At 44.6% G+C, this 142,267-nt stretch overlaps 2 protein-coding genes and 1 pseudogene across 3 annotated transcripts; 1 reads left to right on the plus strand and 2 right to left on the minus strand.

The window, feature by feature from the left end:
* Window positions 1–5,617: 5,617 nt before the first annotated feature.
* Window positions 5,618–70,376, plus strand: Sesn3 (sestrin 3). 2 transcript variants are annotated; one of them, XM_050162192.1, is made up of 11 exons: window positions 5,856–5,912; window positions 11,014–11,097; window positions 45,530–45,595; window positions 47,746–47,943; window positions 49,503–49,685; window positions 51,756–51,992; window positions 53,495–53,669; window positions 58,448–58,566; window positions 59,237–59,427; window positions 61,251–61,395; window positions 63,093–70,376. In XM_050162192.1, the coding sequence occupies exons 4-11, from the start codon at window positions 47,836–47,838 to the stop codon at window positions 63,177–63,179; spliced, it is 1,245 nt and encodes a 414-aa protein (XP_050018149.1). In that variant the 5' UTR covers window positions 5,856–5,912; window positions 11,014–11,097; window positions 45,530–45,595; window positions 47,746–47,835; the 3' UTR covers window positions 63,180–70,376. The 2 variants fall into 2 exon arrangements, with proteins under 2 accessions (XP_050018148.1, XP_050018149.1); XM_050162191.1 differs by lacking the exon at window positions 11,014–11,097 and having other exon boundaries at window positions 5,618–5,912.
* A 20,247-nt stretch (window positions 70,377–90,623) lies between these two features.
* Endod1 (endonuclease domain containing 1) lies at window positions 90,624–116,490 on the minus strand. The gene is made up of 2 exons (XM_050162206.1): window positions 115,970–116,490; window positions 90,624–92,479 (listed from the first exon to the last, which is right to left on the minus strand). The coding sequence occupies exons 1-2, from the start codon at window positions 116,267–116,269 to the stop codon at window positions 91,259–91,261; spliced, it is 1,521 nt and encodes a 506-aa protein (XP_050018163.1). The 5' UTR covers window positions 116,270–116,490; the 3' UTR covers window positions 90,624–91,258.
* Window positions 116,491–119,097: 2,607 nt separating this feature from the next.
* LOC126513711 (40S ribosomal protein S2-like) lies at window positions 119,098–120,705 on the minus strand (annotated as a pseudogene).
* Window positions 120,706–142,267: the final 21,562 nt, after the last annotated feature.

Raw genomic sequence — 142,267 nt, forward strand, 5'->3', positions numbered from 1 at the left:
TGTAGCATTATTTTTTTTTCTTAAAGACAGTCCTTTATAGTACATGCTTCAAGTCTTTACAAAGCTGGAATCTGGTCTTTGTTTAACTTAATCACCACATACACTTTGTGGGATTGGAAAGCTGAGGCCTCATATCATCTAGTTCATGGTGGTACTGTACTAAGTCCCGTGTTTTTTCACTTTCTGTACACTGCTATCTACACTGCCCCCATTTTATCTTACATTCAAGACCAAATGTCAAAAAACAAAGATCTTCAACGACAGAAGTCACTTTTATATTACAGTATTTATTATAAGCTAGAGATAATTTTCAAGTGCTTACATAGACTCAGACCATGATCACAGTATATGGAGAGCATAACACCTTCATATTGCCCCAGCAGCGACAGCTGCTGTACTGCTTGGCTCACCACAGGCAATAGCTCTTGCCATCTCTAAAGCCACCCTTGAAGACAGGTAACATTATTATCCCCTGTTACACTTGAAGGAACTGAGGAATAAAGAGATTTGGTGTCTAGCCCAGCCATGTATCTAGGAAAGGCCAAAGTCAACAGTCAAATTCAACCCATTGGTACCCAGTGGTTTTAGCCCACCAAAGAAAACTTTCAATGGATGGACCAGTTCTGCCCTCTGTGGTTTTTTGCTCTGTCATTACTTCCATGTCCATCTCCTGTGGTCTCCTTATTCTAAAGCAACAATTAAAAGGGAAATGGAAGCCGCATTAGGGTAAGGAGTGGGGTTGATGGCTAAACAATAGTGGCTGTTGTTACACAATTGTCCTTCCCTTGTGTGTGGGGGGGAGGACACAGGCAGGCAGACCACACACACACTCATCAGGATATGTCACATTGCCATACATATGACCCCTTTTCTCGACTTTTGCTGGAGCTGGGAGATAACATTTACTCTTAATCCACAGTATAGAATAAAGTTAAGTGTAAAAATAAAAGAATCATTTAGATGCTGGAGAAAATTTATATAGGTGGCAATTCTACAAAGGTTGGGAAAATAATACAAATAAAACAGCAAAACAAGTAATCAATAATGCATGGCAGAGACTGCATCAGACAGTGGTGCAGCTCAGCAGAACATTGGGGTGTAAGGAAGGAAGCCCAGCATGACTGGACCTCACAAAGTCTAAAAAAAAATCTGATATTTCTGGTACAAGAAATTCTTGAATAAGAAAAGTTAAAAAAATCGCTTTTTAAAAAACATGGAATCAAATGGCATTGGGCAGCAAAACAAACTGACACCATATTTGTGTGGTTTTCACTTGTAATCAGCCTTACAATGGGGTAGAAAACCCAGTGTGGCAGGTTAGGGGAAGGCTAGGAGGATCCATACCTTAGCAGATATTCATAACAGTGGTTGTGTTGGTGGATGATTGAGGGGATACAATGTGACTAAGCCCTGGCCTTTCTATAGGTGACTCTGTTTCTGCTCCTCACAGTTGTACTGCTCTTGGGCACAGGGTGGGGATGGGAACATCACAGGAATGGAACAGCTCTGAGAGAGCAATCAACTCACAGCTGCTTGCAGTGCAGATTCTCCTGCAAGAAACAAATCACAGAATCTGCAAATGTGTAAATACTACAGGCTTTCTTTGCAGACCAAATGCCTTGGATGAGGGTGTGTGTGTGTGTGTGTGTGTGTGTGTGTATAAGAGACACACACACACAGATCACAAACCAGGAACAGAATTTTAAAGATGTCTTTAGTAGTTATTTTTGCTACTGAATTCTTGCTTAGCAATTGCATAGGGCATGATAGTTAGGTCAATGGAATGAGAGTCTCTACATAAGTCCAAAATTCACCTCATGTCACTAACTGGGTTCTTCCTTTCAAGAGAGCTGAACATAAAACATTTCTCTCAGTGCTTCCTACATACCTAATTTGTGTCAAGAGCATTAATTCTATAAAAGTAGCCCCAAGCAATATCCAGGGATCATGGGATCTAAATAAGGGATCATGGCGGATAAATGTGGGCCCAACCTTTCTGCTCCACAGCACTTGCTTTTCTGGGACATTCTATTCACAAATACTTACTGGAACCTTTTATAAGATCTCACCACTGTTAGTAAACATGAGAAAGGCCAGCCCTGAAAGAATGTTTGAAAGTAAGAATGCAAACTCTTTCTTCTAGAGGATTTTCTGAGCATTTAGCTGTGAGCATGGGTAAGAGTTAGGGATGCCATGGACTCTTGTCTGTGCCCTCCAGGGGTTCAAAGTCTGGTGAGAAAGCATTTTGCATCATTCCAGCAGGGAGTTTGATGATAAGGAAGAGGCCTAGAGGGGGACCATGGATACTTGGACAAGCATCTGAGTTCATCAGGAAACCTTTCAACAGAGAAAAAGCAATGACTCCTCAGAGGGAGAGGGAGGGCTTCCAAAACTAACAACAGTAGGCAGGATACTGGGGGACTCACACCAGGGAGGACAGGGCAGACCTGCATATTCAAATGGCTGCTCTCACCTGCTCTTCTCCAAACCTTCCCACAAAATAAGCTCAGCAAGTGTTCATGAGCATTAAAATACATCTGTACCCCTGTACTCTGAAATTCTCTATCTAGCAATGAGAGATGCTAACAAAAACTTAAATCTGAGGAAGTTTAGTACAACATTACAACAGTCAGAAACAAGGTAAGAAAGTTTGTCATAGGGTTACAGCAAAGTAGTTAAGGTGCACCCAAGTCCTATAACTATGTATACCTTGTAAAAAAAAAATCACATTTGGAAGAATATTTCAAAATCAGCAAAATGGTTATGACATGGATTTCAAATCATGTTAACATCTTTAAGAAAGTATCACCCTAAGTTTTTAATGGAAAAATTCAATAGGGTGATGCCTCAGTAGGTGAAAGCACCTGCCCCCACCTCATGACTGGGTTTGAGCCCTGGATGCACACGGCAGAAGGAGAGCACTGGCTCCTGCAGTCCTCCTCTGACCCCCACGCCTGTGCACTCGACTGCACACACATGAGCACACAATAAAAAATAAAGTACAAAGCAAATAATTCTCCACATTGGCAGCAAGTTTCACCTATGTCTGATTTTTTTTAATACTTCTTACCTATTTTAGACATCAGACAACAAAGGATTGTTGAGTAAAATGAAAACAACCGGCTTTCATTTCTTCCTCTCTAAGCGATGAGTAGGATCTTGGATTGGTTGATCACTCTAAGCTCATTCTCTTTAGTCAAGCCAGCTGATACACTAAGGAAGCCCTCAGCGTGTAAAGAACTGAACAGAAAGGAAGGGCTTCTAGAAGAAGCTGGATTCTACAGGAGAGAGAACAAGTGTGATGGAAGCTGAGTGCTGGGAATGACTTGATGACACTGAGCACTTCAGGAGGGGACACACGTATATTCATGGCTCAATATAAGAAATCTCTCTCTCTCTCTCTCTCTCTCTCTCTCTCTCTCTCTCTCTCTCACACACACACACACACACACACCAAACAAACAAACAAACAAAAGCCAGGCAGGCTTGGTGGCGCACACCTTCAATCCCAACACTTAAGAATCAGAGGAAGGCAGATCTCTGAGTTAGTTCAAGGCCAGCCTGAGTTACATAGTGAGTTGTGTGTGGGAGTGTTATAGAGCAGGACCCTGTCAGTGAAGGTGGGGGGGATGAAGAGAGGGAGAGAGATCCAGGTAGGAATATAGTTCAAGAAACTCAGCAAAATGGGAACACATATGTGTTTCATTTTTTCAGAAAAACCGTGCCTTGCTGACTTTCTGCCTAGAATTCTTGTTTTTCTGCAATGAAGGGCACTCAGTAATCTTGTCTTTCATTGAGTTTTCTTTCTTTCACGGTTTCTTTTAGCTGAATGTTTAGCATTTTACCCAAACCACTGCTATTTTCTAGGCTATGTAGGTCTACCTAGCATCAAACCACCCTTTGCTAGTTATCAGTAGCTAAACAGACCTTCACACTTACCTAACCATATCACCTAGACCCTTGGGGTTTTCCAGTCTATTTAAACCCTATGCGGGCAGATTTCCATTTCCTTTGTTCTTTGCGTGGGCTTGTTTAAGGTGCAGGTCTCTAAAGGGGATGGAAGGGAGACAGATGTTGAGTATGGAAGAGATTGGCAGTTTGAACAGCAGTTTGGTCTAATGGCTTTGTTATGCTAAACGTGCGAGCTCCTCCAAGTGCGCCTTCCGGATTTTGCATCATACTACGTTAAATCCCAAACGCAGGGTAGTGTGTTAAATAATATAAGAAACGTAAACCATGGGTCAGTTCTTTTTAGTCATCTCCACAGACACTTTCTGTGAACTGCAGGCCTTCACAAATCCTGCCACACTCGAGACCTTCAGAAAAGGAGAAGCCGAGAATACAGATTAGGTTCCAAGAGCGAAAACAGGTGATGTCATAGCACGCAGTGCGGTGTGGTCACCGCCAAGGCCGGTTGGAGAACTGCAGTTCCTGGGCGCCTAGTGCTCTGCGCCAGTGGCAGAGGCACCCTGTCACGGGCCCGGCAACATCGGTGAGCACCAGCACCAATCAGGTGCTCGCTCTGCACGGTCTTTGTTCTCACTGGGGAGCAGGCTGCCGGAGTCTGGTCTGCAATCCTCCTTGCGTGGTTGGTTCCTCGGGGTACCTGCTCCCTGACTCGCCTGGGTTGGGCATCCGGCCAGCAGAGCTTTCTGCAGTGACTGCTGTCTTCTGTCTCCAGAACATAAAAGCTAAACCCTGGCCATCGTTGTCAGCGTTGGGAGACGAAGGTCCAGTCGTTTGAAATGGCAATTTGTACTCAGAACCTACCTTCCCAAGCACGGATTGTTGTCTGCACGTCTTTAACTAGCTGCCTCGGACAGAATTTTAGTGTGTGTGTGTGTGTGTGTGTACCTCTGACCTGTTCATGATAGATAGAAGAACTTTCTTTGCTGTGAGAATAATCGTCAGGAGAGAGGGAAAACCCTCTAAACCAAAGATGTGTCTCTCGGTCCCCACATCCCTTAGCTGTAGAGAACTCAAACCTCTATCCCTGCAGCCTCAGGTAGCTGGATGGTCTTTCGCACAAGACTCAGAGTGAAGCATGAAGTTCTTTGAGATCTCTGGGTGCAAAGTGGTGCAAGACCGCAGTCTTCCTCACAGCTATTCTTAGATTTCGACCGAGAGAAAGCCAAACCACTGCCCCGGAGGAAGGGACGTTCTAGCTAGCGTTCCAGTCCACCACCGAGAGAGCAGGAAACGTTTAGCTCGGTCTCAGATCCTCTAGCGAGCTCTAGCTTCCAGCTATTTAATCTCACTCCCTTCTGCCCCGACCTCGCTGGGGGTGGGGGGTGGAGGGGAGTGGCTTGTCCTGAGGGCGGCGCTAGAGTCCCGGATCATTTGCATACACCACACCCTCCGCTTCTCATTGGCGGGCTGGAGCCCCTCCCACCCCGCTGCCTAACTAACCCGCGGTCACCCTTCAGCGCCGAGCCTCGGAGATAAACTTAACTTGCCCGGAGATTCGAGGTGCTCTCGCCTTCCGCGATTGGCCGACGCCACTCATTGGCGGCGGGTGCGGGAGGGGGCGTGGCCGGCGCGGTCTGATTGGCGGGAGGGGGCGGCTCCCGGCGCGGCAGCCCTGAAGGCGGCGGGCCGCGGGGGCGGGGTTGCACTGAGGCGCTGAGACGGCCGCGGCTGCTCGTCCTGGCCGGCGGGGCGGGGGTCTGGCGATGGGGGCGGGAGGAACAACGGGCCGGTGAGCGCCGCGGCCGCAGTCCCCGCCGAGCTCGAGCGGGCAGCCGCTGCGCCGTAGCCACCGCCCGACCCCCTGAGGAGAGGACGTTGAGGCGGCCCTCCGCTAGCAGCCGCGGTGACAGCCCGGCGTCGGCGCGATGAACCGCGGTGGCGGCAGCGCGTCGGCCTCGGCCAACTACCTGCTCTGCACCAACTGCCGGAAAGTGCTGCGGAAGGTACGGCGCGGCCGCGTCCGGCGGCGGTGGGGCGCTCCCCGGGGCCGGGGTCCGGCCGGAGCTCCAGGGGGGCGAGACGCGAAGGGTCCCCCCGCGGGGTCCCCGCGCCCGGCCTGCCCCGAGGCTGAAGGGATGCTGGGAGGGACCGGCTCGGCTAGGGATGGAGGCTGGCCTGAAATCACTGCAGCCTGTGGTCTGCAGGAGCCTCTCCGCCGAGGCTGTCTCTGGGGGTATTTCTTTGACTGGCTCGCTGCTGCCAGGCCAACCGTGCCCCGGCACCCACTCTTGGTATTTTCTTGGTGGGTCCCGAAAGGCCCCGTGTCGGCATCTGGAACTTTATGCCCTTGGGAAACGCTGTTGGATCTTCCAGTGCCTTCTGCTGGGGTTGGTGGAGGTGGAGGCTGAAGTAGTCGTGGTGTCGCCCTCCGTAACATCCCCCACCGCGGTGTGGATCCAGAAAATCCGACCCAGAATCGGCTTACTGCTTTCCAGGCTGACTGATAGAAAGTTTTCTCCAGTATTGTTTAGCTTACTTGGCTTAATCGCTCCGTGGGGGATGGGGATGCAGGGAGAGAAAGGATGACAAAATGTCCCTGTAGGCGCAGAAGAGTTTTTAACAGATCTAAGCAGCCTCCTTGAATAATATAACCCTTTTCTCCTCCACACTCTATTTTTACATTGCATGAAGTGAGATCATTAGGTGAGGTGGCTCGGTTTGTCCAGCACCAATGAATTAAAATTGCTGAGCTGTGCATATCTGAGAGCTAAAATGAATACAGTGCCGTTTTCGTCAGTTTCCCTGTCTAAAGTCACTTTAGGATTGTTCTTTATGTATTAAGAAAAACAAGCGAGCAAGCACATAAATAAGCAAGCTCAAATATTTGCGCTCTTTGTCCAAAAACTGTTTTTCTTCCTCTGTGGGTCAGGCCAAGTGCCAATCAAAGTTGTTTTTCAAGCCTCTTTTCCCTGCAGTGGAGCGGGTTTTTTTCTTCTTCCCTCCTTTCTCCTATTTTATTTGAGAGCGTCAGGAAAGCAAAGGGATTACAGGTTTGAAGTTAATCAAACAATTAAATACGCCTTAAATTGTGTTTATTGGATATGTTTCTCTTAAAACAGATTTTTATTAAATGTGCATGTTGAGTATGTGCAGTTATTTTTTTCCCCATAAACTCCTGGATCAAATTACAGTTGATACTTGCTCAGCTCATTGTGGGGCAGCTTGTGAGAAATGTAATGGATCAGAAGCTCGGTTCAGTGCAGTTGGATGTTAACTCCTTCATTGCTGGACCAGATGGCATCTGAATTTAGCTTTTAAAAAATATTGTTTCTTAATTTTTAAACAGAAACTGCCTTTGTCAGTAAAAACAATGCCAGTGAGACCTGTTTAATTCAGTTTACTCTCAGTTAAAATGAGAGGAAGTTATATATTCTTAACTGAGTGTGGGGAAAGGTGCTGTAATTGACTTGCTTAAACAATATAATTCTGTTTCAATCAAAGCACATTAACATTTTAATAAATTTTTAAATAGTTAATAGCAAATTGTTTGACTAATAGGATACTTGGAATAGATATTTGGCTTCATACTTTTTTATTTTTCTTTTGAAAAAGCTTTGATTATGGATCCATAACACTAGCACTAAGGGCATGTTTATGATTATCTTCTAGTTATTAAGGCACTAGTATTTTTGTTTACCTAGGAAGGTCACCCCCACTTCTAGTCATAACTAGAAAAAAGAGAAGCATGTGCAAACTGGGCACACACATTTTCACATTTTATAATTGTGGTGCCCACCTCAGACAGTACTCAGTTTTCAGTAACTGCAAGGTGTTTAATTTTGACTCATGTAGTAGCATGAAATGAATTTAGATGGAAAAGAATTGTTTTTGCCAGTTAAGACATGACCTGGCAATGTTTGAAGCTTTTTAAGATTGCTGTTCTTATGGATTCTAGAAAAAAATCATCTAGCACTAAATGCTTCATCATTCTAAAAATGCCACATTCTGATAATGAGTTGATTTTATTTTTGATAGAGTATATGATTTTGCAAAGTTAATCTACAGCTCTCACAGCCTGATGCTTTACATTTTCTTGTGTCCATTTAATAGTGTACAGTAATAAACAAGTGAGTGACAGCCCTATGGGTTGTAACTGAGTGACCCTCTGCTATTAGAACCGACATTAAGGATGGGACAAGGCTTTACCTGTTTGTATGGCAGAAGACTTTTTTCTGTCTGCAAGCAGCCTAATTTATGCGATATGTGTGATGGATTCTGAGGAAACTTCAAGAGGAACTGAATTAGCTGTCAAAGGATAGAATTTGTTTTAATTCAGTGTCTGAACAGTGAATTGTGTATTGTATGAGAATCTCATTCTTAGAAGAATCCTCACAGTTTATGTTCACTGTTTTGCAAAATAAAGAGAGTTGTTGATACTTGAGTCAGAGAAGACCAGAGGGGAGAGCAAGAGCATCAGATCCATAGGTCTAGATCGGCCTGTTCTGTTACCATACACAGCACCTGCTCTGTCACCATACACAGCTGAGTGCGCCTGCTCTGTCACCATACACAGTGAGCACACCTGCTCTGTCACCATACACAGTGAGCACACCTGCTCTGTCACCATACACAGTGAGCACACCTGCTCTGTCACCATAAACAGCTGAGCGCGCCTGCTCTGTCACCATACACAGTGAGCACACCTGCTCTGTCACCATACACAGTGAGCACACCTGCTCTGTCACCATACACAGTGAGCACACCTGCTCTGTCACCATAAACAGCTGAGCGCGCCTGCTCTGTCACCATACACAGTGAGCACACCTGCTCTGTCACCATACACAGTGAGCACACCTGCTCTGTCACCATACACAGTGAGCACACCTGCTCTGTCACCATAAACAGCTGAGCGCGCCTGCTCTGTCACCATACACAGTGAGCACACCTGCTCTGTCACCATACACAGTGAGCACACCTGCTCTGTCACCATACACAGTGAGCACACCTGCTCTGTCACCATAAACAGCTGAGCGCGCCTGCTCTGTCACCATACACAGTGAGCACACCTGCTCTGTCACCATACACAGTGAGCACACCTGCTCTGTCACCATACACAGTGAGCACACCTGCTCTGTCACCATAAACAGCTGAGCGCGCCTGCTCTGTCACCATACACAGTGAGCACACCTGCTCTGTTACCATACACAGCACCTGCTCTGTCACCATACACAGCTGAGCGCGCCTGCTCTGTCACCATACACAGTGAGCACACCTGCTCTGTCACCATACACAGTGAGCACACCTGCTCTGTCACCATACACAGCTGAGCGCGCCTGCTCTGTCACCATACACGGTGAGCGCACCTGCTCTGTCACCATACACAGTGAGCACACCTGCTCTGTCACCATACACAGTGAGCACACCTGCTCTGTCACCATACACAGTGAGCACACCTGCTCTGTCACCATACACAGCTGAGCGCGCCTGCTCTGTCACCATACACAGTGAGCGCACCTGCTCTGTCACCATACACAGTGAGCACACCTGCTCTGTCACCATACACAGCACCTGCCTGTCACCATACACAGCTGAGCGCGCCTGCTCTGTCACCATACACAGTGAGCACACCTGCTCTGTCACCATGCACAGTGAGCACACCTGCTCTGTTACCATACACAGCACCTGTCTGTCACCATACACAGCTGAGCGCGCCTGCTCTGTCACCATACACAATGAGCACACCTGCTCTGTCACCATACACAACACCTGCTCTGTCACCATACACAACACCTGCTCTGTCACCATACACAGTGAGCACACCTGCTCTGTCACCATACACAGCACCTGCTCTGTCACCATACATAACTGAGCGCACTTTGTAGTGAGAGGAGAATTATTTACTTTTGGGAACATAGCAAGACCTGTATTGTAAAGCATTTCTACGTTAAGAAATTTGAGTGACAACAACAGGATCTGATTTTTAATTTCAAGCATGAAGTGGTGAAGCCCATTAAGGAGGTAGGTGACTGTCAGCCCATTCACCTGCCACCTCAGAATTAAGGTGGTGTATTACACATACTTTGTGTGTTGAACTATTACTACTATTAGATAAATAGAATTTCTTACATAAATTAAAGGATTTACATGTTTATTTCTTTCCTTTTTAACAAAACAACCTCTCACTGTGTAGCTTGGGCTATCCTCAATGTAGTTCAGGCTAGCCTTGAACTCTTGATTCTCCTGCTTTAGTCCCCCAAGTGCTGAGATGACAAGTATGCAACACTATGCTGAGAAGTTTCAATTCCTTAACATGATTCTAAGTAGTTCTAGTGATACATCTTATTGTGGCTATAGTATTTTTTCACTTATGCAGTTTGATATTCTTACAACTTCTTGATGTTTTTATAAGCAAAGAGAATATCAAATAAAGTGAAAAATGTTAATTTAACCCATATGATCCTCATTTAATATAATCAAAATGGTCAGTATTAGAAATTTTATTTAGTTCACCCAATGGAACAGATTTGCTTACATGATGGACAGGTAGCTACCTTCTACCTTTGCCTAAGTGAGCTTTCTTAGGTTTTATATTTTTGATTGTGAGGTGGTTTTTTAATTAATGCTGTCTTAGATCAAATAGTAAGTTTGTGATAGCAAACCTAGATGCAGTTCTCTTCAATCTGCTCTCTATGGAGTGCTAAGATGCTTTAGGGTATTAAAACACTTGAGATGGATTAAATATTTAGCTATGTATTCAATTATTTTTAATGTAATTAAAAATATAAATACTTATAAAATGTACCCATAATTTTAACACATTTGAATCTAGCTACCATAATTATCTTGTTACAAGATGTTGCTAATGATCATGATGGCTATAATGGTGGTGATGATAGTGGTGGTTATATTATACATTGAACTTTTTATTACATTATTGATTAGGAAGATTGTCATTGTTTGTGAAGGTAGTAGACTTTATAAAAACTTTTTTCATGTATTTTACATATTTGTTTCTGGGACCACAAATTTAGTAAAATAAATAATTATTAATTTGTAACAAAATACTAATTTAAATTATTGCTTTGTATATTTAATGCTTCATAGTTCAAGATCAGTGTAAGATTTAATTGGTGAAATGACTTCTGCTGCATCCCATAATTTATAAGATGATTACAGTTTGATCTTTGGGTAAGTTAACTAACTTCCTTGAAACCCAGTTTTTTTCCTGTAGACTATACATGGTTTTTACCTGTCTCGTGGTGGCTTTGTGGCTTAAAGAGAGTGTGTGTAAGCACTATGCAAACCCTCAAATGTCATTATACAAGAATGCAAAGCCCAGTCTGCATGTTTTCCTTTGTGTGTTAGGATTATAGCTACTAATACACCCTAAGTAATTTGGTTTGTAGTCATTTTTCATAGGAATTTTAATGATTGCTAGTATAAGAGAGGCCATGATAATATTTTTATTGAGAATAACCCTTATGCATATTTTTGGTTTCATTTTTTCATTTGTATCCTCCTCTCTTTGTACATACCCTCCTTTAAAGAATAATGTGATATATTGCTTTTGGATTTTCTAGTAATTAATTAAATCCCCTTGACAAGGGAAATGGGTATTTGCTTGAAGAGAGCATGGGTTAGCAGAGAAGACCTAGGACAAAGCAAGGGCATCAGTTACTCAGTTTAGAAGAGTTATAAAGCAGTAGTCTCCTAATATCAGCACCTGAGTTTTCCACTTTTTCCTTTGAAGACAGTGACCTTGATAGTTTATAGGGTGCCTTTGCATCTTCTTGGGTCTCTCCCAACACTGAGAAGGTTTAGGTGGCAGAGTCTACCATACAGCTAATAAGAAGTACCCTTAAGTTGGGCTCTGTTGCTGTGATGAACTTTTTCATTCTTCCCTGCAGTGCTGAAACTGCCAGGGAATATCTCCATTCCACATACAGCTTCTGTGCAATGCTCCAAGGATCCTAGAACTGGGATTCAAAAGTTAGCCTTCTTAGACAGGGTGCAGCAGCTCAAGGGGAAAGAGCACAGGGAGTCAGCTACACCTCCCAGCTCTTGAATGCTTGCAGGCCCCTCACTCCTCACCCTGGCACTGGGCTTGGGGAGTATGTCTAGGACACACGAGACATAATCAAAAACTGTGTTTTTGAACTTTTTTGAGGCTATAATCTCAAGAAACTTTTTTTTTCTTTCTTTAGTGTGTATAAAAGCAGTGTGGGCATAATTGTGCTGATACTTTAGCATAAATCAAGGAAATGGTCCCACTCAACATGGGGGAGTGAGATCAGTCTCATTTAGGAATGCTGTTGGAGAAGCAGTAAGCCTTACTCTTTGAATCGTCACCCTCGAGGACCCATCCTTTCACACGTGTGAGGCAGTTGGAAGGTGCACAGCACTCTGTGCAGCAAGCTGTCTCGCCTGTGTAAACCTGTGCAATAGTTTTAGTAGCACGCTCAATCGGACAGTTTTTTATATAACCCATTTTACTCAGAAGAGCACTGACAGACATTTGCTTCCTCAGATTTGAGTATTTATGCAAACACAGATATTAAGCAAATTTTTGTAAAATTATATTTGTTCCATTAAATTGTTTCTTGTATCTATGTTCTGTTATTGAGACGGGCTCAGTATATAGCCCTGGCTGGCATGGAATTCAGTATGTATACCAGGCTGGCCTGGAGCCCCAGAGATCTGCCTGCTTCTGCTTCCCTAGACCTGGGATTAAAGGCGTACACCATCATACCTGGTGCAAGCTTCTCACCTTTTAAACTCTCTTCTCATCACGTGAAAGATTATATTAATGGATGTGATTTTTGATACCACATATGTGCACCAACATTTGGAAGATACACAGAACCCAGTGAACCAGTTTGTGGAAGCTACAAGTTGTTATACCCTGCTTCCTCTGCCCCCTCCCCTAACCCACTGCCTTTCAGCCAAGAACCAAATCATTACATTGGGTTTGACCAATGATTGTCTTAACACTGACAATGAATATTGTCAGTTGTTTTCTTTGAATTTTCAGGATTGTGTTACTCTTTTTTGAGGTGTTTATCAAGATCACATAGAGATAAAATATCTGTTCAAAATGTAAGATGGATAGGTAGGCTTTAATATAATATAAAATATTAAGTTCATGTATATGGTTTCAGAAGGGATATTTAAAGGTTTTGATGTGATGTCTAAGAAAAGTATTCATAATTGTCTCCTTTTTTAACCACATATCTGATTTTCTTTAAGTATTCTTCAGTCAAAACATCACAGCTTATGAATGCAAAAAGCCCAGCTATCTTATGATAGACATTGAAGAGATTTGCAAAAATGTAAATGAACCTCACTGTTTTTTTTTTGAAAATAAAGTTCCATAAAGATATATGATTTATGATAACATGTAATAGACTTCGAGGGCTGGTTTTTCGAAACAGGGTTTTTCTGTGAAACAGTCCTGGTTATCCTAGAACTCCGTAGAGCAGGCTGGTCTTGAACTCACAGAGATCTGCCTGCCTCTTCCTCCCAGGTGCTGGAATTAAAGGTGAGCACCACCTTCACCCAACCATGTAGTAGACTTTTATTTTAGGTGAACTAAACCTTTAAACTCTTCCTAGCTTTAATTTCTATTACAGAAACTGTTGACAGTTATAATCTGCACATGAACAAACTGCTCTGGTGTTTGCAATGTTTTCTGAGTGTGAAGGGCTTCTATGGGGGGGACATCTAAAAACTGTTATGTTGGAGTTACGGACTGTAGAGTATGGTACAAGCAGAAGGAGTTCAATGGAGAAAATAAAAAACAAGTCCTGATAGCATTGGCAGAAGATACATATAAGGCCACCCAGTCACCTGTGCTGTATGGGGATGCTTATAGATACTGCCTGGCATCTCTTTGTTGATGCTCTAGAAGCATTTCTCTTAGCATGGTAAGACTTTGATCAACTGCAGATGATCGTTTTGTGATTCTCATGGGCATCCCTTTAGGTGGTAGAAATTAGGTAAAAGGGCAAAATTTTGGTTCTGAAGGAGTATTCTCTCTGCTGTGTGAAGCAACTGAAGAAAGGTCTGGTCCAAGGCTATGTCCATTGCACTCTAATTGACTGGCGTTTGGCTGAAAAGGAGAGGAGGACCCTGAGTAGCAGGGTTAGCTTGCATGGCTTGGAAGCAATAGAGGGCAAAGGGAGTATCAGACCAAAGAGAAGTGTCAAGCCGAGGCTCTGCTCATAGCATTCTATGACAAAGGAAACAAGGACACTGGTGTGGATGGGAAATAGACAGCTCTGCAGTCAGGGCTCCTGGCTGTTTTCTTCACAGGAGAGTTGTATATGTGTGTGTCAGGGAAAGGATACAGAGGCAGTGTGTTGAGTGCGTGGGAGCTCGGAAACTTTCAGCTGCCTAGCCTATGGTCTCTAGGGTACAGGGCCGGGATCTATTTACTTTCTGTGGTTAACTAAGACCTGAAAGTGGCAAGCAGCGTCTGGCCTATCTTAGATATCATTGCGATAAGTGTGAGAAGGAAAGTATAATTTGCTATTAATCTTCCCACCCTTTTCCTTTTCTGTTGCCTGGACTTCAGGCTGTGCAGCTATTGCGTCAGTTGCCCTTCCTATTCTTCATTAGCACAAAGTATATGGATTTTTGTCTTACCAGATGGTCTCTTATTTGGAATCTGGTTCATGAAGGTTTTTTTGTTTTTGTTTTGTTTTTTTCTCAAATGATGAGACTTCTATTTAAACACATAGGTATTGGCAGTGTATTCATATTGGATGCAGTACAGTAGAGCCGGCACAATACAATCACACCATTCTGAAATGTATCGAGTCCTTTCCAACTTGATTCTACTGTCATTATAAGGAACACTGTCAGAATACAGCAATAAAGATTATTTGAAAAATAAAATGTACTGGTTGTTTTGCTGTTTTGCTATTTTATTGTTTTTGTGGCCACAAGACTGAACTAACTATCATACTAGTCTTTGGACAGTGTTGTCGTAGAGTAAGAATGTTCACTGAGAGACTGTGCCGACACCAGCCTCAGCTGCTAGTCATGCTTAGAAATATAAAATAGCTGTTGCTTTGGAGTGAACTCTTAGAATTTGCTCTTAGACTTCTTAGAATTTGCCAGTATTCTGCAAGGAATGACTGTTTTAGACGAGTAGTTAAGGGCACATCTTCAATTTCCAAAATGTTTTGTGGGTATCTTTGAAGGTTCCCATTCGGTAAAGGGTTTGCTTGACCTTTCCTTTTTCTGCTCCAAGCCCTTTGCTTTACAAGGCTCCCACGCCAGCTGCAGGCACGTTGGTCATCAAGCACTCTTATAGTAACCATGGAACAGAATGTTTTGTAGCCTCTGCCTACCCCATAACTAGCCTTTACCTTTAAGATCCACCCAAGAATGACTCATTCATTGCTCTGTAAGCCAGAATATTGGTTGCCATCAAGGAGAAGACATAGATATTACAGATAAGAAAATTGTAGGATATTTTGTCCTTATTTGGAACTCAATCATGGGTTGAAAACACTCACATTCTACCCCTGAAACTTCTGATAAGCTGTGACAGGTACTTTACCTTATTCATCTTAAAGAATAAAGCTCATATATGAATAAGCATGACCAGCATTTAAAAATGCCTAGCTTAGGACTGGATTATTTCTTATACCAGGTACTTCTTAGCCAGAATAAGATACATATTTTCACCTTATTTTCTACAAATCAAAAGTTATAATAGAGGAATGCATCTGAATATCATATTTCATCTTTGCCTTTTCCTGTACAACTAAAGCAGGGCAGTTGAAGAAATGAATTTCATTATTGTAATTACAGATGTGTGTACAATATTTAGAAAGCTCCCCACAGGGTAAGTAAAAATGGATTTTTAGATGATTATAATTATCTGAGACTGTGACACAATTTCAAGTTTGTTTTATCATATCAGAAACAAGGCATCTTTGGTTATATGCTGTCTGTGTTGCCAGTCCCCACTAGGTAGTGAGTTCTGTGTGTGCTCACATTGGCACAGTAAACCCATGGAGAATCTCTCTCTCTCTCTCTCTCTCTCTGTCTCTCTCTCATATGCTTGCATGTGTTTATATGTACATATATGTGTGGTCTACTCATCTGTGCATGTGTGTGGAGGACATAGAATATCTTCTCAGTTGCTCTCCACCTTATTTTTTGAAATCAGGTCTCTCACTGACCCAGAAGCTCACCAGTGCAGATAGAGTAGCTGGCCAGCATGGCTCCTGGATCCTCCTAGCTCCCCTCCCCCTTTTAGCACTGGGTTACAGGTCTTCTTGACCAGCTTTCTACATAGGTGCTAGGTACGCAGACTCAGAACCTAATACTTATACAGCAAGCACTTTATCCACTGAACCCAGCTCTCAGTTTTTAACAGTGAAGAAGCTGGGACTCAGAGGGCTTTGGGAACTAGTTGTGGGTCATAGTACCAACAAACTAACAGGATTTGAAACTAGTTTGAGATCCAAAGTATGGCACAGTATACAGCTATAAACATTGCGTGACTGTATATTCTAACATTTTCTTAATGTGAAGAACTCCTCAAGTCTTCTGAAGTAAAACTGACTGTATTGAATAGGAACCTAAAGCCTCCAGAGATTAACAGGTGTGATCTCAAAGTTAGATGTTTTCTACTCTTTTCCTTCTTAATGATTTTAAGTGAAGTTATTAATAATCTGGGTCATTCCTGTTAATGTGATTAATCACAAGATTGATTCAGACAGATGTAGGTTGTTTTTTTTTTTCTCTTGTAGCTACTACAGTTGAACCTAAAATTAGGATTGTGCACATGGGAGAGAGACAGAGTTGAAGTGCTCATTACAGTTTTCATCTATTAGTTTTTACTTTTATCTTTTCAAACCCTCAATTATGTGGCCAGTCTTTCCTGATCTCAGAATGCCTTTTTCAAACTGCCCAGCACACTTGACCCCTCTTCCTGCCAACGAGCCAATCATGACTTAATCTCACGGTATCACCCAGGACTGGTACAGTATTTTTTGAAAAAGGATTGTCTAGGACTATTTCAGTTATTGTGTTTCTTGAATTGGACTCCCAAGAAATATCCTCACTTTTTGTAAATTCTTTGCCATTCTTTCTGCAGCTAAGAAGTGATGTGAGTGTTCATTTCTACCGTCAGGTCAGCGTTCACATTGAGCATTAGTTGAAGGTGGTAAGAAGCCTGCACTGCTGGTGTCCCCAGTTCCCTGCATCTGCTGTGCAGCATGGTTCATCCTTTACCTAGGTTTGTTTGGAGAGAGGGATTCCTGGAAAGGGTAGGTCTGCTGTAGTAGATCAGAACTCCCAAATAATAACACCGAGACTTATTATTAGTTATGAAAGATCGACCTTAACTTAGGCTTGTTCCACTAGCTCTTATAACTTAAATTAACCAGTTTCTTTTAATCTACATTCTGTCACATGGCTCATTACTTACTTCTCCATCCTGGTCATGCTGCTTCCTCAGCGTCTTGCTGGTGACTTCTCCCCAGAGTTCTCTCTCTGCCCTGAAGTCCTACCTATACCTCCTGCCTAGCTATTGGCTATTAAACTTTTTATTACACCAACCACAGCAATACATCTTCACATAGTGTACAAATATCACACAACAAAGAGTTCCCACAGTAATACCTGAGATGCCTCTGTGGTAGATTGCTGTGGACATTGTAGGTCTGTAGAGGTGCTAACTGACAAGCCTGCAAATCTGGCCACTAGGTATTATTTCCAGGAGAAAGGAAGTCCCGAGATCAAAGTAACAACTTCTTTACAAATGTCTTTTCTAACTGACATTTTAGAAGGGTACTGATTTGGGCATACACGTAAGGAAAATAATTTCTCATCCAAACTTTTCTATAATTTAGTCGAAACTGATGAAATCTCAGTTGTATTGTAGCCTACGTATTTATATTGTGGTGTTGTTATTTAAATACGTTATGTTTGGTATATATATTTAAATACGTTATGTTAGTACTATATAATAATATAGATATTAAATATAGATATTATAAGATATAGGTTTTAATATTATTTAGGCTAAGTTGTTGATACTTGGAAATTATTTTAGCTTGGCCAGGTATGAGTCAGTAGTAGATTACTTGTCAAGCATGTTTAAAGCTCTGGATTTATTCACCAATAATACTTAAAAGAAATCACTGTAAACTATGAATTTCATTTAATTATGTTCGAAACCTATTTAGTAGTTGGCTCTCTTTAAAATGAGGGAGATGTATGTTTAGGTAAATAAAAACTTTAGATTTTTTAGTAACAGTATGTTTCTGTGTCAAATACTTTTTCTTTTAAATGGTCTTCACATTCTCAGAAAAGAAATATTGTCTGTTGATATCTATAAACCATTCAGTACTATGTATCTTCCATTCATTTATTTATTTCTTCACACATTAAATCCTTCTACCTGGTAGGTGCCAAAAGATCAGGAAATGAGAAGACCATCACTTGTACCTAAGCGGTGGGTGATTGACAGTGTGCCTTTGGGTCTTGGGAAGGTCTTCATAGTTGGGGTTATGTTCCTCATGTATAGTACAAAGAAGGTTTGCATGCTTTTTGTAATGGCTTGGGCAATACTTTAGGATTCATTTCATACTCAGAAACATAGTGTCTTTAGCCACAATAAATAGTGTGAAATGTTTGTCTTTTTCTGTCCTTGACTTGGCTCACTGCCTACCTTCCTTAATCAACACTGACAAAAGCACCCATGTAATGAGTCTTGTAAGTGAAATGCCTGCATCCATCAGAGCTGGCAAGAGTAGCACCTGATGCAGGCTGCGTGAGTGTTGGCCTGGGGGATGTAGTGAAGGAGGATATTCACTAGAAGCTAATCCTTCTAAGGAGTGTTCCAAGTATTCCTGATGAGGATGAGCTTTTAAAATGAGGCACTAAGCATTTAATCAGTGACTATTATATGGTGCTGTTTATCTGGGTCACCAATGTGTAAGTGCATCTGGATGTGATGGGAGAAATCTACAGCCCCTCAGAACACTGACACAGCCCCTCAGAACACTGACAGCCACACAGAGCGCTGACAGCCCCTCAGAGCACTGACAGCCACTCAGAGCACTGACAGCCACTCAGCATGCACATTTCAAGCCTATTTGATGAGAATTCTCACTGAATGCGGAGTCGACAATTCTGCACTTAGGTCTAGAGGAAGTACTTTGACAAGCTCTTGCCATGATGCCCATGTAGAACTTCAATACACACAACCCATACGTCAGAAATAGACTAAGAAATTTTACTGATATTTATATTGTGAAATATTCACTAACTAATGTGTAAGTTTTAAAAAGAAAACAACTTGTTGATACATAAGCAGCCACACGTGATGGAAAATACTTCTGACTGGCATTGAACTTTTAAAGGCAAGCACACACATGACATTTGTGTTTTGTACCTTGCTTCCTTTACTGATTATTCACTAATACGGTGGTTCTGTTTTCCTTTCTTTTTTTTTTTAAATATTTATTTATTTATTATGTATACAATATTCTATCTGTATGTATGTCTACAGGCCAGAAGAGGGCACCAGATCTCATTACAGATGGTTGTGAGCCACCATGTGGTTGCTGGGAATTGAACTCAGGACCTTTGGAAGAGCAGGCAATGCTCTCAACCACTGAGCCATCTCTCCAGCCCCCTGTTTTCCTTTCTTTACTAACTGTTGTCTTCACGAGAGGTATTGCAGAATGCCTCCCTGTGATAGGTGTGCATTACTCATCCTTCACAGAGGCCTGGAGCCCACGTCACTCTTCTTCCTCATAGTCATTTCATGCACTTAGCATTCATGGATGATTGACTATAAACAAAGGTATACTGTGCGGTCCATTGGAGATCAGTCAGTCCAAGGTGGAGTTCTAAGATAAAGATGTAAGGCTCACAGGAGGCAGATGCTTGCCTTTTCCTGGAATATAAATAATGCATAATAGGCTTTCAGTCATTTCTAAGAGAAATTTACATACAAGTAGTAAGTTCCTCCTCAGTCCATAGCAATAGGACTTGTTTCTTGAAATCGGTGAATGCATAGGATGCAAGTACTCTAGCACCACTCAAGGTCTGGGTTCTACGTATCTATAGAACTAATAACAAGTTCCGAAGTGACTGGGTCTTGACAAAAACAAATGCCCTTTCTAAATTACTATGATTGACTCCCCTTGCCCCCACACACTGAAACTTGCTTTTCTTTTTAAAAGTTCATTTTGGAAAGATTGAAGAAATTAAGATGAGGTGGTTCTAAACTGATCCTAGTTATAGAAACGCATGGTCATTAATCTAGACCTGTGAATGAGTGTTTTGACTGCATGTATATATGTTCATCATGTGTGGGCAGTGCCCTGCTGGAGAAGTCCAGAGGGGAGTCAGATCTCCTAGAACTAGAGTTGTGAGCCACTGTGTGGGTGCTTGGAATTGATCCTGGTTCCTCTGAAAGAGCAGCAAATGTTCTTAAATGCTAAGTCCGAAGACTGATATTTAAATTTTCACAATGAAAATAATTTTTCCCTTAAAGAGAACTAGGACACATATCCTTTAAAAAGACCAAGGATTGATGTATTTGTTTTATTGTTTTGAGTCCTTAAGAGAAGAGTTAAGCATTTATATAAATTATAGGTATGTTTTCATTTATGGTTGCTTACCTGCCTTGTGTAAGTATCAGATGGTGACATTAGAAAGGCTGTAAATGAAGAACAGATCCAGGATACAAACCTATATGTTACATGAATGTGTACACACATATATACATACATACAAATTCTCATATACACGTGCATGCACATGCCAGTAAGTGGAAACTAGCTCTTTGCAAAACACAGGTTGCTTTAGTCAGTTACAGTCTTATCTATAGTAGCAATCACAACTAATTTTATTCTGTTTGGTTGATTCTAATTTTGTGGTAATGGGTGTTTTCCTTGTGTTGTCTCTAGTGCTAAACTTGAGCCTGTTGTTGATTTTAAGCAAGAGGAGACGTATTACATGGTTCCCTGCCACACCCCCAGATGCCCAGGTGTTGACTGCTGAAGAAACAGTTGCAGTTACTTAATTCAAAACCGTGGGGAGAGTTGCTTTTCTGTTAACCATTTTCTGTATTCTGTGAGGAAAGGACTAATAGAGTGCCTTAAATAGAACTGTCTCCATGGCAATGGGCACTCAGCTTTTGACTTGGAGTCTCATAAAAAAGGAAATTTAAAAGCATATTTTCGTGGTCTGAAATAGCAATATGGCATCAGTAAAGCATGGGAGTGCTTCCCGTCAGCCACTGCACCATTGACTCCACCAGAAGAAGGTGCCTTTCTTTGAGTTGCACTTGATCTTAGCATTTTTAGTCTGTAAAACTTCTCTTAATTAAGGGGTAACAGTACTGATCTTCAAATTGACAGTAAACTCTAGAATCTTTTGCAAGCTTAGGACTGGGACCAGGGCCTGAGAAAAAGGCATTATTTATCTCTGATTGTATTCTTGCAAAGAAAGAAATACTGACCCAATGATGGGTTATTCTTGATTATGCTTAAACAGAATTATCTCTAAAATAGTGGAAGCAATGAGAATATTTAAAGTTTAATAAAAATGCATTTCTGGTCACTACAATTTGTGATCTCAGATCAGTTTTCTTGTTTAAAAGACAGCTGGCAACCTGGCCCTCCAGTTCCTGCTTCTTCCCACACCCATAGAAGAGACAGCACCATTTGACTAGCTGCTGGGCCCCCTAACTGTAATTGAAGGCCAGTAAAGATGCACCCACAGTAGAGTCTAGGATGGAAAAAGCTAGCTTCTTCTAAGTATGTGAAGTTTTAGTTTTTAAGAAGACAGACACATGTAACAAGAGCGAGCAGGCTTGTTGGGGTTTCTGTCTTACCCAATTCCAACAGCCGGCAAGTCCCAAAGAAAATCACACAGAGGTCTCCATAAGATTATAAATTGATTGGCCCATTAGCTCGGGCTTTGTATTAGCTCTTATAACTTATATTAACCCATTATTCTTATCTATGTTAGCCACATGGCTCGGTACCTTTTTCAGCAGGGCAAGTCACATCCTGCTTCTTCAGTGTCTGAATAGGACTGTGGAGAAAGCTTCCTTCCCAGAATTCTCCTGCTCTCATTGCCCAACCTTTCCTTTGTCCCTTTCTGATTGTCCCGACTATACTTTCTGCCTAGCTACAGATCAATCAGAGTTTATTTAAAACACAATCTACAGAATACGGAATTGTCCCACACCAGACACAGAAGAAGGAATGTCTAAACTGACAAGATTAATTCGAGATGCTGAGATTAAAGATTATTTTAACAATGCTTATTCTTGTTTTATAGTTTGTTTTTATTACTAAGCATGAATTGATAAAAATGTTAAAGCTGTTCCCCCCCCCCTTGGGTTTATAGATGATCAGGTTAATTGCTTATTACTATTAACAGTGGTCACAGAACAGATGAAACTCCAAATGTTCAAACATATTACTGTGTGGAACAGAAGAGTGGTTACATATGGAATTCTTGTGGACTTCCTACATGTATTTCTCCGGAAAAGCATGGTCTTCTAGAATGAGGGAAATTATTATTTCCTGTTAGAAATGGTCTGACTGAAATTTGAATGGACCGTTCTGAGGTCCCAGTTTCTTGAGGCAGCATTAGAGCTATCTTCACATCCTATCTCATTTGTTCTGTGTAAGTACTTTATGAAGCTGAGATGCCATGCCCACTTCATGAGATAATGTTTTCCTACTGCCCAACACTGCTCCGGTACTATGGTAACATGCAAGTTCCCTTCTGAGGAAAATGTAGATAAGGGAACAGTTTTATATTAAAGCTATTATTTATAATAAAAAATACAGCTATCTTGTTTTCTAAATTAGAAAAGGCATATCTTTTCTAGGAAAAATACTTGCCAGCTTTTGTACAGAAGGGTTTCATTGCCATATAGCCGTGAGAATTGATATTTCATGATTTGTCCAGTAGAGAATTAATTCAGAGCTGATGGAACTGAGTGATCCCTTGTACCTACAGCATTCTCATGTAACTCCTGCATGTCTTTCCTAGGAAATCAAATAGCGTTCAAATATAGAGGTCCATATTTACATGTGCACTTTGAAATCTAAGTGTTTTGGTGTGTTAATTCTTTGAAAATATTTGCTAACTAACTCTATTTATTAAATATATGTGTCTATCCAAACTACAACTTAAAATGATTTTCCTCACGTTACGGGTAGGTATGCCGTGGTAATTTGACTTCTGTTCTCCTTCACAAGGTATGGTCACCATTGGGGTGATCAGTAAATTCTATGTTGATTGATCTAGAAGTGCACTGTCATGTGGAACTGACCTCCAAGGTCTTGTTTCCACATAGGTAACTGCTGAAGTCTTAAAGCTACTCCCACAGTGATGTGTACATTGTAGGGAAATGATAGTTTGGGGTACCTGGGAACTCAAATGCTTTGCCTTAAAAAGTAAACTTAGTCTGAGAAGCCAACAGGAACTGCCAGGATGCCCTGCAGCTTCGGCCTTTGCCTATTTGGATGCTTCTCTGGGGACTAAACCATGGCTAGAGAATGTGGGAGCAGTCCCTAAGAGTGAAAACCAGGATATTGAGCCAGCAGTAGTCCATTAGCTTACGACATCCTGACCTGTCAGCCCACCCATGTGCTGTGACAGTGAAAAATGAGCTTGACACATTGGGGATCACATAGTTCATCTTTTATCAGACAGTGTTGTGGTCTGGGGAGATGTGTTTCTTGGGCAGGAACAGCTGTACTTGAAAGTCTGTCAGTATCCTGGGAACTCGCTAACAAAAGTTATGAAAAGTTAAAATACAGCACTGAGCTGGTTCATTTGGAAAAGTACTCTCTGTGAGCATGAGGACCTGAGTTTGAGCTCCACAACCAGGTAAAAAGCCAAGATGGTAGCACACATGTCAGTGCTGAGGACATAGACAGGAGCACCTCTCGAGCTCCATGCCCAGCCACCTTGCTATTTGTCGAGCTCCAATCCAGAGAGACTGTCCCAACAACAAAGTGGACATGATGGAGAGATGACCCAGTGGGTAAAAATACTTGTTGCTCTTGCTAGAAGAACTAGGTTTGATTCCCAGCTCCAATCCAGCATAGCACAACCACCTGCAACTCTAGTTCCGGGGAATCTAATGTTTTCTTTGACCTCCATGGGCACCAGGCATACACATGTGCACATGCATACTTGCAGGCAAACATTCATGCACATAAAAATAAATAAATCTTCAAGAGGATAGCTCCTGAGGAATGACACCCAAAGTTTACCCATATGCACACACATATCCCACCCAAACCTACAGTATATCCAGATCAAGTAATCCTTAATGCTGAAGCTAAAATTCCATACTGTGTTTTTAATGGAAATATCTGAGGACAGAAAAATCTATATATTGTTTTGTGAGAACTTTTAAAATCATTCATAATAATAGATCATAAAGATTATTAAAAAGGGGCTGGAAAGGTGGTTCAGTGGTTAAGAGCACTGCTTTTCCAGAGGTCCTGAGTTCAATTCCCAGCACTCACATGGTGGCTCACAACCATCTATAATGAGATCTGATGCCCTCTTCTGGCATGTAGGAAGAACACTGTATACATAATGAGTAAAGTCTTTTTTAAAAGATTATTTTTAAAAACTCATTTATATAACTTTGTTTATTATCTCTTGATTTGTAAAGAAAAGAAAAATATAGAGAAGAAAATCATTAAGTACTATAACAACACATGGACTTAATTTTCTTAAAGTATGGTTTGATGTGTGTGTGCATGTGCATGCATGTGTTTCTGTGGGTGTGCAGGTGAGAGCAGGTGGGTGTGCTATGGTTCACTTGATCCACTGTCTGGCTTGAATACGAAATGTTTTTCTGGCTGAGTCACTCAGAGAACAAAGAATGTAGAACACTGAAAAGAACTTTCAGCGTATTTAAAGTCATTCTATACTAAAAATGCAAGTTATTTAGCACATAGTTTTGTTTATAGCCTTGGCTTTATAACATTTTATCAAAAGAATCCAAAGCCTAATAGATTATCAGCATATTAATTAAGGAAAATCATTATTTGTCAATTTATTGCTGTTACATTTGTTTATGGTGGATATCACGTGGGAATAAGAGGACAGCTTTGGGGAGTCGGTTCTCGCCTTCTACTAAGTGGTTCTTAGGGATCACTCAGGTGATCAACCCTAGCGGCAAGCACCTTTACCTACTGAACCATCTAGCTACCCCAAATATTTATTATAAACACCAAAACTTATTTAAAATTAACAAGAATAACAGGAAAAACATTTATAGTGGTCTGCTTATTTTGTTTCTGAAAATGTTCTACCATCATTCAAACCATATCACAGCATAACCGTGCCGCATAAATGCAAATGGGCTTTTATGATTGTTCTTGTTTCTACACGGGAAGACCCATGTCTCCTCCAGCAACCAGGTCTTTTAGTGATAAAAGGGGTCAAGAGCTCAGGCCTTGCAGTTCTTGCTACAGTGTAGCTTTCTGTTCTTGTTTGCGCTCTGTCAGTCATCAAGTAGTGGGAGCCCCTTTCAGGAGCATTAAGACTTCGTATATGTTTGTACTTTATATTTGTGTGTTGTTAAAACATGATTATATAAACTAACGGGAGAATTTGGTTAGCAGCTACTGATTGGCTGGTCGATTTATTTGAAAGTGTGTGGTATTCTTTTTAGATTATAATACCTAATGCAGTTCCCCAGTTCCTAGTAGATGGTCTTTTAGTGCTTAAAGTTTAATAATGAATAGATCATATAAATGATCTTATTTATTTTGAGTTAAGTAAAAATAACTATGGGTTTAGTACACTAACATTACAGCAATAAGTGCAGGCTAGGGAGAATACAGCCTGTTTGCATTAATCAGCACAGAATGGCATAGGATGAAAAGCTGAAATGGCCACCTGTGAGCAATGGAGGAAGAGAACAGCAAACTCATAATGTAAGTCGTGATTATTAGAACATAATTACATTCACAGATTGCTCTTCACCCTTACTGTCAAAGGGATTTTTCAGAATGAAGATTCACAATATTTAGGTGATATGAAAAATTCTACTGTGTGTGTGTGTATGTAGACTGAGGTGAGTCCAGGATATCAGACAATGCTTCAAATGGCTACTGTCCTGAAGAGGTTCCTCATATTGTGATGGTTAGTTTTGACTGTCAGCTTGGGTGGCCTAGAAGATTAGAGTAGGGTGTATCTTCATAGGCATGTCCAGAGACAGGTCTTGAAAGCTATGGGCTAATGAGTGGATTAACCCCCAGTGGGTTAATAAGATAGCATTATTTGTAGTTGGTAAAAAGGTATGAGGTTGAACCTAGTTGGAGGAAGCAGATCACTGGGAGTATTTCTCTGGGCGATATCTTGTCCTGGCCCCTTCCTGTATTCCCTTTGATCTGCCTTCTGCCACCACGATACAAATGCTCTAAAACACATTCTCCACCATGAAGGACTGAACCATCAGAACCATGGGCCAAAACAAACCTGTTCTCCTTTAAGCTGTCATTTTGATTCATGTTCCTGTTGCTGAGATAAAACACCCGACAGAAACAGCTAGGGTAGAAAGGGTTGATCTAAGCTCACAGTTCTGGGTTATAGTTCATCATTGTGAGGAAGTCAAGATAGGAACCCAGAAAGGCAAAGTTGGTTCACATACATAAATCAATAAACGTAAGAGACCATTATGGAAAAAGCTTAAAGACAGAAACAACATAACCATAGGGTTTGCTGAGATGAAGCACTATGATGTGAAGGAAAGGGTTTATTTGGCTTACACCTCAGCATCACCGTCAGTCATTGAAGAAAGTCAGGACAGGAACGTGGAGGGTAAAGCTGATGCAGAGGCCATGGAGAGGTGCGGCTAGTGGCTTGCTCCCCATGTCTTGCTCAACCTGCTTTCTTACAGAACCCAGGACCACCTACCCAGGGATGACTCCACCCACAATGACCTGCACACCCCCCGTAACCCACTCCCATCAATCACTACTTAAGAAAATGCCTGACAGACGTCTACAGCTCAATCTTATGGAGGCGTTTTTTCTATTGAGGCTTTCTACTGTCAGATGACTCCAGCCTGTGTCAAGTTGACAAAAAATTTGCCAGCATAATCATCTAGATTGATGCTGGAAAGGCATTCGACAAAATTCAGTATGCCTTCATGAGAAAAGGCCTGGAGACTTTAGGAATTGATGAAACATACTTCCAAATAATAAAGGCTGCATACCAAGAGTATATTGAATGGAGAGAGACTGTATGGCAGGGCCGGATACCCCTTCCTTGTTGATCTTTTAACAGTGTTTTCTTGTCACTCATGTTTTTAAATTGTTTTAAAGTTTAATTTTACAAAAGGAAATTAATACTTCATTAGGAAATCTAAGACTTTGATATAAAAGCAATAAATATTCATTGCTCTTAAGTTTCTTAGTACTTGGTTTTAATATGAATGTTAAAAATAGTTTTGGATGGTTTGTTGTGGGTAGTTTTTCATTTGTTAATTTTTTTTCCATGTGGCTTAAGGAGTTTTGACAAATGTATACTGCAGGAAAGAAAATGAGCTGTATGGGCAGTGTTCATTTCAGTCAGTGGTTGTCAAAATGTGTTCTATGGACCTTGTCTGGCATTTATGCACAAATCAGAATGCATCATGTGAAATCCTTTCCCAGGCTTTAACCCAGTGAGTTTACGTGATAGTCCCTTCTGTGCACCCTCACCAACCCCAAAGATCTGGCCCAGGTTCCACATCCAATAACTTGGTCTAGTCTGGCCACTCCTGCCTGTGCAGCTCCCAATTTTCCAGGTCTTGCCCCACCCACCTCCAATCTGCAGGTCCCTCAGGTGCCATATTTAAATCTCTGTCTAGCCAGGTTCAGTATATCTTGCACCAAAGTCTGCGTGAGTGAGTCTACCTCATCCTCCCTTCTAAAACTGCACCCCCCCACACCCCAAGATCCCCGAACCCAGGCTGAGGCTAGGATGTACATCCTCCATAACAGCCCCATCCCCTATGTTCATTTGACTTAATTCCATATCTAACCTTCAGCTGGAACCCAGCTGGCAACATCCTGTCTTTTGCTGTGTCAACCTACTCTGTCCATATCAGACACAGAACTAACAAAAGAGATCCACGTGTCCAGATCTCGTCACAAAGATGCAAATAAGATGAAAGATCGAGGCAGTACCTCCCCTCCTAATCCTTCAGGTTATGGACTTGTTCGCCAGTGAGAATGACTTAGATGAACCCCAGAACACAGAATTTAAAAGAACAATCATGAATTTCATCAAAGGATTCAAATAAAAGTTTAAAAAAGACACAAAAAAACAAGACAGCGAATTTAAAAAAAAGGAACATAAAGAGAATAAATTTCTGAATGATGTACTGGAAAATATAGACGTAAAGCTGATGGGAGCAAAACAATCCAGAAAATACAGACATAAGGCTGCTGGGAAAAACAAAACAATCCAGAAAATACAGACATAAGGCTGCTGGGAAAAACAAAACAATCCAGAAAATACAGGCATAAGGCTGCTGGGAAAAACAAAACAATCCAGAAAATACAGACATAAGGCTGCTGGGAACAACAAAACAATCCAGAAAATATAGACATAAGGCTGCTGTGAACAACAAAAACAATACAGAATTTGGAAACAAATTCAGTAAAGAGATAAGAAGCATAAAAGATGACTCAAGCTGAAATTGAAATGGAATTGAAAAACCCAATAATCACAAGAAAACTCAAGAGAAAGCCATACAAGAAGAATGAATCAAACAAAAAGTAGACTATCGGGTCTCAAAGATTCAGTAGAGGCTCTAGAGAAAATAAGCAAAGAGTATGAAAAATTCTAAGACTGCAGGAAATAGGCACGTGGGAAATGTGGGACACCATGAAAAGACCAACTATAGAATACATGTGGGAAGAGAGCCCAGGAAAGGGCACGGGCCAAGTCTCCAATGGATGATAGACTGGAATGCATCACCCCTGCCATAACTACTGTGTTCCTTACCGCTCCTTGCTCACAAGATGCGGTTTACTTAAGAAAGTCCTTGGTGTAACAGAAAACATGCTGTGTTCAGTCAAGTCTTCATTGGTGAATGGTTTAATAATTTGTGTTTCAAAAGCAGTCCTATGATGGAGTGTGAGCCACTTCTGTAAACTGCTGGACACCATCATTGTGGCCATTTGAAGTTGAGTATTTTAGCATACAGCTTCACAGAAACTGAACAAAGTCAGACTCTCACTTGAAGGAAAACATCTAGCAGGATTTCCTGCTGATAACAAAGCCTTGGGAAGAAAAGCATTTTGGAAAATGCATATCTTGCCATGAGCTTGACTACCTTGACACTTAAAGACTCACCAGATATGATATTATGGTAGCAAATTTTATTTTTAATACTGTATTAAATGTATCAACATCTGCAACTTATAATGCTCTGAACCAATATTTTATACAGGATGAGAAATTAGTATTATGAAATCAAGCACGGGTAAAATGAGTCAAAACTACCTGGTGAACCAGTGGATTTTAATGTAACTGCGTAAGAAGTTTGATACAATCTCAGGTTTTACATGGTAATATGCTTGTCTAAAAGCTCTGTCGTGGAACCTGAGAGTAAGATAAAAGAATGACTAATGCTATGTTTAGAGGGCCACTAAGATATTCTGGGCTGCAGAGATAACTTAGTATGGTGCAGAGTTTAGTCCCCAGAACCCACCTGAAAGCCTGGGCATGATGCGTGTACACTAGTAGTCTCAGCACTGGGGAGGCAGGGGAAGCCTGGCGCTCACTGGCTGGTCTATCACACTTGGCGAGTTCCAGGACAGTGACAGACCCTGCCTCCAAAAACAAGGTGAACCACACCGGGGAATGGCATCCTTTGGCCTCGCGCACACATACACACACACACATGCTCATGCACACCCCCATGCATGTAAATAAATATAAATGTAAGATTGTTCTGCCTCCCAGGCACATATTTCTGAGTCCAGATTCTCTTTGTGTTTTTCCTTCACCACGACCTATAGCAACAGATGAAATGCTGGCGTATACATGGGAATCCAGCTGTGCTTAATTAAGTCAGATATTTGCACAAATATAAGACAAACGCTTCAATTTTTTCTATATTATAGTTTTCAAACAATTCCTTTTGTTGCTATGTAATGGGTCTGTTTTCTTATTTTTACTGTTTCTTTTTTAGTTGAGTGAGGGTTGCTGGAGCTTGAATCCAGAGCCTGGCAGATTCTAACTACATCCTCTCCCACAGAGCTGTGCCATTAGCCTCTATTCTTATTTTTCAGTGAATTAATAAATTAGATGCTTTTCAAGTTTTCTTCGATTTGGTTTCTAATATAGTTATTGATATGATAACTAAGAAAAAAGGTTTGAGATTCTATTTTTAAAAGAATAAAGAGGTGCTGATATCTAAAAGGTTCTGAGCAATTTTTTTTTAATTTATTTATTTATTAAAGATTTCTGCCTCCGCCCCGCCGTCGCCTCCCTTTTCCCTCCCCTTCCCCCAATCAACTCCCTCTCCCTCATCAGCCCGAAGAGCAGTCAGGGTTCCCTGCCCTGTGGGAAGTCCAAGAACCTCCCACCTCTTTCCAGGTCTAGTAAGGTGAGCATCCAACAGCCTAGGCTCCCACAGAGCCAGTACGTGCAGTAGGATCAAAACCCAGTGCCACTGTTCTTGACTTCTCAGTAGTCCTCATTGCCCGCTATGTTCAGCGAGTTCGGTTTTGTCCCATGTTTTTTCAGACCCAGTCCAGCTGGCCTTGGTGAGTTCCCGATAGAACATCCCCATTGTCTCTGAGCAATTTTTTAAAAAGGTGCTTATTTTAGTGTGTGTGTGTGTGTGTGTGCGCGCGCGCACGTGTGCTTGCATACATGCTTGCGTGCATGGCACAGTGCATGTGTGGAGGTCAGAGGACAACTTGCAGAAGTCAGTTCTCCTGTGATTGTGCTATCTGGGCTCAAACTTGAACTCAGGCCATCAGATTTGGCAGCAAGTACCTTCTGCTAAGTCATCTCCCTGGGTCCAGGTATGGGTTTAATTCAGGTTACAACGCATTGTAAATTTACTCACACATATTAAGGTATAATCTTGTAGTTCACAATCAGTAGAACTGACAAACTTGAACAGAGGTGAAGCCCATGGGGTTTTACTATATAGACCAGTTCTATTTCTATTCCAGGTAAAAATTAAGAGATGTTTCCTTCAAACTAGGAGTAGAATTTTCTGTTCTTTCCATTTTTTTCTTAAAACCAAAGCTTAACAGAATTTGATGTAAAGTCAAAATTTTAGCTTGTTGTAGTTGTGTTCCTGGGACACTGTGTGAAAGTGATTTTTTCAGTTTAAGTGAAGATGAGTCCCTGCTGCTTCCCTGAGGACTCTGTGTATAAAGAACTACTGGTTTTCGTTCGCTAAGTGCTTACACATTTTGTGAATCTGTGGGGGATCAAATGTGCCTAGTTTAGTACCTTGATTTTTTTTTTTAAGCCAAGCAAGTGGTCTGTGTCATTAAAAAAAGACCTGGAAATTGTCCTGTTCCCACTAGAGTAATGAAAGCTCTTTGACTTTGTCTTGACAAACTGCTGAATAAACACTTAGTACGTAGCTCCATCTCCCTGGTGCCAAGACTACTACTGCTCTTGTTCCTATGTTTCTCTAGAAGGACTAGTTGGTCCTAAATACTGGAATGCCCCATTGCTATAATCTTCGATTATGGGAATTTTACTTTCTAGAACTCCCAATTTTAAATCCTCTTAATCTAATTAGGATGTGATTTTAATAGGGAAATCTTTCTAGGATTTAAGGTAAGGTTCTTGTTATATAGTCTAAAAGCCTAAATGTTCTTTATAGAAATTCAGGCCTTCCTACTACTTCTGTGGAACTGGACCTTATAATTAGGGGTTGGAATGTACATTGTAAGTAGGGAAACGTTGAGTTAGGTGGCTGTTAGGGGCTTATATGATCTCAGGTACAAAGACCTATAGTTCGCTCCTTATTTCCTTGGACTATAGCCAAAAATTTTAATAGTATGTTCAACAAGTATCTTTGTACCTTTCATCTCTGAATACTTAAAGGCTTAAAAGGAGGGTTTTTCTGCCCAAATTGGTGTCACAGCATGCAAACTATTTATTACTGGTCTCTAAGAACTTAGGGCAATTTATGGAAAATTGTAGATCTTGTTTGTTTTAATGTAAGAAAACAAGTGAATGAGGATCCAAATGATACATGGGGACTAGTGGGTTGATGCACAGCCCTGCACTTAATTTATTAGTTTAAGCAACTGATGTTTCTAGAATGTCAGCTTCCTCAGATAACGACATGCTCTTACAAGGTGCAAGGAAGAGAAGGAGGCTGGAAGAGTCTCAGGCTGGCCACCACCCACTCCTTAATTCAAACCCAGTAAATCTGTGAGGACCTTTTACTTCCTTCATTGTGCTGTGATACTGGAGTTGCTGATGTGGGTCCTATAGAGTTGTAAAGAAGTGACAAGAGTGTGGTTGCCTTAGTATCTCTGAGGAAGGGAAACAGTACAACTGTGAATCTTCAGAATATATTTGAATTTATAGATAAGCTTGAAAGTTAGCAAGAGTAGGGAGCAAGACCTACTTTAGGTGTTTAAGAAGGATAGACAGTAAAGAGTGGAGTAAGGGAAGAGAGAAACTGTCAGCAGCACCCCTCTGACTGAAATCCGCTCAACATCTCTCTAGTGTACAGAACATGTGGTTTTCATGGTGCTACCCTGTGACCTCTCACAGAAGGTATGAAGGAAGTCACCTCTCTCGTGAAGTGAAGGAAGTCCCACTCCTTGCCTTGAGTGGGTTTCTGGGTTACCTCTGCTCTCAGTAACTAAATAGTGCAATGCTCATATTTTTACCACTGAATGTTTTTTTTTTATCACTCTGGAAGTACAGGATTTAGATACTTCAGGAAGTCTGTTCAGAAGCTTGTGATCCATACCCCATAGGCCTATAGGGAAGGGCACTATTAGGAGATGTGGCCTTGCTGAAGTAGGTGTGAGTGACCTTGTTGGAGGAAGTGTGTCACAGGGGACAGGCGTTGAGGTCTCAGATGCTCAAGCCAGGCCCAATGTGGGCTCTCTTTCTGCCAGTTCAGATACAGAACTCTTAGCTCCTTCTCCAACACCATCTACCTGCACGCAGCCATGCTTCCAACCATCATAATAATGGACTAAACCTCTGAAACTGTAAGCCAGCCCCAATTAAATGTTTTCCTTTATAAATGTTTTCCTTTAAATGTTTGTCATGGTCAGGGTGTTTTTGAGTACAGATGTTTTAAGATTTCTACTTAAGAATGGAAATCTGTATGCACTGTTAAAAACAGGCTCAATTTGAAACATGGCCAGAGAAGACTTGAAAGTCTTGGCTTCTATCTTAGTCAGTGTCCTATTGTACGAAGAGACAGCATAACCAAGGCAACTCTTATAAAGGAAAGCATTTAATTGGGGCTGGCTTACAGTTTCAGAGGATTAGTCCATTAGCATGGTGGAGGATGGTAGCACCCAGGCAAACATGTTGCTGGAGCAGGAACCAAGAACTCTATGTCCAAATCTCCAGGAAGCAGGAAGAGAGAGAGCTACTGTGTCTGGCTTGGGTTTCTAAAGCCTCAAAGCCTAACCCAGTCACACTCTTTCTCTAACAAGGCTAGCTCTCCTAATTCTAAGTAGTGCCACTCCCTGATGACTAAGCATTCAAATATAAGCCTATGGGGCCATTCTTCTTCAAACCACTCCATTCTACTCCCTGGTCCCATAGGCTTGTAGCCATATCATAATGCAAAAATGCATTCAGTCCAACTGTAAAAGTCCCCATAGTCTATAACAGTCTTAACAGTGTTTAAACATCCAAAGTCTGTCCTGAGACTCTGACAATCTCTTAATTGTAACCTCCTGTAAAACCAGAATCAAAAATATATCACAAATGTCAAACATGCAGTGGCACAGAATGTACATTACCATTCCACACAGGAATATAGTGAGGAAATACTGGACCAAAACAACTGGAAACCAGCTCTGCAAACTCCAGACTCCGCCTCTCGTGTCTGATGTCAAAGCACTCTTCAGATCTCCACAGCTTTCAGCTCTGTTAGATGTAACACTCTTCTTTCTCTTGAGCTGGTTCTACACCCTGTTAGTAGCTCTCATTGGTGGGTATCCCATGACTGTGGCATCTCCAACATCTTGGAATTTCCAACAAAATCCTGGTTTCACCTTCACAACTTCCCTCAGTGGCCTCCCTGGGCGTCCATGCAGGGACTTCCCTGATGCATACCTGCCCTCAGTGCTTTCCTTAGCTGTGGGGGGACATTCCACAACCCCTTTCTTGTATCCTTGACTTTAAGCCAGAATCATGCAGCTTGCTAGGGCTGAAATTGGACCCCTCATTTAAATACATTACTCATCAGCTTTCTGTTTTCAATAGTTTCCTTCACTGCTTAAACTTTTCTTTACTTCCTTTTCACAAGTTGGAAGCTTAGCTGGATAGGGACTTGCCCTGAGGCCATCAGTCCCTTTATTCCATTAACATTAGGCTTTTCTTTAAACTGTTTTTTTAGCTCCTTGAGTATAACATTTAGCTCCATTCTAGTTTCTGGTGCTCCTTTTCTCCTCAAACTTTACATTTTCTATTTTTCCTTGCTCATCCTGCTCCTTTTTCATTATAGATCTACATGACAGAGTCAGTACTAGGCTGTCTTGAAATCTTTGTCAGTGCCATTATTAATCGAACACTCTTCAATTTAACTTCAGGCAGACGTTTTGGACAAGATCAGAAAATAGCCACATTCTTCAAAATTTCACATTGTCTCTAGGACACTTATTAATATTCTTTTACTCTGTAACGTCTTTTTTTAAAAAAAATTATTGATATTATTTATATAGTGTTCTGCCTGCATGTATGCCTGTATGCCAGACTCGGTAAGTAGTGCCATTTCCTGATGAATAAGATCTCATTATAGATATTGTAAGCTACCATGTGGTTTCTGGGACTTGAACTTATGACCTCTGGGAGAGCAGCCAGTGCCCTTAACCTCTAAACTATCTCTCCAGTCCCTATTCTGTAACTTCTTCAACTGGGCCCCCACAGTTCAAATTGTCCTCAGTGCTGTCTTCCATGCTCCTACTAGTATGCCCATTAATCCCTGCTTAAAGCATTCAGCTGCTTTCATAATCCAGATTCCCAAAGACTACATTCTGCCAACAAGAATGTGGTCAGGCTTGCCACAGCAATTCCCTGCTCCCTGGTACCAATTTCTGTCTTAGTTAATATTCTATTGCTCATTCAAATGTATGAGCCTTTGAGGGCCATTCTTATTCAAACCACCACACTTCTGTAGCTTAATTGCAAGTGGTACTCTTACAAGGTTTTCTAGAACAAGATGAATTCCCACAGTGAGGGGAGCTTGGGTGCTCTTTATGGTGTTTGTGAACTTTCACACAGTACAGTATGCAGGCCAGCTCCTGCACGTCCCTGAAATACTAGCGCAGAATAAGAGGAGTGGGAGCATGTATAAAAAATAACCTGTGCTGTTGCTGTCCTCATTCCAGATCTTTCTCACTAAGAGGCTATAGATCTTAGACATTATAGTATTGTAAATGCAAATATATATTTTAATCAAGCCTGGGAAGGGTGTGACTTTTTAAAAGTCTAAATATTTTTCTTCTCAAAATAGTAGGAGCATACTCAAAGTAGGGAATGACACTTTTGTGCCAAGTGCATTAACCACTAAGTCATCTAACGCAGTTTCTATGTGTTTCTTTCTCCATGACCATTCCTTTTGAAATATACAATGTCATTAGTATCTGTGCAGATGTCATATAGCTGAAATCTCTTACCAAGGTTTTCAAACAGAAGCATCTACATTGTTTCCTGCATCATTGTGACTGTGGTCTAGCCCTAGTCTTTCTTCAGTGATCCTGCTAAAACGGAGCACCTATATTAGTGTGAGGACAGAAAACAACTGAAATGCACTGCTTGCATCTTCAGCAACAACCAGATTTCCTGTATTCACAGAAAAAATTGTTTAGGGTGTGTGTAGTCATTAAGATGTTTTTGTTGTTGTTGTACATTAAAAATGTTGAAACTGTTAAACTGTCATCTGAGGCTATCTTTGAAAGCTGTGGGGTTAGATTTCACTTTGCCAGAATAGTTTTACACATTAAGCAGATGGTACTTATAAAGAGATATAGAGTCTTTATAAAATTAATCATATATGTGCTATTCATAATCTTTATGGAGTAATTGCAGGAACAGCTTTACATGAGTAGGTGTATGTGCATAGTTTTGCATTTTCTAATGACACAAACTGAAGAAAAAATAAATAAAAACATTTAATTTAATCATTTAAATATATTAGCATCTTGGAATGTAGCAATCAATTTTCTCCTTGGCAGTCAGTTTTTTAGGGCAAGAGGTGTGTCCATTTGTATATGCATTCCATTTATTGGTTAATTAATAAAGCTGCTTTGGCCTGCAGCAGGACAGAATAGACTAAGATGGAAATTCCAAGAAGATAGAGAAGGAAAGAAGGTGGAGTTAGGGAGACACCATGTATCTGCCAAAGGAGACAGGTGCCCAGGAACCTTACCAGTAAACCATGAACCTAGTGGTAAAATGCAAACTAATAAATGGGCTACTTCAAATGTAAGAGTTAGTTAATAAGAAGCTTGAGCTAGTAGGCCAAACAGCATTGTAATTAATATAGTTTCTGTGTGATTATTTCTGGTCTGGGTGGCCAGAAAATGAACAAGCATCCCTCACCTACAAAATGGAACACCAGTGTGGGTCGAATACATCCACATAAAACCTGAGAGAGCTTGGAAAGGAATTCTAGACACACACACCAAAGAGAGAGAGAGAGAGAGAGAGAGAGAGAGAGAGAGAGAGAGAGAGAGAGAGAGAAAGTTAAGCACAGCTTCATGGTAGCAGCATTTTCTTAGGTGGGCTCTGTTTGCTAGAAGCAAGCAGAGGCACATTCCTTTAAGAGAAGGCTTCCTGACTCAGCGGTAATAGCAAAAACTGCATGGTTCCTTTAAGAAGGCTTCCCAGTTTATGCTAGCTACACAAACAGCTCTGGTTCATTCAGGAGGCTGAGTACTTGAATGGGATTTGTGGACATTGTGCTGCAAGTTATTTGGTAGCAGCATGGACCAACTGCTTACCAGAGCTGAGGTGGTGAATGCAGCTTCCACCTGGTGGTCCCAGAGCTTGTGGTAAACATACTCTACCATATTGAAAGGCTGAGACAGGCAGAGCCAGAATCCAGTGCCACTGAAACCAAGCTGTTGACTCGTTTAAAAGGACTCTTGGTCAGAAAATAATTACAGATATGCAATAAAGACAAACTCAGACAGAAATAAACGTTTGAACTGGTCACAATGTGTTTATAAATGTACATAGACTTGGGAGAGAAAGAAAAGAGAGTATAGACAGTTATAAAAAGGAAGTAAATATCTTTAAAGAGACAGTAAAAGTAATATATAAAGAGTACAGACAGTCATAGATTTGAGGAGTAAAAAAAAACAATGTAAAGATGGAAAATACACAGAGAATCTGGATTATGTATATTATTGTGTTTTCTTTAAATTTTTGACTGTAAATGAACTAAGTGCAGAGAGACATTTCATTGTATGGGCTGCTAAGCTAAACCAACATATATATTTTGAAGGTATCTTGACTTCAAAAATTGAGTCTAAAGATATGCTGGTTTGGAAAAAAGATTCTGTTTTGGTTTCCACAGAGGTTAGAAAGCTGTGGATTCCTTACCAGCTATTATGGGTTGATCAAACAAGACCCCCTGAAGCAATGTACCAGATGGTCCAACATCCATGACAGCTTCAAGACTGCTGGCTGAGATGGACCTATCACACAGGATATCCCATAAAAGACTTGATTAACAGCATCCCAGTCAGCAGGAAGTAGTCTAGAGAACAATGCCCAATTCTCTAAATGGTTGCTTATAAATGTTTATTTACATTTAAAGGGGATATGCCATATAGATGAATACTTTGCATTGGTATGGATCTTGGTTTGTTGTTACAAATTTAAGGTCAATTTTGTTATATGTATATTTCTGCTCATGATTAAGGTATGGTGTTTGTGCAGCTCATTAAAAATGTATAATTAATAAATACAGGTTAATAGATAATCTATAATAGTCAAGCTTGTAGTCATGTTAGTTAGATTTTCTAGATGATATATCTATAGATATATTTCAGATGGATAGGTATTCTTCAAACCTTTCAAAGACTAACAGGAAAAAAATTAAAAAAAGACTAACAGAACATGGCATTCAAAATATTTTAAGAACTTAGGACTTTTCATGACAATGAGACATCCTCTGCTCCTAGTAGCACCAATTATTTCAAGAGGAAGATGGACATTGAAGAGTCTCCTTATGGAGTTTGTTAGCAATTTGGGCAAGAAACTGTTCTTGCTTGAATGCTTGATGAGATGCTATATGAACTGGATATGCAGGAACCACAGAAAAATGACTGCTGAACTTGCTTAAAGGTGAGATGGTCCTTCAGGGTTCCTGCTTTATAAAAGTCACTGCCAGACATTCTGCAGTACACAGAAGAAAGTGACCGATGAACTTTGCCAGTACAAGACATGAGAGATCTTCAGATTTCTTGCTTCATGGAAAAGTCTGCCAGATACTATGGGCCTGTGGACTGAAGATGGGTGGTCAATGTTACAGAAGAACTTTGGGTGACTGTCCAGGCAGCAAGATGTCTCTGTCAATTCTAGAGTTTTGCAAGTTGCTTACAATGCACTTCCTGTTTACTTAGGTAATATTATATTCTGGAGTCATTGTTGGAGTTGAAGAACAGATAGTTATAGTTATACTTTTCCTTACTTATGATAAAAGATAGATTGGATATAAAACTTTCGACTCACAAAGATAGGATAAATGATATTTTCCTTAATTTGACAAATGTAAATTGACTAAATATTATAAGTATAATTCTTGTTTGGTAACTGTTTTGTTGTATGCAATCTTGCTATGTTAAAGTTAAAACCTTCCTTTTTATTTGAACAGAAAGGGGGAAATGGTGTGGGAAGTCCTTCTGTATATGTGTTGCTTTTATTGGTTAATGAATAAAGACTCTATCTTGGCCTGTGATAAGGTAGAGTAGAACTAGGTGAGAAAAACTAAACTGAATGCTGGGAGAAAGAAGGCAGAGTCGGGGAGACACCATGTAGCTGGCAAAGGAGATAGATGCACCTGAACCTTAACTGGTAAACCATGAGCCTCGTGGTAAAATATAAAATAATAGGAATAGGTTAATTTAAGATTTAAGAGTTAGAAATATGACTAAGCTATTGACTAAACAATGTGGTAATATAGTTTTGTGTGATTATTTGCATCTGGGTGTGCAGGAAACAAACAAGCCTATCCACCTATAAACAAGTAGTTTGCTGATTAATTTTAAAGACTCATGATTTTAAGAGTCCCAAACTTGCAAGTGTCTTAATTTTCTATTGGGATTAATTTATATAAGGTGATCTAGTAAAGTGCTTAGCTCTTAAGTGTCAAAATAGCTAATTTTCTAAATATATCTCAACTTCATCCTTTCAAGGTTTTGTTTGCCAACAGGTAATTGCTTAATAGACATATTTTCAGCTGATTTCTGTCTAGTAGATCCTCTCTGCTTGCACTGTCCAGAAGGAACCATACCTGCTAGCAGCACTTTTGAGATGGCAGCCCTGGTAATGCCCCTCAAAGCATGTAGTATAAAGTATAGAGCAGGCATAAAGTATAGCTCCCATTTTATGGCCAATGCTTTCTTGATTGAAATGGTTGAATCGAATAGAAAAAATAAGAACATTTTGACTGTTGTCTAGAATATTTGAAAACAAGCCACAAGTTAGATTTCTTCTGTTTTATACTCCCTTTTGTTTTCTAGCACCAGAATCAGCATTATAGATAATTTCTCTTTATTTTTAGTGGTTTCAAAGTTATTAACGAATGAGGACTGAGAAATGGTGTCTTCCAGCTTTTCTAGCTAGTTAATTTCTTAGGTTTACATTTTTCCCAGTTACATCTTGTTTTCCCCCTCTACTTGTACATGTTGTGCTGGGTTCAGTCCTATGAAAACAACCGTTTTCCACCTTTCTATTGCCCCCAAATCAGGGCAATGCTGGGAAGTACTGCCTACTGCACCACAGAACCTTTGATGCTGATGGAATGGTCTAGAATCACATGCTTAGAACCCACTTGCCATGTTGCTCTTGAATCTTGAGCATGTAGGCAGTTGAGGCTTTAAATCTACCACTTAATATTAATCAACTTAAAATCCATCAGTCCATGAAGCTAATGGTCACCATGATGGACAGCAGCTAAGAAAAATTCTAGGCTGTTTGCTTCCTGTGACTTTCACAAAAGCTAAATAAGATTCTTGATGTAAGTGTCATGGTACAATTCACTAGTATGATAAAAGGCTTTTAAGTCCAAGAATAAATCATTACCTTAATCACAGATAGTTAAAGAAAAGGACCCAGGACAGTTTTGTCCTCAAAATTAATGTAACTGGGCCCATGAGATGGCTCAGCTGGTAAAGTTCTTGCTACCAAGCCCAACAACCTGAGTCTCGTCCAGGGGCTCACATAGTGGGAGGAGAGAACTGACCCCCAAGTGTTATCCTCTGATCTCTGCATATATACCATGGCGTGCGTACCTCTGTCACACATATGAATAAATAGAAAAATGTAATAAAGGTTTGAATTTAGGACAGCCACAGGTTATTTTTCCCTTTGATATAGAATGACCTAAGTTTTCAGGTAGCTTTCTTTTTCTCTCATGGGAGAAAATGGGCAGAAGGAAACTATGGTGCTTCGTTTTCTGCCAAGCTTTGTATGTCAGCTGGGAGTGATGCCAGGGCCTCTCAACAAGGGCAAGAGCTATAGCCGAGAGCTGACATCTTCCTTAGCATAGCAAAAACCGATGACTGAGAGACATTTAGAGGATTGACACTGTCTGCATGAAGTACAACCCTCTGAGTGAGCAGGGTCACTGCTACTGTGGTGCCCTGAAGACCTGCCAGTATTAAGTCTTTGGAATAAAATGACTTTCAATATGTGAGTTTTTACATGTGTCTAGCCTGCAGCTCAGGGCCTCATGTGATTAAAGACAGCTACGAAACAGAAAATTGTAAACTCAGGTAAAACATTTGAGTTTTTTCTTTGTCACTCAGTCATGCAGTTTAAGAATGGACTTACTAAACGGCAAAATCATTTTGTAGTATGAAAGACTGAACGTATATGACAATGTCCCAGGATGCCCCAGTGCCAACTTAAGGACTTCAGAGAACTTACTCCTCATTTAGAGAAGATACAGAGTCACGTCTTTTGTTCTTTTTCATTTAAAGCCCCTGTCACTGAGCTCCCCCAATCCTCCAGTGTTAAAGTTATGATTTGTTTGTGTGATAGTGAAAGCCATGGAAGAGATTGTTCACTTGAGAGAAGAATTCTTTGTGGTGTGAGGGGCATCTAGAAAAGGTGCCCTTGTGGGCCGTGGAGTTCATGTGGAAGCTGAGTGAGAGGAGAGCTGAGAGCTAGTGTGAACTGAACAGGCTATGAGAAGGCCTCAGGGGGAGTTTGCTTATAGAGTCTGGTAGTAGATGGTAGCTTGGCTGTGTTGGAGGCTTAGAGTTTCAGTTTCTCAGGACTTAGCTCTCAGGGCTGCCATTGCACTGCTGCTCACTCATGGTTTGATAGTGCCTGCCAGTTACAGGTAGATCCCATGTGGTGTTGATTTTAAAGAGGGGCAGAAGCGTTCAGCACACTCTCAGAATCAAGACACATCCTCAGAGCCAAGGGAAGAAGGGAGAGCAGTACTGGCCGTTCCTGTGCAGTGATTCCAAAACTGGCTAGACTGGCAGCTTTGTGAGATGTGGCTGTCAGGCAGTAGAAGTGTGACCAGTGTAGATGGAAATTGCTTTAAACTTATTTTAAATTTAACTAAATGTGGCCAGTGCCTATCATATGAACATCCAAGGCTGGGCTTTTAGAATGGCTAGCCTAAAGAATGAAGTAGAAAGCTGGTTTTTGGTATTTCGGATACCCAAGAAAAAGCCGAGGAAAGGTGAAACATTGACTAGAAAGAACTCTAGTGTATAGTTGAAGGCAGATCTCTTGGCCATTTTGGTTTTTTATTTCTCTTATATTTGATCTTACCTTAAAGTATACAGTGATAAAAATGGACTGGTAGAATTTTTTTTTTTTTTGAGAGTAAAATGAGCTCAGAGTGAAATTGAGGATCTGCCTTGGCCATTTTTCTAATTGGTTTTCAGCCTTTAGAAATGTGTACAGCAGCCATTTGCTGCAGCAGAGAAACCCCAGGAAGGCTGTCCCATGCAGAAGCTGGACGGAGTGGTGACTTCAAAAGCCGCACCAGTTAGAGAGCGCAGCTGAGGGAGGGCGATGACTCACACTTGTGACTGTAGTCTAAGAGGAGGCAGAGGCTGGCAGATTGCTGCAGGTTCAACCTGGTCTGCACTGTGGAGTTCCAGGCCAGCTAGAGGTACATAGCAAGACCTGTCTCAAGCAAAACCATGCATATACACAAAGTACACATGTAACTATAGGTATATTTACATATGTATACATTGTTACATACTATATATGTGTAATAGCTACACACATGCATATTTATGTATGTATTTATGTATTTGTGTATCTGAGAAAAAAAAGAAAATGCTGTTAGCTCTCCATTCATTTTATTGAAAAGACTGTGCCTTCAGGTAAGACTACACCACCTCTCTCATGGGCTGTCTCCAGACCTCTACTAACTTCCTCTCTATGGCCCAGATGCGGTGTCACCCCCAGAGTGACATTGCAAACACAGATCTGATCCTCATCTTTGTTTATGAACTTGGTACTCAAATAAGCATACAATAAAACAACCCAAGAACATTTCTACTTTTGAAATGAGTGTGTTACGTGGATATTTCTCAGGGGATAAAAATGGGCATCTTTGTTTTCTGTAGCAGTATGTAACTCTTTTAAGGCTAATTATAGTCAAAACCCCAGGAATTCATCTTGCAGCAGAAACTATGCCAGATCTTATGGCCTGTGCCACAGGTCTCTTGCTATAAGGATGTTCGTGCCAGCATTACTCAGGAGTGAAGTGCACACCCTGCATGTAGCTGGAACAGTGAGGTAGATGATGGCTGCTAACCCTCTCGTCTCAGCCACCGTGTGCGCCTGCCAGTGTGAGGCAAATGGTGTATTTAGCTGCATGTATGTCTGCCTTCTTAGTAGTAGTTTAAAAATGATACTGTATTGAGTTGCATGCAAGATCCTGTAGTTACCTTACAATAAAAACACAGGTTATATTTAAATGTTATCTGTTGTAGAAAGTACTTTTTTTTTAAGTATTTATTTATTATGTATACAATATTCTGACTGCAGGCCAGAAGAGGGCACCAGACCTCATTGCAGATGGTTGTGAGCCACCATGTGGTTGCTGGGAATTGAACTCAGGACCTTTGGAAGAGCAGGCAATGTTCTTAACCTCTGAGCCATCTCTCCAGCCCCAGAAAGTACTTTTGTAAACAAAGTAAAAGTTTTAAAAATTTAAAGGTGAGTTAGGTTTATTAATGTATTAACTCATAATTTTTATAAATACATTATAACCGCAGGACCTCATGCTGTCTCCAGAAACCCCTTAGATACTTCCATGTAAGGGTATGCGTATTTTTTTGTACCCTCTTTCTCTGAATTTTGTGTATTTTCTTATTTTACAGTGTTCATTTATCACCATACTTACATTTTTTTTTCTCTTCAAACTTGGTTTTCTCCCTCATGTCAGCTTCTTAGGTGCTTTTTTTTTTTTATTGGAAATGGCTAGTTATCCAGGAAGTTACTTTCCCCATTATAGTTCATGAAGGTCTACAGACAGTGGGCTGCATCAGGTTTTGTGTTTCATTTTGTTTTGTGTTTCTACAGACAAGATGGCTATATAACCTAGGCTAGTCTCAAACAGATGTCACTACCACAATGTCTTGACATTTTATCCATCATCATTTGCAGAGGGGAGCTAGGGGAACATAGATCTTCTATTTTGTATTCTGTTTTTTTTTTTTTTTTTTTTTTTTTTTTGACAAATTAGATTATAGTCAGTGTAGACAGAAATACCAGTATGAGAAATTCTGAGTTAATCCAGTTCATGTGCCATCCTCCATGTCCTTGAGCAGTCGCCTGGGAATTACGGCTTGCTTTGTGATCTAGACGTGTCACTTGTTTGGAAACTTAAGCAGCTTACAGTTGTCATGTGACGTATACATTTTGCTAGAACACTGACAGTTGATGGAGAGTGTGTGCAACGCTCAGAAGGGTTGGGCCTAAGTCTGTTTTCTTACTCCTCTCCTCGGCCTATCACAATATCCAATTAGGCTCTCAAAGAAATCACTGTTGAATACCCAACTGCCTACTTTTGCCAATTTGTTTTAAAACTGCTTCTTAATGAAGTAAGGGATTAAAGGATTTAAATAACTATTTGTGTTTGGTAAGCTCTTTTATTTGCAAGGAACAAAAAAGACTAAAGTTACCCCCTAACAAGGGGAGGGAGGAAGGGAGAGAATGAATATAAATGACCTTGTTTAAGCTTTACTTTTTCCAGAAATCCATAGCAACACCACTGGTTTCTCTGTTGATACTCACCCAGGGCTTCCCTTTTCTTTCCTCTTGCATCTGTATTTGAGTGACATTTTGTTTCTCCTGGATCTCTGATTGCATTATGTTCTTGTAACTCTACAGTATAGTCCTGAGAAGTTGTTAATGTATGCTAATTAGCCTTACTTGGGCTTGGACAGAGCGCTTATACCCAGGTATCTACCCATGGACTACCAGTCAGTTTCCATTTGTCTGGCTCTTACTGTAGGCTCATTTAGAAGAGGTTCTGTTACTTTCAGGGAAGGAGCCACCTGAGTTACTTTCTTAGCGTCGAGTTTCCTCAGGAGGGTTCGTGGCATTGAAAGCTCAATAAACTTTTCTAGTAGGCACAAGGCCTGTATTCTTTATTATTCCTGCTCAGTCTTTGCAACCTTTATGCTGTCACCCATAGTTTTATGTGGTGACTTCAGAGGGCTGGTTCTTAACTCAGAGTGTTACCTTTATCATAGACAATCACATAGCCATTTCCCCACGTCTTGTAGATAAGGAATTCAAGAGACCTCTTTGTTCTCTGCACCCAGGCTTGCTCGTGGAGAAGGGAGCAAACTCATTAGAATCTTCATGATAAATCATAAAGAGACTTAAGTGGGACAAAAATAGTAATATTCCTCAGCAATATCGTACTGTAGCACTGTAAGGACAGGTATGAATTTATTGTAATTGTAAAATGGTCTCTGATGACTGAGTCTCCCCCAGCACTGTGATAGAAGTCTGTCCTTTTATCTCACATCTGCACAACCAGTGCTGCCCTGGATTTTCTTTGACCTGACCCCAAACTTCTTCGGGGTTATGTAATTCTGTTGACTTACTCACTTATTGTAGTGCATTGGCTGTCATTGTCTACCAATCAAATTTTCTGGGAAAGTTATCATAACACATTGAACATTTCTTTTACAAACAGGATAAAAGAATCAGAGTGTCTCAACCCCTAACAAGAGGACCAAGTGCCTTTATTCCAGAGAAGGAAGTAAGTTCTTTTGTGTTTAATACATTATTTTGTCTGAAACTCACTAAAACTGCATCCATATTTTCATGCAAAAGTAGATGTGTTTTGCTCTTTAATGTGTTATTCATGTCAGAAAAATGTGGGGTTTTTTTAGATTCACTAAGAAAATCTTTAAGTTTTCATGTTTAAAGAGACCAGCATTTCACAGTACTTTTATCATGTAATTGGGATAGAAAGATACTTTAAAATGAAATCTACCTTTAAAAGACAGACAATGACTTCATTACTGGTAGTTACTCTTTTTTTTTTCCTGATTTATAAGATTGATTGACAGGATGCCACAAATACTCTAACAACTGTGTATCTTTGGTAGGGTTTGGTGACAAGATGGTAAGTGCAAGGCAGAGAGATTAACAGTGGTACAGAGTAAGGTTTGCACCTGTTTTGTTGGTAGGCATCTTTGTGGATGATGACAGTGAGGTCGGGGTCTTGGTGATGCCTCTTGGCTGTCATCAGGCTGAGAACCACTTAAGGACTTACTTGTCTGCTTGTGGGTGCCCAGTGCACATGGATGCAGTCCTCTCCTCGCTGCTGTTCCCTGGTGTGCACAGCTGTCTTTGTCTGTGGATGTCTAGGGTGGTGCCTGCACTTCACTTGCTGTTCCTGCTTCAGTGACCTCATTGAGTCAAAAAGTAAAGTCACCATGCTGCATCTCTAGCTCTGGGGGGCAGCTTCTGTACAAAAAGCGCTCCTGTGCATGTGCCTGCGTGCACAGCCCAGGGCTGCACTGTGAGATGGTGGCCTGGTGCATGTGCACTACCTCCCGGAGCATCCTTAGGATGTGGAGCAGCTTATGAATCTAGTGATATCTTGTAAACACCCTGTGAGAACTCAGAAACTTATAGAGAAAGCAAATCAAAAATAGGATATTCTAGCCCTATTTATATTTGGGCTAGGAGGCTATTATTTCTTAACTATTAGCTCAGTCCCTCTAGTTGACCCAACAGGGAAACAGCAAATGAGAGTACCCGGGGTTCCATAATGAGATGAGAAGTTGCCTTTTGTATTTATGCCAGTGTAACTAGCATTTCTTCACAGCTTCACTTTTAGATATACTCCATTTAAGTATTTCTCTACAAACACTTCCTTTGTATAATGTGCACTCCCCCAGGGGTAAAAGGAACTGTGAAGCCAGCTCTGAAGAGAGCAGTGAGTCTTTAAGTGCCATCACTTTGGACTTCACAGACCTAGTCAAACCCTTTGCTATGAACTAGATGTACAACATTGAGTTACATCCAGAATCTGCTTCCTTATCTCTAAAACTGAGAAGCATGCTCATCTTACATCTAAAAGTATAGCTCAAAAATACAAATGGGAACTTAGCCAGTGGTGGGGTCACCTTGGTGTCCATCCAGTCTCACAGAGCTGCATCTTTTCACAAGATTAGCAAGCTCTTCACACTGCCACACCCAATTGGGTGTGTGACACCAACCTGGCATGGAGTATATGGCTGTATATTATCATCTATTTTGTGAAAGTTCTTTGGTCCCGCGATGGAGGACGTAAGTTCTATTTTCATGCCTTGTTTTTAGTAATTACTACATTAGGCTTAGACTAGCAATGATGGAATCTAGTGTCCGTATTAATTTTCAACTAATATTTTTCCACAAGTCATTATATGTTCCTGTATCTCTAAAAAAGATTTCATAAAGATGTTAAAAATGTTGACCAGCAAAAACAACAAAGGATCAGATATTTGTCCAAAATAATGCAAGTAATTTTCTTTGTCAGTTGATGAGAGTAGGCTGCAAATACATGTGACCAAATGCTCCTGGATTTGCCTTGCTACATTTGTGTGACAATGGCCAGGCAATGGGCTCTGGAGTCTGTCTGCTTGCCTGCAAAGACAGATGGAGGCTTCTTCCCTCAGCTTTATAGCTGTGTGTTTAATGTTTGATAACTTACCATTTGTTGTTTAATAAATTGTGGCACCAAAGCCAAAACTGAATGGTGCTTTCTCTTTTTAAATTTCTGTTTCTAGTATGAGCAGCTGCATAATTTCAGGGTCTGTTAGCATCAAATGAATATGTATTTCCCCAGCAGAGGCAGGGTCTGCAGAAAGCAAAGCTCTCTCCATCACAGTAGTCACTGCAGTCTCTGCTTGTTAATAGGTTGTCCAAGCAAACACGGTGGATGAACGGACAAACTTTCTCGTGGAAGAGTACTCTACGTCTGGTCGCCTGGACAACATCACACAGGTGATGAGCTTGCACACTCAGTACCTGGAATCTTTCCTGCGGAGCCAGTTCTACATGCTGCGCATGGATGGCCCCCTTCCCCTTCCAGACAGGCACTACATTGCCATCATGGTAGGTGCTTACTTCCCGCTACTCCCTACTGCCATTAACTAGGTTCCACATATTCAGTGTCCCTTCTAAGGTATGTGTTTGGGGGAGAGGTGTGAGTGAGTGTGTCTGTTAAGAGACTGAATGTGAATGTGTGGAATGTGTGTGTGCGCACGTGTGAATGTTTGGGGGTGTGTAGGTTAATGTGTATATGAGTGTGTGTTGAGAGACTGTATGTATGTATGGGATGTGTGTGTGATTGTATACATATATGGTTGTGTGTGTGTGTGTATCCGTTGAAGGGTGTGCATATATGTATGTTTGTATGTGCATGTGTGTGAAGCTGAGTATAGTTACATGGGGCATAACTGAAGAAGCCTCTGGCTTTTTGAATACCATATCCCTTGGATACATTCAGAGTTGCTTTAAGTCACTTAATATGTTGAGTGTTTCTTGCTTAACCTTCAGTGGAATTACTTTGATGTTTAGTTTCTTGTGATTAAAGATGGATTTTGGGTCCAGTTTTGCTGTTATTCTTGGGGTCTTTTTCTGCATAAGCTGATTGCAGGCATTTTCCTTAGTTATCCTATACATGAAGATGATCGTTGGTGTGGGGTAGGAGAAAAGTTCTAGTTGCCACTAGTGACAGATCTGTATAAGAGAAGACTTACTGAGTGGATCGCAGCACTTCTAAGTAGTCAATGTTATCTGCAAGTCGAGGGCCGGGGCAGGGAGCTGTGGTGGAGGTCCTAGAGCAGTAGGAGAGCAGTGCTCTACCTAGCCAGCCAGTGGGGAAGAGAGTGGGGGCATGAGCCCATGCTGCTGTGCGTGGAAAGACAAAGGCAGCAGCCAGCAGAGCTGCCCTGTCCAGGTGAGCATCACCGAGCTGAACAAAAGCAGCATTCTGTGCTTTCTGACATGAACTTGATGAACTGTGACTTTAATACAAGCTTTCGATGACAGCAAGGCTGAAAGCAGACCGAGAATGCTCACTCTGTAAGACAGAGCTGAGATACAGAGACTGGAAAGAATAAAATAGTTTTTACGAGCAGTGGCCGTCCTTCACATGAGTGTCCCATTGACAGCACTCAGCTAACATTGACTACATAAAGAGAGGATCCATGATGGCCGTGTGTAGGCCGGTCCCTGAGGTCAGATGTGATTGCTTCATTCATCCTATGGGAGACGAGGGAAGTTTTCATATAAGCCAGATTCCTGATTAGGATACACATTCGTAGAAGCTCCTGAACTTTAGATGGAGCGTACTGTGTCTTCCCCATAGCAGACTTGCCCCGTGCCTGTGCGTTTCCTGAAAATAGCTAGTGTAGCTAGCTGCTGCTCTGTGTCCACCAAACTCAGGAGGAAGTCGTTGACTTCATGTGACAAGTATTTGCTTTGAAAACTGCATATCCGCCTCATGTATCAATTCAAGAATCTGCAACAATAGTGTGGTAAACAGTTCTGAGGGAAGATTTTGTGAGAAAAGAGCTACTGAGTAAAAACTGTATTGGCTCCATCTGAATTACTCACTGTGGAAAGACCTGCTCACAACTGTTCTCAGGAAGCTTGTTTCTGTGCTTTAGGCTGCAGCCAGACACCAGTGTTCCTACCTGATAAACATGCATGTGGATGAATTTTTAAAGACTGGAGGGATTGCTGAGTGGCTGAATGGCTTAGAATATGTACCACAACGACTGAGAAATCTTAATGAAATTAACAAGTTGCTGGCACACCGGCCCTGGCTGATCACGAAAGAGCACATTCAGGTATTGGGTGTTTCTATACAGGTTCTGAGTTATGCTTGAAGTTTGAGAGTTTATTCATAGCCTCTTTTTCATTATACATGTGTGTATGTATAAGGACTTAATTCTAAACACCTATATATTAATAACTTGAGAAAAAAGAGATGCTGTATTATATACACTTATAGAAAAGAATCAGAAATTCAGTGGGTTTCATTTAAGTGCAAATGAAAATTGATCCTCCATAAGCATTGCTCATTGGCCTGAACTTGTGCTTCGGTGTCTGACTGAGAAAAGTTGGCTTCCATTGTCCAGGAGATAATAGATCCAAATCCACTAGTGTCAAGGATATCCTGCTTCTGACTGTATTGTCAGTGATATGTGCCTTTAGTTAATAAATTCCATAAAGTTGGGAGATCTCTGAATTCTAAATCCTTCAGTAGTTTTAACATTTCATAATTAAGACCCATAAAGAAATGGTTTTTATAAATCTAAAGTGACTTCCAGCTGGTGTGGGAATTACTGGCCAGATAAGAAATAGACATCTCCATCCCAGACACAGTGCTGTCCAGCAGAGTTCAGTGCAGGAGAAGCCTTACCTTCGTCTCAGACACTTGCTTACAAATACACATGTAATGTGCTAATACATAGAAATGCCTTTTAAACCACGGTTTTTAAAGTGAGCACTCTGTTTCTATTATTTAATATTAGATTTTGGCAACTTTTGAACTCTGTGGAGCATAGCACGGTTCTAGGTCTGCTCTGATCTCATAGTGTGTTAGTACATCAGAGAACTGATAGGATGGAGATTAGATAGGGAGGACATAGAGACAGTCGAGGTGAAGGACTAAAGAAAGAGCACTGGGCACAGGCAGGACAACCAACATTTCAAAGACAAGTGGACGGTGAGGACCACTTCAAGGCTTGACAGGAGCTGGAGCATAAAGAAGCTATTCATTGTAGCAGGTAACTGAAGAAAAAACAAAAGAATAACCTGACATCAGTTCAGAAATGAAATCCTTAGGTGCATTACATTGTACCTGTGTTTTAAAAATAGTGTAACAGTGTAGCTTCGGGAAAAATGAACATGTCAAAATGTCAGATTTGAAAAGCAGAAAAATATATGTCTAAGGCTGTGGTCATATAAAGATGATTTTTTTTTAATAGAGAAAAGAACAGCATTACCTGTTTGAATGAATATTGAACTGATGGAAAGGAGTCTCTGGGAAGTATTGGTGAAATTCACCCTTGGGAGTTAATCCTGCAAAAAGCAACCTAGGAGAGAAAAGATTTATTGTAAATTACAATTCCAAGTTGCAGTCCATTAATCACTGCAGGGAAGTGAAGACAGGAGCTTGAAGCAGCATGCAATCTACATGTCAGGAACAGAGAGAGAATGCATGCATGCATTTGAACTGCTCAGCTAGCTTTCCTCTACTTTTATCCACTTCGGGACCTGGTCCACTTTTAGAGTGGGCCTTCAAGAAATGTAATCAGGAAAATTACTCAGTGTTAGTGACTGGCTTGTAGTTGTCTGCAGACACAATCAGGTTGGTAGCCAATATTGGACATTACTTGGTATTGTTGTTTTTAATGGGTTTAATTGTGGCTGTAAATAGAGGCCAAATGAACTAGCATATGAACAAATGTACTGACATGTCATACGTTCTTACTTCAATGAACAGTCACTTTCTGTCCTGTGGAATGGGGAGGTGGACGTCTCTACCAAATGCTGTCTAGAGGGAAATCAACAGCTATCCTGTTCAACCGGATCTTCACATGACTTAGGGACAGAGTATCTAAAATGCCTGAAAATGAATGGCTTTGGTAGAAAATGTCAAAGTCCCTTCCAGCTTTAATGTTTCTTGATTATCTTAACATCTTATTAATGTTTTTAAAGTGCTGCAGTACAGTATTTATTATAGGTGATGCCACCACCTGTTGCGAGGCTTTGGTAGTTCGCACATGACATCGTGTGACCAGAGGCCTATCTAATGTGAGACATTCTAAAAAGAGCTTTAGTTAACATGACTACAGTGAGCATAAGACTGTCGCTTCCTCTGGTTTTCATGTTGACTCACATTCTCCTTTCAGAAACTTGTCAAAACTGGAGAAAACAATTGGTCCCTGCCTGAGCTAGTGCACGCTGTGGTCCTCCTGGCTCACTATCATGCTCTGGCCAGCTTTGTTTTTGGTAGTGGCATCAACCCAGAGAGAGAACCGGGAATCTCCAACAATTTCAGACTAATCTCAGTGAACAGCTTCTGCGTGTGTGATCTGGCTAATGACAATAGCATCGAGAACGCATCCCTGGCAGGCAACAACTTTGGGGTTTGTACTCAACTGCTTCTTTGTAGCTGGAACCTGCTTGTTCATTTCCTGGACACCCAGACCTGAGTAATCACACAGAAACTATATTTGTTACAACACTGGCATATTACCTCAGGCTTCTCATTAACTAACTCCTACATGTTAAATGAACCCATTTCTATTAATCTGTATATCTCTACAAAGCTGTGGCTTTTTGGAAAGTTTCTGGCAGCAACATCTTTCTCCTTCAGCAGCTACATGACTTCTCCCTAACTCTGCCCACTTCCCTCCACATCTCTGATCCTCCCACCTAGCTCCAATCTGCCCTGCTATAGGCCGAAGCAGTCTCCCCATCAACCAGGGGCAGAGGAGTCCCACATCACTTCTCTTGGAACCTTCTTGCTGATATTATCCAGAGAGAGTTCACTGTGACCAGAGAGATTATTACCTACTTGAAAGATGCTGTTAGCATTGTAAAAGTTTCATCAGTACCTAAAGTTTTGACTAGTATTTTTAACTTTAAGTCTTTATTATATAATACCTTTGCCCACCCACACCTGAACTTTTAAGCTGTTATTACTCTGAAGACACTGTAACCAAGAAGACTCTAAGCTTTCTTCTTTAAACATATACCCTTGTTTACAGAGTTCAACTTTCAGTAAAAAAACAATACTGAAATTTATCATTAAACTATTTTTCTCTTCTTAAATGTCCTTCTGAATGTCTTCACTGCCCAGGTGACTTCTTGGCCTCAATTTCTTGCTATATATGATGTCTGTACCCTTCTTTGGATTTCCTACACCTTTCTTGGCACCTTAAGGAAAGTGATGTTGTTAGAATAACAAAAACTGAGCATTGATACAGTCAGTATCACAGGCCTTTAAAGTCAGACCCATGCACAGCATCTGTCTGTAAGATGCTGGAAAACAAACGAAAATAGATCTTAGAAGGCAGAAAGGAGAAATTTTGAGACTGCATATACCAAACCCTAGAATTCTGTATTTCAATTTCACACCTATAATTTTTTATATTTATAACTAAAGCAGATTCATACATCTGAAAATATTTGAGTATGTCATATAATTGCTGTGGAGTTAGTGAAAAACTCAAGTTCTTTTTTAAATAGCTTCAATGAAATGTCAATTACATATCACCCAATTTCCCCATTTAAAGGGTACAACCAAATAGTTGTAAGGATCATCACAGAATTTGGCAACAATAAATTTTAGGATGTTACTGCAGTATATAAAGCAACTCTGTAGCCAGTAGCATCACACACACACATCCTCTTCTCCCAGGCGTAGCCCATGGCAGTCACTCATCTGCCTTCTATCTCTATATACTTGCCTACCCTAGCCATATTTAAAATATTCCTGTCAATTAAAAGTTCATATCATTTGGCTAGCATCTCTGCTGTGGCCTAAATAAGTGTCCTATGTGCATGCTGTAGTAGAGTTGGAGAAGGAGGGGCTTCCTGGAGCAGTTTGTAGTGCCATAGCACCAACACTGTCTTGTTCTTCCAGATTGTCGACTCACTGGGTGAGCTAGAAGCCTTAATGGAAAGGATGAAAAGGCTTCAGGAAGACAGGGAAGATGGAGAGACGACTCAGGAAGAAATGACCACGCGTTTTGAGAAAGAAACGAAAGAAAGTGTCTTTGTGGTCCCTGGAGAGACTTTCCATTCATTTCCTCACTCAGGTGTGTTCTTGCTCTTGGCTAGTTGTTCAGAGACTATTAGCCACCAGCCTTTAGTATTTTCCATACAACTACATAAGGAGGAGTCACTCCACGAACGCCTGCTTCAGCAACAGTGGGGTGCATTCTGAGAAACCTGCAGTTATGCAGACACTGTGGAGTGCACTTTCACACACTTAGATGGTACTCCTTTTAAACATGAAGAGTGCACAGCTATTGCCAGCAGAACATGGCATGATATTTCAACAGTACATGTTTGATAAGTGAAAGGGGTGTGTTCAACAATAACGTGAGAAGCACAGATAGCAAATACATAAATCTGTGGCTCTATTTTGTGTTATATCATGGTATCTGCTGTGTAACTGGCATTGTCACCTCAAGTGTGAAATGCCTGAGACTGCAGTGTGTTAGCTGGAGTGTCATAGGCCATAGGAATTTTCTAGATCTAGCATCTTCTGGAGGAACCACCTTCATATATACATTCAGTCTTTGACTAAATAAAGTGTTGTTACACAGCACATGGCTATCACTAATCCTGACAGATATGTGGGGCTATTGTCCTGATTCTGTCCTGGATATATTCAAAGCAGGTCAGTTGCTAAGATCAGCAGTACTTGCCACCAAACCCGACAGTCTGAGTTTGACTCTGAGACCTCATGGTGAAAGACTGGAACTTACTCCTACAGGCTCCTCTAACCTCCACACATCCTCAATGGCCTGCATACACCTACACACATACACAGTGATATAAGTACATGTAAAACTGAATTTTTCTTATACTCTTAAGGAATTTTGGAATAGTAAAGCAACTTTCCAGTTGCATCTTTAAAGGTATAGAGCAGTGCATAGTAAAACTATGACCTCAGCAGCATAGACGATAGACACAAATGGGAGCCCTCACAGGTGTCGTCTAAGCTCTGAGAAGTGTGCTGCTGTGACGTGTTGTGTTTTCCCCATATGTATATATGTTTGTCACATGTGTGCCTGGTGCCCATGGAGGTCACTGATCCCCTGGAACTGGAGTAGTGAGTGGTTGTGACCCACATGCAGTGCTGGCGTTCAAACCAAGCTCCTCCTCAAGAGTAGCCAGTGTTCTTAAATGAGAGCCACCTTTCAGTCCCCTGATCCTGTCCACCCTCAGCGATGCCCGCAGACCAAACACCTTTGCACAGCACACAAGAGCAGAGAAGAGACCAGGAGGGAGCCTTAAGCTTGAGCACAGGGTGTGACATAATCAGTGTCTCCCAGGGAGCTTGAGTCAGAAACTAAGAAATGAATTGGGTGCACTGCAGTTAACTAAATTCCAGACATTAACAAAGAAATGAAAAATGCAGAGAAAAGAAGTGGGGGGGGGGGGAAAGGAGAGTAATGCAGTGGGTGTGCTAATACTGCAGCGGGGGGACCGTTGACGGTGTGCTAATACTGCAGCGGGGGATGTTCCTGGTGTGCTAATACTGCAGCGAGGGGATGTTTCTGGTGTGCTAATACTGCAGCGGGGGGATGTTCCTGGTGTGCTAATACTGCAGTGGGGGGATGTTCCTGGTGTGCTAATACTGCAGCGGGGGAACATTGACAGTGTGCTAATACTGCAGTGGAGAGCCTTGCTGGTGTGTTAATGCTGCAGTGGGGAGCCTGCTGGTCTGTTATAATGCTGCAGCGGGAGAATGTTTATAGTGTGTTAATACTGCAGTAGGGAACCTTGCTGGTAGAGCACTGTTTGAAAAGACAGACAGTGCTATTAGAGTTAATATCTATGTACTCTAATATTTCTATTTCTTTATGATCACCGGAGCTTGTAAGATATAAATACTTCTTTATGTTGTTTTGAAATAATAGAAATATCTTTTAGGTTGCAAGTAGACTTCTTCTCCTTTTTTTTTTTTTTTTTTTTCTATTCAAGACAGCCTTTCTCTGTATGGCCCTGAATTCACTCTACAGACCAAGCTAACCTTGAACTCAGAAACCTGCATTTGGAGTGCTGGGGTTAAAGGTGTATGCCACCACACCTGGCTCCAAGTAGACTTCTTGAACACTTACACAGACTACTTGAAAATAATTTTTAACTAAAAAATCTTGAACCTATTAGCATTTTTAACTAAAATAAAAGCAAAACAAACAAACAAAAAACCCAAGAAAATTATGTGTGTGTATGTGTGTATATAAAATGCTGTTTCCTTTTAGAACACACTTAAATATTTGTTTAGATAAAATCTGAAATAATTTCAGGCTGTTGATCACTAGAGTAGTGTTTTTAATCTTTCAAGGTAAATCTAGAAAGAATAGTGTCAGTCAGTTTTTTTTTGACTCTTACACATACAAAAATGGTCAGTCCAGCTAGTGCAGAGCTGCTGGATTAGGCATCAGCCTGTGATTGGCTGGACCATTAGACATCAGCCTGTGATTGCCTGGCTTATTAAACATCAGCCTGTGATTGCCTGGCTTATTAGACATCAGCCTGTGATTGGATGGACTATTAGACATCAGCCTATGATTGGCTGACCTATTAGACATCAGCCTGTGATTGCCTGGCCTATTAGACATCAGCCTGTGAATGGATGGACTATTAGACATCAGCCTATGATTGGCTGACCTATTAGACATCAGCCTGTGATTGGATGGGCTATTAGACATCAGCCTGTGATTGGCTGGCCCCATTGCTTTGGATCTGTGGTAACACAAATCCAGGAAGACACCAAGGTCCTACAGTCACTTTTGAGGGAACCCTAACCACATAAACACCTCACAGGAGGCTCCACCTCCTTCAGGTCCAGCCTGTCCCATGTGGACATTGGAAGAACACTTAAGACCTAAGTGGAGTAAACTGTAAACAGTCAAGGTACCTTCGTACATCCTTTTATATGGACAGATTGCTTAGAAAACAGCTCTTGTCTGCTGCTAATTCTAAGTTATAAGGTTTTTCCTGAGGCCCACTTTGATATGGTTAGTTACTATTTTGAAATTAGAATGTTTAAAATTATAATTTAAAATTAGAATGTTTAAAATGAGCAAAACAATAACTAGTATCAAAGACAAAGGGAGTCCTGTGACAGACAAGTCCAGTGTTAGCCTTTGCAAATGAATCCAGTGGCCCAGGGGCAGAGAAGCTGACAGTTCAGTGCCACAGATATTCTTGGTTGGATTTTGTCATTTGTTTATGGTGTGATGGGTGGATGAAAGAAAAGCATGATTTCTTTGAGTCAAGAGCTGGTGCTTTGAAAACCTTTGCTGTACTAACATTCTTTGAATGGAGCCTGGACTGTAGGCGAATCAGAGGTTATGAGTTCATATTACAAATAAAGGTCATCATACAGGGTTTTCATCGTAGAGGAAAACTACTTAAAAGCTTTAGATGGCACTGGGACAGAGCTCCTGGGTGGAGTATTTGCCCCACCCCTACCCCGTATACACAAGGCCTAGCACTAGAGAAAGTGGAAAAAGAAGAAAAGATAAGAAAGGAAAGCTGCAGATCAGAACTGACTAATAGTTATTTCTTAAGTGGATTTTTCTTTTTAATATAACGAATTAAGGAAAACTGTGGCTGCTGGGGTTGTGGCATCACCTGCCATGCAGGAAGTGCTCAGCAGGTGTCAGTTTCCTCTTGGTCTGAGTAAGGGTGAGAATTCAGTGCCATGTGTTCAACGTTATGTAGTCTGGGAATCTGATCTTCTGTGCTGTTCTCATGCATCCTAAGATGAGCCAATGGCCCCAACTTAAAGATAAAAAGGAGACTTTTTCTTATTAGAATTTTTATGTATAGTCTTCAGAAGAATTGTATGATTGTTTCTCAAACTGCTAAAAATTTATCCAGATGAGAACTAGTTTTTTATTAAAGACCAAACTAATTTAACATAAATTACTTACAAAGAACTTAATCATCACATAGAAACTACTTTTTTATTTTGAGAACGATGTGTTCATTTATGGAATAAAGAAAAAAGTTTGTTTATTCACTATTAAATAGTTGAAATCATGAAGAGGGTGGAGTAATTACAAAGACACTAATCTAAAACACAGTGAGTTGGAAGAAAATTGTTTTCAGCTTAAAATAATATGCACTAAGCATTTATAGTTTCTCAGTAGTGCGTTTTCACCAGTGAGCATGCTGAACCTATTGTAGATAGTAATGTTGCCTCCCTGGTGTCCCTGCGCTCTGGGACATGGCCCTGATCACAGCTTCAGCACCATGGGAGTGTTCTGCTCCCATGTGCATGCTCAGGCTTGGGAAAGGGTATTCACCAACTGCACAGAGAGGCTAGCCAGACACCCAGAGGCCCCTTCTCTTGGGATTCCATGCCTCATGTCTTGACTGGCTTGCCTCCTGGAAGGTAACAGCGAACTAGAGTGAAGGGATTTTTGCTCTTAAATATAATCAGATATAATTTTCAAGATCTGTCTTCAAACTCAGTCATTGTTTCTCTTGTCTCTTCTCTTTCCCCATATCCCATGTTATCCCCTTGAAGAGATCAAACAAGCTTTAAATCTTAGATTCATAAGCCTTATCTTTTATTTCTAAATTAGTAAATATGACATAGTGATCTTTTGCTGTAGTTGCTTAAATATTTCAATTTAGTTGGTTTTCTTCCTGCATACTATAATTAAATCTTATCACCCAATATTTGGTAAGGAAATTGTACTTAGAACTTCACTAACCAGTATTTTATGTGCTATATGCCAAGTAGTCAACACTGTCACTTTTGAAAACCTAAAAAATGGAGGGAACTGGGGTTCAGGCTCATTATCTTAGCTGTGTACGTATCCTGAATGCTGTTATTGCCCCTTAGATTTCGAAGATGACATGATCATAACAGCTGATGTTTCGCGATACATTGAAGACCCAGGTTTTGGGTATGAGGACTTCGCCAGGCGAGGAGAAGAGCATTTGCCAACATTCCGAGCCCAGGTACACAGAGCTTTTAACGTAGAGATCCTAGAGAGTTCTGCCCTTCCAAGGGGTAACTGTTGAAATGTAAGTAATGCATTTTCTAAAGTAGCCAATAGGCCTTTTGATAGGATCGTCCACCCAGTCTATCTGATGTTCCCAAAGGAAGGTAATTATTTCAACATATTTGCCTTAGGAAGTCACTAGGAAACAGTTTGCTTAGTTTAGTTGCCTGCGTTATGCAGGATAGTTACATATCTGTGTGTCATTCTTGGAGGGGCAAGGAAGAAATCAAACAATTGATGACATTTATAATAAGGCATTTTGAAATTTGACCACACCAGTCCTCCCACAGTACAATGGGACTCTGTGGGGATAGGAGATAAATTCAGACTCCATTATGCCTGAGTAAATTTGATGGCATAGCAATAGCCAAGAACTTCTGGGTCCTTTCAGAGTGCCTGTCCAGAGGAGGTGGCCAGAGTTCATCACAAACATGCCAAGCCCTAGACCCTGTGAGACAATACCCTGTCTCTGCGCTCCACAGCCTGACCGGAAGCATGCTTGGTAAAGCTGCCATCCTAGAACTCAGTCAGAAATACCCCACGCTAGCTTTCTTCAGTAGTTTTATTCATTTTAAAAATTAACAGAGAATGCCCATTTTGTAAGTGGACACTTTTTCTGCATCCAGGACTACACCTGGGAAAATCACGGCTTCTCGCTGGTGAACAGGCTTTACTCTGACATTGGGCACCTCCTGGATGAGAAGTTCCGAATGGTCTACAATCTCACCTACAACACAATGGCCACTCATGAGGATGTGGACACAACCACGCTACGCAGAGCATTGTTCAACTATGTTCACTGTATGTTTGGAATCAGGTATGTTCACTGTGCAGACAGTCTTACACATTTCTGAGTGGAAATTCAAGCATTTGTTTTATTTTTAGCCTGTTTGGGAGTACATCTTTCTGGGGTGTGGAATACTACTTGATTTAAAAATTAATTTCATCTCAGAGATTATTTTCTTCATTTAAAGTGTTTGGAACTTAGCGAGATGACTTGGTTGGTAAAACTTGCCATAAATATGAACATTAAGACCTGGATTCAATCCCCAGCACTTACTTAAATGCCCACTTGGACCCCAGCCCTCGGAAGGTGGGGACAGGTCCTGAGGCCTCACTGATTAGCCAGCCTTGCCTAATTGGCAAGCTCCAGGTCCTAGTAAGAGATCCTGTCTCAAAAACTATGGTGGACAGCATCTGAAGACTAAGGCTTGGCCTCTGGCTTCCACATATGTGCTTCACATGTACATGAACACATGAATAAATTACAGATAAATAAAAAGTGTGTTGTGAATCTTGATAGTGGCGCAAACAGAGCAGTAAGACTATTTACTAAGGCAGGGGAGTAAACAGAATGAGATGCAGGTTTGAGAATCTTCCTGATAGGTCAGTGTGAGGGGAAAAAAGTGTCTATTCAGGTAGCAATAACAAATTCAGGTCTGTATGGTTGCTGTGGCTTGCCTTATGAAGGAATTATAATTAGGGCACTCTGTAATCCCAATGCTGGGCTGCTCCCAAAAGCACCAAGGTGAGGTGGAGGGGTCACAAGTTAATTAACATCCTATAAGCTGAAGAAGTAGCTGGAGAGGATGGTAAGACCTGGAGGGAAGGGGGTGGAGCGGTCTACTCGGGAAAGCACTAGAGCTGGGCTCTGTAGACTTCCTTATGACATAGATTTGCAAAGAGAAGTTAGGCAGTCATGAGCGAGCACATCCCCGCCCCCTGAAAAAAAAGCATTGCAGATTGAAACTGGGATTCAGTTTCAGTTTGTTAAGCAGTCTTTTCTGTAGTTTTAACCAAAACACCACAAAATTCCCAACAAATCAACTAATAAAGAGCACTACCGGGTCAGTATTCCTAACCTGCTCTGCCTGTACAAGGCCTGGCTTTGATCTCCATCCTTGCAAAAGAGAAACTTAAAAAAAAAATGCCCAACCCTGAACATGATCTCTTGCTCACATAACTTTGGATTTTGGACTATTTAGAATTTTAGTTTTAAGACTTTTCTGCTCCATCGGTCTTTAGTGTTGCTTGACTCAGGGTTTCACCCTCTGACTGAGAACACCTGACCAGCTTTTACTGGCTGGCCTTACTCTTGCTCATTCAATACCTTCTACTATTTTCTAACCTGTCTACCCCACTGAAAATTACAGTCCAATACTCCAATGCTGTATATCCATTTTTCTTCCCTTTTTTGCCTCTTTAGTGTTTCAAGACAGGGTTTCTCTCTGTAGTCCTTGAACTCTGATGTCCTTGAACTCACTCTGTAGGCCAGGCTGACCATGAACTCAGAGATCTGCCTGGCTCTGCCTCTGGAGTGCTGGAATTAATTGTGTGCGCCACCACAATCCGGCCCATTTGTTTTTCTATGTAGTTACCACGACCTCAAAACTGTATGTTTGCTTTGTAGTGTTTCCTCTTTACATCTTAATAGAGTTGAAGCTCTGTGACACTAGGGGTGGATGTTTTTCCCTCTTGTTTACTACAGAATCTTAGTAATGAGAAAGAAGGGTGTGTGACAAGCAGACATTCAGTAAATACTCCCTATGACTTACTTAATGGACTTTGCTTATGACATCATTGAATAGCAAGGCCTAAGCAGTGAGCTTGGGTTTCACATCACAGTACTGTCACTCACAGGTATGATGACTATGATTATGGGGAAGTTAACCAGTTACTTGAACGGAGCCTGAAGGTTTACATCAAGACGGTGACCTGCTACCCTGAGAGAACCACAAAGCGCATGTATGACAGCTACTGGCGGCAGTTCACACACTCAGAGAAGGTCAGTGTCATCACCAAGCAGACCTCAAGGACATTATGTTCAGCATGACAGTTTCAATCACGAAACAAGAAGGGTGGTGAATTGAGCTAGCTATTTTTTCATGTTTTATTAATCTAAAATATGTTGACTGTTGACTACATTTTAGATGTGTGCTCTTATCTGGGAAGGTGTATATCTGAGTCAGTGTTCTATTGCTGTGATAACACATGATGGAAAGCATCTTTGGGAAGAAGGTTTATCTTAGCTTTACAGCTCTGAGGTCACACAGGTCAGAGCAGGACCTGCCCAAGGGTGGCACCACCCACAGTGAGCTGGACCATCCCACATCTATTATCAACCAAGATGCCCTACAGACTTACCCACAGGCCAATCCTATGAAGGCATTTTCTCAAGATTCCTTCTTCCCAGAAGAACCTAACTTCTGTCAAGTTGACATAAAAATGTAGCCAACATTTTAGCATCAGCCTTTGAAAGATTGGATCTAAATACCAATAAATCTACCATTCTATTAAAAAAAAAAAACACTAAGAAGCAGTACTGGGCAGAATTGTACTGGAAGGCCAGGCACTGCCATTTAGAAACTCTTAGTAGCCACCAGGTTACTATTCGAACCAAAGATCCTCATTGTAATTTAGTATTTTGCCATTATAGTGAAGGACATGTGAGCCAAATATATTTTTACATAAGAATATATGTGGAGGGAGTAATATGAATTATTATTTAGATTAGAACCTAGTAAGAATTAAGAATCTTTACCAACAGTATAGCATCAGATCTGACTTTAGGTCCTATGCCTTTAAAACATTGAATCTGTCTCCTTTATACTACTGTGTTCAAGCTGAATGTGGAAAACTCATAACGCTCCCCAGTGATCTGTATGGCCTTGGCAAAGTGTGTTATGGCTCCACTTTTAATAATTTTTGAAGTCTTAAGGTTAGTCATATTACTCACTTCATTTTCAGCCTTGATGCGTCCTTATGCTGTTTTTATATTTGCAATAGATTTCCTCCCTTTCTAGAAATCGTATATTGTCATCAGGAGAGTATGCCCAACGTCATGTTTAAGTGATAGGAAGATGTGGAGTAACTCAACTCTAGAGCAGCCATGCTCAGATGATAGGAAGATGAGGAGTAACTCAGCTCTAGAGCAGCCATGCTCAGATGATAGGAAGATGAGGAGTAACTCAGCTCTAGAGCAGCCATGCTCAGATGATAGGAAGATGAGGAGTAACTCAGCTCTAGAGCAGCCATGCTCAGATGATAGGAAGGTGTGGAGTAACTCAGCTCTAGAGCATTTCCTTGTAATCAATTTAGAAAGTGTCGAGGTTTTACATCAGCCTTTCAGCTGAGAGGTTTTCCCCAGAGAGGAGCCCTGAGATTTTCCCAGAGTGTTTGCAAGTGATGGGCATCTGGTGAGATCAGATAGTCACACAAACCAAGGTGAGCTTCAGCTTCACTGTAGGGCTTAAAGTTAAACCTGGAAGTGTATTTTTAACCTTAATTCTTAATTTAAAATTTTAAATGCTAGGAATGTGTTTTTTAATTTTATTTTAAATTTACATTTACTATCCACAAAAGCAAGTTTGAGTGTTCATCATATATATGTGCATACCCAGGCCTGTGTGTGGTATCCGAATACCTCTTCGCATTCTTCTCCTGTGTTGTGTAGTCACTGAGCCAGTGCCGTTTGGTTTCCAGGTCCATGTGAATCTACTGCTGATGGAAGCCCGGATGCAAGCTGAGCTGCTTTACGCTCTGCGTGCCATAACTCGGCACCTGACCTGAAGCCCCACCGGGAAGGCGTCAGCATGTGTCAGGGCCTCTCACACAGGACTCGTATCAGAACTTTTTGTGACGCAGCCTCAGCAGTTATTCAGTTTCCTACTATCAAAGTTTAGCTGTCGAGGTTTATTGTTTCTGTTTTTGTTTTGTTATTGTTGTTAGGGTTTGATTTTGGGGGGGAGTTGTTTGTTTTGTTTGTTTGTTTTTATTTTTTTCTGGCTGTAATGTGCAATGGTGTGTTTTATATTTCTCTATGCTTAACATTGCTAACAGTTGCAAAAGTAACCTGACGAGCACTACTTCACATTGCTTAGAGCTGGATTTGGGATCTGACATAAATCATGACCTGGTTTGTTACGGCTTCCCTCAGTGCTCTGGAGTTCGTGTGTATGTGTATCACTTGTCTACTTAAAGAGCAGAAGGAAAAGTGCTTGCAGTCTGCTATCAACATCTTCTACCGGAAACTGCCCGCGTGTGTCCTCAGTCTGGGAAGGCTTGTGCTATTGATCCAAGCTGCTCCTGGAACACAACTTGTGCCCCAGGAGATGATCAGGCACTGTTCTGTTTTGGTTTATCTGATTTTTTTTTCTTACACTGCTATTGACAATAACGTGAAATGTGATACAGACATTGTCCATAATTTAATGTGAAATTAATTATGATGAATTCTATAGCATGCTACTGAAATGCCAAATTCAGCTACTTTCTTTGTCTTCTACAGCAGAGGCCTCATTTTCCCACATGGCTGTCTGTGTGGCAGTGGACTTAGGCACAGTTCCTTGAGTCCGGCACCGTGGTCCTCTGTCACCTCTAGTAGCCTGCAGTGCTGCTCACAGCTCGCACACAAATCCCAGCACACAACACTGACCAAATGTTTCTTTGCACATGCTCCTTTGCTGAGAGTTAAGGAAGGTTAGTTAATACACCCCTATTTTTCCCTGCTACAGCTTTGGAAACTATTTTACATGATTTTCGTCTTATAATACGTTAAGTAATTTGTTATTCAAAGGAAAAAATGTGTTTCTGTGCTTTAATGTGATTGAGCAACAACAAAACAGTGCAATGTTTTTAAGAAATGAACTCAGCTTCCCCTATCATGTCACTACAGAAGTGTCCTTTAAACAGAGCCATAAAGAAACGACCTTCAGATGTCTTCATTGTGCCAGGTGTTCCCAGTTTCACCTTGCTGAGGTTGAACTGTGAGTTCACTGAGCCAAAGCATTCGTTCATTCCCCCAGAAAAATGTGTTTGGACAACTGGCTACACACACACACACACACACACACACACACACACACACACACACTGTCATAGGGGAGAAAAAAGGCAGCCAAAAAGTCACATTTTTGCATCAGTTTGTGTTGTTTGATTAGACTGTCTTCAGAGAGCACAGCCCTGTGTGTTTCTAGCTTTAATTTGTATTGTGTTCCTGACCAGTGAAGTGCCTAGAGAGCTGCTATAGCACCAGAGGACACAACTGCACGGTTAGCGCCTTCGCTTGGTGAAAGGTGACGTGCATTTTACACATACATGCCAACATAAAACATAGTTGTCTCTAGTGAGTCATCCATGAACTCCCACAGAGCGCTCACTAAGGCTTTCCCTGTTGTGTGGGTGTACTTTTCCTCTTATGACAGAACTGTGGGCCGACGTTCCGTAGGCTATCCTCTGCCTGCTGTCCTTTTCTGGGATGTTAGCTCCTTTACTTAGCGTTCTGTCCTGGGGAGGAGAGCAATGATGGCTGTAGACCTGTAGCATGGGTAGTTCTTCATTTTTAGACTCCAGGATCTTGCTTAACATCCTCCATGTGAGGAAAAAGTCACTTAAGATTTGAAGACAGGGTGGTTCCTTTAGAGATTACTCAGAGAGCTTGTGCCAGGGTTCTGTATTGTGTTTGTTGTGTGGACTGTGTTCATTCCTTCTTTAGATGTGTATGAACCACGAGAACAGGACATAGAGGAATGGCAAACACAGGCAGTGGCATCAATGCCCATGAGCTCTCCCAGCTTCAAGGCTTTCACATTTAGGATAGAGTTTATGATTGCGTTTTTTCGCATGTTAGAAAACAGTTTCACTTCATAGCCTCATTCTTTTGTTCAGATGAACTGAATGACAGGATGAGAATATTTTTCCCGTATTGACTAAGAGGAGGAATTCTCACAGAACCCTGAATAAGCTTTAGACCAAAAGGGAAGAATAGGATTAAGTAAAGTGGCCACTTACTTTTTGCTTTTGGTTTTGTGTTGCCCCAGAAATGTAAGTAGAGATTGGACTGTGGAAATATTAGTGCCTTTAATAGATTTCTTGTCTAGTAAAACTTCCTTTTAGTTCAACAGACCAATCAATAATCAGAAAAATAAGTTGACTTGGAACCGTGAATAAAAACACAGCAATGTATTTATGAGCGTCAGTGAACCAGCCTCAAAAAGTTGGTTTGTGAAGGTGGCCCCACCTCCACGCTACAGCATGCACCCCACATTCCTGGTGAAGATGCTGCAGTGAGAGTGGGCTGTCAACCGCTTTATCTAGCGCAAACTTGAAATTCCGATGCGGTTTTCCAGGGTGGCATTTTTTTCAGAGTATTGAATTTACAATGTAGTAATTTATAGTATGGCTTTTTATACTGAAATGTGATATTTTTCAAAGGAGCTATCTGACTCAATTGGTGTAATAACAGAGCCTGTGATAAGCTGAGCTGCACCCGGGGCTCACATTGTGCCAAACATAAGCGTGCGAGTGTGTGTGGAGATCACGTCTGGTTGTGTATTAAAATCAGCCTGACAACCATGACGGGCATGCTGGAATAATGCCGTTCAGTTCGGAATCTCACATTTGCCAGCAGCTGCTAATTTTCGGTTCCTCAGACCACTGTCAGAAACATCAAGGAAGTCAGGCTTGGTGGCACAGACCTGTAATCCCAGTACATGGAAGATGTACAAGGGGGTGGTGGTTTGGGGGTCAGCCTGGGCTATATTGTGACACCTTGTCTCAAAAATTAAAAAGAAGATAGAAATATGTGCATACCTTCACACATGAAAGTGGGCCTGTGGGGATGGCCCGAGTGCCCTGGGGCTGCCTCTCACGAGGCTTCGTCGGGCAGATTCCTGCTACTCTGATGAAAATGGCTTTTGGAGATGGACTACTTTTTAAAACAAGTCCCTTGTCTCAGTCCAGTGAGTTGTTGTCCCCACCCCCGCCTTAGGGTGCTCTGCAAATCAGGGGTAGCTAAAATGGAATCCAGGGTGTAGCCTTGGGCTTTTGGACCAGTTTTAAACCCAATATAGCACAGCTGTACAGGGCTATTTTTTAAAGAGAAAACTCAAGATTTATATAAAGGTCATATAAAATTTGAACCAGAGCCCTATTTTGTTTGTGTTGTATCTATTAAAAATTTACATAATTCTAAGATCTAACAGATATCATCCAGGGAATTACTTTCTCTCCCACCTCAGAAAGCTTTGCTAACCCAAAATCATAGAATTTTATGCCTCACCAAAGTGAATTTACCAGCAAACAGTTATAGATTACTTCTTAAAATAGTCAACACTTCCGGTGGCAAGTATGTGCCTGTATGATGGCAAGGCTCCTTTAAACTGTAAGACAAGGACAAAGAACAAATGCAGTGGACCGTACAAATGGTATACAAAGGAGGTTTTTACCTTGTGTTGTCTCATTCTCTGTGAAACAGACCGTTTTGCATGGGATAAAAGGCATGCAAGATGATTCACATATGCAGTGCATACACTTTCTTAGTGGTACCTCACCAGCAAGCAGAAAGGTCTGAAGGGGGTGCGGTTGGAACCAGTTCAAGGTGGCCATCACCCTGCACTGGTCCCGACTGTCCCTGTGCCTCTGGAGACCCAGATGCAGACTCAGTCTTTCCCCAAAGCAGGCCGTAATGTAAGTGTATCCTGTCGGTCTACAGTGTGAACCCCACACATCTGCATCTTATGTCACTGCTAATTTGGCCACCAACAGCACCTGCTTAGGGAAGGCCAAGACCGGAAAAGGCTGGTATGAAGTGGGTCTAGAGTGGAAGTGTGCACCAAGGCTGAGCCCTGTGAGGAAGAAAACATTTTACAGGTACAGTTGGAACACAGAGCTGAGATTCTGGCTGTCCTTGGCACAGGCACCTGCTATATAGGTAAAAACTCTCACCAGCCTCCATCCACCCTTTCCTGCTTTTCTCTTCCTCCAAGTGCCTCATCCACCATCCCCAAACCTGTCTGGGTCTTAATGCCTTTCCCAGTCGAACATCACCAGCCACCTGCTGAGCGTCACCACTACGTCTTTCTGAGTATGTCTTCCCCCATCATGAAGAATATGGCTTTTCCCCAACCCCCTTCCACCCTCTCCACCACCCATCTATATTTCTGCCTTGGACACCTTGGCAGATATATACAGCATCCAGTGTGTTCTGTCTACCCACTGCTGTTCATACCCTCTTCCCAGCTGCCAAGATACCTTGCTCTCCTCTACCTCAGCCCCAAAGAGCCTATAAATTCAGAGCACCCAGCCTTCTCATGGGTTCATTCTCTGTTGTTCAATAATACTACTCCATATTTTAAATAAATCACAAAACGTTTGCCTTCTAACAAAGTAGGAACCTTTATATTTATACATGATAAAGAAATTAATCTATTTCTACCATGCAGAATTTAACATTTAGCAAGAATTCAAAGTGATTGAATTACTAGCCTAACTTGGTCTGTATTAGAGGGTGAATACTGGTAATAGTCCCCGTTGCTTAAATGCAGAGTTAAAATTCTCCAACAGTCCAGAGTAACCTGTAAGTCTTCAATGGGACAGGAACTCCCTGGCAGACAAATTTGGATCATATTAGTCTATTTGCTGTGTAATGTAGATTAAAAAACAAAAAACAAATCCCACAAAACTGAGTACATGAGCATTTCACTCAATTAACTAAGCTTCTAACCCCATTCTTCTTCCCTGGGTGAGAGAAGAAGGAAGCGTGTTGGCTTGAGGCTTGTTCCTGCCGCTGTTCTTTGTGTGAGTCCAGATAGCATCATTAAGGAGCAAAGGTGGTAGTGCTGCTGGCTTCCCCCACAGCCAGGCTCCTAAGAGGAGACACATGTTCACACATAGACGACTGTCCGACCCAAAGGTGAACTACCCTGTTTGGGGTGTAGATCAGATCTCTGATAATCTTCAGGTGTTCCCATCCCAGGCGTGAGCACCCACATGCAATGCCCGATTAATGTGTTTAAGGACCCAAGAGTAAAGGAGGTTCTTAGCTAGGCAATGACCTGGTGACTTCAAATGACATGTCAAGATGTGTTCATTTAGCTTTAACTAAATTAGGACTGCATTGCCATTAGTACAGAACTGGAAGGGTAAGGGAGCGTCTGCTTCTGAATGCATGTGGAAACCGTTGAGGTGATCCAGCCTGTGCCACCCTGCTTTATAGTTCACAGGCCCCCAAACATTAAAAATTGAAATATCATAAATATAATTTTGGTATGTAAAATTTTGTTAAAGCTGTGTATTTCTTACTCCAAGTAACCTCTTAAAATGAATGTATCGTTTCTATGGAAAGAATGTTAGAGAGAGTCTGTGGTCTTTAGTGTTAAAATGTTGCTCATGGGTATCGCTGAGTTAAATGTACACATTATATCCAGAAGAAACCTGAGATCTTTACAAACTTTAACTGGGCTCTCTCTGATAGAAGAACAAAAGGTAGGATGAAGGAAATGTATCAGATGAGTGGCCAAAGATTTGTCTTTTCAAAGCAGAGGCATCTCTTTCCTGAATCTCCCTGTTTTCCCAAAACAGAAGTCAAGTTAAATGGCATCCTGTCCACCAAGGAAAGTGATCCCTATGTCACAGCCAGTGCAGACATTGCTTTTATATTGGACATCTCTGCAGAGAGAGAAATTAGCATTTATTTTCTTCCTCTATCTCCTCACATTTACTCTTTCAACCCAAAACAAGATGGATGGGAAAACAAGTGCCAGGCCACTTGGCATCTCCTTACTCATTGACTAGGGACACAGAGTCTTGGCAAGGAAAACCCGAACCCAGTCGGGCCACCCTGGAAACATGGCCTCGCCACTTGGCTTACCTCCTTCAAACCTGAAAGAAGTGTTCCTCTCGTGGAAGAACTGGATGTAGCTTTTAACTATGAAATAGGAGTTGAACTTGAAAATTCTTCTGAGTCCTGATAGTGCAGGCCAGCTGCATAATGAATGTATACATGAAGACTGTGGCTGAATGCATGAGTCAGATGCCAAGTTCATGACTTTCCACGTAGACATCTTCTCCTTAAGGTGTGAGTGATGTATGTAGCATGCTATGAAGCACCTGTTCTAGTTCATAATTCATCAGTATTAATACAGAGTTACCCTTGCGTCCCTTGGTACTTTATATTCGATGTAATCAGAAGCTGTGATGTTTCACCTTCGTAGTCCTGTGCTTTGTTGCTGTAATTTTCCTTATGAAGCACTTGACTTTGGACTCATGTAAGGTGGATAAACATGATCTTGAAGACTGCTACACACACACATACACACACACATCAGTCTCTTACTCTATATGGTTTTAAGTTAGGATAAGCTCTCCAATTTTTTATTGCTGCAGTTTGCAGTTTAGGGTCTACAAGTTCACTGTCAAGTGGCAGCATCCTCTTTATAATTTCAGCTCTGAAAATAGCAAGCTTTCTCAACGGCCACTTCACCCTTTTTCCTGCAGAGCAGACCCTGCGTGGATGCAGACGATGGTGGTTGCCGATAATGCCCTCCACATGCATAGACAGTTCTGGCGGTGACAGAACCCAGGAGAGCTTCTATGTATAAGTAGGCTTGATGTTTGTTCTTATGTTGCTGACTTGACAGTTCTGACTAGAGCTGACCCAAACGGGCCAGCTTGTGTGTGATACCCTTGTGCTTTAACGCTTCTCTTCTCGTTCTGCTGTTGTTGGTTTTGTTTTTTGAGGGATGGGTAATATTATTTGAACAGATAAAGAAGGAACAGTTAGTGAATCAAGACAAACACATCTGAAATAAAGGAACTGTGTATTAACCTGTTAACAATTCATAACTGCACTTTTTATGACATTTTGAAAATCTATTTATAGGTACAGAACAATGGGTTTTGTTAAACTGTATCACGTTTATACCTGCAGAATTTATTTCATTGTTATTAGTAGGAATTTTATTGGTTCAATAAAATTGGCAAAACTGATCCCGCCTTCTTTCATTACTTACAGTGAAGAATATTCTCGTCTCAATTTGCATCTGCCTGGTGACTGAAGCATGCGCTCTGGGAATTGTGAGGTTGTTGGGAATCACTGTCCTCCCCAGCAGTTTCGAGTCTTGCTTTTTTATTTCTTGATCGGGAGCATAAGTTGTTCCACGTAGAACTACTGTTACCTTTAAAGGGTGGACTCAGAAAGGGCAAGTCAGTGTTACTGCTGTGTCCTATTGCCAGTATCGTTAGAATGGGGAAGCAGTGCTAAACACGGGGCCAGAACTATTTAAAACCTAAGTTATCATATTCTGGTATCTTTGGGGCATCAGGAGTAATCTAATCTCTATGAGTTCTGATTTTCACACACAGCATGAGAGAAGTACCTATCTGAAACGTTTTTGGTGAATCAGGTGGTATGCACTGGTTTCTTTGCATATCCAGCTCAGAAGTGAACTTGAACATATAGTCAGAAAGTCCAGAGAAGGGTTTTTATTAACTGAGGTCAAGTAGGAAGGAGAACGGATGGAAGGAATTGGTGCCTGTAATGCTGAGTGGTGATGAGGATTCTGGCACACAGGAAAATGGGGAGGGCATGGGCAGGCTTTCCAATGACAGTCCTAGGAATCCATCCCAAAGACAAAATGCCTCGTTGCCACATATTCCAATCCTAAGAGGGGATCAACAGACCCAGCTCCTTGCTGGATGGAATCTTCTTTCCAGAGAAAGAAAGGGCAGGCAACTGAGACCAGCCCTTCTGAAACAAGAGTATCCCTGCCTCAAAGTTCATACTCTCAAGGCTTTTATAAGGTTACAAACAACTTTATGTACCCCAGTTCTGCTCATCTCCCATATTTCCCCATATCTGTCTCCCACCCTTGCAGAGTTCCCCCCTAAAATAAAACTAAAAACAAACAAAAAGCCCTCTTCACTTCTGTCTTTCTGCCTCCCTTAGTGACAGCGGGAGCTGCAGTGTGTTACACAGTAGACCCTTTTCTCCAATCAGCCTTACTAAGTCACTGGTTTGTTCAAGTCCTCTAGTCTCTGGTACCCCGTCATCACTGGACCCTCACCAAAACTCTCAGATATCCTTCGGCCGCTCCAAGTCATGGAGATGCTGCCTGTATCCTTCCGCAGGACCAGTCCCTCCACAAGCTCCAGCAGGTCCTAGATGGGGTAGATGTTAGAGTGGGCCAACCCAAAGTCCTGGATGTGAACCAAGGTGGTTCAAGGAACTAGGGTCCCACCTCAGGTGAGAGGTTGAGCCAGCTCTCCCATGAGGGTCAGGGCAATTCTCTTGCTGCATGTCCAAGGGTGGGACCAGCTCAGCACGGCCCTCTGATGTCATCATAAATGGTTTCTAAGGTCCCCTGAGGTAACACGGGCCACAGATATCAACACAGACTCCAGCTGCAGCAGGACCACAGACACAGACATGGCCCTCAGCAACTTGCCCCAGATGCCACCATGGCTCTGGTGGCAGCACAGTCCCTGGACACAAACAAGGACACAGGTTGTGGCCCATACCCCGGGCTTCCATGGGCCCTTTAATGGCAACATGGTCCTCAGACTTCAAAACAGACCCCAGCTACAGTAGGACCATGGGTGCAGACATGGTCCTTCACAACAGCCAGGTCTGAATGTCACCACTGCTCCAGGTGGACTACATGGCTCATGTAGGCCAGTCAAAAAGGCATGGCCCCAGTGGCAGTGTGGCCCTCGAACACAAACGTGGCTCCAGGTGGCATCCCAGACCTCAGGCATCCTCATGGCCTTCAATGGTAACAGAAACCATGGACATGAACAAAGATCCTGGCTGCGATAAGACCACTGGACCTAGACACTTTCTGACATTTTTATACTGAAGTTCACCACCTTAATTCAGCCCAGGCTTCTTGATCAGAGGCATAAATGACTATTGCCATATGCTATTTGTATGACATTTTACTTAGTTGTAAAAGGATAATATATACTCCAAACACATAACTTTCTTCTCTGGCTAACTTGGCATTTTTAATTTAAAAAATTTTCTAGTAATAAATGGCCCATATGATTTAATAGGTGGTCCCTAAGAGGTGAGGTTCATTGATCCATTTTCACCTAGGGATGTGGACTGCAAGACTCAGGAAAGTCTTAAAGTTCTGCAATTTGCTGGTGGGGGCTTTTCTTCTATATATTAAAGTTTTAAATCAAGCTATAACTTCTAATGTAAGGTTCTCTTTCTGTAGGGAGAAAGCCCATGTCAGAACATGTCTCTTTTCCCAGAATTTCTCACATTTGGCGTGGCTCAAAGTATGGAGATTCCATAAAACACCACTTATATTGATATCTTGGAATCTGAGATGACTTTAAGACACTTGGGCAAAGATATCAAGTAGACTAGTCAAGGCTTTGTGTATGGGGCTTAGGGAAACAGTAAGAGATGCAGGGTGGTTGAGGAGCTTCTGACAGTTATGGGCCAGGACAAGTGGAAAGAACCAAGGAATGGAAGCAGTGATGCAGGGAAAAGGGCTGCTCACCATACCTGTCCTCGTGACTGCTTGGTGCTAAGAGGCAACGCTATGGTTGACCCAAACAAGTGGGACTGTTTGGTTCGAAAACCCCTTGAGGCATTTTCCTGTGCTAACTGCTTAGGTGTTACAGCATGAGGCTGAGAAAAGGATGGGCTCTGTCTTGCTCTCCTGATGGAGGAAGGTCATTGGTTAAAAAAAAAAATAAACTGCTTGGCTGGCCCTTATAGGTTAAAACATAGGTGGGAGGAGTAAACAGAACAGAATGCTGGGAGGAAGAGGAAGTGAGCTCAGAGGCCATGCTCCCCTCTCTGGGGCAGACCCTATGAACCAAGCCGCCAGGTCAGACATGCTGAATCTTTCCCGGTAAGACCGGTGCTACACAGTTTATTAGAGATGGGTTGATCGGGATATCAGAATTAGCCAGTAAGGGCCAGAGCTAGTGGGCCAAGCAGTGTTTAAATGAATACAGTTTGTATGTTGATATTTCTGGTGTAAAGCTAGCCATGCGGGAGCCAGGTGGGATGAAAAGCAGGCCCGCAGATCATACAACACTCTCCCCCTCCACACACTCACACCTTGTGCAGACTTAGTGGGCTGGTAGCAGAGGTGAGGCACAATAGACGGGGCAGCAGCAGTGGACTTGAGAGCTCATGAAAGAGGCAGACTCAGCTGCTGGGACTCCCAACTAGCCTGGCTTACATCCATTAGTAACACAGCTTGACAGCCGACCCTCCTGCAGTGGGTGGCCATCCTGCTCTGCACCCTGCCTGTCCACTGGTGACCCTGTCTGCTTGCCCGAATCCCACCTCATGGCCAACAGTCCCACTGGTGCTAACACTGGAGCCCAGGTCCTGAGCAGTCAGCTGGCTGTTCCAGCTCATAGGGGGCAGCAGATGCCCAGCTCTCAAGCACGGTCCTGGGCAGGCCAGAACCTCAGCTAATCCAGGTAGCAGATACAGAGGCCCAGGCAGCCTTGATGACAGCAATTCCAGAGCAGCCAGAATGGGAAAAGAAGAGCAGTGGAGGCACTGAGAGAACAGAGCACTGAAAACAGACTGAGGAGCAAGAGAGCAGACCATGCAGGCTCTGCCCACCAGGAAGAGCAGGGCACTGTAACGCTGGCCACTGCCAGGAGCCCAAGGCTCTGATACTGAGGCCCACAAAGAGGCCACGTTGTTTGTGGGACTAAAGGTCCTAATATCGAAGCAGACACAGGAACTGTCACCTGCCAATGCCCTCCCCGCTGGCTGCCACCACTCACTGCTATCAGACCAGCATTGAACAACCATCTTCCTCACTGTGAATTTCACCCAGGTAGAGCAGAACTCTCAGCCTGCTGATTGCTAGCAGCTGGATACTTCCCCACACCTGGAGCCTACACAAAATGGTCCATGATTTGGCCCCTAAGGGAACAAAGCCCTTGGTTAAAGCAAAATTACCCAGTCAGTATGGGGTCTCTCTCAGCCATGCCAAGCCAACACCAAATCAAAGATAACAGTGGTTGCCATGGTGATTTCTATGCTCAGAACACTAGGCACTCAGAAGGTAACACTTAGTGGGGCCCAGCCTAACAGGTTTGTTGTCTGAAACACATCCCAGGCTAAATCTTAATGTTGATTCAGCAAAGGTGCCTGTCACCTGCATTCTAGATTTCTTTTATTCCTGAGAAGGATAGCCTGATGATGACTCAACCCAGTCTAAACTGGGTCCGTGGGAGGCAGGGCTGAGGGAACAGGCAAGGCACAGACCCCACCTCCAGCTCCTGCTCTACCAGCTGGCTCAGTGTACCTTGGCAAATTAGGTTTGTTTTTTAATTCCTTAAAATGCTTTGTCTTCCTTCTTCACCTTTATAGGGGCGATGAAAAGGAGGGCCCTTCCCAGCCTACACGGACCCAGCGCAGGCTCCCACTCCTCCACCCTGCACCCCTCCACCTTGCACCCCTCCATCCTGCACCCCTCCACCCTGCACCCCTCCACCCTGCACTCCTCCACCCTGCACCCTTCCACCCTGCACCCCTCCACCCTGCACCCCTCCACCCTGCACTCCTCCACCCTGCACGTTTGCATCCTTGCCTGCAGCTGCCGTCTCTCTGACCACATGCCCCGTACCCGGGCTTCCCCTGAACCTCCCAAGTATATTGAACTCCCACTCCTCTTTCAGGGTGCAAAGCAAATGTCACCTCCTCTTTGAAGCCCCTGCACCCCACCTTATCAAGGAGCTGCTCCTTTCTCAATCCTACACCCTTCCTCCACCTCCTACAGATGCGTGATAAACACTACCAGGCTCCAGGGCCCCGCCAAAGCATTAGAACAGGCTTGGAAGGGAGCGCAGTCTTAGAATACAGGACAGAAGATACAGGGAAACAGAGACCAGCTCAATGGCACACAAGCTAGGCCCCTGAGCCACTGCACTGTGCTGCTGCTACCTTCAGTGCCCCTGACACTCATGCCCATCTCCTCCATTGGGTGAGACGTCCAGGGACTATATTTTATCCTCTTCCATATTTTACTCGTTTTCTGCAACTCCTCTCCTAGCGCCTGGCACACAGGTGTATGCCAATTTCTGCCCCCCCCAGACACTAACACGGGATGATTGAAAGAAAACCCCTAACCCAGTGTAGTGAGCAGCGTGGTGTCACACCTGATGGAGATGTATAATCAACTCCTGAGATGGCTAAGGCCTGACCTATGCTATGATCACGCAATGATTATCAGCTGCCTGCATATGTGTGAACCTATGGGCAGTGCCCACCTGGCAATCCAGGATTGGCAGCCCATACCTACTTAAGGGCTGGGAGAGGTTTGCCCAAAGAGAGAGAGGGAGAGAGAGAGAAAAAAAAAGGAGAGAGGAGAGAGAGGGGGGAAGAGAGAGAGAAAGTGAATAAGGTCCTGGAATAAACTGCAGTGAGAAGAGCTTCGGTGGTCGCGTCATCCTTGCGGGAAGAGGGTGGCCGTGACAACCCAGGAGAACCCCTCCCCGGCCACATGCTAGTCTCCTTTCTGACCATGACTGCCAGTCCCTCCACTGCAGTCCTGTCCACGATGCCTGATACGGTCTCTTGGAAGCTGAGGAGCATAAGGAGCTCCTTCTAGACCAGCCAGAATATCACTGGGCAGACCAACAGATCCGAGAAGGTGATACATTTAAAGCCTTCAGTTAGCAAAACGGGAGGTTACTTGGCCTGTGCCTGTCTCTTTTGCCAAGTCTCGTGTCTAATTTTCATTTCCCCAGGATTCTAACCAATAAAAACAGTCTCAGAGACACCGATGCTCCTTGGGCAGGCACTGTCGCTCCTCAGAACCAGAAGGCAGACTTTACCATGGAATTCTTTTCAAAGCTCCAGGTCTGGCTTACAGCAGCATGTGCCCATAGAAAGAACCGTCTTTCAAGGTTGGGCTCGACACGAAACATCATTTAAGCCAGCACTTAAACAACAGGCTGAAAGCTCTGACCTGGCAACTAGAGTAGGGAGGGGACAGGTGTGACCCAGCAGTGTTGGGGCTGGAGGCAGCCCTGGTCGTCAGCTCTGCCAGCAGTCTGCAGCTGATGCATGCATGCATGAGTGTTCAGACCCAGGGTAAATTTTTACTAAGCACGTGTTTGCCACAATGCTCACTGTGGCATCTGAAAGCACAGAAGACAGAGTCACGGCTAATCTTAAGTAACTCTGTTACTGGGGACACAATAGACATAAGGGCATGGGACATGGTCAGATCCCTGTGGCACTGTCTGCTTTTAGGTCTGCCGGAGAGAAAGACTCGATGACCACCAGGACTGGACCTAAACAGACCGGGCACTTTGGTCATGTAAGGGGAGCATGCAGAGGGGCATGGGTGGAAGATGGCTGCGAGGGCTGAACCTGGTCAGCCAGGAGAGAAAAGCCAGAGCCGGGTCCGAGCTGGACAGTAGCGAGAGAGAGGAGCAAAGAGCCCAAACAAGGGCTGTCAAGTTCAAGCTTCCACTGGGAAACTTGACGCTCTGACAAACTGTAGGTGTGCAAGTTGGGTGTGGAGTGGAGTGTGTGTGTGAAGAGGCTAGGGGTGTGCGTGTGTGTTTGTGCATGTGTGTGTGTTGTGTGTGTGTTTGTGCACATGTGTGTTTGTGCATGTGTGCGTGGTGTGTATGCGTGTGTGTGCGTGTGTGCATGCATGTGTGTGTGTGTGCGTGTGTCTGCTTTAGTGGAGAGTCATTATATAGGTTTGAAATCCACATGTGACTCTCTGGGATGGGAAAAGCATTTGCTTTGCCTCCCTTCCCTGCCAACACACTTCACCTCCTCTTACCCACTCTCAGCTTGGCTTTAGCTACATACGAGTCTGAGTTCCTGACCCCAGTCGGCGGATTTATAAAGCTGGAAGAGAGTTTTAGAACCGTCATTTCCAGAGGAGGCTCCCAAGTAAAACTGCAGGACACCCAGGGACAGCGGAATTCCATTTGAACAATTTTTAAAGCGTAAGTAAGTATGGACCACACAATATGGATTTTTTTTTTTGCCAAAGTTTTAATTAAAAGGAACACCTATTTCCCCCTTTGCTAACTCTGATGAACTCTCCCGTGTGGGCTATGACAAACAAAAGGGACAAGATGAAGAACAGCATCAGTGCAGACCGCAAGCAGCCACTCAGCCTTGAGGATAGCGCCGCCGTTGTCCACGGAGTAGGCGAGTGGGCGCTGTGAGTGCCGGGTGGGCGCTGTGAGAGGTTCTCAAGGATGAACACGTAGAGCAGGCAGCTGACCAGGCTTGTGTGGCAAAGAAGTAGCCCTAGACACCCAGAGGCAACTCCTGTTCCCCCAGGACTGCATGGTGGGTGCGTCTTTCACACGTGGCTTGTGAGCATACCAGTGATCCCAGGCCACACCACCTGCAACCCCTGCTGGGGAAGCTGTGACTCTGTACTGCCCACCTGGGGTTTTAACCAGAGGGTGATAGAATGCCAGCTTTGCCACCTCCACCCCTTGGCCTGCATTGCTTGGACTTGTACAACCCCACTTTCTCTACTACCCAGACTACCCAGCTTTTCTACCCAAACACAAGGCATTTTGTGACCTAATCTCCTTTCCCCCCCAAAGTTCCTGTCAGTTTTCTTTCTTCTTTTATTGTTTTTATTGCGCTATATATTTTTCTCCACTCCCCTTTCTCCCTCTCCTCTCCCCTTCTGCCTTCTCCCGTGACACCCATGCTCCCAATTTACTCAGGAGATCTTGTCTTTTTCTCCTTCCTATTCACCTGCCACGCCTGTGGAGCTCTATTCAACTGCCACTTTCCAGGAGAGCTTGACACTCAGGATCTGACCACAGGCCCAGCAAGGCCTCCTCAATGGCACATAGTAGGGACTCCATAAATATGTGTCGAATGATAAAACGATCCTATGGCCTTTAATTGTCGAGAAGAAGCACTCCAAGAGGAGACTCATGTGCACAGAGGCCATCCAGGTCTCCCGCCACAGCCGCTGCTATTACCGCAGCACACAGCAAAGGCCTGTGCACACAGGAGGCCACTCACACCCAGACACACACTCAGAGACACACACAGACACATACCCCCTCTCTCTCTGTCTCTCTCTGTCTCTCTCTGTCTCTCTGTCTCTCTCTCTGTCTCTCTCTGTCTCTCTTTCTGTCTCTCTCTCTCTCTCTGTCTCTCTCTNCACACACACACACACACACACACACACACAGCCTTTATCTGTCCCTCTTGCCTCTTGTTGGAGACTTCTCAGCTACTTAAAATGTAAACAGCTCTCCAAAGGAAGGAGGAATAAAAGAACAATCCCCTCCACACCGCCAATTTACGTGGGCGTTTTTAGTGACAAGGCCAGAAACTTCCTCTTGAACAGCCTAGCTGGTTAGAACCACTGGAGGAGGCCCCAGTACCTAGGGGCATGCTCAGAAACCTGGAATAAGCATGCCCTCTGCCGGTAAAACTGGGAAGTGCAAGAGTGGCGAGAACAACTACGTAAATCCGGGCTGCTCCAGAGTGGGGTGGGATTGCTCAGAGGCTCCACAGTAAAGCGGGCACTGTGGCATTCAGAGTGCCATCTGGCTGCCCTGAGAGACGTTGTCAGGTTGTCAGAGCCGGGTGTAACTCCACCTTTGCTGCACCTAACTCCGGGTCTGAGAGCACTGCCTTCCAGCAGCTTCTGCTCCTGCCCCACCCCCCTTCCTGTCAGGCACACCTGTGGACCCCCGGTGGCACTTTCTAGATGCAAATTAGCAAGAGGCCCTTGGCTTGGTTTCATCCCAGTCAGGCTACCAAGGCGAGGACACTCGAGGTGGGCAGGCACACACCAGGCGGGGTTGGAGGGCACCCTGAGACCCTGAGAGTAGCTCTCCCCAGGGTGGACTCAGGGAGGCCAGGGGATCCTGAAGAGCTAGGGCTGCAGTTCTCCCCTCTACTCTCCAAGGCTCAGATGTGAGAGGACCTAGGCCAGCTCTCCCACTGAACGTTCTTTTCTCTTTCCATCTCACACTCCAGAGTTGGAAAAGAGAGGGGAAGAGACACTGGGACTTCATAGCTCTGCCCTCCCAGGACGAGGCGGGAGCCAGGCACGGCCCATCAGTCACAGCCGGGAACACACACACTGCCTAGATCTGCAGTGGCCTGTGGGTGTCCCTCTTGTTTCCCAAGAGTAGGGAACAACCCAGGGAGATCCAGGTATACTGTGCATGTCCCATCAGGGCTGCTCTCTGCTCCAAGACCTCCTGGGGACCCAGAGATGCTGTTCCAGGGTCACCTACGTCTACATGAGTCCCCATGTAGACATAGGTGTGAGTACAATGCCGTCTGTGTGTATAGTTTGCCACTGCACGCTTTAAGCACCAAACACTGTTCACTGCCAGGCCCTGCACAGGGTGCAGCCACACGGCCAAGAGTGTGCTTGCATCTGCCAGCCAGGCAGGCAGGCCATCAGAGTTTCACTCCTTCTCATTTTTGGTTTCTGAATTTGCAGGTATCCACATCTCCACTGTGTGTAAAGGTCACCAACCAAGTCAGATCCTACGCCTAGGAAAACAAACTGTTTGCTGACCTTTTTTTCCCCTTGCAGACTCATTTGACAAAGGTATTATTTGCGGGCAGCCATTGTAAGTCAGAATGAAGGGCTTCTCTTGGGCAGCCCGGCATTGCCTTCTCTACCTTCAAGGAAAATAATGTCCTTTTGTGGCCACATTCAGCTGGCTGGTCTTGATCCTCCGCATCCTGGGCTCCCATCTCTTCTAGGATGCCAAAGAAAGTGCAAGCCCTGCTCTTTGGGAGGTTTCTGCCTGGAGAGAAAACAGGCCTTCCTTATCACTCCAGGGAAGGTGGGATGGGACTGCGCCTGTGCAGTGAGCTCTCGCCAGCCTTTGACTTTGACTTCTTGCTGACAGTGGCCCCAGACAGGCTCTGGACTTTGGGCAAAGCCTGCTGCCAATGCATGACAGAGGAGTCACAAACACAGTGCTGTCTGGCTTGAGGAAATTAGGGATGACAATGGTTTAGATAAATATAGCTAATGGTGAAATAGATGTGCAGCCATGTAGACACAGATAATGAGACAAGTATGTAGATAATATATCATTATAACTATAGAAATATGGAGATATATTGGTGCATGCATCGTTGTCCATACCCAGAGTAGAGGATACTGTCCCCTTTCCACCCCAGTCCTCCAAAAGCCCCGACAGGCACTCCTTCTATGTGCCACAGAAATGGCATCTCCCCGGTCCCTATCAGTTGATGGCCACTGTCGATATGCTGGGTTTCCTGCTAAGGCCTAACCCCAGATAAAACTCCCTCGTTCCTCGTAGAAACCTGTGTGGTGCTGAACTTCAACTCTTTGCATAAGAGGCCCAGAAACACTTGGCCTGGAATTCTCATGACTACCAGTGACAACATTAGGATCCTCAGAGAAGACAGGAAGGTAGACTGGCGACCAAAGGGCAGAGGAGTCAGGGAGTCTGAGTGCAGAGGGAGGGGCAGTGTGTTCTGGCCACGCTTTGGAGCTTGCCGCTCTTTTGTGATGTCTTCCCTCCTGTCAACTCTCTTCTTCTCAATCTCCCTAATGCTAGGACCTTTTAGCACTGTTCCACGTGTTGGGGTGACCGCCCCCAACCATAAAATTGCTCTTGTTGCTACTTCATAATTGTAAGTTTGCTACGGTTATGAATCATGAGGTAAATGTCTACTTTCCGATGGTCTTCGAGGACCCTGCGTGACCCACAGGTTGAGAACCACTGGTTTAGAGCTTTTGTTTCTCAAATTCTTATAGAAGCTAAGAATTTGGAGCCCTAGAGTCAACAAATTCAAAAAGCTCCTGCCTGCCCTGAGGGGCCCACACACAGTTCGTAAGGGACCACTTACAACACTCCTTCGTGCTCTGTTTGAGCTAGGAGACCTGGTCTTCCCCTTTGAGTACAGTCTGGGAATCGGGGTCATGAATACTGCTGTCCACATGTCACAGGCTGGGACTGGCTGCAATCCCCTCCCAGAATGTCCCACCTTCCCTGGCTGCACTATCTACACAGCGGCCATTTGCCCTGTTTCCTATCCTGGGACATGGATGCCAACAGTGCAGGCCCCTGATACTGCCGAGACAACTCAGAAGGGCTGTCCCAGCTTCAGTGTTGAAATAGGAGCAGCGGGGCTGCGTCCCCAACACCACGGCCGCTTGGCTAGCTTATGCCCGAAATAACAACACACAAACTGTATTCATTTAAGAACTGCTTGGCCCATGAACTCTAGCCCTTACAGGCTAATTCTCGCACCTGGACTAGCCCATTTCTAATGATGTGTGTAAGCACCCAAGGTGCGCTTACCGGGAAGATTCTAGCCTCCGTCCATCATGGTGTCTCTGCTCCAGCGCAGCGCTGTCGAGTCTCTCCGGGAGCAGAGCAGAGTCTGACCTCACTTCCTCTTCCGCCCAGAATTCTATTCTGTTTACTCCTCCCATCTATGTTCTAAGCTGAGGCCAAGCAGTTGGTTTATTATAACTTAACCAATGAAATCAACAGATTGATATATGACACTCCCACATCACTTCAGAGCCCCTGGGTCTGCTAAATTCTCTAGGCTGTGGCACAGCCCACCTTCATGTCTACCTGTGGCTTCCCCTTTCCAAGGCTTTGGCCCAGAGAACTCTGTTTGGTCTTGTTCTCCCAGTGTTCGGGGCTGATTGGTTCCCTCCTTTGAGCGCTCTGATAGCTTCCTTCTAGTGTCTTCTATAATTCATTTCCCACTTCTAAATGGGGAAGCTTACACAAGCAGCAAGTGCCCACCACCAACCCTTCTAAATTTCATTTGCCACCAAGGGGCGAGGGCTTCTGAGGGTACATTTCTGTATGGTGTGCAAACATCCGAAGCCCTGAGCAAGTGAGCTCCCAGCCCCTCCTTCTGTGATGCTCCTGATCACACCACAAATCCTACTCCATTCAGATTTCTACTTTAGAAAGGTTTCTTTTTAAAAACATATTTATTTGTTTAAATGTTTATTATGTATACAATATTCTATCTGTGTGTATGCCTACAGGCCAGAAGAGGGCACCAGACCTCATTACAGATGGTTGTGAGCCACCATGTGGTTGCTGGGAATTGAACTCAGGACCTTTGGAAGAGCAGGCAATGCTCGTAACCACTGAGCCATCTCTCCAGCCCCAAAAGGTTTCTTTTTCCATATACATTTCTTCTCATGTTCACGAATATCCCTGAAAAGAACGCCTTCTGTGTTCCTAGGGTTTGGGGGCTCTGCCCTTCATAAAGACCAGAGCTCTGACTTAGTTGACTTTAGACAAACATGTCATCAACTCATCCTGAAGTTTCCTTACCTGCCCAATGAGACATCAGTAGTGACTGCCTGGGACTGACCGCTTCTCCATGGATCTCCTTCATCCCAGAGGCTCCTCAGAAAGGATCCATCACCAGAGACTGATTGCACTCTGTAGAATATTCTTCTTGGATATCCAAAACAAGGTAAGCCACCTTGGATCTTTCAGAATGTTCTCTCTGGTAACCCAGGCACCAAACTGTGAGAAACTGTTGCTCTCAGAGATGCTGTGTGGGGTGCCATGATTAATAGTGCCAGTGGGCAGCTGGTGGCAGATGCCAGCCAAGCAAGTGAACCATCTTACCGCTTCCTGATGCCTTCAGATGACTACAGTGCCAGCTGCCACTAGACTGCAATACTGCAATTCCATAAGACCCAGCCTGAAATTTAAATGAGATGATTTGTGCAATGGATTAACAAAGGGCTCTGTAAGCAATTACTAACCTTTAAAAAGCATTCTGCACCAGGCGGTGGCAGCGCACACCTTTAATCCCAGCACTCTGGAGGCAGAGGCAGGTGGATCTATTTGAGTTCGAGGCCAGCCTGGTCTACAAGAGCTAGTTCAAGATAGCTAGGACTGTTATTCAGAAAAACCTTGTCTCAAAAAAACAAAACAAAACAACAACAACAACAAATTGCAATCTGCTTACAATTAACAGTTTGTTTGTATTGTGAGGGGAACTCAGTCTTTTTAATTGTCTTCAAAGATACATTGCCCTTTATAATAAATACCACCAGAGCTTTTCTAGGCAGGGAGGGGCAGGAAAGGTAGAATTAGGAAGAAAACTGTGGGGAGAGCACAGAGCATTTCCTTGGGAATGTAGGGAGGGGCTAAGAATTTAGAGGTGAATGGTTGCCTTAGAAATACCCAGAACTCTTGCAGAAATAGGAATCAGTGTGTGTTTTGGGGCAGGAAGGATGAGGTACAGAAAATTCCAGAAGCTGTAGGACAAACCCCAGAAGAGAGGGACTTTTGTAGTCTGGGCAGCGAGCGGTTGGTGAATGCAGAACTGAGCACGTGTATGGATGGGAGCATACAGGACATTATTCCTCAGAGGGTAAAAGTAGATCCTAGGTAGAGGAGACTCTAGATACCAGGGGTTGCAGGAGCAGCGGAGCTGGCCAGGAGGCTCAGGATATAAGAATCACCTGCAGGAGTGGTAGAAAGTTCACGAAGGCACTACCCAGAGGGGAAAGCCATGCCTCAGTGAGCGTGAACTCCGCGTGTCTGCAAGGCACTCCTCCTTCTTAAACAGTAGTGAGGGAACCCTAATACTGTGACTCCAGCTCCCCTAAGCCTCTACTCAGCTCCTTGAAGGCCTAGCTAGGGGTTCGACCCTCTCAACCTCAGCATAAACAAGACAATAGCATACATGGTGACCTTATTCATTTCCGGTGGACCATATAGGAGAGACGGGCTCTGCAGGGCATCTCCAGATTTCTTTGCATCATTGACCTAGTACCCAAGGACCAGGTTTTGCATGTATTTTTTGTCTTCATCTTGACTTTGTCCAGGATCCAATAGCTTATCTTTGGAACAATATGGTTTGGGATCTTTTCCTTCCTTCTTATGAGCTTGCATTTACTATGAACCCACGCTGTTGCTTATCAAATGCGGAATCTTTTCAGTGGTACAGATACATTTGAGCCATTCTGCTCCTGTGAGTATCTCCAACACCCTTGCAAGCAGTTCCAATAAACTCATCGGTTCACCAAGACGAACTTGGCTCCTTGGTGGCTTCCTACCTGGGGTGAGATCGGCGAGAGAACGCTTGGGCGGCTTTCAGCGTGAGTGCTGGAGCAGGGCTGGGCATCAAGACCTCAGCCCGTTTACTTCTTGTGTGGCCTCGGGTAGGGTTTATCATCTCACTAAAGGGAACACAAGCCAAGTGTCCTCCTTTATAAAAGCAACGTCCAACAGGAACACACCTCACTCCCCAGAGCTCGGTGACCATCTCATCAGTAACCTTATGGACTGCCTAAGTGTGGAGACAATGGACCCCTCTCTAGAGACTGCATCTTAGTATCTTCAGAGATCATAGCTTCATCCTCACCCAGCATGGCTTCTGAGACCCAGACAGACGTTACTGGAAACTGAGCCCTAACTCAGAGGAGGGTGTCTCGGCAAGAGTGAGCATGACTGTGTGGTGTTCTATGTTGATTTTGACACAGCTTTCTCCAGATCTGAGAAACCAACTGTGGGCCCTAGCGAGACCCTGGGAGAAATAGGGCTGAACAGAGAAAAGGTTCACCTGATGGTATTTCCATCTTTCAAATCGAGAATCAGAACTGCCCACAGACCAAGACAGCATCTGCATCTGAGTACATTGTGCCCTCTTGTCACGGAGAAAGCAGAAACCATTGCAATCACTTCTTTCCGTTCCACCCCAGGAGAGCATCATCAAGGAGGTTTGGAAGCTTCTCAGTGTATTCACTTCCCAGAGACAGAGCAGTAGAGGAAGCCAGATGGGGACTGGGAGGGTGGTTGGCACAGACTAGGTAGGGACATGGGGTAAATCACGATTTGGTGGCACTGGGCTAAGAGAACTGGATGCAGATATGTAAATAGTAAAGCAAATTTCCCAGACTTCCTCAGTCCTGCACAGCATGCCCTGGCCTCCCTGTGGCCTTTCAGCTCCCTTTTCTGCTATAGATCTTGGCTGTGTAACTTATGCTCACATAGACTATAGCAGAGTGATGTGGGGAGCCAGCTCTCCATCCCAGTAACAACACAACCTCTTGGAAGCACAGAGCAGGCTGTGGTGGAGTAGGTGGAGGGTGTTACTACTTCTGCCCAAAGCTGCTTTCAGAGGATCACACTAGCAGTGAAAACCCTCAGAATTCAGCAAACACCACGTCAAGGAACTCTTCCCTGGCCCCAGAATGTCAGGTGTGCAGCGTGTATCAACACCACTACTGCCAACCTGGTTTCTCTCAGGCGTACCCAGCATGGAATATTCTTATATACTCACACTTAGAGACAGATTTCCTGGTCTTAGAAGGCCTCTCACTTTGTCCAGCTCTCATAACCAAGGGTTTTCCTTGAGTCAAAAAGGCTCTGGGTTCATAGGATGCTGGCTTAAGGTAGGTGCCTCCCAACTCTCAGGAACACATCCCCGAACACCTTTTACCCACTGAACAGACATCTCCTTGTGTGGGGAAACCGTTTCCAGCTTAGGGGAGATTTCACAAGGTTTCTATTGGTATGGACACGCCGTTTAGCTCTCCTTGGACTGTTTGCTTTTGTAACCTACAGGAAGAGCCAAGTAGTGAGATTTCCCAAAATGCTGCAGGCTGCCAGCGTGTTATCTGGGAACAAGAGCCTAAGCAGTTTCTGACACACCTTTAGGCTAACCTTTACTCCACAAATCTGCAGAGAAAATGGCAACTGTGTGGCTAGGGTGCCCTGCTGCTTGACCCTGTCTTCTGGTTTGCAGACACAGCAGCAGAAATCCCTGCAAAAGGCAGTTACTCACTGGGAAACTCAATCTGGGGGCCAGGTAGCATGCTCCCAACTCTGCTTCTCTTCTGGATGCAAAGACAGTTGACACCTGGGGATCTACAGTCTGCCGACATGTTCTGGGGTCCTCCAGCAGCGCCACCAGGAGCTACTGTCTAGTGCTCAGAACTGCCTGGGCTGGTCCAGGCTTTGCCTGCTGCCAGGCATGAGGCCCCTTCTCCCTTCTCCCCTGTGGCTCCTCAGGTTCGGGCACTTGCTTCCCATGCACCTCTTCCTGTGAGATGACTCACGATATCTTTACGTCCGTTTCTATTATCCCAGGGATTCAGCTGACTTACCCAGAAAGCAAATGGGTCCTGGGTGTGTGAAATATTCCACTCCAGAGGCAAAATGCATTGGGTTTCATGAAATTAGGACATAGGGCCAGAGAGGTGGCTCAGAGGGAGAAAGACACTTGACTCCAGAGTTCAGCTATGGAGGTTCAGAAAGTCTACCTCATCGTTTCCCCAGGCCAAGCAGCCTTCTGTGCATGAATTCATTGTATCTTATCTAAGAGGCTGACAAATACAGAGTGTCTATGTACAGTGAGGACCACCACTTTCTGGAAGCAAAGATGCTGCCATCTGCATAGTTTCCTCTCACCTAAGTAAAATTCGGAGAAGCCACATCTGTCAAAATATGAACCCCATGGGACAGAGGCCTGAGGGAAAATACCTGTCTAAGTCAGAGACCAGAAAGCCTCATGTGTCCCCTCCTAAACAGATTTCTGCTTCCTTAAACTTTTTACAGACTCCCGCCAGCTCTTTCAGATTTGTGGACACCAAGGAGGCACTCTGGTTTCCTTGGCTTTCATTCATGACACTGACACCTATACTGTTCTTTGACTTTTATTCTGACACTGACACCTATACTGTTTTTTGACTTTTATTCTGACACTGACACCTATACTGTCTTTTGACTTTTATTCTGACATTGACACCTATACTGTCTTTTGACTTTTATTCTGACACTGACACCTATACTGTCTTTTGACTTTTATTCTGACACTGACACCTATACTGTCTTTTGACTTTTATTCTGACACTGACGCCTATACTGTCCTTTGACTTTGGTTTCATTCTGACACTGACGCCTATATGGCCCTTTAACTTTTCGCTTTTATTCACGACACTGACTGCTGTCCTATACTTTGACTTTGGATCTTTCAGCTTTGATCTGGAAACATCATGATCTTTATAGAAAGTCAAGTTCACCCAGAATGTGTGGGCACAGTACCAAAAACAGCAGCACAGCTGGCATTTGCTGCACAGCGAGCGTAGTGATAGATACTTTGTTCATTACCTACTTTCTCTAAGGTGTCTGTGATAGCCTGGCCGGGCGAATACTCAGTTAGCCCCGTCTTCCAAGAGAAGTAGAGGTAAGTTATGCACTTGGACTTTGTCATCTGGACTACAGAGCAATACGGGCCTCCAGGAGTGACCAGTGACCTCCTCGCCTCCAGGGGGCATCTCAGTTGAAAACCTGGACTGACACAGGGGTCATGAGCACTTCCTTGGTTTGCGTTGTTTCCCTTAGACATCAAATGATGATCTTGGGGGATACCAACATAGACAGCCAATGAGAACTCAGAGAACTCACACTGGAGGCCAACAGCCCCACTCCATGCTCAGAGTGCAGCATTGTGTAAAATGTGTGGGGTGTGCCAAAGGGACAAGGCACTCAGCACGAGGCACACATGAAGTTCTACCCTTTCACTGTAGGGGGTACCACTGAGGCCCACCGCTCTCTCTCCAGGCTGTCCTGAACTGTGTGAGTTTGCTGATGAATAAACAAATGGGATCATTTCTATAACTTTCTGTGTGCCTCAGATTCTGGAGGCAAACAGGCCTTCGGTGTGCACTGACGAGGGAGATAAGCCATGGCTGGACACCGTTTCACTCAGCCGTGCTTCTGATTGCTCACACACCACTCAAAAATTTTAATGAACAAAAGCAAACGGAAAATTGCTTGAGGTGATATGAAGAAGAAAATAAAGGGCCCAGGAAGATGGCAGCGTGCCTGCTGCAAAAGCTGGAGGACTTGAGTTCAGATCCCCAGCACACCACACACCTGTAACACCAGAGCTAGACTTGCCAGTGAGCTCCAGGTTCCGTGAGAGACTGAACTCACCGAGTCAATAAAACAAGGCGGAGAGCAAGAGGAAGGCACCTGGCCTCAACCTCAGGCCTCCGCACGTGCACACGCGTGTGCACACAGACACACAGAAGGAAATGAGCACGGTGTGTAACTCAGTAGTAGGGCACTCTCCTCGCATGAGCTTGGTGCACTCTCTGGCCTCACAGAGGAAAAGGGAGTGAAGGAAGTAATCCCAGAGAACCCCAAACCTCATTCCGAGCTTTCAGATGCCCTCCATGAACCCCACGGAACCACTGTGCTGTCAGCGATTTTATTGAGCATCTACAGGGCGCAGAGCATTGCACAGAGCTTGATGTGGCCAAACCCTCTGCAACGGCGGCGTCCTTCATTCCCCATCCTGCAGGTTTTCTTCCTGTGCTCCAGGGAGCAGGTGCTTGTTGTGATCGGTCACAGCATGGGCTGTACCACCTGTTGTCCCCACCATCCTGGAAACTCCTTGTGGATGGAGCTTTTTCCACCCCTGCAACCTTGATGACTGAATGCACGTTTGCTAGGTGGCTGGGTGAAGGAAGACCAAGGATCCTTCCATTCCCGAGTTTGCATTGGGTGGAGAAGGCACAAAGGCAGAGGGTGCATCCGAGAACACGGCCAGCACAGATGGAAGTACAGCTCCATCTGTACATCTGAGTGAGAGTCAGCCTCCATCCCCCAAGGGCCAGAGAACAGAATGAAGCCACAGCCAAAGCTCCAAACTGAAGGCAGGGCTCAGACTCCTAAACTCCCACCCCAGAACCCCACGTAACCTCCTGGGAATGGACCAGAAGCCCAGTGACCTGGAGGAGTTCAGAGCCATGTGCAGCTTGTTCCAGAAACTCCCAGGCCCTACCAACAAGAAACTGCAGAATGAAGGGTCTCAGTCCTCTAACCTGAAGGATATATGTTTGTCTTCTTATCCTTTCCCATATTAAAAAAAAAAAAAGCCACACAAAAATAAATAACCAGACATCTGAATACGGGCAGGGGGCAGTTCCAATGGTTCCCTGAAAGGGGCTCAGATGCCATGGGTACCCTGCTAGGGCCTCTCAGAATGCAAATATTCACTAAAAGGGAAAGAGGGCCGCATGAGATCCAGTCTTGCATGGATTCCTGGCATTCCATTAACCTGCCAAATTCAACTGATGATGCAGAGCCTGGAGTCTTTGGCAGGTGATAAAATCCTACTTACACTCGGGGGGCACTCCTGTGTGATGGGGCATCTTAGCTCATCACAACCTGCTTCCAGCTGACCCTGCTAACAAAACCAAGTCTACAGTCTCCTTGTGCCTCTGAGAACTAAAAAAAAAAAAAAGAAAAGAAAAAAAGGAAAAAAAAATGAGGGTTTATCCAGATTGCTTCTCTGGCAACTTCTGAGAGTCCCTTTTTTGACCCATCAGTGCCAACACAAGCCCTCACACTCCCATTTACACAGAGAAAACTCCTGGCAAATGCTGCTCTGAGTCTTTCAACAGTGGGCATCTACCCAAGCGAGGTCCGTGGTCCAGACTCCAAATTATGGTCGCATGAAGTTTGCAGGCTGCTAGTCCTCTCTGGCATGACTCAAATCATCTGCAAAACTTGGTTCTTGCTACACCCAGGTTCTCGTATGCCACTGCTTTCTGGGGAAAGCTGATGTCCTGTTCCCTTTCTGCTTTCTTTCTAGACTCCTAGTTCTTAAAACTAACTTCCCGCCAACCGGTACATCCCCCAGTTAAGTCCACACTCGGCCTTTTTCTTCTTCACAGCACCTCCCTAGAACACTCAGGAAAATACCAGACAATCCATTCCCACCATGGGAATGCTTGGTTCCCACAAAGCCGGTTTGGTTCCCTTTATTATAATTTTTAGCCAAGATTTAAAATTACAAGTGATTGATCAAATTGGGAATAAGCTCTCAAATTTAGCTAGCATTAATGGAGGGCTTATATTTTTTAGCCTCAAATACACTATAAAAATAGTGGTCTAAGAGACAATGATTTTTAAATATGTACATACAATATAGTTCTGCCCGAGATGGCCAGAATATTTTTCATCTTGTCTATTACCTAGATAGTTGTAACAATCATTTCAGGAGAGAAGTCAGAGTGCTTTACGGTATCGAGTACTCATTTGATGCATTAGATGTAGCAAAATATGAAGTTTCATATTATTAGATTAACATGCAAATCTTTGTGTTTAACATTGTCAACCAGAGATTTAATGTAAGTTGATGAAACCTCCCTAAGAATGCCCTCGGACACAGTGCCTACTTACTGCTCTCTCCTTTCCATTGTACACCTGGAGAGACCTGACTTAGTCTAATCAGGGTTGTATTCAAATTTTATTATGCCCTATTAGGCATAAGAATTGTGATTTAGCAGAGCTCAACTTTGGGAGAAAATGAAAATCAAACAAGCCCTCGAGATCAAGTAAAGGTCAAACTGGCAGCAGAGGCTGCGTCTGTAGGGAGGGGTTTCGGCGGAGCAGTCACCGGCGCATGGCCAGGGTTGGTTGGGTCGGGGAGGAAGAGAAGGAGATGAAGAGAGACTGGATAACAATGTTCGGATCATTTGCCTTACGTCTCTAAGAGCATTGGAGGCACGAGATTCCCCCCACTTCTCATAATTTTTAAAGCCATCTTCTTCCCGCTCGTGTTTAGTTTCCTAACAAGCCTGGGGCAGCCCAGGTGTTGAACGGAGTCAGAGCACAGGGCTGAAGTTAGCATGTTCAGGGAACGCTTGCATGAGTAATTGCAGTGCACAGTAGACCAAGACTCCAAACCTACCCTGAACATTGCTCTTAGATCAAATTTAAATTGTGCCAAACTCCTTTCCAGAAAAAGACAACCCATCCCCCCAGGTGAACATAACACCATAGCTGACAGAACAGAAACCCGCTGTAAAAACAGACCAGTCTAGCTCCCTATTGAAAAATAATGAAATTTACCACAACGGACACTAGGATGTGTTTGTGTTATAAAACTCCCCAGAACTGTCAAAAGTAACCTTGTAGCCAACCCGCTTGAAGATACTAAAAACAACCTGGAACAGGCCACCCATGGTGCCAAAAGCAGTGCCAAAGAGGAGGGAGAGAATGCCACCCAGGCCCACAGCAATGTCCCTGCACACAACAGGAATGGCCCCCACGGTGTACACAGGGAAAGTGGCTACATCCACAAGCACTCGGAGAGGGATGCTCAGAGCTCGGCAGACAGTCTTCAGCAGACAGCAGAGGATCCGCAGAAGGGCCCTGATGACTTTGGCCACCACCTTGAGCACTTTCCAGGGAATGCCCACCAACTCTTGTCCAATGGTCACGAGATAGGACACGGTGGCTGAGCCCAGACGGTACAGACAACTCTCAATGCCATTGATCACCTGCTTGGCCACAAACCAAAGGAGATGGAGTACATTCCTTAAGACTGTCATCACGAGGTAATAAATTAACTGGAAAAGTTTGATGAATGGGGTCAAAAGGAAACCAAGAACTTTCCCCAGAAAGCTGCCTCCTCCCTCTGGTGCTTCTGGGGATGGCAGGGCAGACCTCTGGCTTCGGGCACTGGCGAGGGGACTCGTGCTCTCTTGAGACTGCAGAGACCGCTCCTCATCTTGGACTTGGTTGACCACTTCCAATATCTTCTTCATCTTCTCTGTGTCTTGCTCCATCTCCCCACAGTTGTCCCGGAACAGCTGAGGTTTTTGAGGAAGCAGCTTCTCAAGGTCTCTCACCATAATATCTTCTATGATATCACTAGCCTGGGTGTGCTTGGTGAAGCCCATGGCCCAGCCTCCTCCAGGGATGTCACAGCAGGCTGCCAGCCAGACGAATTCTGGGATAGTCACTCTGCCCTTAACTCTGTAGTCTGAGGGGACAGCACCTGTGATGATGTACAGGTCTTTGCCATCGCCACAGTGTGGGATCAAGGCTCGGTCCATGAGGCTGTCAAGATTCATGTGCCACCGTTCCCGGAAAGACTGGGTCATTGGGACTGAATTTGTGAGTGGGAATGTGGACATCTTGAGGTCACTGCTAAGGAGGAATGGGTACAGCTGTCCGATGTCATAGTCAGAGTCGAGATAGTCTGCATTCAAGGCTTGCTTGCTTCCCAGATTGTTCACGGAGGTGACAGCATCAGCCTCTTCAATTACCTCCTCAAGGGTGCTGTCGGGGTCATCAATCTGAAAGAAGAAGACAGTGCTGAGGTGGGTCCCTGCTCACAGCACCTGAGCCACTTGCCGAAGCTCCAGGGAGATCCTACCCTCTGCCGTGTCCAGCCCTTGAGTTCTCGCTCATGACATGGTTCTTCACACACACACACACACACACACACACACACACACACACACACACCATTCTCAGATCCCTCCATGCTGGTATTTGAAGGCATCCTCAAATAGGATTCGTCCTGCTCATGTTCTATCCTTGCTCCTTACACAGTCGTGATGGCTTCTCTCAATGCATGCAGGCACACATGGTATGCACAAGCATTCACATGCATGCATTCACGTGCATGTGACATCAGAGAACAACCTTCCTAAACAGCCATCTGCCTTTAAAGAAAAGTTATTCACTTACAAAGAATTCGGTTTCATTGTGGCATTTTTCAAACAAAATTTGGTTTTGCTGTTCCTCTTCCAGGCCTGGGTTTTGTTGGTTGGTTGGTTTGGTTTTTAAAAACTTAAACAAAACAATTGATTGCAAGGTATGTGTTTTGTGGGAAGGTGTGTGCAGGTGTGTGCAGATGCACAAAGGCCAGAGGAGGGCATCAGATCTCCCTTCAGACTCCTAGAGCCGAATTTCCAGGGAGCTATTCGCTGCCCATTATAGGGCTCTCGGGAAAAGAAGCAAGTGCTCTAATCACTAAGTGACCCCTCCAGTAAACCTTGGTTTTTTTGAGTCATGGCTTCTTGTTAACCTGGAGTTCACTGACCACGCTAGGCTGACTGGCCAATGAGCTGCGGGACTTTGCTTGTCTCCCTTGCTCTGGGACCCTCAGCTATCATACCTGGTATCTTTTATATGGGCTTGGGGATCAAATTCGGGTCCTTGTACTCATTCTGCACAGATCCAGCTCAGTCATCTCCCCAGACCTGACTTTTCTTTCTTTTTTTTTTTCATTTGCCGAGATTGAGCCCAAAAGATCAACTATGGGTCCTTTCAACTCCTATCCTGTGTTATTCTTTTTTAATTCCTTCCACTTTCAGGTTAACTGATCTTTGAAGTAATTGTTCCACAATGCTTACTATGATTAACAAGCCAATCAATATATGTATTATATATCAATTATAATATATAGTTATATCTTTTCTTCTTATACAAAATGCTTTTGTAGTTCAACAGGATAATATATACACATATAGTGAACACATATACATACAGATAGATGACAAATAGATACAAAGATAAATGATAGATTGATAATACATAGATAGACAGACAATAGTCACTTTGCTAATCCAAAGGACAAAAGAATGCTGGGTTAAGGAATACATTTTTCTTGCCAAAAGTAGACTGTGCTTTTGTTGGAGGACCCAGCCCAAGGTCTTGTGGACTTTTTGCTTACTTTTAGGCCCAGAGAATATCATAGTGACAATGCTTATAACAATGGGGGCTTGAACAAAAATTGAAAATGTAGAAGTAAATGATAATATATCCCTTAAACATCTCAAACCCTTTGAAAAGTGCTTGCAGCTCTTGGAGTTTGTGGCGTGGAAGCAAGTGCTGTGGTAGTGAAAGCAAAGGCAAAGGTCAGGCTAGAGAGACGGCTGAGCATGTGGCAAAGGCTCCTCTGCAGAGACTTAGCTCCCGGCACCCATGTGTTGGCTCAGTCCATCTGTAACTCCAAGGGATCCCATGCCTTCTTCTGAACTCTGAGTGCACCAGGCATGCACGTGGTACACATAGATACATGCAGAAAAACACTCTTACATATACAAAAAAAGAATAAATAAATTTTAAAAAGTCATAATTTTGCTTAAAAGCACAAAACTACCCACTCCAAAAAAATATCCAAAACATTTTGGAACAAAGCCTGTGTCCTCAGCACCAGTTGTTTGGTTCCTGGAGAGTTGACAGTTCCTTCTATCACCCCTACACACAAATCAAAACAAATCTCTCCTTGCTAACTGACACCCTAATATTGGAGTTGACCTCCTAAACCACCCTCAAACCTCTGGTACAGTCAAGGCCAGGGGCCTTTGTTGCCTTCCCATCTAGGTTAAGCTGATGTGTGTTTGGCCAGCTCTGCTGTGGCCTTTCACAGTGTGGCCTTCAGATGTGTGTGTTCGCACGGGGCAACTGATGGTGAGGACCAATCAGGCTGGCAAGAAGCAGGTAGATCTGATGGAGCCTCCTGGAGCTCTCTGTAGGCTGACCCTACTACCATGTCACTCCATCCTCCCCTAGCCTAAGAAGCAGTGCATCTAGATGCCCCCCCCCCATCCCTGGTAGGAAGAAGATAAGGAACTCATTCATTTTGCAAGGCCTATGTCTCCATTTTCTTACAGCTGAAAGATATACCCCAGGAAACAGTAGCTTCGCTGCTGAATCAGAAGATCAAGACACAGCCAAGCCAGGCTCTCTGGGGCTGGGTGGAAGGCCACAGGCTTTAAGATGCCTTCCTGAACTCATTCTCTAGGAAGTCCCATCTGCACTGACGTTCTGCCGTATCTTTAGCTTAAGGGGAAGTCTGGAGATGACTCCTGGTTACCCGTTGGCAGAGCACAGACAGCATGCTGCTGTCTTCAATGCAAGAGCCACCCAGGGATAGACCTCAGGCCTAGGACATACCCAGAGAAGTGGGCTTCTTACACGATGAAGAAGAAAGAGGCTAAAGAGAGGGGAGAGGAGGATGAAGAGCAGAGAGGTACAGGTCCTTGTGCAGACAGGCTACATGCTTACCACTGAGCGATTCCCACAGCCCCTAGTCGTTCGTTTCTGCTAATTGACTTTAGACGGTAGGTAAACCCAAGTGCTTTGTAGCATTGGCAGGTAGATGGGTCTACGGGCCCAGTGGGTTTGTGGTAAGCAGTGGAATCAACACCTAGTAGCCTTTGCCAGGACCCTACGGACTTCACTGACCCTGGACTAGCTTTGTGATGATTTCCTCAGTTCTGGGTGTCTCATGAAGAAAGGAGAACAACGAAGCTGCTGGAAAGGAAGGGGGCTGGCGCTAGGCTGCTCCCACAGGAGTCTGCTCCTCTCTGGGCCTCTCCCAACCTCCTGGGCCATTCCTCGCACAGCCTCCCCTTGGCACCTCCAGTCTTGCTGAACTTAGCAGGACAGCAGCCCCCTCTCGGCTCCCCGTTGTCCCCGGAGAGCCCTGTTCTGCTTCCAGGTCACCAGCACATAGGCCTTCCTCTCCTGTCCCCAGTGGCACCAGTGGCTTCCTGTGCGTCACTTTCTCCACTTTTAACGTATTTTTGACACCTAAGAACTTCATTTTTTTTTGGCTAAAATATGAATTTAAATTTTTTAAATTATGCATCTTATGCAAAGTTTATATGTGTTTTCAGTAGGAGAAATCCATGCTGGCCTTTGTCTCTTCCTATTTTGCTGGGCTTCCAACATCCCCAAATGTATCTGAGCCGGGTGTGGAGGGTCACACCTTTAATCCCAGCACTCAGAGGCAGAGGCAGGCAGATCTCTGAGTCCAAGGCTAGTCTAGTCTGCAAAATGATTTCCAAGCCAGAGCTACCTAAAGAGACGCTGTATAAAAGCAATGAGAAGTAACTGCTTGGCTTAAAGCTCTCTTCTCAGACCAGGCTCCTCAGCAGTCTGGAAGGAGTATGAGCTCCTTCTCTGAAGGTGTGGGGGGACACAGGTGGAAACCCACCGGTTCGAATTTGCTTTCTGTTGCTGTCACAAACACTGTGGCCTAAAGCAACTTGGGGAAGAAAAGGCTGATTTAATCCAACACTGCCAAGTCTCAGCTTGTCCTGGAAGAAAGTCAGGACAGGAATATGAGGCAGGAGTTGAGACGGAAGCCAGGGAGGAAGGCTGCTTACTAATTCCAGCTCCAGACTACTCAGGATTCCTGTATAGCCCAGGGATGGCGCCACCTACAGTGGGCTGGGCCCTCCTGTCAAGACAACCCCACAGACAAGCCTAGGCCAACCTATCCAGGCAGTTCCTCAGCTGAGGTTTCTCCTCTCAGACGACTGGGGCGAAGGAGGACACCATCACCAACAGAGGGGTATGGGAACTCCAGACCTTTCCCAAGTCACACGGGGCAGTTTTGGAAACACATGTTTGTTTTTCTACTAATTCTTTTGCATTAGCTATTACTCAAAATTAAAAATAGTTCAGACTGATTCAAACATTCTTAATATATTCTCTGACCTGCTGTCACCCGAAGGGCAGACGTATTTTCCACCTCTACGGAGAGTTTAATGATCTGCTTACTGCAAGTGCAGGAAATGGATGACAACACAGCTCCCCAAGACAAGGCTAGACCTATGACGGATTAGGGCTGGTTTCCAGGTTACACCCACCGCCTGACTCGCCCCAGGTTCACTCTGGTTCCCTGGGGGCATCTCTGTAGGGAGGGAACATAAAAACCTCCCTGGCTAATCTGCCTCCCAACTGACCTTACCCCTCTGGACTGCTGATGTAATTTGATGCCGTGCCTGTGTTTAATGGAATGTTTTTCCCTAATATCGACCTGTTAAATAGGTTTTAGAAGAAGAAGCTGTCTCCATTTTACTAGTCTCTGCCTCATAACCGTATAATACATTCCTTTTCAAATTTAGTACAAGAGAAAAGAACACTTCTCTCAGCAAGCAGAAGTCTTCCCTTAACAGATAGTAAAAGCTATTTAAACCTGTGGTGTGTCTTCTTTGTTTCAGGATTAAATAGTATACCAATTTGTGATATATTCATGTTAGAAAAACAAAGGGTGGGAGATGGATGGCACCTATCTGTTAAATAATCAGGGCTTATCAGGGCTGCACTGTGTGTAAGCCACTGTAGAAGGGGCATTGCCACTGGGGATAATAATTATAGTCATGACTCACTGACCTGTAAGAATGTTATAGACTATTCTAAGAGCTTTCATGTAGTAAATCGATAAGTCCCTCACCTAAATCACAGCTACGTGTTACTTTTATCATCTTTTGAGGGAAACATCTGAGGTGTTGGTGAGAGAGTAGATTGTCCAAGATTGATAGCACAGTTGGTATGTGTGGGGGTGGGGTGAGGGAGGGATCAGGGTGTGACCTTGGGAAGTCCCACCCCAGAGCTGAAGTTCCCACTCTCTACTTTCTAGGCTGCACCCAAATAGTCCTCCTGGCGGGAGGTCAGATCTATTTAAGGAGAGGAGATGCAGATGCTTGCAGCCTTAAGAGAGTCCAGAGAAAACAGAGCCGCACAGTTTGTAACAGATGCTAGACAAGAGGGAGACAGACAGAGAGTAATCAAGAAGGAAAGGCCTGGGGGGCTGGAGAGATGGCTCAGTGGTTAAGAGCATTGCCTGCTCTTCCAAAGGTCATGAGTTCAATTCCCAGCAACCACATAGTGGCTCACAACCATCTGTAATGAGGTTTGGTGCCCTCTTCTGGCCTGCAGACACACAGAGACAGAATATTGTATACATAATAAATAAATAATTTAAAAAAAAAAAAAAGAAGGAAAGGCCTGAAAGAAGGAAGATTTTTTTTTTCTTTTTTCTTTTTCTTTTCTTTTTTTTTTTTTTTTTTTTTTTAGCAGAAACAAAATATAAAGTGGGAGTTGGGAGACATAGGACCACAAATGAATGAAACCAAAGGTCAACAAAGACTTAGTACAATTTCCTTACTAAGAGTTAGGGGCAGAAACAAGCAGCCTGAAAACCGAATTCTGAGGAGGAAAAAGTACAAAGCTTATTAGAAGGAGGAGACGGGAATCAGAAGAATCTGGAAACACGGATGCTGCCATTCTCTCCCCAGCACTCTGAGGTAGGCACGGTGATCGCTGGGGAAACTGAAACCCCGAGAGTGGCAGGTACAAAGTCATTCAATAGGAATGTGGACAAGCCAAGGACCACACCCAGTTCACCCAGGTCCAATGCTCCCAATGGTATGCCAGGAGCAGCTCCAAACCTTTCAGGCAAGGAAGGAAATTCTGAGAGCCACAGTGCAACCTCTGTGAAGACAAGAAGGGGCAAGATTCACTTGGAAGGCAGAGACAGAGCTGTAAGGAGAATCAGTCACCAAGTGTCATGTCCAAAGCAAAGAAAGGGGAAGCTAGGCCTGGGCGCGGCGTGAACCACAGTGTGGAAGCGGGAGGATGGGGGAGCGGGGGGGGGGGGGGGGGAGGGGGGGGGGGGGGAATTGAGATCAGTCCTGAGGGCTCAGGAATGAGGACGGGGGGGGGGGGGGATACAGGTGAGAGGGACTACGGACGCTGACTTCAGTCTGAGGACCCTGTAAGTCAAGTCTAGAAGGATGTCATCAAATGGTAGGATGAGGGTCTCCTAAAGGGGCAGGCGAAGGTGGACTTCTGCCCCAGGACAAGCGGAATTGGGAGGTTAGAGCCACTTGGGTCCCATCTTAGGGCTGGTCCCGAACAGCCAGAGAGCAACGAGCAAGGAACACTGAGTTTATATAGCCTAGACGCTAAGAATCAGTAGGCTTCAAAATCCATGCAAACCTCTAGGGCCGGAGCCACGTAGAGTTAGCACACAGAGGGTCACCCAGGGGGTCAGGGAAGGCAGCTGCCCTCTGGTAGGGTGAATGGATGGCAGTGCTCTCCAGCCAGCTCCACTCCTGCTCATCTTACAGATGGGCCCATGCTGCCTTGCATGGCTCAGACATGAAGCAGGTACAAAGGTCTCCGTGGAGCCAGGTGCCCAGCTAAGCCTTCCCAAACCAGCCAAGGGATTGTAGCAGAAGACAAAGAAATGAGAGCAGTCCTCAGTCAGAAAAGGGTGACATTCTGCACAAATGAGCAGGGGGCTGTGCAGAGTGCTAGGGGTCGCCGAGAGAGGGAAGGGTGACAGCTTTTAATGTGTTACTAGGATCAGCTTAAAAGAGCACGGACAGTGCATACACATGCACATGTACACACTCGCGCTGCACACATGTGTGCACATTCCTCTGCCCCATACACATGGGTACATGCACATACATGTACACCGGGGCATTTGAAAGTCAAGAAGAAAGTCAGAGAGGGGAGCTCAGAGTCGGCTCCTGGACCTTGGGCCTGGCATTTTTACATTCTGGTAGTTTGGTCTACTCTCTAACTGTTGTCTGTCTACGTCATCATGAAGAGTCTTTCTGTATAGCAGGTCCAGGGGAGCAGGAGATCATGTGGTATTGAGGCAACAAGAGGAATGAAGAACCAAGAGGGTGGTATGAGGAGCCAGCCCAGGCTGAGGGAAAGCTCTCCAGAGAGGAGGGAGGATCAGGGGCTGATGTGGATGGCCCCTCGGGGATGTGGCAGTCGGCATCACCACCGCAACCCCAGGACAGAGCACGAGGAGAACATCAGGTCATTGGCCTGGGGAAGAAAGGCTGTGCCCGTCTCAGGTGGCAGAGGCAAGCGCGGTCCACTGTGATGGAAGCCGGCATGCGTGGCAGCAGAGATCAGGGGCACACAATACGAGGCTGGGCAGCTTTAGCATTCATTTACTGTAAATGAAAAGAAGCTGTGTATGGCGATGAACAACAACAACAAATAAGCACAAAAACCAAACAAACAAGAGAAACAACCTTCTGGAAAGAGTTCCTGTGTCTGGAGAGACCGATAGACAAATTGTAACTTCTTTACTGTGGAAAGATTGGAATTTTTTTAGGTTCAGAGGCCAGTTACTTTATCTTGGACTTGTGCTAGCCTCCTAAAACAGCCATTCCTTGGTCCCGCTCTGTATCTGAACTAATGTCTCATGATAATAAATAAAAGCCTCTTAGAAGATATTATAATAGCAGAACAATAGCTTCCACCAATCAAAGAACTAAACACGTCGTCAGACAGCATCTTGGATCTGGAGAAAAGCTTCCTTCATCTTGATGCACCTGCCTCTTTGATGGACCCAGCAATTATTTTAAACTTGTCTTGATTTATGACTTTTTTGTTCTCTGGAACCGTAAACCCAGTGAGAGCAAACCCAGGTTGGAGCATGGAATTTTGAGTAACCTAAAATCTGTGTTCTCAGGCCATGGTCACTCAGAATGGCTCTAGAATAAACTATCTCTTATTCCCTTTAAGATGAGAGCTGTAAGCCATGCATGGTGGTGCATGCCTTTAGTTCTAGACTTGGAAGGCAGAGGCAGGCGGATCTCTGAATTCAAAGCCAGCCAGGTCTACAGAGAGAGTTCCAGGACAGCCAGAGCTACACAGAGAAACCCTGACTTGAAAATCCATAAAAAAAAAAATAAAGAGAGAGTGAGAGAGAGAGAGCACTGTGGTTCTTGCAAGGATGCCAGCCGCTGGGCTGAATCTGTCTGTCCTGCTGAACTGAAGGGTCCAGGCTTGTGCCTGCCTCTGCTCCACACCTGGCACAGCGGCCTGCCCGTAGGATACATCCAGGATTCCTCACAATGTGTAAAAGATGCTGGAGAGAGAACAGACTGTCCTTTCTTATTGCAGCCTCACAGACTTCCACAAGGAAAACGCAGTGATGATGAAGAGCCATCAAAGCGGTTATTAAACTTGGCAGGGGTTGCCACGGCCAGGGTGGGGTTTCCTTCCCCTGGAGAATTTTAAGCCAAAACTAGATAACCACTCACGGGGATGAGTCAGTAAACTGGGTGATGGCCCAGTGAGCATCAGTTGAACTGGAGCCAGAGTCTTTCTACAACTTGTTTTATTTTTTTGTTAGAAGATTTAAATAATAGAACAGTCTGAATGGTGTGTGTTCTGAATTTGCTTCTGTAGAGTGAGGATGATGTATGATGTATACACACAGACAGACAGACAGACAAACAAACACACACACAAAAAAAAAGAGAAAGAAAGAGAGAGAGCCCATTGCCACTGGGATGAAGTCCCTCTTTACCAGAAAAGGTAAGAACCTTGAGCTAGACCAGTCAGATGATCTTATTAGGGCTGTCTGTAGCAGAAAGGTCCCTTGTGATCACACACTAGAATTAAGTGTCCCTCAAAACCTCTCATGGACAACAAGGAGCTGCCTTACAACAATAACAAAACAACAACAAAACCTAAAACCACCAACAAAGGAGATCCAGGGAGACAAAACAGCAGTTTTAGGACCCTGGGGGCGGGGCAGACAGGACCTGTCTAGCTCTCAGAAGAAAAGAAATTACTGACCCACCCATAAAGACACGAGCCTAACTCCCTATTAGGCATCTGCAGTTCCATATCCCCCTGAGGACAGAAGCAGCTGTGGAGGAATTAGAAGGATGCTAACGTTCTTTATTTGGCTTTTTTTAGACCTTCGGGACTAAAAAAAAAATGCAGAGGTCTCCATTTCCTGTGCTGAGTGGTGAGTGTCTGGCTGAAGGGCCCCTGGCTTGCCTTCTAGTGAATCACCTTCCTCTGGGCTCCCAGGCCCCACACGCATCTTCCTGCTCGGGCTTCCAAAACCCAGCCAGGCTGGGCACACCCATGAGTAAGTGCTGCCTGACCTGCAGGCGTGCAAGGTTCTCAGTCTCATCCACTGACTTAGAACTGGGTGGGGGAAGCAGTCTCTTCCACTTCTGACTTTTTCTTTAAAAAGAAATCAAAGTAAAAAAAGAAATTAAAACAGAACACACCAATTCCAAGTTGACAGGAAGTGTTGAAAAGGAAGCCCCAAGAGGAGACTGGCACCAGGGCAAGCCAGCTCTCTGGGGACTACTCTGGCTGCCCCTGCTCTTACTGAGGTCCCCATTCGACCTCCTGGATTCTTCTCAGGCCTTTCCAGGTTGCGGAACCCTGTCAGGTTACAAACCCAGTTGTCTTGGGTTTCCTTCCCCATGACGGTCTCTTTTCCAATGGGCACTGTTTTCTTTTGCAGAGCGGCTGCGTTTGGCATTCATATGTGGCACCGAACTCAGAGTATCAGCTAAAGGAAAGATCCCCATTTCTAACTTCCCACCTTCTGAATTCAGACACTGAAATCTCAGGACGGACTGCACATCAAAATACCAGACGCAAAGACGGTTCCTCGAGCCTTGTCCAGCCAGCAAAGCATGATGATAGAGGGAGGGCAGAGAAGCCCTCCTTTGGATGCCTTTAGCTGGCCAGCTGATTCCAGTGCAGTTCCACACTGAGTCGCTATCAAGCAAGTCTCAGTTCGATTTACATGTATTGTCTCTGGCGGAATTAAGCCCTGCCTCCACAGCCACCAAAGGAAACCAGTGACGCCTCCTTAAGTCATTAGTTCCTCAAATTCAGTTTATATCACAAACACATCGGTCCTTGCTAAAAGGCAGATTTCTGTGTTCAATCCACAGAGCCCTCTGTGGAAGAAGAGAACCTGATATCCCAAAGTTCCTCTAACTGCCACATGCATGTTGTGACATGCACACCATGGCAGGTACACGCCAACACCCACACCCACCAAATATACACACAAACACACATGGAAGGAGGGCAAAAACAAGGTTAAGGATTGTGATCGTCTGATTTCCATAAGTTTCCTGGCCCTGGTTCCTTTGAGACTTGAGTAGTTTGTCTCTTTCCCGGTGTCTGTGAGTCTTCTAGTGTGTTCTCATGCCACGCCCACACACCCACATCTGACCAAAAGTAGATAAGTCTGCAGCTCTTACATCAGTCGGGCTAAATGTTGGGGCTCCTCTCACTGTGAGAACCCAGTAGCCCAGGACCGATGAAGTGCAGGGACCTTGTAGACAATGTAAGCTTCCAGATGCCAGGATTGGAACTGGGAAACATTTATAGATAAGTTGCATTAGTCCTTGCAGCTGGGAAATCAGAGGGGCAGCTTCGGGGACAGCAGCAAAGAACCTGGTCAAGGAACCTGAGGGATGCTGCTGTCAACTCGGTCACGAGCCACTCACGTCACAAACTGGGAAAGTTTATATGGAAGGCATCTCCGTAGAAGATTATTATTATTATTATTATTATTATTATTATTATTATTACTATTTTATTATTCAGAGCCAAAACCAGTAAGACCTTGCCTAACATATATGAAGCTCTGGCTTCCACCCTAGCACAGAAACAAAGGAAAGGGGCATGGGACAGAAACAGAAACCGAGAAGAAACACGGACATCTACCTTACAGGCTAAGCAACTTTGAGCAATGGTGACTCTCTCTCCTCTTTTCTAAGTCAAACGGCAATAATTCTTTTTGCAGAAGCATGGGGAAGGAAAGAGGGTGGAGCTATTTCTTGTCCCCGTGTGAGAGGCATGTTTGTGATGACTGTGTGACAGGCATGTTTGTGATGACCATGTGACAGGCATGTTTGTGATGACCATGTGACAGGCATGTTTGTGATGACCGTGTGACAGGCATGTTTGTTATGACTGTGTGAGACACATGTTTGTGATGACCTGTGAGACACATGTTTGTGATGACAGTGTGACAGGCATGTTTGTGAGGCATCATAGAACTTTGTTTGCTAAAATGGAGAGTATGAAATGGTGCATGCATCTTTAGGTGGGATAGAAATTTCTGGAATCTTTACATACACACATCTACACATGCACAATCTATGATGATTGGTTATCTCTGAGAAATGGAACCCATTTCTTTTGAATACTCAAAATCTCAAAATAAAATTTTATCATGAGCATATGTTACTTTTGTATACACTGAAAAAATATAAATAGTATAAATAACAACTACGGTGATCACCACAGCAAAGGCCTCACTGGAATCACCCTCAGATCCACCTATGGCTGCTGGGCCACACAAGAAATAGGATGACATAGCTTTCAAACAAGACAACCACTCATTCCACACGTGCTAAGTGCTCAGCATTTGTTGACATTTGTTATTCATCTGTTCTAGACCAGGCACTGTGCTAGACCAGGGGCTGGGAATCTGCATCCCATGAGCCAATCCCAGCCTCCACACTTTCATCAACAGGGTCATCACTTGTAGCTGTTTTGTTAAAATACAAATAGTCGAACAATTGCAGCAGAGACATCTGACCCACACCACCTAAGCTATTCCTCATCATAGAAGAAGCCTGCTACCCCAGTGTTAGGCAATGCGATCCAGTGAGTGGCAACCACAGCCCTGGCCTGACTCAATGGGCCTTGGAGTTGAGTCATGTGTACTCAGTCACAGAAACAGCTGTGTGGTTATAATACACAGGCAAAGACGTGTGTGGGTGACATTATTTTTGATGTGCTAGTGTGAATGAGAATGGTCCCATAGGCACACATGTTTGAGCGTTTGTTCCCCAGTTGGTGGAACTGTTTGGGAAGGATTAGGAGCTGTGGAATCTTGTTGGAGGACATGTGTCACTTGGGGCTCTGGAGTTTTGAACTACTCATGCCGTGCCCTGTGTGATCTCTCTCTGGCCCCTGCTTGTGGATGAAGATGAGAGCATTCAACCGCATCTCCAGCCCCTTTCATCACACCTTCAGTCCACTGTCATGGACTCTAGACTTCTGGAGTTATAAGCCAAATTAAACTCTTTTGTTTATACGTTGCCTTATATGATGTTTCATCCCAGCAAAAGAAAACCTAACTAAGACACATAGGCAGTTGGCCTAGTTGGGAATATTACAGAAAGCCAAAAGCAAAACATAAGGATTGCAGTGTGTACCAAATCCGGACATTGAAATAATAATCAGAATGAAGCCCCAGCCTCCAACACTGAAGGCATAGTAAGGCATGTGAGCCCAGATAAGGTGGGAGGAGCGCAGTGGCGGGCAAAACAACTCTCCTGGCTGTGATAAGGAGCTGTCTTTATCAGAGAGAAGTGGGGCATCCTGAGGAAAGAGGTGAATGTTCTCTGAGAATTTCTCTAGCTTCAGGGCAGTGCACAGGAGGGCCACAGTGGAGCCAGGAAGGATGAACTGACCTTAGCCACTGGGGGCGGAGTTGCAAATTTTCAAGGCTAGGGTCATGAACCTCAGATGGCAAACGTCACCGAGGTGAAGTTTATGCAATTCAGGCACAGAAAGAAAAGCCACCAGCTATCTCAAACTGTCCTTATCCCTGAAAAAGGTAGAGCTGAGGCTAGGTTTCCATGACGAAAGACACAGCCCAGAAATCCAAGGATGGGGACAAAACAGGTTGATAGCTCAGAAGCTAGTCTTCCTTGTCCCATGCTTCCACTTGCCTTGACCCAATGGTGGCTACTCAGTCTTTCAGGAATGCACACGGAGCTGCAATGGCGATCTTTAACCGACAATATCAAATCACCTGGAAAGGGTATCCATGGGGATGAACTGTGCATGTCTATGGAACATTGTCTTAATTAAGTTAATTAATGTAGAAAGGCCCAGGCCACTATAGATGGCACCATTCCCTAGACAGGAGGGTCGGAACTGTATCAAGGTGGGAAGTAAAGCTGAGGACGCAGGATCAGGCAAGCCAGCATAAATGTATTCACTTCTCTCTGCTCTTGGCCATGGATGTGCTAGGACTAGCCCTCTCAAGTTTCTACCTTGATTCCTACATAATGATGACCTATGGCCTGGGACTGTGAGCTTAAATTAACCTCTTTCTCCCCTAAATTCTTTTTATCATGAACCAGACAGAGGCCATTTCCTTAGAGGGCCCTGTTCAGTTATGCGTACCGATCCATCCGACCAGCAATCGCATTTGCTTCTATTCCTTTCCTTTATAATGAATGTTAAGATGATGTCAAGCAGGGTTCCCGGATCCCCCATTGCCCCCTCGAAAATCCACAGGACAGCATACTGGCCAAGCTGTGATGAAGTCTGGACAAAGGATCAAGAAGGGCTCTCAGAAAGATGGAAGTTAGTCTGCTTCCTACAGTCATAAAAGGCATTCTGCACATTGGCAGAGGCGGGATGCCCTGAGCTGAACCCATCTCAACTGCGAGACAGATAGAAGCCATCACAAGGGGACAAGAGACAATAAGACCCCAGCCCTAAACCTGCCACCTGCTAAAAACATGCATTTGATATTTTCAACAGAAACCCCAGATGAGGCACAAAGTCAGTGTATTTACGGCCCAGAAGCCCTTTCTAACTAAACTAAGTTAAAACTCAGGCCCAGCCCTGCCAAATAACAAAGACAAGAGAAAATGGTGGTGAAAAGCCCAGTGACTCCTCTTTCTCTGCTTGGTCTCAGTTGATAATTGACAGCGAAAAGACTACCACTAGCTTTGGTTGGCACTGGAAATACCCCAACGGGCTCGTGTTCTGAACGTTTTGCCCCAATGGAAAGCAGGAATTTTGAAGGCTCTGGACATTTAGGAGGTGGGACTCACTGGTAAAAGCAGCTCACTAGGGGCTTTGAAGGTTCCAGCTCTGCACCTAGGCACAGCCACGCTGGGCTTGGTCCCTGGCTGTGTGAATACATGTCTATAGCTCGAAGCTCCAACCAGAAGTCATAGAGCCCTCCATCATGCCTTGCCCATGACAGTGGACTAAAGTCTCCTGAAACCATGAAACAAAACAAACTCCTCCTGCCTTAAGTCATCTTTGTTGGGAACGTGTTTTATAGTGGTTGCCTGGGTTACTTAACAGGAACCCGAAGCCTGCTCTGCTAAAGAAGCCGACTCTAGTACCTGAAGGCATCTCGTGGATGACTGAAAATGGACAAAAGGTGTGGCCCCTGACTTCAATTGTGTCTTCCCCTTTGCTGCCTACCCTCTGAGTCATGGAGACAAATTGATAACTCGAAACTGTTTTCTCTGAGACTATAGGCATGATTAACTTGGCCCAATGCCCCCGGGCAGGTGAGTGTGTCTGCTCCTCTTCCTTGTACTTTCTTGCCTGCTTAAGCACTCGGCCTTATAAAGTCCAAACCAAAGCACAGGACCAAGACCTTAGGGAAAAGAATGACGCCGGCAGCAAGAGCAAGTCTCGGTTCCTAGATGACCTCATCAGCCATGAGCCCACTAAGCACAAAGCCAGAATGTTTATGCAGAAGAAGGAAAAGCCATTGGAAGCTATGCCCTTGACTGAGAAGAGTCACCAAAAGTCAGCCTTCCCGCCTCATCACACAGAAGCCAGCCACTCCCTCTGTTAAGTCGGGCAGCTTCTCTCTCAAGCTGAGCTGCCCACCAGAGCTTTGCCTGTCTTCTGTGCATGCGTGGCTCTGTCTCCTTTCTGTTCCTTTCATACTGTGAGAAGGTGCTGTCCTCTATCACCTCTTTCGGTCCCTGAAGTGGGCTCACTCCATTACTGACTTAGTTAGGCTCCTGTGGCTTTACCTCCCTGAAAAGCTAGGCTTCCTGCAGGGAAAACCTTTGAAGGGAAACCGTGAAGGTGTCTTGCGTTTGGAATGTTCAAAGCTAAGCCTCAAATGCACACACACACAAACACACACACACACGAGAGAGAGAGAGAGAGAGAGAGAGAGAGAGAGAGAGAGAGAGAGAGAGAGAGAGTTTTATTGAGGCATGACTGACATGTGTAATGTGCACAAGTTTGAGGCGTTTTGGTGCATGTGACCACGGCAATGCAACACGCAAAGGTGGCAGGCATATCTAACACCTTTCAAGGTCTATGTCAGCGTGTTTTCGCTGGGGTGCATGCATGTGCATGTGTGTGTGTTGAATAGGAGAGCCTGACATGAGCTCTACCCTCTTTTAATCGTTAGCGTTAATTATAAACTTGACAAAATATAGAATCTCTCCGGAGACATGCCTCTGAGAATTGTCTGTGAAGGATTATCTTGATTATGCTAAGGTGGGAAGACACGCCCACTGTGGGAAGTACTGCTCCCTAGCCTGGGAGTCTCAGTATGTGTAAGAGTGGAGACCACAAGCTGGACACTGGCACACGTGGATCAGTTCAGTGCTCTCTGTCCTTGTGGGTGACATGACCAGCTGCTTCAAGCTCTTGACACCTTAACTTCCCTGTAATGATAAACTGTGACCCGGGATTTTAAACCAAATAAACTCTTTGTCACTTATGGCTTTTGGCAACGCGATCCAATAACAGCGCTTTCGGTGTGATGAACAGCATCACCAAATGTAACTGCGCACTGCGCAGACTTCTAGGAGATTCCATCCAGTGTCACTAAGCAGCACTCACAAGGCAGCTCCATGGCCCCCACCTCTAGTAGCCACCATAGTGTTCTTGCCCTTTCAAGCAACACCAGCTCTGATCTGCTACCAAACTGGCTCTCCCAGGACTCTTCTCCCATTCACAGGACTTCTGCAGCCTCATTCACAACTCCACCCATCCTCTTACCCCAAAGGCATTGAGAACCAGAGTCATGTCACAAGGGCCCCACACACTGACCAAGCCATCACTGTGTCTTTCTGAATGACACTCCTATCTAATCTCCATGTCTGCGGTTGAGTCCACACGCCTGTTCTCATGGCAGCACCAGAACCATTCTAAATGTGAGTTGGATCGTGGTGTCAGCCTCTGTTTTCAATTTCACACCATGGAAAATCCACTCTTCCCAAAAAGCCCACCAGGACCTGAGTTTCTTAGCATTTTCACTTGTTCCCTACTGTGCTTCCCACCACCATGCTGGCCTCTTGCTTCTTCCTCGTACAAAGACTACACCTACCAGAGAGCCTTTGCGCTTACAGCTGTTTGCCAGGAAGGTTCTTGCCCTAGATATCGGCTCCAAAGGCTTCTTCCCTCCCTTCAGGCTTGTACGCAAAAGTTACAATCTTAACGGTGTCGTCGTAAGAAAACCCTCTCAAAGCTCACCTTTTCTTGATATGTTAATTTATTTTCCACCTTAGAGCTTAGAACTCTCGTCCTGCAATGTTTCTTCATGGGTTCGTTTTACTTGTCTGTACTCTCTGCCAGGTACCCGGCCGTAAGACAGCAGGCAAGGCCGTCTATTTGGTTCACTGATCTCTTAGCAGTGAAGCAGAGCTGATGCTCAGTGAACTCTGAGTAAGAAAAGAGCCTAGGCTTGCTGACAGCGCTGTGCGTCTCTGCTAACAGAGGGCAATTACAGCTCAGGACAATCTGGAATCAACGCATAAGTTAACTAAAACATGATATTTACGTTAACTTATATTCTTAAATAATGCCTTCAGAATGATTCCTTTGGGGTAGGCTACACCTCTGTCCGGTACACAGTCACAACAGGAGTACAGGAGTGCTGAGTGGGCCTTCCACACACGGTTCACTGCAAAAATCAGTTTCTTCTTCCCATCCCTCCTTCCTTTTTTGTTTTATTTCTTCAGACAGGACCTCATGGAGCCCAGGTGGGTCATAAGTTTACTATGTAGCTCAGGATGACCTTGTATAAGGTTGATGTTCTTGCCTCCACCTCCTGACAGCTAGGATTACAGGCAAGCACCACCATGCCCAGCTATTTCTTTCCTTTCTGTGAACAAATAGACACAGAATCAAGAGACCCATGCCGAGTATTGTGGATGAAAAGGAAGGTAACCTCACAATAGCTAACAATTGCATCTCGAATGCGAGAAATCCCAGTTCCCCTGGACTGCAGTACTTCTCACAGAGAGAAGTCTCCCCAGAAGGGCTGCACTGCCTTGATTTAGCAGTTTCAAGAGGAGGAGTTAGAAGCCCAGAGATGAAAAGGCTTATGTCTCAAGAAAAGCTCCATCCGATCATCAGGAGCTAAAAATCTAAGCTATGAGCAATATGAAGCTGGGATCTTAAGAGCCATGCGTTTGTGGCAAAGCCACAAGCAGACCAAAGAACTGGTTCAATTCAATAAAACAGCATATCTAGTCAGTCAGCTTGGACTCTGGAGAAATCATTTGAAAAAGTTCATACATTATATTCTGATCACATTTTTCCCATTCCCAAACTCCTCCGAGATTTTTCTCACCTACTCAACCTAGATGGCATGTGTGGAGGTCAGAGGGTGAGTGTGTGGAATCTTCCACCATGTGGGTTCCACGGACCAAGCTCAGGTCTGCAGGCTTGCCAGCAGGTGCCCTTACCTGCTGAACCATCTTCTCAGTTCAGCTGGAAACTCGTCTAGAAAGTGGCATGAGAGAGAAGAATGCAGCAAAAGGGTTTGGATGTTCAGCATTAAAGAGGGTGCAGGCAGCCTGGGCTCTACGGTCTACCAGCTGAGAGACCTTGGATGAGTTAATTAGTCACTTTGAACGGGAGCTTCTTAAACTATAAAATATAGGTCACCAGGTCTAGAGATATTACATGATTTTAAAGCAGTTTGATGGTGAAGTAAGGGCCCTAGTATGGAGAGGTACCACCATGCAGCTGTGTTCCCGAGAGAGGGCAAGCCCTTAGCATGATTCCAAGAATGGCCTGAAGATGAATGGGGATGCTGGATCCACAGATGAAGAAAGAGCCAGGGAAGGAAAGGGCTCCTGTGCTCTGAGGGAGCTGCAGATGACTGACACGGAAGCCCTCCCAAGTCCTGCACTTCCAGCCTCACCAGGCTCTCACACGCCCTTGCCCACTGTTTGTGACACACTTGTTGGTTGCTCAGCACCAGAAAGGGTGGAGGAGTCTCTGATACCTGTCTGTTGTTGCTGATTTGCTGTCACTTTATTGCATCCATGCATGCATGCATCCATCATCTACCCATCCGTCCATCATGCACCCATCCATCCATCACGCACCCATCCGTCCATCACGCACCCATCCGTCCATCACACACCCATCCGTCCATCACGCACCCATCCATCCATCACACACCCATCCGTCCATCATGCACCCATCCGTCCATCACACACCCATCCATCCATCACACACCCATCCATCCATCCATCATGCACCCACCCATCCATCATGCACCCATCCATCCATCATATGCCCACCCATCCATCATGTCCCCATCTATACAGGAACACATCCATCAATGCACACACCCATCCATCAATGCACACACCCATCCATCAATGCACACACCCATCCATCAATGCACACACCCATCCATCAATGCACACATCCATCCAATTTTCCATTCCTTCAAGTTCTCTCTATACATGTGCTGAGCAGTAGCATGAGTGTGGGATTTGGTCTATCTGAGAATATTCACAGTTGAAGGGTCTGTGTAGTAGTGCAAAAGGTACCCCCACCTAGCCTGTGTGTGTGCATTTGTGATCATCCAGCACCCTTTAGACCCCAAAAAAGTGTACACACTAATACTAACTGCGTGCTTGCTATGCTGGCTTGATTACAATCCCACTCTGCGAAGGGTGTCACAATCACCTATGATAAACAAACGCCTCTGATAAACAAACGGGAAAAGCAGGCTGGCAGACACAAGGTCATAAGGCTTGTACAAGGCAGGCCAGGAATCTGAACCAAGCCTTTTATCAGGAAGTAAAACTCAGAACTGCCCTGAGTACTGCACCCTGCGCAGGGAGACGTCAGTGTGCCGTGGCTGAGATTACAATAAACTAAACAGTGTGTCCAACTGCTTCTGGGTGTGTCGGCAGGAAGCAACTGCTGTAAACTAAAATCTGAGGACTCGGGGCTTTAACCCAGATGGCTTCATCTGAGCATATTCCCTGAAATGTGAGATACAACCTTCTACGGCCTCTGGAAATGTCCCCGTCACTGCAGAGCCTCCGGAGCTGAAACAGGATTTCTGCAGCTCATGCATGCTCTCGATGGTGGAAAAGAGTAGAAACTAAGATTTCCCTATGAAAGAGACACGAGAATGCCCACATGTATAAAAAGAACAGCACACTAAAAGCAAAGGGTTCTGTTTTTAGATCCAAGCTATGTGACCTCAGACACCAGTTGACCTCTCTGGGTCAATTTCCTTGTGTCAGCAATGAAGAGAAAGTGATGTATCTTATCTTAATGTATCTTTTTAAGATTAATGAGTGCTGTCTCGAAACAACAACAACACAAAAGATTAATGGACGTACACTGCCATCACTGGCTATAAAGTAAAAGCCATTCCCTTTACGTTCCTGTTTATAAAATAAGGTCTTTCATGCCGGATTTGGGTATGAGTGTACTTCGGAAATCATGGTTATCGTATATAGAAGTATTTCGTTTGCCATTGAAACTAACACTACTCTCAGGTTCTGAGTCCCCAGGTAGGATGGTCATGGGGAGTTGTGTTTCCTCGGCCTCTCACCATCTGTCGTGTTAGGTTTACAGGTGAGCCTCTCCCCACAGGTCACAGGCTTTCTCTGCTTCCCTCCACACTTTCTGTTCCTCAAAGCGGTCAAACGCCAGGCTGCAGGCCTGGGGACCCTGGGGCCTGTGAGCACAGAAGGAAGTAGAATCACTGCAGCGTCCCAAAGCCCCAAGCTAGTGCTGGATGGAGGCCAGAGAGGGCGCCACCTGTAAATGCATGGACAGCAAGGGGCTGCTTGCTAGCAATAAGGATGGGTTTCCAACCTAGGGAAACACCCCACACAAAACATCCCCGCAGAGCCACTCACCACTGCACCTGCGTGATCCTCCGGCTCATTTGGTCTATCACTAATTAAATTCTTTCTATGTGTTAAGCTCTGCATTTGCAGGAATGAACAACCTATGCCCTACATCCTCAGTCAGAATTCTAGGGCTCAAGCAGGGGAGACAGACAGACAATAGGAACAGACAATTACAAAACACTGCAGTAAGTACAAAATGAAGAAAACAAAACTGGGCATGGTGGTGTATGCCTTTATTCCCAGCTTTCAGGAGACAGCGACAGGAAGATCCCTGAGTTTGAGACTATGGTTTAAGCAAAGTGAGTTCCAAGACAGCCATGGCTACACAAAGAAACTCTTGTCTTGGAAGAAGGAGGAGGAGGAAGAGAAATCAGCCATGGTGGCCAGAGCCTGTAATCGCCGTACTAGAGAGGTAGAGGCAGGAAAATGGAGAACTTGAGGATAGCCCGGGCTATACAGAAGGAACCTCTGGACAATGAGGATGTGGAAGCTAGTACAGGAGAGCATAGAAGTGTGGTCCTGCCTGACTCAGGAGCGGCCTAGTCAGATGGGGGAGATGATACAGCAAAGATGTAAGGAGGGAGCTCAGGGTTAGTGGGAGCTGTGTGAGAAGGCATACCAGGGGACCACAGGTACGGCAGGCCTGACAACATTCCTGTGGGTGTGGAGACAGGAGGGCTCGAACTTGACTTGGAACTAGCATTCGACACCCAAAGGGTCTTGCAAATGGAAACGCCCAGCCTGATGCTTGAGCTTTGTCCCCGAGGTGTTAAGGAGAAACACCTCAAAGGTTCTAAGCACCAGTGACTACATTTCTGCATCTTCTATTCAGAGACCGTCTTTGGGGGTGACTGCAGAACATCCCAGAGCTGTCCGGCTGGCCAGCAGAGCTGGTCATAGGCCAGTGCTGAATTGCCTGCCTCCTGCCTCTAGACCTCCTGGTCATGCTGACTGACCTCATAAGGAGATACAGACACAAAAGGACTTGGCCAAAGGAACTTCTTGGAAGCAGTTAGAAGTACACCCTGAGCCATGAGCAGGACCTGCAATGGGGCACTGGCTGAGAGGAAGGTCTTGGAACAGAAGCAGGGCAGCCTGCTGCAGTGGCCCAGAGGCACCTGCACTTCTGCCTCCTTCCTCCTCCTTCCCTTCCCTTCAGTGTTCTTTGGTCCCCTCACTGACTCCAAGGTAGGACACTGTGGAGCCCACCATCTTACAGGGAAAAGCAGCCTCGGTTCTCAGCTTTGGCCACTCTCCAACAGTGTCGGGGTTGAACTTTGTTTGTTTATTTGTTTGTTTGTTCTAAGTCTCCTGTAGTCCAGGCTGGCCTAGAACTCACTCCAAGGCCTGAGAATGACCTTGAACTTCTGACCTGAACACTGAAATTGTATGCATGAGCCCCATTCTATGCAGTGTTGGGAATAAAACACAGGGCTAAGTGAATGCCAGCCAAACACTCTACCCACTGAGCCACAGTTCAACCCTCTGGACTTTCCAGAAGTCAGGACCCCTCACAGCTGCAGCTGCCATTGGAAGCCATTCTCTCAGCTCTCCACCTGGATCTCAGCCTCACCCGATTACTCCACCCAGGGTCTCCACAGCCTCACTGTCAAACCCTGTTCCCTTATGACTCCTTAATAACAGGTCCCTGGCTCTGCCTAAGTCTCCCTGATGAGTCCTTGCCCTGCCCCTCCCTCCCTCCCTCCCTCCCTCCCTCCCTCCCTCCCTCCCTCCCTCCTTCCCTCCCATGTCTCCTCTTTATTCTGAGTCCTTGGTTCCAGGGCTTAGGATACAGTATTAGCTTACCTACCCCAATAATTCCCAAGCCATGATCCAAGAATCTGCCACGCCCACCTCACACAATGCCAGGCTGGTATGTTCTTCTTCCTCCTCCCTCTCCTTCCTGAACACACCTAATCCTTCCAGTCTCCGCACAAAGGCCAAGCAGACCCTGCAGCTTTCCCCTATCACCTTACCGATGGATTAAATCCTCCGGAACTCTGTTTACCTCGGTTAAATGATGTGTTGTTGTGAAAAGCACGAGGGCAGCTGGTACTTAAATGCCCTGCACATCCGGGGAACTGAACACAGAGAAGCTCACTTAACCCCTCTCCCTCGCCCCCATCATCCTGTTATTATCATCCCGCGGTCCTGGTCCTCGTCAGTCAACAGCGAGTCTAGAGGAAGCAGGCTTTGAATACACAAGGGCGGGCAGCAAGTGGTTATCAGATGTATTCAGAATTCTCACGGCTTCACAGTCTGTATGTTCATCCCCTCCAGATGCTAAAGCGCTCCTTGGTGAGAATGGACTAGGTTGCTGCTTTCTTCCCAGGCCCGGGGAACATAAAGAACTCGGGTTCTAGGGTAAACTAGGGGAATGCAATTTTTAGATCAGCACCTCTATTCACATGTCAGTAACTCTTTTCACTGGCCTGGCCTCACAGGTCTGGAGATAAGCAAACTGCTGGAAAGATGGAAGGAGGTAATATTGGTGCAGACTGCCTGAAACCTTCCTGGCCAGGATGTGGTAGCTGGAACTTGATGGAGAAACAACCCACACCCTCAGGTGGAGTCACCTGAAACCCTGAAGCTTTATAAGGATGGCCATCAGGAACCAAAGGCTGTGGGCAGGCAAACCTGGAAGGCTGGGAGATCAGAGAGAGGCAGGAGAGGGTGTTGCGGCAGAGTCCTGGCAGAGGAGAGGCAGTCAGCAGGTTCTGCAGGGCCCATGGAGGCCTTTCTGAGCCTTGATCCCTGCCTTCAGACAGACCCAACACTGTGAAAGGTCACATGATTGCCAATGGTCTGAAGAGTCAGGACAAATTAGTTTGAGCCTCCTCCGTGGTTACTACCCCACTGAGCTTCTCAAAGCCCAGCGCTCTCACAAGCTTTCCCCTAGCAGAAGGGGCAGTGGCTTTCTAGCCTAAAGACCAGCTCACCTTACCAGCTTGGGGGGTGGGGCGTCTTCTGCAAGCTCCTAGGCCAGTAAAATGGGGTGAACTTGCCCATCGCCCCGAATAAATGCTGTTGAGAGGACAAGGGCGCGCCTGGGAAGCTTGAGCTTCCCGCGATCTGCCCGGATCCCGGAGGGCTGTCTCCTAGTTCATCTCATCTACTACCCAGGAAACCAACCAGACACTGCAGGCGTCTGCGCCCACAAGGAGGGAGGGCCATCTCCCCAGGGGACCTCCCGCCCCTGCGGCTTATGTGGCGACTCCCACCGGCAGGCTGCCTGGGAGGGGGCGATCTGAACCTCGGGTTCTCTGTCCCGCCCGGCTCCCACCCCCATTCCCCCCTACCCCGGGGCCGAACCCTGCTTACCTGCGGCTCCAGCAGCCCGTGCTGCTCAGCACTGAGAGGCGCGGGGCGCGCAGCGCGGAACGCGGAAAACACGGGGATGCGGTGGCCGGGGCTGTATAGGGTGGCAAAGCGCTCGGAACCCGCGAAGCGCTGACAGATCCTCACGTGCGCCTCGGTCTCCAGCCCCGCGGGCGGCGTCCCCGCATAGAAGAAGCGGTCGCACTCACCGAAGCCTGCTTGATGCGGGGTCAGCAGCCGGGCCTGCAGCAGCCCCGCCAGGGCCAGGAGACCGCCCAGCGCGAGCCAGCGCGCACAGCCCATGGCGGCCTCTGCGCGGCCGCCGGGCGCCGCAGGAGCAGGGAAGTCCGCGCTGCCGCTCAGCTGGGGCGGCTCCGGGCCAAGGCCGCGCCCCTTCTCCGCTCCACCCCGAAGATGGCTGCAGCGTTCCGCCCGGCTTTCTGCGGCTGCACCCGCTCGGGGAGACTGGTCCCCTGCCGCGCTGCTGTTGGGTGCCAGACCTACCTGCCCCCTCCGCGCTGGTCTGGCCCAGTCCAAGGGCGGGTCCCCCGGGCTGGGGCTGAGAAACCAGGGCTTGCTTGCACTAGGGCCCTCCGGGATGCACAGGGGCGGGAGATGCCCACATAACAAGGCTCTTTAGAGCCTTCCGCATCAGATCCTGGGTGGTGGTGGAAACGGGTTTAATCCCAGCAACTGGGAGGCAGCGACAGGAGGATCTCTGTGAGTTCGAGGCCAGCCTCGTCTACATAGGTAGTTCCAGAAAAGCCAAAGCTGTTTCACAGAGAAATCCTGTCTCGAAAAAAACAAAAACAAAAAAGGAAAGGAAAGAAACCCGGTTAAAGCCAGTGGTGGTGACAGAGGCAAGGGGACTCATAATTCAAAGTTAAACAGGGCTCTATAAGACCCTGCTTCAAGTAAGTAAATAAATAATGCCAGTTAAAGGAAGTTCCTTGGCTGACAGCACAGCCCTGCTGTGGTTTCCTTGGTTCTGGGACTGGACATCAAACTGAAACTCAGAAGGGAAAGAGGCCACCAACACCCTTTATTCCTCCCACCGTTTATATGCCTGCGTTCACTCCCGCCTCGGTTTAGTACAGTGAGATCAAACAAGAGTAGGGTGTCTGCGTGGTGAGTACGGCCCAGAGGAAATCCAGCTTGTTATCAATTCAGAAGGCGCGCCATTAAAAGAATCCCTGAAAACCCACTGTTAATTCACTGCATGACTCCTACAAGACATGTTTAAATGTTTTCTCTGGGCCACTAATGGATTACAACCCGAAGTTTGGGAAGAATACTATATATTTAGACTAATGATCCAAGCAAGGTGACTCGGGCTTATAATCACAGCACTAGAGAGAAAAGCCAGGAGAAATGAGAATTTAAGAGCAGCCTGGGCTACATAGCAAGACCTATGTCAAAAACGTCAAACTAAGCAAACAAAAACTATTGTCTAAACTTGGGTCTTTCGGTCATATTTCTGGGAGAGACTGGGGTGCTTCAGAAGGGATGAAAGCAAGCAGGCTGGGGAGATGGTTTAGTGGCCATGGTGACAGCCACAGTGACTAGACTAGGGGGTGGAGGATCAGATACAAGGACTATCTGAGAGTCTATTTGCGTGCGATGCACAGAGCTGGAGGCAAAAAGCAGACCATGGTGTCACAGATTTGTAATCTCATGCTGGGGAGACAGAGGACGGTGGGTCCTTGGGCCTTGGAGGGCAGCCTTGCTTACGTGGTGAGTTTCAGGCCAGTGAGAGCGAAGTGAACAGCTCCTAACTGGGTGGGAGGCTCAGAGCTGATTCAAATACTGATTGCTCATTCCAGGGAAGACTGGCTTAGCAGCATCCAGGAATGCTCGGGAATGCCAGCTTGTCTCTGTTGTGTTTCACTCTGAGTCTCTTTCCTTCTCCACGGACTGCTGACAGAGGAGGAGCCTGAGTTCTAGGTCTCTCTCCTCACAGCCAGACAGCCCTAAGCCAGAGCGTCCAGCTGAGGCCTGAGGAAGAGACGGTGGCTGAGGTGAAATACAATGGCATCGATGTACACGTCTGTGGTTTGGAAACAGGAGCCTCCCTTGCCCCCATACTGTGACAATGTCGTCCTATGACCGACTGCACTGAATGAGCCAGGCCCTTAGCACCAGCTCCATCTACTCTCCTTTGCAGATGCGGGACTTCCCGCACCTCCTAAGCCTGCGGATAAGATCAGCCGGCTGCTGGTTCCACCGCCACTGCCCCTCTTCCTTAGGTTCCCTTCCGCTTACTGCTCCCACCTTGCACCCTGCCCTGAGAGCTGTTCAGTTTCCTGCAGGTCAGCAAACAGGCCACATTCCTCTTGACCTTGAGGCTCCATAGCGAGGAAGTACTTCTCTCTCTCCTTTGCTTGCTTTCCCCTTAGTCTGCCCTACCCCCACCCACCTCACACCCTCAAGCCTTTCACCTCCCCACAAGCTCATACCTACCCCAGGGCCCCCCCAAACAGCTTGAGGTTAAAAGGCCCTTCTGATTGCACCTGTTAAGCCCAGCACTGCTCCCTTGACCTGTGACCCTTCTGATGATCCTGTTTAGCCCAGCACTGCCTCCTTCACCTTCAGATGTGAACTCTGTACCAGTTTTAAAGTCAAATTCCAATGTAGGGAGGACGAAGAAAGAAAGGAAGGGAGTAAGGATAGGAGGGGCAGAGAAGAAAGACCTTTTCCTACTACTCTTCATTTGGGCTTTATTTCTTCTGTCCATTGCTCTCAAAATGCCTCTTTTCCCATTTATTTTATGTGTGTGAGTGTTGGTCTGAGTGTGGTCTGTGACCACTTGTACACCTATTGCCAGTGGAGGCCATCAGAGGCTGTTGGATCTTAGAGCTGGCGTTAGAGACACTTATGAGCCGCCATCGAACGCTGAGAAATGCACCTGGGCCTCAGTCTCAGAATATTCCTTCCTTCCTTCCTTCCTTCCTTCCTTCCTTCCTTCCTTCCTTCCTCCCTCCCTCTCTCTCTCTCTCTCTCTCTCTCTCTCTCTCTCTCTCTCTCTCTCTCTCCCTCTCTCTCTCCTTCTCTCTCTCTCTCTCCTTGATTCACTTTATTTTTCTTGTATGAAAACCCTTCTGTGGTGGCCACAGCTGGAGCTGGGGCCTCTGAACAGAGACTCTGGTGTGGGTTTTCACAAGATGCTCAGTGAATTCCTGATAAGGAGACATAGAGAACACAGGGACAAACCGATGAGCACTCCTGTATGCTGCGAAGACCATCTCTCCAGAGGTCAGGATTCAGGTATCTGTAAATCTTGGAGATAGCATCAAAGGTGGACTTGGCAAGTTGCCCAGGGTGACAGTACAGCCCTAGGCTGATGTGTAGTGGTCATCAATACCGGCCATCGTCAGTAGCTTCTTGGGTACAGGGGCAGAGACAATGCCAGTGTCTCTGTGGACAGGGATGAGGCTGATTGGTAGTGATCATCAATACTGGCCATTGTCAGTAGCTTCTTGGGTACAGGGGTAGAGGCAATGCCAGTGTCTCTGGGGACAGGGATGTATGCACCAGCACAGAACACCTGTCACCTTGCATGGAGCAGTGAGGGTTTGCCAATCTTATTCCCCCAGCAGCCTCTCCACACGGGCACAGTGGAAAGCTTGGCTGAGACGATGGGCCCTCGGAAGGCAGTGGCTACCTCCTTGGATCACTTAACACCAAGATCAACACGACCATCATGGTCCCTGTTAGTGACAAAAGCCTTGAACCTGTTCCACTGTTTCTGCACTGGCATGATCTTCAGAACCCCATCCTTTAGGGATGCACCCAGGAAAAAGTCAATAATCTCAGATTCTTTAGTGGGCAGGGGGAGTGAGCAGATCTCTGAGGACTTGATCGTCATGTGCCTGATGACCAGGCGGCCCAGCTTGGTGACTCTTTGTCTTCAGCTTTACCTCCAGGAACCCCATGGCCTTGACTAGGACCATGGCCCCTAATCCTGGCAACCTCGTGCTCTGGGCCCTCCTGTCATTTGCTATTTGAATGAAGAAGAAGAAGCCAGAAAGTTTCTTAACTGCCCACCACAAGCTGGTGAGTACACTAGCCACTGGGTATTCAGAGGAAACAGAGCTTCACCTGGTTCCCACGCTCCCCTGTAAACTTGCTCCAGCGCCTTTCAGGATCAGGTGGGCACCCCAAAGAGAAAGCAGAAGTCAGGGATGTCCCAGAAGCTTCTGCCTGAGACCAGGAAGGGCAAGACACAAGCTTCACAAAAGCCACAAATCTCTGAACAATATCAGGGGACCTCCACGTCCCAGGAGCTGAAACAGGACAAGAAATACAGACAAGCAAACCTAGGCACAAAATATTTGGGTTGAGAAACTATTACATGCGTGGGGCAGATGGCATTTAGGCAGTTAGCGAAGGTGGAAACCAGTATAAAGGAGACATGTTATAACATGGCTGTAACTAAAAGAGTCAGTCATTTCTAGACCCCTGAGGCTGTGTATTTGACTCTCCTGTCTGAAGAGTCTCTAGCATTAAAGAGAATCAACACATAATAAGGAAGTTAACCTAATTTGGGTTTGAAGATGCCTGGAAGCTAAGGAGTTCTCTTTTGGGTTAGAATTCATTCTTTGTCTTCCTGATAATGGCAAACCTAAAAGCTTGGTTGGATCATCTCATAGGTGGGAGAGTTAGCTGAACAAGGCTGTAAGAGATGCTTCAACAACAGGGCAGAGCACAGAACACTGCTCACCTGTGCGCAGAGCTGACATGTTTTCTATGTTTCGAGCTCTGAATAATGTTCAAGGGAGTACTGGTAGTCAATGAGCGCAGAGACTCGGGCTTACAGGATGGAAAAGTTATTGAGATGTTTCAGAAAAATATATACTTCACACTTGAAAATAGTGAAGATGGTAGATTCTTTATTTTTATCCCACTAAAGAGTTGAAATATAACAATAGTATTAGACAGCTTCAGATCTCATAGGAGGGGTGCATGTATGTGTACACAGCCCCCACTCTTCTGATCTCCTTCCTCCATGAGGCTACAGTGAAAGAAAGCGTCATTAAATGGCTGAACACTTCAGGGATGCTGAGCTGACATCTTTTAAAAGTAAATAGTATTAGCACTGGGAGATGGAAAATTGCTGGCTGCACAAGCAGGAAGACCTAAATTCAATTCCTAGAACACACACACAAATGATCTGTTTGGCGGCATGCTTATAAGTCCAGCACTGTGAAGCAAAACAACGGGGTTCTGGGGCTGGCTGGTCTAGCCTAATCAGCGAACACCAGGCCAGGGAGAGATTTGATTTCAAAAGAGACACTATTTCTGAACTACATGTCAGGTTGTCTTCCAGCCTCCTCATGTACCTTCATATATGCACATGCTCTCAGAAGCATAAAAAATCAGAGAAGATTTAGCCGGGCGGTGGTGGCGCACGCCTTTAATCCCAGCACAGGGAGGCAGAGGCAGTTGGACCTCTGTGAGTTTGAGGCCAACCTGGTCTACAAGAGATAGTCCCAGGACAGGTTCCCAAAGCTACAGAGAAACTCTGTCTTAAAATAAATAAATAAATAAATAAATAAACAAACAAACAAAAAAATCAGATAATATTTAAAGCCTTTGTAGTAAATTCAGCAAGTAAATACTGCAGGAAAACCATCAGTAGGGTTTTCTTCCTGCTGCTGTGTGGCTACAGCGCCCTTGCTTGCTGCTCCTAGTACAATACACGACAGAAGTTTTGAGCAATAATGCAACAAGAAGACCCAAGGCCGTGTCTTCAGATTGGGGTAAACGTCTTGGTTTTGTTCTTTTACCTGAAGACTGTTAATATCACCCAGTCCCTGGAATCCATCTGCTCAGGCAGAAAGAGGCTGGTGTCCTGCCTCTGCATCCTTCTACCCCACCCCATTCAAATGAAGTAGAGGTTTTCTCCTCTGAATACCAGTGGCAACATGGGAAAAATTCACTCATTCAGTGCCAGGCTTGGTGCTAATCACTGCAGACACAGTGAATAAAATGTGGAACCTATAAGGCACTTTCTGGGGCTTTCTTTTAATTTTAGAAAGACTAACTAACCTCAGTTTATAAGTGCCTAGCTGGAGGATTTACCCTGATTATTTAACTCCAAATCAAGACAGAATTGTTGATGGGGCTGGAGAGATGACCCAACAGTGAAGGGCACTGACTGTTCTTTCAGAGGACCTGGGTTCAAGTCCCTTGGAATTCTGATGCTGTCTTCTGCAAACTCATGGTGCACGGACAGATAGGCAGTCTAAATATCCATACACATAAAAACAAACCAATATTTTTAAGGGTAGAATCATTAGCAGGGTGTGGGAGGTGTACTTATGGTTCCAGCACTCAGGGAAGACAGTCAAGAGGAAGGAGAATCAAAGTACAGACCCCTTCCGCCTCAATCCCCAGATCCACTTCTTGGACCACATACTGGGCAGCACAGTGCTGGTACCTGCGTGGGAAATAAGAGCATTGTGGGAAGAAGGCAGGAGAAAAGAAAGTCCTAAGTGTTCATGCTTAGACCCTAAAGGTTCATAGCCTGCAAACTCCTCTGACCTATTAAAAGGACTTCTTAAGGAAAATGGAAAGGACGGCAGACAGAGTTACACCATGAAGCAAGACCAGTGATGTAGCTAGCCTGCTACCTGATTCTCCCAGGTCAGGGGTGACTAGACATTGACATTTCCACCAAAGACCTAAGTACACACATGAACTTCTGGACAACTGTCCCTTTATAGTCCTGGTCCCTTCTCCCAAGAGCCCATCTACTTTTCCAATGCCATCTGTGCTAGAATTCAGTTCCCCAGTCTTACAGGAGTCTGCCCCTCACCTTGCCCAGTTCAGCACAAGGCCTGTTCCCAACAGTAAGAGACTGCTGCTAAAGTTGCCAGGCGTTTGAACCCTTTGTTTCGGGTTTTTAATTTGTGCTGCATGTACCCAGCAACCAACAATAAGGGCATCTGTTACCAATCTATTATTAGCAACAAATGCCAGCCGCATCATCGTGTACAAAGAGAGTATTGAGGGAGAAACATTTGGTCACTTGCAGATACATAGCAGCCTGAAACAAGCAGCTTTGTCCAGTGCTAGGACCCCAGGTGACACAGGGGCAGGGAGGGTCTGGGGTGGGAGAAAGGGCAGAAGAGATAAGAGTATAACTTCCCTTCTTCCTTTCTGCTGTCTCCAGAGACACATTCTGTACATCCTAAAGTCTGCCTTTATATCAGGGAAGGAGGACCAGAGCAATTCTAGAAGAACACTCGGGTCTCTTGAATTGGGAGCAGAATCAGACGCACATGTTTGGGGGCTTGGCATATGAAAGGTGTGCTTTGGTTAAGGATCTACCGGCCATAACAGACCAAGTTAAGTGATTGCAATGCTTTTGACCACACAGCTCAGAGTGCTCCAGGAATCTTCTCTTTTCGACCAGCCCAAGCAGAGCAAAATCACTCAGGTTAGTTGCAGGGGCTCTTGGGGGATTTTTCCAACTAGAATGGGCTGTATATAGAACGCCCAGCTTGTCTCAGAGGTCAGTGGACCAACTCTGGCTCTGAAAATATGTGGGGCTTTTAAGATGTTTAATTAACCCCTGACGTTGAAAAGCCTCAATCTTTTCATAAACTCCCAAGTTTCTGCCTCTCCTAAAACTCAGAAGATGACAACTACATGCCACCATTCTATAACACCTGTCAGATGTCCCTCTCTGGGCCCTCTGACACATGAGCAGGCACAGAAGAAGCAAGGGAAGACCCTTAGTTGAGGAAATACAAAAGCAGCTTTGAATGAGAGAGAGAGAATGAATGATTCAGAGTGTGTGTGTGTGTGTGTGAGAGAGAGAGAGAGAGAGAGAGAGAGAGAGAGAGAGAGAGAGAGAGAGAGAGAGAGAGAGAGAGAGAGAGAGAGAGAGAGAGGAACTGCATCACTGCTTGGGCAATGCTGTAAAAACCAAGCAAGGCTGAAGCCTTGCTATGTGTCTTGTTGCCCGGGATGGTGTGGGTGGGGAGAGAATGTGCTCTCCAGTTTCCCACAGCACGTCTTTGTTTTGGGAGCTTCACAACCAGCAAAGTAAAATCTCAAAGGCACTTGAAACAAAACTCCCATGGACCCTTACAGCCAAACTCCTCACTGGTCCTAAGCCATATGGAAGATCATAGCCTTGACCAGGAATTTACAAGGTAGTGTCACCCACGTACATTTTAAAGTTTTGTACTCCAACCAATTAAAATATTTGGAGTTGGGGCAACAAACCAGAGACATGGGTGAAGTTCAAACCCAACCTCAGTGGAAGCAAGATGGAATCTCCGTCCTAATAGAATACCTAGCTCTCACTAGGGCAGGCTCTCAGACTTGACCTGCCCTGGACTCAGCTGGGTACACACACAAGATCAGGAAAGGCTATGTTTCCACAAAGTGTGGAGGAGGACTGGGGAGATGGTGTAGTCCCAGAGCCTTTGTGTGCTCAACAAGGCACAGGGTCTGGTCCTTAGCACAGCAAGAAATCAGCAGGTTGAAAGGGGAGCCATTAGGATGCCTGACCACATTCGACGTGACAAAGTTTCAAGTTTGTCAGGAGGGAGCGAGGTATCAAGTCTACCTGCAACCTCTATGTCTTCAAATAACAGCGTAGCACCGGCAGGACTGCCAAGATGGCCCAGAGGGGATGAGCACTCGCCATCAAAGCCTACCCGAGTCCAACTGCCAGAAACCACAGCGGAAGAAGAGAACGGGTTCTCCATAGCTGTTGTCTGATCTCCACATGCCTGCCACACACACATAATCAAACACACATACAAACAAACAAATAAATAATGAGAGCAGGAATTATCAATAAAAATAAACAATGGATGATAGAGGGGTGGGACATGACAGAGCTCTCCTTTAATCCCACCGCTTGGAGGAAGAGGCAAGCGGATCTCTGAGAATTACAGGTCAGCCAGAGCTATGTGGTGAGAACCAGTCTCAATAATAATAATAATAATAGTAATAACAATAACTACTACTAATAGTTAACGTGCTAACTAGACACGAATAATAATAATAATAATAGTAATAACAATAACTACTACTAATAGTTAACGTGCTAACTAGACACGATGGTGCGTCTATGCGTTCATCATCTAGCATGAGGTAGAACGCTCGTGTGACAACACTGAGAGTCACCCACACTCCTCTGAGGTAAGCAAGCTCAATAAACTCACTGGCATTGGCTAGGCCTGGGTAGAACCCTTCTGGTATCAGTGGCCTAAATGGGGTGAACAGACCACTGTTCGCATCTCTTCAGGAAAAGTTCTTACAGCAGGACACCAGCCGCAAGGATGACATTGTGGGTGAGGTCATAAGGAAACAAAGTCCACCTCGTGGAGGCCTGGACATAGACAGTCAAGATGGAGCTGGAGCCAAAATACTTCCTTCAAAGCCATGCAGGCCTCATCTCTGAATAAACCACTAGACTGTGACCGGGTCAATGGATTAGGCCTTCTGTGGCGCTAGAGAGCTCACAATCTGAACCTCTCAAGCCCCTGAGCACTGCAGACCCCCTACACGGCTGAGGGAGCTTGTTTTAATGTCCTTAATCTCCAGTAATGTCCTTCATCACCGTAAACAATGCTTCGTTTCCAGTTTATGGAAGAGGAAGGTTCCGAGGCTGCACAGCCCATTTCCTAAGTGCAGAGAAGCTGTTTAAGATGCCACATGCATGCTGGGAAGCTCAATGCTCCAGTCTCTCTGGAAGTGACATGTCCATTGGCCTTGCTGTACAGACTGACCTGGTGGGAGACAAAATGAGTGACGGACACAAAGTCACAGCTGAGATTCTTGGCACACTACAGCCACTCATGGCGTAGTCGCTCTGCCCCCTGGCCCCTTTCTCTCATCAGTCTTGCCTTGCCATGGCATCCAGTAGAAAATTTAGATGGCACTTCGCTGGGTGGTGTCTGGATAGCATAACCCATAATCTCTGGCTTTTTGGTTCTGGAGGCTGGGGCACCCTCCACCAGGGTACCAGCATGATCAAGGTCTTGGTGAAAGCAATTAACAGATGATATTCTCCTCCCTCCCCTTTCCTTCCTCCTTCCTTCCAAATATTTTTCTTGCTTTATTTTATTCTAAAATATTTAAATTTAAAAAAGAATTGGAATAATAATACAAATAATTCCTGTGTGTTATTTATCAGGGTTTGTGTTTTGAGACACTTCACTTTGTAGTCTTAGATGACATGGAATTCATTGTGTAGATGAGGCTGGCTGTGAATTCACAGAGATCTATCCGGCTCTGCCTCTTGTATATGCCTGGCCTGAAGACACAGATCTTTAGGGACCTAAAGCCACCAGCTTGGGGAGACCCCAGACATAGCAGTGACTTCTTAGGAGTTTTGTAGCAAATAATAAAGCTACCTTCCTGCTCGTCTGTGTCCACATCTAAGGGACTCTAGTGTTCCAGCTGAGCCCCAGGCACAGTGCGCAGCATGTAAGGAGTGATTAAGGACGTGGGAAGTTTGCTATTGGAACACGAGAAACAGTTTATTATAATACAAGTTACTTAAATGATTAAGACCATTGTGTCTTTTTGATGTGCATGGCTATTTTGCTGGCATGTCTGTGTACTCTGTACCCGCTTGGGTCTTGCAGAGGCAGGAAGGAGTGGCAGACCCCCTGGGACTGGGTTTACAGATGGTGTGAACCACCTGACCTGTGAGCTGAGGCCTCTGGAGGGGCAGCGAGTGCTCTTGACTTCCTGAGGTGTCTTATTTTAAAAGCTAGTTCATGTGGCACCTTTGTCTTCACTGTTCTTTATTAGGCTGGTCTTGTTTGCATTTGTATCGTTAGTTTCCGGTTGCTTCTCCCACCAACCATCCTGGGTTTTCACCATGCATAAAAAAGTGAGAAAGATAATAATCTGCTATGTTAAATAACATGCTATATCTAAGAAATGAGGTAAACTGTGACTGCAATAAGGCAGTGGTCCTCAACCTTCCCAATGCTGCTCCTCATGTTGTGGTGACCCCCAACCATAAAATTATTTTCATTGCTACTTCATAACTGTAATTTTGTTACTATTATGAATCATAACGCAAATATCTGTGTTTTCTGGTGGTCTTAGGCAACCCCTGTGCAAGGTCATTTACCCCCAAAGAAGTCAGGACCCAAAGGTTGAGAATCACTGCAATAGGGTCGTTAGTTATTGTAAGATTAGTCAAGATGATGTCATCCCGAAAACCAGGAAAAGATATTTGCGTTTAAGAGGTTTCTCGGGTGGGAGAAGTAAATGCAGAAGACCCTTGATGTCCATAAAAAAGGACCTGAGGTCTTTGCAAAGTCTTCGCTCCAGAGTTTTCCTGAGTCTCCTTATCTGGAGCCACGCTTTCCTGTGCACAACCACACACTCCAATACACAGGATCCCTCACCAGGCACTTCCAGCCTGTTCCTGCCAGGCTCCCCAGGACATAAGTGTCTCTTTTTCTTCATTCTACCTTCATGTTCTTCATCATTCAAATATGAGCCCCACTAAGACTTCACGGTGCAGACTGCTTGTCCCTTATTTGGGGTTTTTGATGAGTCCCTGAAGTGGCAAATGTGGTACACATAGGAAGTACCCGAAGCTCAGAAGCTCACTGATCGCCAAGGCCCACAGCGCCTGCTCCTGGTTGCATGGCTGCCTGCTAGTTTCAAAGATTCTGAGGCACTGCATCTCCTAAGAACAACACCACCTCCTCCACCCCCATTTAGGTGAACAGTGTGGGTCCACATGCTCATGTGTTCTGTGGACCTGGCTGAGGCCCTGGTGTGAGCCACACTCCTGACTGCCCGCCCCGCACCAACCTCCAGCTTGTTCTCTAAGATATGTTCCTACCGCTGCCCCTTTGTACGTGTATTTCTCCATAAAGTGCTCACTCCTGTGTCTGTGTGGCTCATTTGAAGACTGCATCTGAAAGGGCATCCTACAAAACCAGCAGACCCTCTCATTCTCAGACCTGACTGTGCTTTGGGGTCTTTATATGCCACTCTTTATAGTGAGGTCACAAGTTCAAAGAGGGCTAACATTGTCTACATCACCACTGTGTCATTGATTTTAAGAACATCACCTGGTACCTGGCAGGTAATCAATGAACATTTGTCGGATGGGTGGATGGATGGATGGATGAATAAATAATCCAGGCATGAAATATTGATGTCTACAAGGAAAGCTGCTCTCTGAGGTTCACAGGACTAGATGTGGAGTAGAAGACCTTGGGTAATTATGGTGCAAAGACCCAAGGTCAAAGGAAACTCCAATTCCCCAAACTCAAAAAGGCAGCACAAATACCCAGAAATGAGCTCAACTGTACTATCGGGGGATTTCTGGCAGTTAGATGAAAGTCAGCGTTCCTGGGGAACTTGTGATGCTGGTTCCCCCCTAACAAAAGAAGTCATTACGCCTCCATTTGCAGAAGAGACTTTTATCTACCTGAGGTGCGATGCTTCTGTGTCACAAGTACCTGATATATATTTCAAAGTCTATGCTAGCGTCCTAGCCCCCCTCATTTCCTCTCCTACCCTAGATGGGCTTCCCTTTCCTGTCTGCTCCTTCCCCTTGTAACCTGCTGTTCCGCTGTGTGCTCTTCCCACTCCTGCTCCTCCACATGTTCTCTAGTCTGGATGCCCTGCTGTCCTCCTCTCTCACAGATAGCCTGGCCATGCTCAGTCTACTTCTTTCTCTGCTCTGGACTCTACCAGATGCCTTTGACTGCTCTCTCTCTCTCTCTCTCTCTCTCATCTATAGTAAAAAAACCATCCCCTTAGTCATGCCATGGAGCAGTATGTCAGCAGTTTGTACAGATCCTGGTTGCTAAGATACTCAAAGAAAGACTTTTAAAATGCAGAAACCCAGCCGCACAGTCTCTTCTCGCCATAGCAGAACCCCCTGCTGAGGTTAGCGAGGGCTGCTCCAAGGACTCACCCTAGAGTCTCTACAGCACTGAACAGCGAGAGAGTCAGATGCAGCAGTTTGACTCCGGTAAGCAGAGTGAGAGACCCAAGACCACTACAGCAGGCACCATTCCTCCAAACCATAGGTGCCAACTCCCGTGGTTTCTTTTCCACCTACCACTGGAGCAGGTTCCTGGCAACTGTTTGTGGGTTTCCATTGAAAGCAGAGATAGGTAATGAAAACATTGGGAGGAAAACCTTTTGATTCCATATATGGCTGCATACCAATAAAATAAATATTGTAGTACAATTATCTCAAAATATCTGGAAACAATTGCTTAAATATACAAAAATTTTAGCTAGCATCATGGTTGATCATGATAAATAATTCAGTGTACTGGGTAGACCAAAATTAGAGCTGAAAAATATTTAATAAATCTCAAGACATGAACTCCAACTTCTCCAGGCACACATCCCGCCAGTTTTTTTAAAATTTATTTATTTATTTATTAAAGATTTCTGTCTCTTCCCCACCGCCGCCTCCCCTTTCCCTCCCCCACCCCCAATCAAGTCCCCATCCCTCGTCAGCCCAAATCAGGAGCAGAAGGAGAGAGAGCACAAGCAAGGAACTCAGGACCGCAAGGGGTGCACCCATACACTGAGACAATGGGGATGTTCTATCAGGAACTCACCAAGGCCAGCTGGCCTGGGTCTGAAAAAGCCTGGGTCAAAACTGGTCTCGCTGAACATAGCGGACAAGGAGGACTACTGAGATCCCGCCAGTTTTTAATGTTACAAGTTTGCTTACGAGTAATACTAACAACAGACAACATTTATTAGATGAAATCGTATGCTCTGTCCTAAAGTTGCAGGCCAGTTCCAGCTCAGGTGCACTATGACCAACATCTCACGGTGCCCAAAGAAGGAAGCAGAGAGCCAGAGGACAGAGGCGGTTCACTGAAAGATTGCTCAATAAATCCATGTAATGTGCTCTGAAGAAAGGTTAGGTCTTTTGACTCCTGCATGCTTATGCAATCCTGACCTTGATTTGGCAACGTCACAACCAGGTCAAGTACAACAGAGAATGGAATTTGCAAATCAGCTCGTATGACCCTTTGTATAAATAAATATGTGGTCAGATCAGTTGAGAAGAGAACAGTGCAAGTAATGGAGGGGAAAGTGTTGAACAGCTTTTAGTTTTCTTTTTGTTTTAACAAAGCTAACTTTACCTTTTCCATATACACCAGTAACTTAATTCCTTGATACTTAGACAGATAAGCTGTAGGCTTTCTTCTACACAAAGTGCTACTTATGGATGTTTGTAGCATTTATATTCATAATTTCCCAAACTTATGGAAGCAACCAGTAATGCAAACAGACAAACAATGGTACATCCATAGAATAAAACAGAATTCCATAATAAAAAGCAATGAACTACTAAACCACAAGACATGGAGTAAACTCAGTTCGGTATTGCCACGTGAGAGAAGCCAGCCTAGAAAATCAGGCTACTATATGGCTCCAGCTATTTTCCTATTCTAGAAGAAGCAAAGGGATCAAAGTCTATGATTATGAAGGGGTGGGTAGGTGGAGCGCAGAGGAGTTGCAGGCAGTAAAACTGTTGTTCATGATGAAGTGTCTAAACCCATAAACTCTGCGGTACCTAGAGTGGACCCTAAGATGAGCTACACCCTTGGGCAATAGCGGAGGGAGTGTTGGTGTAGTTTAACAAAGCACCAGCCTGGCAGGGGAGATTGCAATGGGGCATCTGTAAAGAGTGGAATTTGATATCTTAACTTTACTTTCTGCTGAACTGTTATGAGCTCCTCGAAAAATAAAGTTTATTCATTTAAAAAAAAAAACTGAAAGAAAGAACCAGGTAAGCATGTGGGTTGGTGAGGCGGAATGGTAGCCCTGAAGCCACCAAAGAAAAGCCAGAGCAGTGTGTCCCTGGCCTTGAGCTTGATGTGGAGTATACAGATGCCCGGAAGCCATTCCTATCCATCTACTGACTTCCTCCCCATGCCTGTCCCATTCACACCAGACAGAATCTGTTTTTTGAGTATGAGAGTTTTTCCCCCATGTATGTACATGCACCATGACTATGCCTGGTGCCCTCGGAAGTCATATACAAATATCAGATCAGGGTTGTGGAGACAGATGGCTCAGTGGTTGTGAGCACTTTCAGAGGACCTGGGTTTAATTCCCAGTACTCAGTGATTCTATAACTCTAGGCAATATGGCACCGTCATGTAGACATGACGGTAGGGAAAACACCAATGCCTGTGAATAAAAACAAAAAATAAGCCAGTAAAATAATTTTTTAAGTATCAGATCATTTGGAACTAGAGTTATAGATGGTTGTGGGGCACCATGGGAGCCAAACCCAAGTTCTCTACAAGAGCAAGGAGTACCCTTGACCACTGAGTCATCTCTCTAGCCTTTCCCACAAAAATCTTGTGTTGATATTGGCTCAGGGAAAATGAGCGGATTTTTCTTTTACACAAAGACTGGTCTGGAAAGTGACAAAGTCCAGGATGAGTGCCTTTGTGTGCCTCTTCCCAGGTGTCCTTTCTAACTGCTGGAGAGCGTGGCATGGGGTCCCCAGCAGGCAGGAGCATGGCTTCAGTAAGCAGACGGAAAGTTTAGACTGCATAAGCCGCATGGGCATTTACCTGCTTCACTATTACAAGAGAACAGGGGGCTGTGGAGGGCAGGGACCATTACTGCTGCAGAGCGCCTTTCCCAGATTTCCCATCCCAGGGTTTTAGGCCTTTGCCATGCAGGAGCAGAGACACACTTGCCTGATAGCCGCCCTCTCTTTGATGAGGAGGCGGAAAGCCCTGTAGCTCTGAAGCCTTGCCAGGGAAGTTCGCCTCACAGCTGGCAACAATGGAGGGTGTAGCAGACACTCCACAACCTGCCAGGAGCTCACTGTAGTCACCACCTCTGTTTAGTCATGGGCAGCAGAGGGAAGAGCAAAGCTCAGCACAAACGGCCGGCTGCTTCAGGGCCCCTGATAGTGACCATCAGAATAGATCTATGGATACACTCAGTGCTGGTGTCTCTCACACCTACAACACAGCCTCACGAGATGACAAGCACGTCACTCATCGTGGGTCACTCTTCATGGGTCTGAGCTGGGTTTTTAACAGACTTCCCACCACACAGGACACTGGTTTGTCTTGTGGATAATGTCGTCTGATATGACTGGAAGAAGAGAAAGAAGAAACTTTCTTAGGAACTTGATAGCACACGTGTGTAGCAGAAGACAAAAAAGAAGACTGAAGACAGGCTTTCCCTGATTCCATAAAGCTCTTTCAGTGCAACGGTCTGGCCTCCAGTGGTAGATATTTAAAGTGGGGACTTCATAGTCAAGGATAAATTGATGAATTCTGGGGCTTTAAATACTAGGAAAGAGGTACACAGTTTCATGGGCCTCTTTAGAATTTCAGATAATGGGGAACATTTACCATGTGAATCAAAGAGCAAGAAAAGCTGATGTGGGATGCCCTTCTGTATGCTGTGAACCTGTTTTTTTGGGGGGGGGGTTGTTTGTTTGTTTTGTTTTTCTGGAGACAGGGTTTCTCTGTAGCTTTGGAGCTTTTCCTGGAACTCACTCTGTAGACCAGGTTGGCCTCAAACTCACAGAGTTCTGACTGCCTCTGCCTCCCAAGTGGTGGTGTAAAAGGCATGTGCCACCACTGCCTGGCCTGTGAATATGTTTTACTGTCATTAGTTAATAAAGAAGCTAATTTGGCCAACAGCCTGGCAGAATAGAGCCAGGCTGGAAATCCAAACAAAGGGAAAGGGGAAAGGAAGGCGGAGTCTGGGAGGCGCCTGCAGCCGCAGGAGAAATAAAATGTGAGGTAATGAGCCACGAGCCTCACGTTAAAATATAAAATAATAGAAATGGGCTAATTTAAGTTGTAAGAGCTAGGTAATAAGTCTGAACTAATAGGCCAAACAGTTTGTAAGTAATATTAAACTTCAGAGTGTTTATTTGGGAACTGGCAGGTGGGAGAGAAACCTTCAGTTACAAAAGGCTTTCCAGGTCAAGGGTGTAGTAAAAAAAAGTTTGGCCATGTTCTTTCAAAACCAGGTGATCTGATTGTGCCAAAGTCTATGTGATAGATTAAGTGCCCTGCAGCAAGGACTCACAATCAGGCTGGCACACTGGAAGCATCTAAGGCCATCACATCTGGGTCCTTTACAGTGAGTGCAATGCTGGTGCCTAGGCAACACTTCAAGGCTCTGCTTTCACTGGCTGAGAGCCATTATCCTCTAGAGACCAGCCATTGCCCAAGTCCAGTGTCCACACCTGAAGGATTTGTTAAACTAGATTTCTGGGACCAGTAATATGGCTCAGTCAGTAAAGGCCTTGCAATGATGTAGGAGGGTCTTCTGTTTTGTGTTGATTTCATTAGTTAATAAAGAAACTGCCTTGGTCATTTGATACGCCAGCCCTTAGGTGGGTGGAGTAGACTGAAGAGAAGGCTGGGAGGAAGAGGGAAGTGAGGCAATCGCCATGCCTCTCCTCTCTGGGTCAGATGACATGGAGCCAGCTGCCAGGTCAGACATGCTGAATCTTTCCCCGTAAGCCACCACCTCCTGGTGCTACACAGATTATTAGAAATGGGTTAATCAAGATGTGAGAGTTAGCCATTAAGAGGCTAGAGCTAATGGGCCGGGCAGTGTTTAAAAGAATACAATTTGTGTGTTGCTATTTCGGGTGTACAGCAAACCATGCAGGAGATGGGCGGGACAAAAAGCAGGCCTGCTCACCACATCATTACATTACAACCCTCTTGGATCCCTCTTAAAGGTGATAGAAAAGAAGAAACTTCACAAAGCCGACCTCTGACCTCCATTCCCATGCTGTGGCGCGCGCGCGCCACACACACACACACACACACACACACACACACAGTAATAGTAATAAATACAATGAAGGAAAGCTTCCAAGGCCTACTCTAGAGTTTTTAATTCAATATGTCTGTGACGTGAGAATTTTCATGAGCCAACCCTCTGATGATACTGATTCCAGTAGGGAGGAAGCCACACCCCCAGAGTCACTGATGCTGACCCTGTTGAGCCCCAGAAGAGGACCTGGTGCTGTTCTCTCCATCTCGGCTCCTCAACTGTCCCAGCTCATGGTCATACACGTTCCCACCGGAAATCAAGTTTTGAATAAACGTCACCTCATCAACAGCTGGTCTGCTCCCAGGGCTGAGTGGGCCAAGAAGCATAAACAGTGATGGTTGAGGCTTGGGTCTCAATGCAAAGAGGAAGAGCAGTGGAGACTGACGGCCATGGGTTCCAGGTGACGGGAGAAAACGGAAGGAGAGGCCTGTGCTTGCTGTGCTGCCACCCAGCAACCAGGAGAAGCAAATGCTGACCTTCCAGAGAAGGCCACTGGGCTAAGTACCAGGAGTCTAGTCTGATGACCTTGGATGGAGACAGGGTCTCACTATCTAGCCCAGCCTCAAACTTGCTATACAGCCAAGGCTGTTCTTGTGCTCCTCTTCTCTGCCTCCCAAGTTCTGGGATTGTAGCCATGTGCCACAATATCTGGTAACCCTAAGCATTTCTTTTCTTGATCATGGCAGTGGTTACAAGGTATTTTATTTAATAACTACACATACTTTTCTGTGTACAGACACACACACACATAATCATATGGGCACATAAATTGAAAATTAATGAATAAAGTTATTATATTATCAGGAAAGCACAAATTTATGAGAATATATTAAAGCAGTTGCAGAGAAATTAAGGAGGCATTCTTTAAAAAAGTTTGTATGAGCCGGGCGGTAGTGGCACATGCCTTTAATCTCAGCACTTGGGAAGAAGAGACAGGCAAATCTCTGTGAGTTCAAGGCCAGCCTGGTTTATAAGAGCTAGTTCCAGAACAGCCAAGGATATTAAACAGAGATACCCTGTCTCAAAAAATAAAGTTTGTATGTGTCTTCATGTACGCATATGTGTGGGGGCTACCCATAAAGGCCAGAAGAAGATGGTGGATCTCCTGGAATTGAAGGCAGTTGCTAGCAGCCCGATGTGGATGCTATGGACCAGCTCAGGTCCTTAGCACGAATAGCAATATCTCTAGCTTCTGAACAGGCATTCTTGATTTGGGTAAAAACAAACAAACAAACAAACAAACAAATAAATATAAAATCTAGACTTTGAAGGAGATTTCAGCTCACATTAGCTTGGTTTCTACACAAGCCCTGCCCAAAATCAAGTCAATCAAAATTCCAGCATGAGCCAGGCGGTGGTGGCGCAAGCCTTTAATCCCAGCACTCGGGAGGCAGAGGCAGTCAGATCTCTATGAGTCTGAGGCCAGCCTGCTCTACAGAGCAAGTTCCAGGACAGTCAGGGCTGCACAGAGAAAACCTGTCTTTAAAGAACCAAAACCCAACCAAAAAAACAAAAAACTCCAACGTGGACCAGGGAGTGGCCCCTGAGATCCCACCCCATGCCCTATGGAAGTAGCTACTGACAGGTGATAGCTGCTGAAGAAAGGGAAAAAGTCCCTCTCCTGGGCGACTATCAACCTGGGGAGGCTGTTAATAAGTTGCAAAAGCTTTCCTCCCCTCCCCATAATTTGTCCTTCTTCCCTCTCTCAGTAAACACTGCCATCCCTGGAGCAAATGCTGAGGCTTTATGTTTTGTTCTATTGCATGGGGTCTCTTACCATGTGGCAGAAGGAAGATGGCTGCCCCCACCCCAACCCCGAGTCCTGGGTGTGAGCCATCACCTCCAGTTTCTGCAGTGCTGGGGTTCAAACCCAGGGCTTTGGACAGTCTGGGCCAGCACTCTACGGCCTAAGCTTCAGGCCCAGCTCAAGTCATTAGTTTTATTCTTTTATTCACTGTACTCCACTCTCATGTCTTTTGACACCTACCACCACCCACATTTCCTGAATATTTCTATTTATTAGTCTTTGGTTCCACCAGCTATGTCTGAGCAATTTTCCCTTTTCTGGATTACACCATGACTCTTACAGCTTCAATTCTCCACCGTCTGCAATTCATTTAGCCACCACAGCGATTATTATAACATGTGAGACAAACTGACCCTCCCAGAACTTGGGAGGCAGAGACAGGGAGATTGGGAGCTTTGCTATATTGAGGATTTGAGGCCAGCTGGGAATAAGTGAAGCTCTGTCTAATCTTTAAAAATTGGATAAACAAATAAAAACAAGCAAAAACCATAAAATGTAAAGTAGTTGATGACTCTCTTTTACATCTGTCTGCGAAAGTCAATGCTGTACCGTCCATGTCCCCTGCATGTCAAGCGTAGGTGGTCTTCCACAAGCTGAAGAATGGGGAGGGCATGTTGACTCACTAGGTGACAGTGGTTTTCAGGTTTCAAACATTTTATTATAGGAGTTAAAACAAAGCATGATTAATAAAAGCGCAGAGACTGATATTTGGGTTCAACCAAAAAGCAAAACACCAACCCCTGGGTCTTGGCTCGACCTCAGTCTGAAATGACTATCTTGCCTCCAGCAATCCTCAGAATGAGTCCATGAAAGCTGTCTCCTCCTATTTTATATTCCTCTCCAAGGATGGGGTTAAGAGTGTACAACACTATCATCCAGTTTCTATGGCAACTAGTGTGGCTACTGGGATTTAAGGGGTGTGTTACCACTGCCTGGTCTGTAAAGCAGACCAGTGGGGGTGTTTTACTCTCTGATCTTCAGGCAGGCTTTATTTATTAAAATACAAATGAAATAAATACCACTGCAAGTTAGATTTCACTTCTCTCTTCAGACTCTAGTTATGCATGTCTGGTGGTTATTTATCCCCCCAGACTGACAGATTTCCACATTTGAAGGGATCCCTTGCCTTAAGACTTCATCTCTTAAGAATGAGCTGCACTTTTCGGGCTCCCTCACCTTTGGGCACCCTCTCCAGGCATTTAGTAATTTGATTTACCGCCCATCGCCACCTACTGGACATCAGAGCACATTACATCATGGACATCCTGATTTTCCATTTCCCACACAGGCTTGCCTGTGTGGGCCTTTGGATTCCATGGACATTCATATTTGTGAACCTGTATTTACATTTTTTCATGACAAGACAATACACCATTTTAAATTATTTAGCACCAAACTCTATGTCCTGAGATCTTTTCTGGAATTTCTTGAGAATTTGTGTAAAAACACTATCACAAAAAAGGTACTGGGAAATATTGGAAACTCAAATTTCTAACTTGAATTACTTAATCAAGTGAGATTATAAAACATCCTCAAGTTTGCCAGTTTATTTAAGAACAGAATCCTAGACGAAGCAGTTTCCTTTTCCCCTTTTTTCTTTCTTTTTTGTTTTTGTTTTGATTTTTTTTTTTGTCTTTGGTTTTGTTTTTTGAGACAGGGTGTCTCTGTACAGCCCTGACTGATGGCATAAGATACAAAATAATCCCACACTAGTTCAGAATTACATATAATAAAGGGTTACTTGTTTAGGGGAGACTTACAGATCGCTTTCCTCGATCACAATCCTCTGCACAACAGGACACAGGAACAGAGTGTAGCAGCTGGAAGTGAGAGCCAGAAACAAGAAGGCACAAGCTTTACAGTTGCCTTTGCAGTATAAGAGACAAAGCCCAGTGGGCTAGTATTTAAAAGCTGTTGGCTGAAAGAGAGGAAGGAGCTCCCACAGCGCCTGGCTGTCCTGGTACTGTCTCTATAGACCAGGATGGCCTCAAATTCAGAGATCCATTTGAGTCCTGGGATTAAAGGTGTGTGCCACCACAGACCACCTGGCACAGCAGTTTCTAAACAAAGGAAATAGAATATTTCTTAATTGATAAGACAGCACATTTAGATATTTGTATTACACACAACATACTTAAGAGGGAGATGCGATTAAAAGGATAACTTTAGCCCTGAACGATTACATCCACCTGTAACCCAGTACCTGGACGGTGAAGGCAGCAGAAGGAGCTGGAGCTCCAGGTTACCTCTGTTACATAATGAGTTTGAGGCTAGTAAGGACAACACGAAATCAAACAAAGAAAAGATTTTTTTTTCAGTATTCTCCAATATGAACCAGTATCACAAAGTCAGTCATTGATCCTAAATCATTCTTTCTTCCTTGCTAATAATGTTTGTACAACAGTCTTTCCTGTGCCATCTCTGTAAATAGAAAGGAAGGAAGGAAGGAAGGAAGGAAGGAAGGAAGGAAGGAAGGAAGGAAGGAAGGAAGGGAGGGAGGGAGGAAGATAAGTCACGGTAAATAGATGCTTGAAAGCCCAGCATCCAGCCTGGAGACAGAAGCAGGGGCAGCCTGGTCCATCTAGGATGATGTAGTCCAGAACTAACAAAAGCAAAACCCAACTCAAGACACATGATTGAGGGGGATAGCTGGGCGGTAGTGGCACACACCTTTAATCCCAGCACTCAGGAGGCAGAGGCAGGCAGATCAAGGCCAGCCTAATCTACAAGAGCTAGTTCCAGGACAGGCACCAAAAACTATAGAGAAATTCTGTCCTAAAAAAAAAAAGATTGAAGGGATAAACAGATTACTTCCCATTAATGTGCAATCCTATTCATGGAGACAGATCCCCAAAGCCAGAAACACATTTTCTACCTTGGAATCAACCTCAAAAAGAGGCAGCATGGTTATCTCTCAGAAATCTAACTCAGCCAGTACCACCTCTTAATGCTTAACGCTTAGCACTGAGCCTTAGATTGTCCTACCAACCTGCTAAGGGACCTGCTGCCACACGCTAAATTGGGGATGAGCTGTATTGAAGTAAAGGAAGACAGCAGGTAAAGGTGATATCAGGATTAAAACTGCAGCTTCCTGGACCCAGAGTGTCTTCATGAGGGTTTCTCTTGCTACAATGAAACACCATGACTGAAAGGCAAGCTGGGAGAAAAGGGCTTCTGTGGCTGGCACTTCTGTTTCCTTCTAAAAATCCTTCAATGGAAAACACTCGGCTGCCCAGGACTAACACACACAGCCCTTTTGAAGTTTCTCCTTTACTTGTACAAAATGTTCAAAGTTTTGTTGTTGTTGTTGTTACATTGTTTGTTTGTCTTCTATTTGATTTAGGAGCAGGGACAGGGCTCAGAGGGTGAAGACGCTGGCAGCCTGAGGAACTGACGTTGATCTCTGGGACCCACAAGGTGGTTGGAGAAAACTGACTCCTGGAAGTTCCCCTCTGATCCTATACAAGTGTAGATGCAAGTCCATGCCCACACTCACATACAATGAAAACAAATGTAGGAAGAAAGACTTAGTAAAAAAGAATTTATTCGCCAGGCAGTGGTGGCGCACACCTTTAATCCCAGCACTTGGGAGGCAGAGGCAGGCAGTTCTCTGTGAGTTCAAGGCCAGCCTGGTCCTCAAGAGCTAGTTCCAGGACTGGCTCCAAAGCTACAGAGAAACCCTCCCTGCCTTGGAAAACAAAACAAAACAATAAAAACAAATGTAGAAAGAAAGATATAGTTTAAAAAAATTATTAGCCAGGTGATGCTGGTGCTCACTTTTATTCCCAGCACGTGGGAGGCAGAGGCAGGCAGATCTCAGTGAGTTCGAAGCCCATGTGGTGTACAAGTAAGTTCCGGAACAGCAGGACTGTTACACAGAGAAACCATGTCTCAAAAAAACAAAACGAATGAAAATAAAAAAAAAATAAAAAGATGTGCTGATTGCTTTCTTTTCCTTCTGTCACCGACAACAATATTGTTGACTATAACTGAAAAAATGTAGATTTACAATTTGGAGGTATAGGTATTATTTTCTTTTAGCATTTTTTCTTTTTTCTTCATTCTTTCCTTCGTTCTTTTCTTTCTTCTTTCTTTCTTTCTTTCTTTCTTTCTTTCTTTCTTTCTTTCTTTCCTTCTTTCTGTCTTACTTTTTTTTTAAAAGAAAGAATTTCACTTGTAAGTCTCTGCTGACCTGAAACTCCCTACGTAGAGTTTCCCAAACTAGTCTCAAACTCACGTCTTTGCCTCCTGCTTTCAGGTATTTAAAGGTGTGTGCTAACACAACCAGTCTACTGCAACCCTTTCATACAAATATGTGTTTATTGTGTGGAATGGATCTTCTGTACCTCAGGCTGGCCCCTTGAACTCCCAGTCCTCCTCCCTCCAATGCTCAAGTGCCGGAAACCTGCCTGGGCTACCATGCCAACCACTATTGCACACATATCTGATTTTTAAACACATTTTCATATGCTCATGTGTTCAGTGTGTGTTGTATGTTTGGGATTGTATGAGCCAGGGTGAAAGTGTGGATGTCAGAAGATAGTTGTTGGTGTTGGTTCTCCCCATGTCCCATGTGGGTCTTAGGGATTCCACTCAGTTGAGAAAATCTTGGTGACAAGCATCCTTGCCCACTTAACCATCTCATTGGTCCAGTGCCATCTCATTTCATTGTGAGGCAAATTCACGTGGATGTCATGAGACACCACCATGTATGTGCTTTGCTTCTTTCTCCTAGGCCTGAGCACAAATGAGCTTCGATCTATTCCCAGAAGAACAATCTCCAAACCAGTGTTTCTCAACTTCGGGGGTCAGATGACCCTTTCAGAGGGGTCGCATATCAGATATTTACAATCTGAATCATAAGAGTAGCATTCATTACAGTTATGAAGTAGCAAAGAAAATGGTTTTATGGCTGGGGTCCCCACAACCTGGGGAAGTGTACTAAAGGGTCATGGCATGAGGAAGGTTGAAACCACTGGTTAAGGTCCATGTCGGGCTCTGGCCCTTACTGGTTCTGCAGACAGAAAAAGGCGCGCTCACCCTGTCCTTCTCTACAGTTGGGCCTCAGAAGGCCCACGGTGATGTGCAGCCTTCCAGGGTGATGTGGTCCAGGTTTGTCCTCATTCACATGTCTGATATGAACATCTGTGGAAGTCAACAAGATGGACCAGCAGGTAAGAGCAGCTGCTCACAAATCTGAAGAACTATCAGTCCTCAGAAACATTGGTGGAGGGAGAAGCAACTCCCCATTTATGACACACAGAAAACACACACATACCTACACACCTACACACACACACACACACACAGAAAGACATACATAAACACACACAAGTAACAAATGCAACAAAAATCACAGGATCCAGGTTTCGTTTATTTCTCTGTTTACTTATTTGAGTGCTGTTTGGTATGATCTTGCTTAGATTTACATATATCAGAAGAAAATATTTCAGAAGAGCATATAAATATACCTTACGGTTATCATATATTTATTTTTAACTGTGTATATGATGTGGGTATATGCCTGTGAGTATGCCCCAGAAGATGGAGCTACAGTCTCTTGTGATTTTGTCTGTTTATTTCTAAAGACAGGGTTTCTCTGTGTAAGTTCTTAGACTGTCCTGAAACTACCTCTGTAGCTTCATGCTGCCTTGAAACCTGAGACCTATGCAACACCACACCTAACAGTGTGTGTGTGGGTTTATATGCGTGTGTTCATTGTGGAACTTCTATCATGGGTGCTGGAATCACAGGATTCCAGGCTATATTCTCCAAAGGATGAGTTAGTAAGCAGCCAGACAACAAGGAAGACCCCTGCAGGTAGGCCTCTCCATCTCCATTATGTCCCATTGGACTCTGCAAACTACAAGATCCACTCGGCCACCCAAACCCACTGAACCATCATCCTCCCATGTTTGGCCAACCTTCCCTGCAATGTAACAGCCCCTAGAGGCACAGCACCTATGCCAGTTGGAAGAACAGCAGCTCCTATAGGCACAAGTACCATCTAAACCAGTTGGAAGANCCTGGGCTACCATGCCAACCACTATTGCACACATATCTGATTTTTAAACACATTTTCATATGCTCATGTGTTCAGTGTGTGTTGTATGTTTGGGATTGTATGAGCCAGGGTGAAAGTGTGGATGTCAGAAGATAGTTGTTGGTGTTGGTTCTCCCCATGTCCCAAGTGGGTCTTAGGGATTCCACTCAGTTGAGAAAATCTTGGTGACAAGCATCCTTGCCCACTTAACCATCTCATTGGTCCAGTGACATCTCATTTCATTGTGAGGCAAATTCACGTGGATGTCATGAGACACCACCATGTATGTGCTTTGCTTCTTTCTCCTAGGCCTGAGCACAAATGAGCTTCGCTCTATTCCCAGAAGAACAATCAGCAAGCCTGTGTTTCTCAACTTTGGCGGTCAGATGACCCTTTCAGAGGGGTCACATATCAGATATTTACAATCTGAATCATAAAAGTAGCATTCATTACAGTTATGAAGTAGCAAAGAAAATGGTTTTATGGCTGGGGTCCCCACAACCTGGGGAAGTGTACTAAAGGGTCATGGCATGAGGAAGGTTGAAACCACTGGTTAAGGTCCATGTCGGGCTCTGGCCCTTACTGGTTCTGCAGACAGAAAAAGGCGCGCTCACCCTGTCCTTCTCTACAGTTGGGC

The sequence above is a fragment of the Alexandromys fortis genome, unplaced genomic scaffold, assembly GCF_014885135.2.
Source record: "Alexandromys fortis isolate MF-2015 unplaced genomic scaffold, M_Fortis_MF-2015_v1.1 scaffold_112, whole genome shotgun sequence".
NCBI lineage: Eukaryota > Metazoa > Chordata > Mammalia > Rodentia > Cricetidae > Alexandromys > Alexandromys fortis.

Excerpts from the sequence above, each read along its gene's own strand:
- Endod1 (XM_050162206.1), bottom strand. The coding sequence starts at position 116,269 with ATGGGCTGTGCGCGCTGGCTCGCGCTGGGCGGTCTCCTGGCCCTGGCG. Across the intron at positions 92,480-115,969 it reads ACGGGCTGCTGGAGCCGCAG|ATTGATGACCCCGACAGCAC; the intron begins GTAAGCAGGGTT and ends TTCTTCTTTCAG.
- Sesn3 (XM_050162191.1), top strand. The coding sequence starts at position 5,835 with ATGAACCGCGGTGGCGGCAGCGCGTCGGCCTCGGCCAACTACCTGCTC. Across the intron at positions 47,944-49,502 it reads GGCACTACATTGCCATCATG|GCTGCAGCCAGACACCAGTG; the intron begins GTAGGTGCTTAC and ends TCTGTGCTTTAG. Across the intron at positions 61,396-63,092 it reads AGTTCACACACTCAGAGAAG|GTCCATGTGAATCTACTGCT; the intron begins GTCAGTGTCATC and ends TTTGGTTTCCAG.